The sequence below is a fragment of the Anastrepha obliqua genome, chromosome 1 (assembly GCF_027943255.1).
Source record: "Anastrepha obliqua isolate idAnaObli1 chromosome 1, idAnaObli1_1.0, whole genome shotgun sequence".
Taxonomy (NCBI): Eukaryota; Metazoa; Arthropoda; class Insecta; order Diptera; family Tephritidae; genus Anastrepha; species Anastrepha obliqua.
The window spans coordinates 163058550-163180445 of NC_072892.1; the positions used below are offsets into that span (position 1 = coordinate 163058550).

The 121896-nt window shown below is 38.4% G+C and overlaps 7 protein-coding genes across 7 annotated transcripts; 3 read left to right on the forward strand and 4 right to left on the reverse strand.

The window, feature by feature from the left end:
* Positions 1-14099: 14099 nt before the first annotated feature.
* On the forward strand, positions 14100-14880 carry LOC129239471 (general odorant-binding protein 99a). Its single transcript, XM_054874979.1, is given in 2 exon segments — positions 14100-14261; positions 14336-14880. Coding segments are annotated over 2 exon segments (573 nt in total). The 3' UTR covers positions 14747-14880.
* A 6137-nt stretch (positions 14881-21017) lies between these two features.
* LOC129238189 (uncharacterized) lies at positions 21018-21863 on the reverse strand. Its single transcript, XM_054873231.1, has one exon. The coding sequence runs from the start codon at positions 21861-21863 to the stop codon at positions 21018-21020; it is 846 nt and encodes a 281-aa protein (XP_054729206.1).
* Positions 21864-27573: 5710 nt separating this feature from the next.
* Positions 27574-58786, reverse strand: LOC129253400 (head-specific guanylate cyclase). Its single transcript, XM_054891762.1, has 9 exons — positions 58647-58786; positions 53299-53635; positions 47722-47795; positions 47409-47649; positions 39389-39776; positions 39135-39319; positions 31787-32402; positions 28079-28247; positions 27574-28007 (listed from the first exon to the last, which is right to left on the reverse strand). The coding sequence occupies exons 2-9, from the start codon at positions 53461-53463 to the stop codon at positions 27812-27814; spliced, it is 2034 nt and encodes a 677-aa protein (XP_054747737.1). The 5' UTR covers positions 53464-53635; positions 58647-58786; the 3' UTR covers positions 27574-27811.
* Positions 58787-63083: 4297 nt separating this feature from the next.
* On the forward strand, positions 63084-100267 carry LOC129239518 (lysoplasmalogenase-like protein TMEM86A). Its single transcript, XM_054875045.1, has 5 exons — positions 63084-63555; positions 90714-90880; positions 90958-91148; positions 97544-97761; positions 99674-100267. Exons 1-5 carry the CDS (start codon positions 63535-63537, stop codon positions 99809-99811), a joined length of 735 nt encoding a protein of 244 aa, XP_054731020.1. The 5' UTR covers positions 63084-63534; the 3' UTR covers positions 99812-100267.
* An 8093-nt stretch (positions 100268-108360) lies between these two features.
* Positions 108361-109952, forward strand: LOC129239528 (mitotic checkpoint protein BUB3). Its single transcript, XM_054875073.1, has 2 exons — positions 108361-108652; positions 108718-109952. The coding sequence occupies exons 1-2, from the start codon at positions 108461-108463 to the stop codon at positions 109504-109506; spliced, it is 981 nt and encodes a 326-aa protein (XP_054731048.1). The 5' UTR covers positions 108361-108460; the 3' UTR covers positions 109507-109952.
* Positions 109938-111476, reverse strand: LOC129239522 (endonuclease III-like protein 1). Its single transcript, XM_054875060.1, has 4 exons — positions 111284-111476; positions 110863-111219; positions 110627-110797; positions 109938-110568 (listed from the first exon to the last, which is right to left on the reverse strand). Exons 1-4 carry the CDS (start codon positions 111365-111367, stop codon positions 110050-110052), a joined length of 1131 nt encoding a protein of 376 aa, XP_054731035.1. The 5' UTR covers positions 111368-111476; the 3' UTR covers positions 109938-110049.
* Positions 111477-113234: 1758 nt separating this feature from the next.
* LOC129253403 (probable cytochrome P450 304a1) lies at positions 113235-121510 on the reverse strand. Its single transcript, XM_054891764.1, has 5 exons — positions 121417-121510; positions 121079-121330; positions 113732-114600; positions 113521-113665; positions 113235-113446 (listed from the first exon to the last, which is right to left on the reverse strand). Exons 1-5 carry the CDS (start codon positions 121508-121510, stop codon positions 113262-113264), a joined length of 1545 nt encoding a protein of 514 aa, XP_054747739.1. The 3' UTR covers positions 113235-113261.
* Positions 121511-121896: the final 386 nt, after the last annotated feature.

Here is a 121896-nt window from a genome sequence, read left to right on the forward strand (position 1 = left end):
CTTGTTATTGGAAAACCCTTTATATACGATTTGACGAAAATAGTGAGAAAAGGTTTGCCAGTATCTACGGGCTCGCAAAAACAGGCGAATATCAAAAGAAAAATACAACAAAGAGTAGTAAAACCTCAATATAACGAACCTGTTTGCTTACTTTTTGTCCCCAAAAACATATAAATTTACATGCATCTTGATTATGTTCTTGAATATACGCTATTTCACGTGAGGGGGTGGCCAATAGGGGTGGAAGGGGGTGGATTTTCAAAATTTTAAGATCAAATTCGTAATCAGCGACCCCGACAACCCCCGAGTAAGAAATTTTGAATCAATTACTTAATTTTTTGAGTTTTGGCCAGCTTTTCGGGAATCGGCCGCACTGTGCACCGCTTGGGTGTTGAAAAACAATAAGAAATCAATAGGTGCCAAATATGGACTGTAAAACTGCATGGCGGATGACTCATTACTACTCAAAGCTCTCTTGTGTGAGTTGATACGGGAGAGCTCACATTGCCTTGATAAAGGATTATTCGACTTCGGCGGTTGATTTTCCTTAATTCTCCGAAAATGGCTGGGAAATAAATAGTTGTGTACCACTCAGAATTGATTGTTTTAAGTTTACACGCTCGTACAGTTACGACATGACCGCATTTTTACACAAAACAGGCGATAATTTGCTTTGAGGTGCTTCTTCGACGAACAACTTTTGTTAGATTAATCCAATTCAATCCTTTTTTGTTCTTAGTTTATACGCACAGACCCAGTACACGTCACCTGTTACGATGTCTTAGACGCATTATGAACCAACGCGTCGAAATTTCTTCAACATTTCTTTAAAGCAATCGACACGAGCCCTTTTTTTCGGACAATTGTCAAATTATGCGGTATCCAATGAAAACACATCTTCTTGACGACCAAATGTCCATGCAATATCGCGATATATCACATGATGATATTTCGTTATCAACTGACGCACAGCATCGATCGCTTCTGGCAACCTCTTTAAGACGGCCTTCAGTAAGTGCATTCTGCAGGATTGATAGCCACGTTGGAGCCCTTTGCACCAGCGTTTCTCAATGATTATGTACGGTGCTTCAACGCCCACAGTCGAAGTAAGTTGATCAATGCACCCCATCCGCATCGAAAATCGTAATAAGTCATCGCTCGAAAATTCTCACGAGTTAATTCCATCTTTTGCGCCAGAGAAATTTTTGAACTCAGTGAAAAAGGAACAAATAAAGCACGTAAGTGAAAACGTTATATGTAGGTTTATGCTAAAAAATACCAAACTTTTCGATAAAAATATATAATTACAGCTATACAAAAATATTAGTGTTTAAAGGCGCAAATATAAAAGGCAGCCCTCCTATGGGTAGTCAGAGATCTGAATTCAAGATTTTTGTTAAATGGAAGGGGCGTGTTTTTGCCATTATAAATATTTCAGATGGAGATATAGACCAACGTTTATAACGGTGTCGTAATACCGTTAGAAGTGACTATTATTACATACACTAAATTGCCGTTAAATATTTTTGATAAGCTCATTATTAGCAGCAGCTCTCTTAAATTTCTTTTCGTAACAAAAATTTTCTTTCTTTATTGGTTGATTACAACAGAAATATTTATTTATTTTGAAGATTTTTTGTTCAATCTTATTTTGTGTATAAAGATAGCAAAGATTATCTATGCAGGCATTTGGGAACAATTTGGGGCGACATAGTTTATAGGTCAGTAAGAGTTTATCAACACATTAGGCTAGTTAATATACATGCATGCATGCACATGTACATACATACATATACATATGTACGTGCATATGCACCCCTCAGAGAAAATCTGAAGAGAAATCCGCTGTTGAGAACTAGTACCGTTTCGTCAAATGCGAGCCATTTCGCTAATCATGTGGCGGCACGTGACTGGCAGATCTTCTCGAAAATTTCGGCCGTGACTTGGTATGGTGACTATATAACTATATACTATATATATATATATGTGACCTGGTCTATGAAAAGGTACCTTACGTGTCAAAACATCATTTTCACTTTTTTGTTGATTCGAATAGTGTGTGAAAGGCTCTTTAAACTGGTGAAAACCAGAAAGTCATAATTTGTTTAAAAGTTTGTTAAAAGAAAAAAAAAGACAAGTACAACTACGAAACTGAAACGAAACGAAAGACTGAAAAGATTAAACTTTAAGTGCTGTTTTCTCGAAAACTTGTAAGGTACCTTTTCGTATACCAGGTCACATATATACAATTGGCGCGAACACCATTTTCGGGCGTTTGGCCGAGCTCCACTTCCTATTTGTGGCGTGCGTCTTGACATTGTTCCACAAATGGAGGGACCTACAGTTTCAAGCTATTAGAAAAAACCTTTTTCTTCACCAAGATTCGAACCTACGTTCTCTTTGAATTCCGAATGGTAGTCACGCACCAACCCATTCGGCTACGGCGCCCGCATGGTGTGTTTATTTCGAATTCAATAAATGTAATGGCGATCTCATTTCTCACAAAAAATTGTGTCTTTTCCTTACTATGTACTTTTTTCTTGTTCCATTCTGAAGTAAGTGTATTCGGTTTGAAAAATGTCAATCTCAATGGACGCAAAGGAGACGAATTTTTTCACTTGCGATGCTTGGGTCTTAGGATTTGGCTGCTCTGAAAACCAGCCAAGGTGAATCTTTTAAAGGTGGTATCGGTAAATCAGCTGACTTACTTTTTTCTTTCGCCGTGTCCATGTGGCTGTCAGCCCAGAATGAAACGAGGCGAATTCATTTTATGTTTTCTACTTCTCCAATACTTTGCTTTTACAATCAAATGTACAAAACATTGTTGTTGGTCTAGTGCCAACACCTTTAATGAATATGCCTTGAAACCAGCTGATTACTTAATACGAGTACGTTAATATTAAAAAATGTACAATATATTCCAGACAAAAACAGATACATATTTGCAGTTTTTTTGTGCTCCTTTCTGAGCAGGCCAAAAACATGCCCTTTTACAAAGTTCTATGCAACATTGAGCAATTTATAGACCGTGGTAGGATAACATTTCCTCGTAGAAACGAAAATACCATAAATTACTTACTACTAAGAAATATTTGTATATAGATATATAGGATCCTCTAACTCCTACTTGGAGCATAGGGCGTCAACAACTCCTCTTCACCAAGAGCTCTAAGCTCATTCCAAGTCTTAACGAAAGATCTCATCTCCGCCTCCGTTGAACCGCGCCAAGTGATTTGTAATCTGCCTATATTTCGTCCAGTCTGTTGGAAGGGGGGTTCCCGCGCAGCGCCTCTCTGGCGATGTTGGTCATTTCCTTGTGCGGATTTCAGTTGTCCCATCGGATTGATTAGCCATTCTCAGTAATTCGCTGATAGTTATATTTAGAGGTCAGAAGATTCGTATTGTGTGACGCAAGCAACCTTCTGATCATTGTGGTGCCCTTCCACGTTGTACAGCCGTGCGGTCCAAGAGCGACGCTTTGGCATTGGTAACTCTGCCTTCAACGTCAGTCTCACTTCCTCCATCTGCGTCGATTGTGCATCCCAAGTAGCAAAAAATTACCCATGTTTTCAAAAACCTGCACATCTATTCTTAAAGAATCTGATGAGGAGCAGTTCAGGTTAAATGCTGTTGTCTTTCCTACCGTGACTTTAAGTCCCTTTGTTTGCAAGTTTGCTAGTGTTGTCGTTTTTGTTAGCAAAAGAGGCGTTAAGAACGTCTTTAATTCTTCTTCTTCTTCTTGATTGGCACTATAAACGCTTACGCGATTTTGGCCGAGTTTAACAAAACCGTATCACCAGCTGGTACCGCATTGAACACTTTCAGAGACGGAACGTTTGTATCCATTCGGACCACATGACCCAGCCAACGTAGCCGCTGGATCTTTATTCGCTGCATTATGTCTATGTCGTCGTAAAGCTCATCGTTCCATCACCTGCGATACTCGCCGGCACCAACGTGCAAAGGTACAAAAATCTTCCAAAGAATCTTTTTGTCAAATACTGAAAGGGACGCCTCATCGTTCAGGCTTCAGCGCCATACGTTACAACGGGCATGATGAGAGCCTTACAGGGGCGTGAGTGCTGATATGCGAATGAGCCGACTGTTTGTTTGATGGCAAGAGGTACTTCGTTTTGTCCTCGTTCAACCCAGACCCATTCCGTTTGCTTCTTTATCCAGTTTGGAAAAGGCAGAACTAACAGCAGTTAGGGCTGATGATATCAATACTATGAACCATCCTCCTCAATTACCAGCATGAAAAGGATTAGGGACAGAATGCAACCCTACCAAACGCCAGGGTTCCAATAATTTTTCTTTACAGAACACGTGACAACAAGCGGCTTTGTAGTTTGCCTTGATGTGGGCTACAAGTTTAACTCTGAAGTTTATTTTGTGCAGACGATTAAATGAAACGTCCGAACACATTTTATGTTTCCTTTTTAAAGCAACGACTTTGAGAATGCGGCTATTATCAATCTCCGCTTAGCCTTCATTAGGTAACAAAAGTTTTCTTGATTTCATATGTCGAAGTACCACAGATCTTCTAGCTCGAGGCGCCTTTCTGTGCCTGTGATACCAAAAATCTATTTTTGTCTTTGTGTATATTAGTGCGCATTTTAAATTACTTAGAAGCGCATTAGTTCGTTGGGAGTGAATTTCTCTTCAGGGTACATACATACACATTCATATTTTGTGGACATATAAAGGGCCCGCCATCTATCGTTACGTATTTGAACTAGGTATTATTTGAAGAATAGTAACACTTAGCTGTCATCTGAACATAACATAACATAACATAACATAACATAACATAACATAACATAACATAACATAACATAACATAACATAACATAACATAACATAACATAACATAACATAACATAACATAACATAACATAACATAACATAACATAACATAACATAACATAACATAACATAACATAACATAACATAACATAACATAACATAACATAACATAACATAACATAACATAACATAATATAACATAACATAACATAACATAACATAACGTAACATAACGTAACATAACATAACATAACATATAACATAACATAACATGCTGTTCAAGCAAGGTAACGACGCATGAGCAAGATAACGACGCATTTTTTGGTGCGTGCAGTCGGCTACATAGAATTATAAGACGTTATCGCGTCAAAAAATAATAATAACATTAAAACAACAGGTATTATTAACAACTTGGTTTTATTTTAAATTCTTCAAGTAAATCAAATTAATAATAATTATAATCAATAAGAAGGCATATGCAAATACAAATACGTGAATTTATATATGTACATATGCGCATATACATACACATATACGCTCACTTAAGTAGGAGAGAGCAATATGTCGAACGTTGCCGTTCGTTTGCTTTGTTTGCTTTGTCGTTCGTTCCGCGCTTTCGCTTGCAGTTCATTCAAGGTAACGGCAATGAGCAAAGTAACGACAAATGAGCAAGGTAACGACACATTTTTTCGTGCGTGCAGCCTGTTAAATCGAATTATAAGACGCTATCACGTCAAAATTGGATCTATCGTATGGGATGGTGCATGGCTAGCCGAGGCAGCCATATGAATGAAGTTGTTTTCCATCATTAACCGGAAGGATTGTACTTCAAAATAAAAAAAACAGTTTGGAAAAATATTGAGTAGTTTCTTTTTTATAGCATTTTTAATTCCGTAAAGTTATATGGCGGACCCTGTATTTATGTATGTACAGTACAAAAGTCTATTAAAAAATCGAATGACTACATGAAATATGTGAATATGTTTTTGTGTATGCACTCGTATGTATGCAATATATGGAATGTTTTGGTTGATTTACTTGCTTTTTAATCTCCAGATGAAAGTTACTTACTCTTCTGCGCTTAACTGCACAACAAAGAAAAGTATGTGTCAGCGGATCAAGTCAGAAAAACAGCCAGCCATTCGTTGTTGTTAATCAGCTTCTGTTTTGTTTTATTATACAGATGTACAGGTATGTGTGTGTGTGTGTGCATACCCATAACATGACTTGAGTTTTAGTGACATAATTTTAGAATACTAAAAAAAATACTTGATAATGAAAGTGCTGATGAAAACCGATCTATGGAAGCAATGGCACTTTGATTTTTTCTCCCTTTACACTTGGCTTTATTTAAAGTTAAGAGTTTGATGGTCAATACATCGGATTAGACTCGATATTTCGGGTGTAACGTTTTTTAATTTATTTTATAATACTTTTGGTATTGTAAGGCAATACAAGAGGGCGCAAAATTAATCACCCTCTCGGAAAATTTATAATTTTTGCAAATGGTGTCGTACGTCAATCATATTTCACACTTGTAAACTAGACAGCTGAAGTTTACAAATAGACAAGCAATGGAGCGCGTAAAGGCCAAAATAAAAATTTATATCTCTCAAAATAATTTATTTTTTTTTATTTTTTTTTTTCCTATTTACATGTACGAAATAAGCCACAATAACGAAATAAGGCACAATTTTATGCAAAAATATTATTCGTACATAGTTATAAAAGAAATATTTTATTAAAAAAATAATAGAAAAAACGAGTATTCAGTACTTTATTGGGCCGCCTTTAGCTTTAAAAACTGCTTCTAAACGTCGATGCATACTTTTTACCAATGCCTTAGTTTTATTAGCTGCAATTTTCTCCCACTCAACACTTAAAACTGTCGAGTTTTAAGCTGCTTACTGTGGTAAATAAGTCATTCTTGCACAAGATAAGATGAGTGTTTTCGGTCATTGTCTTATTGAGACAAGAACCCTTTAGCATCCAGTCCAAGTTCAACGGCACTATCATGCTAATTATTCTTCAAAATGTTTCAGTACAGATGTTTGTTCATTATATCATCAATAAAAACCACTTTTCCTACTCCTGATGCAGCTATGCACCCCCAAACCGTTGCATTTCTCGTCCATGCTTGACGGTAGGAATGCGATTTTTTTCATTTAGTTCTGGATGACCATCTGCTCCGAAAACATAAAATTTCGACTCATCACTGGATATGACGTTTTCCCCAAAAAAAAAATCTGCCTCATTTATATAGCGTTTGGCGAACTCCAATCTCTTCTTTCTGTTCACATCAGAAATGTAGGGTTTGCGACGTGCCACTCTGCTGTGATAACCAGCGTTAGACAGACAATTACGGACTGTTTGTGGGCTTACTTTTTAATGCAAAGACTCTTGAATATTTCGGGATAGTATTGTATTCATATAAATATTTTGACGGATGCTGAAGAACAACCCATTCGAGCTGTTCGAGTGCGGCTGGCGTTGTCGTTAAGGAGTATGGTTTGACCATGTCGATCAGGTCTTTTCAATCGAATAGCCTCATTCGCGCGGTGTAGCGGAACTATGTGGAGCTCCTTGTTGACCGTGGCATGCTTTTCAAGTATTTCCCAATGCACCATGCCCTCCTTCTTTGGATGAAAATCCGGCTTGACTCTCACCTTTGGCGTATCTCCTGAAGCCACCCACTCCTTTCTTTGCTTCATATTGAAGTAAAGACATCATTTCTCATCTCCGATGACGATTCGGTACAAGAAGCGCCGTTTAAGGCCGCGTGTTGCTCAATGGCGGGCGAGGTGCTGAGAAGCAATTTGAAGGCGACTTTCGTTTTGTTTTCGTTGAGCTTATGGGACAGCCAGGCTCATAATTTTTCGGTATATTCCACTGAATGAAGGTGATTGAGAATCGTTTTATGATCGCAGTTCATTTTGTCCGTCAATTCGTGACTGGTTTGGCGACCTTCAAAAGTGATTTGAGACGATCTTCATTGAATTCAGAAGGTCTTCCGCTTCGGAACGTGTCATCGACATCAAAGTCGCCATTTTTGAACTTTGCAAACCATATCCGTGACGTAGACTCGCCACCTTCTACATACACGTCGCAAATGTCCCGGGCTGATTCTACAGCTTTTTGACCTCGATGAAAAGCAAAAAAGAGCTGGTGTCGAAAATGTTGATTTTAGTCTCCTGGGTATTCCATTCCTCAGCCTCAAAACTAATAAAAAATTAAATAACTCAAAAATACAATTAACATAGTTTTGTAGCGCAGAAAAAGTTCTACTAAATGAATACCTACCCTTTGCCAACAGCAAATCGTTGTAAGAAAAGAAAATATACAAACGCTATGAACTTATTCCCCAATCCAATAGAAAATAATTGAAACGTGGCAAAATTATTCTCGCCATGAAAATATTTTTTGTGGTCAAAAGTATTTACGTTTTACTTTGTTATCGTTTGAAAATGAATCATTTGCACTTCAATTCTGCTTCTTCACCCACTTCCACAAAAGTGAGGTTATTTCGAAATATCGTAAAATCACAGACAATTTTTATCCATTCGCTTTGCCTCTTTATCCAGTTTGGAGAAGGCAGAACTAACAGCGCGGTTATTAAGACCGATGATATCGATATCATCGGCATACGCCAACAATTGTATGCTCCTATGAAAAATTGTGCCTGAGCGACTAAGTTTTGCGGCTCGTACGATGCTTTCCAACATCCAGTTAAAGGTCCGGCTCCGAGATGTCCTTCCCAATTCTGACGGCGCTGCTGGTATTAGTTTTGTGGGGATACCAAATTCAGACATCGCGGCATACAGCAAACTCTTTTCCGTACTGTCGAATGCAACTTTGAAATCGACGTAAAGATGGTGTGTGTCGATTCTCCTTTCATGGGTCTTTTCCAAGATTTGGCGTATTGTAAATATTTGGTCGATGGTAGACTTTCCAGGTCTAAAGCCACACTGATAAGGTCCAATCAGTTGGTTGACGGTGGGCTTCAGCCTTTCGCACAATAAGCTCGCTAGGACCTTATAGGCGATATTTAGAAGACTAATCCCGCGGTAATTGGCACAGATTGCAGGATCGCCCTTCTTATGGATTGGGCAGAGCACACTTAAATTCCAATCGGCAGGCATGATTTCATCCGACCATATTTTGCATAGTAGCTGATGCATGCACCTTACCAGCTCCTCGCCACCATGTTTGAATAGATCAGCCGGCAGTCCGTCGGCGCCCGCGGCTTTGTTGTTCTTTAGCCGCATTATCGCTTTTCTCAGCTCGTCATGGTCGGGTAGTGGAAAGACAATTCCGTCGTCAATGATTATGGTATCGGGATCTTCACATTCTCTCTGACATACGTCAGTCACCAGATCGCCGTATTTGTTCTTACAGAATTTGTTCTGGTAGAATTTTCGGGCGTTGTTCCTATTGGCCAGCATCTCAAGCTCCACGCACTCACGTATTTCGGCCTCTCGTTTCTTCTGTCGGATAATACGTCTCTCTTCCTTTCTTAGCTCTCGGTAGCGATCCCACATGGCTCGCGTTGCGCCCGATCGTAGCACGGCTCTATATGCAGCATCCTTTCTTTCAGCGGCAGCATGACATTCCTCGTCGTACCAATTGTTTTTTCGGGCTCGCCGGAGTCCGATTTCTTCTTCGGCGGCGGTACGTAGGGAACGAGAAATGTTGCTCCATTGCTCGTGCATGCCGGTTTGTAGGGCAGTGCTCTCTCACAGCAGAAGTGAGAGTCGTGTGGCGAATCTTCTGGCTGTCTGTTGTAATTGCAGCTTTTCGATGTCGAACATTCTTTCCGTACGTAGATGTACGTTTTTGCTGCACAGAGGTGTGTGCGCAGTTTTGCTGCAACAAGGTAATGATCCGAGTCGATGTTGGGTCCTCGGATCGTACGTACATCTAATACACTAGAAGCGTGTCTTCCATCTATCACAACATGATCGATCTGGTTTCGAATTTTTCGATGAGGGGACAGCCAGGTAGCTTGGTGGATCTTTTTATGCTGGAGTGAACGACAGTACTTGGTGACGAAGCCTCTCTCCCACAACAAATCCCACGCCGAATTTGCGAGTGGCGGGTCCCAAACCCAGCGCACAACCAACTATCCTGGAATGCTTCGCCTTCTCACGTTAGCTCACTCCCGAACGGCTGTTCGGAAGCTACCCAGAGGATACGTGGGCTAATCCCGGACGTTGTGAGCTGCTTGAACCATGTGCAGAAGAATCGTCCTGGCCACTCCCAAGTGAATGGCGATCAGTAACTTTTCCCACTTGCGTAAACTTCTGCACATGAAACCATCCTCCATATATATTAGATGGATTGAAATAGTTAGAATTATTTTATTACATACATACATATTTTATTATTATTTTATCTATAATTAATTTAGAAATAAAATTGAATCAAAACTGCAATACCATATATGGGCTCATATGCGATAAAAGGTTAAAATTTGAAGGGTTCGAGTTCGGCTTTTATCTATGCTTCAGTTGACTATCACTAGTTTCTGTCACTCAACATTATTTCTTGTTTTTATTTAGTAAAAAGTTATACAAAAATAAAATTGGATGGTTAATTATGCGCCATCTGGTATAAATAATTAATTCATTTTTAATTGAGTTACCTTTATATACATCTCGAGGTATATTTCTTATGTATAGACAGTACAAAATCAAAGGAAATCTTATGAATAATACTATGAATAAGTTCGTGCGGTTTTTTTTCGAAATTTGAAACTTTATTGACGTAAAATGGTTACAAATTTAATATTCAAAGTATTGTCCATCGCTTACTACTACTTTTTCCCATCTTTCTGGCAATTCACGGATTCCCTTTGTGAAAAATTCGGTCGGTTTTGCCGCAATCCACGAATCGATCCATTTTTTGACTTCATCGTAATTACGGAAGTGCTGGTCAGCCAGGCCATGTTGCATCGATCGGAAGAGATAGTAATCGGATGGCGCAAGGTCTGGACTATACGGCGGGTGGGGTAGGACATCCCATTTGAGCGTTTCTAAGTATGTTTTGACCACTTGTGCAACATGTGGCCGAGCATTGTCATGTTGCAAAATAACTTTGTCGTGTCTATCGGCGTATTGCGGCCGTTTTTCTCGCAGTGCTCGGCTCAAACGCATCAATTGTCGTCGGTAGACATCCCCCGTAATCATTTCATTCGGTTTCAGTAGCTCATAATACACAACACCCAGCTGGTCCCACCAGATACACAGCATAACCTTCAGGCCATGAATATTCTGCGCCGACGTCGATGTTGAAGCATGGCCAGGGTATCCATACGTTGCCCGACGTTTTGGATTGTCGTAATGGACCCACTTTTCATCGCCAGTCACAATTCGATGCAAAAAACCCTTTCTTTTGTGCCGTTGAAGCAGTTGTTCGCATGCCATAAAACGGCGTTCAACGTCTCTTGGCTTCAATTCATACGGCACCCAATGGCCTACCTTTCGGATCCTTCCCATGGCTTTTAAACGTTTGGAAATGGTTGATTGATCAACTCCCAAAGTTTTTGCAACCTCTTCTTGCGTTTGAGCCGGATCTTGATCGAGCAATTCCTTCAATTCGGTATCCATGAACTTTGGCGGCGCACCCTCGCGTTCTTCGTCTTCCAAGCCAAAATCACCACTTTTAAAGCGTGCAAACCACTTCTGGCACGTTCGCTCAGCTAGAGCATGGTCACCATAAACTTCCACCAAGATACGATGACTTTCGGCTGCTTTTTTCTTCATATTAAAATAATGAAGAAGAATTCCCCGCAAAAACACATTATTTGGCACGAAATTCGACATTTTCAAGTGTGGTAAAAATATTGTTGTTTACGCTTCAAATAAAAAACTTATACTGACGTTTGTGCCTTACGACAGTAGCTCTCCAATGAATGTTTGGAAATGTGGATCGATGGAATAATAATCAAGTTACGCCATCTGTTGTAAAACCGCACGAACTTATTCATAGTCCTATTAATTGAATTAGCACAAAAAAAATCATAAAAATTTAAGAAATTTATAATAATAAATTTGTATTGAACTCTAAATAATGTGGATAAATAAACTAAAAAGCTAATTGTAGCACATTTCTAATATACTTTCAAAATATAAATCAATAATTATTTAGTACTACTGCACCCTATTTTCATACCGGGCCGGCCTTCTCATCCTATTTGTGCGGAGCATCTTGACATTATCCTGCAATGGAATAACCACATGGGCCACAGCCTTCAAACGCCAGAGAGAGAGGTTTTTATGCGAAGGCTTCTCATTCCTATGAAAATTGGAAAAATTTTTCTAAATTAGAAAAAGTTTTTTATTTGATATTTCAGGGTCCAAAAATAACTTCACGTGAAACCAGTGAATTGTTTTACACAATTAAACCGTCAATATTATCAGAGGTTAACTGTATATGCAACTGTAATTTAAGCTGCGGCGTAAACACTCTGTTTTTTTTTTTTTGCATTACAAATGAGTGAACGCTCTTTTGTATTTTATGTTGAGCAATGAAACGAAACAAGATAAATAAAATTATCTGCATACTCTATTTTTACAGGTAAATGTCGACAAAATCACAGAAATATTAGAAGTTGACCGGCGTGTTAATAGTCGTAGCCCAGAAACTAAAGATGGACCATAAAACAGTTTAAAGCCATTAGCTTGAAAATTTTACGCAAAAATAATCGATTTTTTTTTCAAACAGGAATAGGAATAATGTGTGTGGTTGGCCTTGCCTTGGAGTACAGGGTTTGATTGAAAAGTAATGAGCCTTCCCGCGCGGAGCGTCTGCCAAGCGATTAACCGCATCGGCAGGTGGGATAAAATGATCGTTGGACCTTCCCCTTTCACTAGAAACCGGTCCCAGTTCGCTGGCAACAGCGATGCAGTCAACATCGCTCCGCGCGTGAAAGCTGTTTTAAAAGTGTATTAGGATTTCGCAGTGGCGAAAATGCAGCGATCGTTGGAGCAACGTTACTCGATCAAATTTTGCATAAAGCTAAACAGTTTGTACCTCCAGGAAGCACTGTAATCGCAGCATTTTACAAAGAAGTGCTCCTTCGGCTGAAAAAACCGCGTCGCCCGGGTTCGGCCCAACCTCGTCAACAACTGGACCCTTCATCACGATGATGCGCCGGCGCACACCGCCTTCCTTTGCACCTCTGCATTGGCCAAGATGGGGGTTCCGGTGCTTCCCCACTCTCCCTACAGCCCAGACCTGTCCCCTCCGGACTTCTTCTTGTTCCCGCGCCTGAAAAGATAGCTGAAGGGGAGGCGTTTCGACTCCATCGAGGCGATCCAAAAAACTGTGACAGCCGAATTGAACGCGATTCCGGCGGATGAGTTTCAAAAATGTTTCCTGCAGTGGAAGGACCGCTACCAGCGGTGTATTGACGCTCAAGGGTCCTATTTTGAAGAATATTAGTTGTACAAGCAAAAAGGTTTAATAAAACTGCTTAAAAAAATAAGGCTCATGACTTTTCAATCAAACCCTGTATGACAACGCTCGATAATTCCTACATACAAGGCGAACAAAAACCGCCTTCAAATAAGCATTTTGCCCTGATTCCACATCGCAGTGTTTGTCTTCATGTGAGGAACGGCTCAAACCACATCTGTCTCATAGTGAGCGGTCGCCTCTTGGAAATGCTATCCCTCGCTTGCTATACCTAAGGTGGCAGTTCCACCACGATTAGAGGGGTTTTAGGCTAACAAGCTGCTATATGGTAGGTTAGGCCAGAAATCACAGTGTTACTAAATAGTCCTAATTCAGTTCCGCGTTCTTTGTTCGTGTTTGCAATTGTTGATGCTTTTATAGCCTTCACTGTCTTTTTTTGAGAATGCGTAAATATTCCACTAGAATGGAATGTTATAAGTTTAATAAAAAATAATTTTCTTCTATTTTGTAATATTGAAGAGCGGGTATCGCTTCTTCTTTAGGCAACACTCAACGTGCATAGGGAATGTGCATGTGTATGCATGTATGTACGCATGCCTACGTATTTAATTATCACTGCACAAAAGAAAGTTATCAGGTACACTTTTGACCCGCATGAACTACAAACAGCAAAGTATTTATTAATATTAAATCCTGCAGCCAGTTTATAGTAAATTCAAAGATGATAAGGTGTTGTACATACTGAATATTCAGCCACTGTATACACAAACAAATAAAGCAAAACACTTAAATTCTCGCTCTAAATATTTAATATTTATTGAGAGTAAACCGATGGAAATGATTATCGGTCAGCGAACGAGCTGCCGCATTCGGTTTGGATGCACAAACCACTCACCAACTGAGCTGAATGTATAAATATGAGGCAACCACGACTCAACAATTCAGTTCTGCTCCGAGTGAAGACGTCAAACAAGTCACACAAGCACACGAAAATCAACATGAAATATTTTATTATTGCGATCCTTGCAATTGTTGCACTGGTATGTATGTATGCCACAAGAGTTGCCAGCGGGTCGTAAGTGAAAAGTGTACTGAACTTCTGCTCGCATTTTAGGCGCACGCCGAAGATGAGTTTACGGTGAAGACAGCAGCCGATATCAAGGTAATCCGTCAAGAATGCCTCAAGGAATTCCCGCTGAGCGAAGAAGACATCCAGAAGATGAAGAACTTTGAATACCCCGACGAAGAGCCAGTACGCAAATATTTGCTTTGCACTGCGAAGAAATTGGACATCTTCTGCGAACATGAGGGCTACCACCCCGACCGCGTTGCCAAGCAATTCAAAATGGATTTGGATGAAGCTGAGGTATTGGCCATTGCACAGGGTTGTGCGGATAAGAACGAACAGGGTAGCAGCGCTGATGTGCGGGCCTATCGCGGTCACAAGTGTCTGATGGCCAGCAAGGTTGGTGAAAAGGTGAAAGCCTTCATCAAGAAGAGGATGGAAGAAGCACAAAAACAGTAGATAAGCGCAATGGAATTCGATGAATTAATAAACTAAGTTTTGATAAAAAAGTATTTTTCAAATTATGAGTGTTCAAAAAAAAGAGACTCGTGAGCACAGAAAAACTTTGTGAAATATAACAGTTGGAAAGTTAAGGGATTAGTAGACCTAATATATTAACTAGCAAACTGGGTACATATCGATTACATAAATGTATACGAAGCAAGTGATAATCGACCAGATGAGAGTCTAATTCACACTTTCAGTGAGGTCAAATAATTTTTTTTTATTAAATGTGATTATATATCTCGGCTGCTTCAATGGTTAGTGTACCGCTATCATGACCTGATGCCTGATGGTTATTTTCTACACGGATCGGCATTTAATAGACTTCAGCTTTCGCGCTGTAATTTTCTCAGCCAACAAGCGTATTCAACTCTCTATTTCCATGGTGAGAACAGCACTGTCTTTTAGGTCTTTCAGACGGAGGTGTTCTCTCCACCGTTTGTGGGACGCAGTTCAGCCGTCAGGCGTCTATTTCCACAGAAGCAAAATGAGCTTCAAGTTAGTAGGGTCGGCAGTCTAAATAGTTTCTTAACTTATTCAAAATTAATTTCTAGCTGAGTTTGGGCAAATATTGGGCTGGGGAAAATGCAATGTCGTATTTTGTCAATTGAGCGCGACATTTAAGCATATGTTGCGTTGTACTTATTGCATCGGGTCACACTAAACGGCGATTTGAAGACGACAATCTGTACTACAAGTGTCTCTTTGACAGTGTTGTGATCGTACGTTTCAGTCTTAAGTTATAGCGCGTCAAAGATGGAGTCCACCAAGCAAGACATTCGTCATATTTAACGTTTTTACTACCTTAGAGGTTTATGGGCCTGATACTGTAACGATTTGCACAGCACAGCGTTGGTTCGATCGATTTCGTTCTGGTGTAGTAAATGTCGAAGATGCACCCTGCACACTGGTAGGCCAATCGTCGTAGAGACTGATAAAATCGTTGAAATTATCCAAAGAGACCGGCATGGAACTAGGTGTAGACCACAAAATCGGTTGGAACCATTTGCAGAAGATTGGATTCCAAAAAAAGCTGGATGCTTGGGTGCCACACGTGTTGACGCAAAAAAATCTCTTGGGCCGAATCAACGCTTGCGATTCTCTTCTAAAACGGAACGAACTTTACCCATTTTTGAAGCGGATAGTGACTGGCGATGAAAAGTGGATCACCTACGACAACGCCAAGAGAAAAATATCGTGGTCGAGAAGCGGCGAGCCGGCCCAAACCATCGCCAAGCCCGGATTGACAGCCAGGAAGATTTTGCTGTGTTTGGTGGGATTGGAAAGGAATTATCCACTATGAGCTGCTCAACTATAGCCAGACCCTTGATTCGGTCCTCTACGGACCGGGGTTGGGGTTTATAAAGGGGGGGGGATAATGAAGTTGCCTTCTAAATGGCAACAAGTTTGCGAACAAAACGGCGCATATTTCACTTGAATCGGATAATTCTAAGTACGTTAAATAAAGCGTCAAATTTCGATCACAAATACGACATTTCTTTTTCCCCAACCCAATATAATTGAGTAGCCATTGCTGGGTTAATCTGCACAGAAGTTAGAGACTCGTTTTTGTGTAATGTATGCCTAGACGGCGAGGTACTTCATTTCATTATGTATTTCAATGTCCATCAATCTCATTCATGCACGACCTAACAGACTTTATTCGATTTACTAACACGACTCTCTCAGCTTAGATCAGCTGATAGAGCAGAGAAAAACTAGGTATGTATGAACGGGTGGTGTACGGTTTGGATTACAACCAGGAATCATCTAAAAAGTAAGCGATTACATTCAAAATGAATTGATAAACCATCGTCTGTAAAAATCATTGAAATGGCATTGGCCAAAGTTGTGTATGAAATTCTGTCAAAAAGCAAATTATTTCGTTACATCATTCCCCGTATTCACATGATTCGGCATCCAAAACTGCATTTGGCGATGAGAGCAAAGCGTAATGAATCGATTGAATCCATAAAAGATGCTAGGATCACCATGCTAAGCAATACTCCGAAAAAAATTATATATATATATATGCATAGCACGCTTGATAACCTTAAATGAGAGTTCATCTAATAAATAGCCAAAAATATTAATAAATAAAAAATATTTTCGATAAATATACTCTGTGGGTATCTGGTTGGTTGGTTGGTTAAAGTGGTGATTCTTCCAGAATCCAACTAGCGCTTTCGCGCCATTTTGTTGCCACATCCTCGTTGCCAACTTGTTTAACGGTTTTTTACAGCATAACTATATCCAGTCTGTGCGGTTAAGGAACCTTATTAGGTTGTTAACGTCGACGCCAGATAGTTGCTCGAGATTCTCGAACAGCGGTTGGCCCAGGGTTAACAGTCTGTCCTTCCATAGGGCAGGGCATTCACAGAGGAAATGGAAGATTGTCTCCTTTTTCTCCGGTTGTTTGCAACTGTGACAGTATGTATTGTGAGGGATACCCATTTTGGCTGCTTGTTCTCCGATAGACCAAAAGCCAGTTATGACCGCCGTTAGTCTCCAGGCATCCCGTCGTTTCATTCTTATTAATGCCGACGATTGCTTGAGGTTCTAGGTGGGCCATAACGTTCTGCTAATATTGCATTTCGTCTGGACTTTCCACCTACAGTCAGCGATTCGGAGGTATTTTTGGGAAATTGTGCTCTTGACTGCACCTAATGGTGTGAGTACCAATTCTGCAAGAGCGTTATTCATGGCAGATCCCCCTCTTGCCAGTTCATCTGCTTTTTCGTTACCTTCAATGTTCCGATGTCCCGGGACCCAGATTAAGGTAACTTTATGGTTTTCACTCAAGATGGTGAGGCTAATCCTACTTTGTTCCACCACTTTGGAGGTTGTTGTGGCCGAACCCAGTGCCTGGATTGCAGCTTGGCTATCCGAGAGAATAGCGATATTACCCTTAAAAGAGAAATCTGCGATTAGTAACCTGCAAGCTTCCCCAATCGCCAGTACTTCCGCCTGGAAGACACTGCTGGTATTAGGGAGCCGCACAGATTTCTCAATTTTAAGTCTGTAAGAATATATACCAGCTCCAACACCGCAGCCCATTTTACTTCCATCCGTATAGACTGTAGTGTCGAAGTTGTTTAGAGAGAATCCCTTATTCCATTCTTCCTTAGTTGGAAAGAGAGTGGCAAAATTCCTATTGAAAGTTACCGTCGGGACGATGTAGTCAGTTCTCACCGAGATTAACTGAGTTTGTCGCAATAATAGACTAGCATGACCATAAGTTTTTTCTCTCCAGCGACCCGCTTCGTTTAACCTAAATGCACTCATGGTTGCCGTCTTCTTAATATGTAGGTCTATTGGAATAACGTGTGTCAGTACATTGAGAGCCTCTCTAGGACATGATCTGATTGCACCGACCGTTATTGCACATGCTGATCTTTGTATTCTGCCGAGTAGTTTGGTATTGTACTCTCTCCCTAGAGCCTTCCACCAAACTACCGAACCATACGATAGAATAGGTCGTATAACCGTCTTATACAGCCATAATGTATGCTTAGGCTGAAGACCCCATCTTCTTCCAAGCATACGTTTACAGGCATATAAAGCAATTTCTGCCTTCCTTACCCGTTCTTCAACATTTAATTTCCAGCTTAGTTTGGAGTCCAGAATTACCCCTAAGTACTTTGCGCTGGGTGATAGTGAGAGAGTTTGTCCGTTAATATTTGGTAAGGTAAAAGGTGGTACCTTATATCTGGTGGTGAAAAGCATAAGCTCTGTTTTACGTGGGTTTAAACCTAGGCCACAGCCTGTGGCCCAAGAGTTAAGCTCGCCTAATGCCCTCTGGATGATCCCACTGATCGTATTAGGACACAGTCCTGACGCCATTAACACCACATCATCAGCGTACGCCACCGCTTTTACCCCACCTCTATTAAGTTTTATTAAGATTTTGCTAATAACGCATAACCAGAGAAGTGGAGACAGTACTCCCCCCTGTGGGGTGCCTCTGTGGACCTTCTTGGTTATACTGATATTGCCCATATTAGCTTTGATGATCCTGGTTTTTAGCATAGAGATGACCCAATTACTGATGCAATTGTCCACCTCTAAGTCTATCAACGCCCGTTGGATCGCATCTGTACTAACATTGTTAAAGGCGCCTTCTATGTCCAAGAATGCCGCCATGGTATAATGTTTGTTCTCTAGAGAGCCCTCTATTGTTCCGATTACCTCGTGAAGCGCTGTCTCCGTAGATTTGCCTTTAAGGTATGCGTGTTGTGCAGTAGATATACCAGAGCTCTCCAAAGAGCTTCTAAGATATATATCCAAAAGTCTTTCAAAGGTTTTTAACAGGAAAGACGAAAGACTGATTGGCCTATAGTCCTTCGCTGATTCATGTCCCCTACTGCCTATTTTTGGAATGAAGACGACCTTGACTAGTTTCCAACTATCTGGAATATGACCTAGGTTTAAACACGCTTTAAAAATTTCCTCTAGCCATGGTAGGATACAGTCCAAGGTTTCCTGTAACATCTTTGGGATGATCCCATCTGGCCCCGGAGATTTAAAAGGTGAAAAAGATTTAATTGCCCATGCAACTTTCTCCTTTGTAATTATTTCTTTTGCGAGGTGCTGTGGATTATATTGGCTCCGCCTAATACTTCCCCTCCCACTTTCGTGGACGCTGCACCCCGGGAAATGCGTGTTTAGCAGAAGTTCTAGCGATTCCTCTGTCGTAGCTGTCCAAGTACCATCAGGTTTCTTGACCCAAGAAGCCATTGAATGATCTTTGGACAGAACACGGCTAAGCCTGGCAGAATCCCTGGTGGATTCGATTGACGAACAGAATTCGCTCCAGCTCTCTTTCTTGGCGGCCCTAATTGCCTTCTTGTACTGTCTCCGACTCTCTTTGTACAATTGCCAATTTCCTGTCGAGTAGCTGAGGTCAAACGTTGATCTGGATTTTTCCCTTAGTTTTGAGAGCTCACTGCTCCACCAAGGGGGATGGGATTTTTTACTAAATTTTATGGGGCAGGACGTTTTGTAGGCCCTACTAAATGCCTTCTCCAGTGTTGTGACCCTACTCTCAAGGCTTTCGGTGAGAGTGATTTTGTGGATGGGAATCTCCCCTATCCTTTTATTGACTATATTTCTGAACCTTTTCCAGTTGGTTCTTAATGGATTTCTATACGGTAAGGGCGGATCAACATTAAGATCCAGATCGTACAGGATCCAGCTGTGATCCGAAAAAGACCTTTTATCAGAGACCCTCCAATTGTCTAACCTTACTGAGCTGCTTTCAGACATAAGGGTAACATCGATCACTTCCTCCCATCCCCTGAAGTACTCCGTACTCGGAAAGGTGAAAGTGGGAGTGTTACCCCTGTTACATACCGACAAGTTAGTGTTAATTATGAAATCATAAAGAGACTCACCTCGGTCGTTTGTTTCGGAGCTTCCCCATAGGGCATGCCTTGCATTGGCATCGCATCCGAGAAGCAGGGTTTTGTTCGGGTTTTCCTGCACAAGTTTACGAGCCTCCTCAGGCGGTGCTGGTCTTTCGTGTGCCATGTATATAGAGGCAAGCGTTATTCTGACTCCGTCAGTGGCTTCCACCTCAACAGCCGTCACATCCTGTGAACTATATAATGGAATTAAAAATGTGTTTAAATGTTTTTTAGCTACAATACATGTTCTGGGATTACCTTCTATCCGTTTATAGTAGATATTGTAGGTTTTCCCAGTGAACCCTTTTAGCTCGGTGCTCCGCACCCAGGGTTCCTGAATTAGTGCGATGTCCACGTCCTCCTCCGCCAGGAGAACGGTTAGGTTGTCCGTTGCACACCGTGAGTGCTGCAGATTAATTTGGACAACCTTTAAACCCATGTTTATTGGTTTCCTTTTTCGGACTCGGTGTCATCTAGCTGCATGCCAGTCAGCAGTTCGTTGGCACCATCGACCTCATCCTGCTCCTCTTCCGGGTTTGCAGAACGGAATATCTTCAGCTGGGTCTTCCTGATCCCAAACTGAAGTTTGTTTCCCACTTTCTCCAGTGGTTCCAGACTCTCTTCTGTAATTAGAAGGAGGAATGACCTGCTGTGCCTTTGCGGAGCCTCCGCTTTGATGATCGACCAATCGGTCATCGGCACCGAGCGATTATGCGCCTGAAGGTAGGGGATTAGTTGATTGGCATCAAACTCCATGTTTGGTACCCAGATGCGAGCCCTCGGCCTTCGTGGAATCTCGCTAGCCGGAATTAGCTTGAGTTTCAAGCCTTCCAGCTGTTCTGGATTTTACCAATCACGTTAGTCAAGAAATGCAATGAGAATTGGTCATCGCATTTAATGACTCGGTAACCGCGGACTACCTCCACCGAGTCGAAACCTGGTGTTTGGCCCTCCGGGTTCGCCATGACATGGTCAACGACTATGCGAGACAACCGTGCCTCAATCTCTGACCATTTGTCAAGCACTGGTTTCCCGCGGTTAGAGGTTTCGTCTACCAATGCCATTTGGAGATGGTCCCGTGCCACCTCACTAAATCGCTTGATAGGTTTGGAGGCAACTGCACCCTGATCCGATATCTTGTGCTTTTTTGTTACCTTCCCAGTTTCGTCATGCGAGCGGTTTCGTTTTTTGGCATTTGTCCTGTTGGCGGCTTGGAATGCCAAGTATTCATCAACCACCTTTTGACATCTTGCCTTGTCGGTCTCATCTTTGGGATGCACTTTACCTTCGGTCTCGTTTTTCCGAATCCTGCCAAGGATAGCGAGAGACCTCTGGTAAAGTTTATACCTCGAGGGACCTTTATTACCACGCTTTTGCCCCATGGCTTGAGCGGATGTTGTTGGTTGATTTATAGTTGTTGGCGTACTGTGGCCCACAGCTTTGCCCTCAACTGTTTCTTGGCTGGAGGCCAAGAGCTCATCCTCTGAGGGTGACCCCGTCATCCTCAGTTCGTCTTTGCTTGTACGTCTTGTCCAATTGTCTGACTGTTTATTAAGTGCGTCCGTCGCTTCCTCCTGTCTGTCTGTTTGTTTGTCCTGTAGTTCTGTCCGCGTGTTTGGTTTTTTATCAGTCCGTACTGTCGATGCGTTGGTATGTTTTACCGTCATTTTGTCCGTTTGTTCCGTGTTTGTTTTCCCGTCATCCGAATTTTTAGGTTTTTGTGGTTTCATTACATCTGGTTCGTACGGTCACCTGCCCCGCCAAGGGAGCTGCGCATGTCGCCATGCGCGGTGACCAAAGAGGATAAAGGGGAAATATCCGGTCGACCATGGCAGCGCCCCATACCATGGCAAGGCCACCGTTACAACCTGAGGCGGCCTGATATCAGGAGGGCTCCGTACGAAGACAGCCTTATTTAGTCCCCCGGCTGCCAAACCCACCCAATAGGCACGGGTCGCATCACACCTTGGGTTGAGGGAGTTTTTTTAACGAAGTTTACGTCTTCGACCTGTGTGGTTCGCGGGAGACCTACTCTCCTACCTTCCATATCTGGGAGGCGTTCCCCTATCCACCACCTGGGGACGCGCCCTATAGGGATAACAGGTTCCCCCAAGGGCTGTGGGTATCTATTTGTGAAAGTTTATTTATTTCGATACATTAGACAGATAACAAACTTTACTCTATTTGCTCTGCTTCAACAGCTCTTACAATCTTTTAGAGACTCTTTTTTATATAGAAACTCAAAGTGCAGCCAGAACATAATGAGGGGCAACTATTAAAATCATCAATACCAGTTCTTCTGTTTCTAAAGGGTCTTTGAAAAGTGATGCCTAGATGTCAGTAGCAAATAATTCCCAGATGATACCTTTTTTATGTCATCTTTGATATTTCTCAAGTAGATAAATGTACAATTTATCACGATGGACATAAAACATGAACAAAACAAAGCAACTTATCGCAAAATAGAAATAATCGTCGGAATGAGTCAACAATTCAAAAGGTTGGTGAAAAATGTGGTTCTGCCTGGGGATAGAAAAAGTAGTGGTAGACCAAAAACTGGACGTACTGAATATTGCTGTTGTAGGGCAAAGTGTGGCTGAATAACATTTGGATTTTACCTGAAAATGTACTTAGGGTGGACATGCATGATGCAATTATTAATTTTTAAGAGCCGTATTTTGAATAAAAATAGTGAGACCTGAAGGAGTTTTAATTTTTACATATTTTTTCTTGGAACAACATCAAGATGCATCTTTTGAAAGACCCTACACAAATTATAATTTTTTAGATTTTCTTGTAAAATTCTACCATTGCTATCAGCTGCTCATAAATTTATAGCCTCTTTGCTCAGCAGAGCAATGTTGGTGTCAACAGAAGGTTGATAAACTTTAGACCAAACAACTGAACTCAGCACTTTCCACTTGCCAAGCATTAATTATTTAAACTATTAATCATTCCTTACATTTGAGGCAGCCGCCGTATCCATATGGGTTGGAGCGGGACTACCATTCGGAAGTGCATACGTTCGAATCTCCATACATGAAATAGCAAAATGAGCTTTTCCTAATAGTTTTTTTAAAAAGTTGTTTCTAATAGCGGTCGCTCCTCGGCAGTCAATGGAAAAACCTCCGAGTGTATTTCTGCCATGAAAAAGCTTCTCATAAAAATATCTGCCGTTCGGAGTCGGCACAAAACTGAAGGTCGCTCCATTCGTGGAACAACATCAAGACGCACACCAGAAATAGGTGAAAAACCCCGGGGGCAAATACCTAAGAAAGATAGAGGTACTTGTATAATATATTTAATCATTTCTGTGTGTAGCTTAAAAATTCAACTCAAGAAAAGTTGAGAAAGTGCAACACAAATCAAAATTTTTTTATTACACCTTGATCAAAAAATTCCCAGAACAACTGCCAGGTGACTCTCTAAGTCAACTGATTTGAGTTCATGACTTCCAAGGGTGTATTCAACCCAATATTCATCAAACGCATCATTACTGGAGACGAGACGTAGGCTTATAAGTACGACACGTAATCCAGACATCAGGCGAGTGAGTAGAGAGCTCCGAATGAACCAAGACCCAAAAATTACGTCGTGTGAGTCAAAAAAGAAAGCGATGGACACAGTTTTTATGGATTACAACGGTAATTGTTGTCAGAAGGTCAGACAGTTACTAAAAACTATTATTTGGGCGTTATAAGGCGTTTACACCAAGCAATTTCTCAAAAAAGAAAGAACTTGGAGGAACACAACTCATGGACCATTTTCCCCCATAATAACCCATCGTCGCATAGTGCCACCATTACCTTGTGAATTTTTGACCAAAAACGAAGCAAATACCATTCAATAGCTATCGAATTCATCTGATACGGCTTCCACCAATTTTTTTCGATTTGATCGCGTTAAAAAACGCGTTTTAACAACCGAAAGAAGTAATGAACACATCGAACGTGGCTCTGATGGCTATACCGAAAATAGAGTTCCAGAAATATTTTGAGGATCAAACAATGGCATAAATACGTTGCAGTTGATGTGAAGTACATTGAAGGCGATAATATCATTTTGAGGAAAAAACTTCCATTTCGTTTCATTTTTTAAATATGTTTTAGGAACTTTCCGATCAAAGTGGTATTATGAGTGTACTTAGAGTTGCGACCTGAAAGATCTAGTGTGTCCGTTTCATGGATTCAAAGTATTTCCCTGACCCTAACTTGCTCACGAAATTTTATTATGTATCTTTTCCTATTTTTCAAAGAACAAAATAGTTATTTCCTCTTAAGATATATAGGGTTATTCAATAGGTACGCTTCAACTTTTTTCCGATAGGGAGGGCGAACGACGCAATATTTTTTATTTTTCGCTTGTCATTTGTAAACTTCATTAGTATACATTTCATCATGGAACGCTACACACTTGAGCAACGATTGCAAATCGTGCAAATTTTTTATGAAAATAATCGTTCTGTTGCTGCTACTTTAAGAGCATTACGGCCATTTTACGGTCCATTTAACAAGCCGTCCCGTTTTGGGGTTATGTGAAGTCATTGGTCTACAGTAACAAGCCGGCGACGATTTGTGAGCTCAGAGCCAATATTGAACGCGAAATTGCTGGAATTTGGGCCGATTTATGCAAAAGAGTGGTCGAAAATTGGGTTCAACGATTAGACTTCGTAAAACGTGCACGCGGTGGGCATGCAAAAGAAATCGAATTTCATACTTAAATGTATATGTTCAAACTCGATAATAAAAAAAAAAATTAGTTAAAAAAGTCAAACCGTTTGTGTTTTATTCAAAAAAGTTCAAAAGTTGAAGCGCTCTTACTGAAAAACCCTATATTTAACACCTAAGGCAGATCGAAAACTCTCGCACCAAAACACTTTACGAGGTTATTTGAATAAATAGGGCACACATCGATAAAATGGAACGTGTCTTCAACTACATTTAAAGTGCAAACGGTACAAGTTGACGATGTAGCATTAGAAAAGCTCTCGCTCTATGCCCCGCCTCTATCGCCAAAAATCAAGCTTTTAGCATGCGCCAAGAGTTCATCGTTAAAATAAATTGATTATGGCGGTGCCAAATATAGATAATGTCTCCTCATAATGTCTTTTCGGCACATTCAAGAAAAGCTAAGTAATCTTAATAGGCGAGGGCGAAAAATTTAAGGGGGATCCATATTTACGTATTTTAGTCCACTTCTTAACTCAATGCGATCCCTGCCTTGCTGCTTCCTTAGCCAAGATGCGAGGGATTATGTTTGCCGGTAGACTAGATTAGGTTCGGTAGTGCTGGCTGATCTGCAAAAAGATCTTACTTAGACATCTAGGGTCCATTGTGTTGCAAATGGGAAAAATTTAAATAAAGTATTTTGGATTAAAAAATACTGCGAATGGGTTTCTGTCTCATTTTCAAATTGGTCCCCAGGTGTCGGATAGGGGAAGGGTTTTTTTGTCGGGACAAACTAGAAAGTACAGCATTCAGACAACATTAAGTTCATTGTACTGCACTCGGATTCCCTTTTAATTTTCCTTAAATCTACTCGACCTCCGAAAAAATCTGAGTAGATCTTGTGGTGCCAAGGAGTCAAGGTGGTCGGTTCTTAACACCTCAGTGCCAAAGACCTGTAGCCTGATTCGAGCGAAGGCGGGGCAGACGCGCAGAAAGTGGTCTGCCGTCTCATCCTCCTCTTCTGTCCCGGGACCCATGTTAGCATCAGGATATTATGTCTACCCACATAGTTCAGCCCGGATGTGCAGGGCCAAACTACCTTTGAAGTTCATAGCTTCTTAAATAGTGTACACCTACGCTTGAAACACAGATGCATATATTCCAATAGCAAAGTGTAGTTTTGTCTCGCTGTAGTCCACGTCGACACCACAGCCGGAACCGTACTCGGTTCTGGAGCCATCGATGAAAACGAAAAAACAGAATTTGCCGAGCTCATTTTCAGAGTTTGACCACAATTGAGCCTCTTTCATCACTACACTGTATCTCTTTTCAAGTACGAGTCTTAATGGCTCGGAGTCAACGAGCGTGGAGATGATCGTTGGATCAAAGCCCATGCCTTCTCTGTTGTCCAATACCGGACAGGGGCCGTACCAATTCCCATTGTATTTCAGCCTGCAGATGGCCTTCAAGGCCTCTCCCTGGATGAAAACATCAAATAGTGATTCACTAACCAGAGTATCTAATGCCGGGCTTGTAGTAATCGGAAAAACTTCGTTGCAACAGATGGCCACAGAGTGTTGTAGTCTCAATAACGTTCTACTGACTTCCACGAGAGAGAGTCTGTTCAACCAGACCACTGATGCATAGGATCCATAGGATCTTGCTGGGTCGAAGGCCTCACATTTTCCCAAAGACACCTTTGCACTGCCAAAAGGCTGTCAGCGCTTTGGATGTCTTTATTTCAACATGTGTCTTCTAAAGGAGCTTATTATCGAGGATTACTCCAATATATTTAATTTCTTTGGTTAGCTGGATTGTGACTTCTTTTAGCTTAGGCAGATCGAGCCCTAAGTGTCCTGCTTCTGGTAGAGAGGACAATACCAGTCTTGATAGGGTTTGCCGATAGCCGATTAGCACAACACCAAGTGTCAATCATATCCTTTCTGTACTTTTCTACAGATGTTCATAAGCGAAGGTTCGCATATGCTAGTGCGTAGACATCCGCATCGTTTAAGGTGGTGAACAGAGGATCGATCACCATATACCAGATAAAGGGTTAATTTTCTTAAAGTTTGGATTGTGGTTTCTGTGGTTTGATATCTCTTCTCCCTCCGCCAACTACCCCAAAAATAGTGAGCAAATAAGTAAACAATGCTCATTTAGAAATCTTCCTTACCATCTTAGTCGCCATGCCCGGAGTGTTATTGACATTTTTTATTTTATTTTTTTTTCAATAACTGACTAAATTTTTGTAAACTGTATGTCGTGAATTGTTTTTTTTTTACTTTGGTTTTAACTTTAAAAAAGGGTTTTGTTTAGAAAAAATAGCTCATTTGAAGACGAATCCATTTTAACAGTTATTACATCTTGTTTGTCTTTCTCTATGAACACTCGCCAGCTTGCCCGCAACGCAAGTGTCTGCCACTCTGTCTGCTCGTACTTGTACTCGTACTCGTATATCCCTTTGTGTTTCAACATTGATTGTAAAGGGATTTTTAATAAGGGCTTGCCTTTGTTGAGTATGTCTGAGTTATAAACGAAAGACCCATTCATTATGTATGGAATATAACATCGCCCGGCAGCAAAGCCTGTCTAAGCTGATTCGTTCCTTTATTAAAGAACATTTATAAAATATTTTATTTTTGCTAAATATTCATTATTTCCTCCCACTTTCTTATAAACAATCATTTCCGCAATAAAAATGCAACTCTCTTTTTTTATGCTTGTTATTTGGGCTACGGCCACGAATTATTGAGTTATTTATTATTGAACAGCTCAAAAATGGTTGTGCATATTGAGGAGCAACCAACATTTTATATATTTGTAATATTCAGAGTGTATTTTCTTGAGTGACACCTTAATGCCGGCTTATTGTTTGCTAAAAATATATCTTTTATGTAATTATAAGGAGTGAGCTTTTTCAAAACCCATATTTGCTTTTACGCTCTTTATTGTTCCGCAATGGACTTCAACGCCTCACTGATGTGTTGCTCCAATGGCACTTCATCGCCCAGTGTTGGATGGCAATAACCTTCGAGGAAGTAGCATGTCTTATCGCCGCTGGTATCGGGAAATTCTTTGGGTAGACAAGAAGGATCGCGTGCCTTTAAGTCGAACTCTAAGCCAGGATATTTGACTAGCCAACTGTGAGAAAAAAATGAATGCGCATGATTAGCGTTTGAAATTATGGAATATTTATTGAAATCGAAACTTACTCCTTAGTTGTTGGGCTGACGTTGATTTTGCATGCCTCGCTGCCTGACTCGAACTTATTGGCTATGGTTACGTTATGCCCGAAGAGACAGTAACGCGGCATTTTACGGCCCACCACTCCGGCCAATACGGTGCCTGTATGCAGGCCGATGCGCATTTGGATTTCCTGATCTGCGTAGGTAGATGAAATAATTATTTTATTATTATTATTATGAGGGGATTTAGCACTGCGACCTGAAAGATCTATTGTGCGATATAGTTATTTTTATCACAATTTATTATTATTAATATTAAAAATAATTATTTTATGCCAAAACTATAAGGAAATCAGCTTTGAATTTGTGTATTTAGTAGGCCTTCAAGAAACTATTTACATATCCAACCTTTTATTTATTAAATCTATAATAGAAAAGTTAGTAATTTTGAGTGCATCGTAAATAGTTTGCCCCATTGAAACTGCTCTTCGTGGCATCACTTTGCTAAGGGTATAGGTTAGGTTAGCCTGGTTGGCATTAAGCCTCGCATAGACCTTTTGGTCCCTAGCGATACCAGATGGAGATCGACCTCTATGAATACTGAAAGTAGATACCATGTAAGATGTCAGCGCTTTTGGAGAATCTAAGCAGAGCTGGGAGATCCGCTTTTGAGACGTCCTCCAGACCCTCAAACAATGGGACTCCCAGGCATTTTAAACGCGTTTTTAATAATGCCCGACAGACGCCCAGAAGGGTATAATGCAACCGTAAACACAACAACTGAGAAAGGGCTTTTTGAGTCCCCAGCTAATACAACTTCTACCGACGTTTCCGCTGCCAAAAAAACGCATGGTAATGAGCGAGTAAAGCCCTTTCGCAATACAAAACAGCGATTAAAAATAAACTATGCCTAGGTAGTGGGGCAACCCTATCGCCTACCTGACTCTAGCGAAAGGTTCTCGACCACAAAGGACGGTCACTGTCTTCGACCCCTCAGGGTTATTATATTCAATGAGGTAGCCAAATGACATCTGCGGAAAAATATTGCGTTTTTTTTCTATTTCTACCAAGGTGGCGCAAAATTAATCATCCAATTTTGTTTTTGAATAACTTTTTAAAAGAAAAAAAATTATTTTGAGTAATAGAAATCTTTGTTTTGGCCCTATTGCTTGCATGTTTCGGGATAATAAGGGGTATAAAACAATGGGGGACGCAGACGACATTTTTGTTATAATTAAAGGACCATAAAGGACTTATTGCAGGATGCTTAAATATAACCTGGGAGTGGTATAAAAAAGAGGGATTATCAACCAACCCTTCCAAAATCACTATTATCCCATTTACCAGGAAAAGGGTTCTAAATATACCCACCCTGGGAATAAATGAGGTACCTCTAAAGGAAGAGGTTAAATACCTATGAATTATCGTGGATCAAAAACTCACTTGGGAGTCCCAATATAAATAAATGTAATAAAAAAGGCAACGAAAACCTTTGAACAACAACTCTTGGGGAAATCCTGGGGTCTGATCCCTAAAATGACTTATTGGATCTACACCCAAATGGTAAGTCCTTGTGTACTATATGGGGCTTTGGTATGATGGTATGGTAAATCTACCACCGCTACAGTTAGCAATATAAGAGGAAACTGTTTGCTCCACTCTCTTTTCATATGAAAGAAAAATTGAAACCAGGAGATCTTATTGAACACCTCAATATTCTAAACAGAGTCGAACCAGCAGCAGACACAGCTCAGGCGAATGACCACACGGAACCCGTTCTCAATTTGACTAAGAAGTAAAAGCTCATCGTCCCGTCTAGGGAAGAGTGGAACACTAGTCCAACACGGCTGCATGATGACACGCAAAAATGGTATACGAGGTGTGTTCAAAAAATTAGGTGTATTTTCATTTTGTTCTCTCATTCTCAAAAAATATTTATTTATGCATAAATTTCTACTTTATCTTCTTCAAAGTAGACCCCCTCAGATATAATACACTTGTGCCAACGTTTTTTCCCATACTCGAAGCAGTTCTGAGATGCACTTTTCGGTATGTCCTTGAGTTCTCTCAGCGATTCAGTTTTTAGCTCCTCAATCGTCGCAAAACGCCGTCCATTCATGTGTCTCTTCAATCTTGGGAGCAGGAAAAAGTCGTAGGGCGCCAAATCTGGTGAATTCGGTGGCTCAGGCATGATAACGGTGTTTTTTTGGCCAAATAATCTCTCACAAGCCTAGATGAGTGAGCAGGTGAATTATCATGATGCCAAAGCCATGCACTTTTTCCACAATTCCAGGCGTTTTTGTTTTTCGTATTGCTTCACGCAAACGGCGGATAACTTCAAGGTAAGACTCCTTATTTGCTGTAGAAGCTTGTGGTATAAACTCCTGCTGCACTACGCCGTGGCAATTGAAGAAAACAGTGAGCAAAACTTTGACATTTCATCGAACTGGGCGTGCTTTTTTTGGTCTTGGCTCGTTTCGCTGGTTTCGATGTCATAGTCATATGCCCATGATTCGTCACCAATTATGACCCTTTTAGGCAAATCTGGATCATCGTTGACGTCATTCAACAACTCCTGAGCGATGCTCATGCGACGTTGTTTTTGGTCCCGATTCAGCAATTTTGAAACGAACCTCGCTGTCACACGCTTCATGCCCAAAATTTCCGAAAATATTGCATGGCAAGAGCTAGCCGATATGCCGGCTCAGCAACTTCTCTAATTGTGAATGGACAAATCCCCATAACAAGATTCTTCACTTTCTCAACATTTTCATCGGCTGTTGATGTGTTGGGACGTCCAAACTACGTCGTCATTCACATTTTCTCGACCTTCTGTGAAAAGCTTTTCCACTAGCAAGAATTTTTTTTGACTTATGAGTACTCTCACCGTATGCCACTCTCCACATTTCAAGTGCTTCTGAGCGCTTAATTCCATTTTTCACACAAAATTTTATGCAACTTCATTGATCCATGTTTTTTCGATGGCAGAAAATCGCCGAACACATAAAACACTTGTTTTATGCCTCTCACTAACGAATTAACACGCCTCGTATATTGCTAAAACCGCGAACATCCGAGTATCTTCGAGACGACCAACATAAAGAAAAATAATAATTGAAAATCGAATGTAAGTAGCCTGCGAAATTTGAAAATTCACCTTATTTTTTTAACACACCTCGTACAGATGGGTCCAAAATGCGTCAGGGTGTAGGTACAGGAATAGTGGGGCCTAAAGTACGCACATCTTTAACACCGAGTACAGATACTCCAACTTTCCATGAGCTTTCTTGAGCTTTTCGCCACAATGGAAACAGTGGAAATCGTATCCAAAAGAGGGTTCGAGAAAGTAAAAAATTAAAATACTTTCGGACAGTCAATTAGTCCTTAAAGCCTTAAATAGCTTTACGTTCAATTCAAAAGTCTTTATAGAGTGTAACAATTCACTCAAAAAACTGGTAAATCTCAATCTATACAATAGGAATATCTATTACTAGTTTATGAAGAGGTCCATGAAGAGGAGTCCCTGGAACACTTAATCACCAACCCGTACAAGCATTACCATTACCGTAGATCTATGTTATAATTGGAAATTGAGTAATTTTGAGGAAAATACATCAATCTGAGGAAAAGTATTCCGGTCTTTTTCTATTTCTAAAATTATTCGCTTAATACTTAGTGTCGCCACCTCGCAGCTAAGTAAAAAAATTATTTAGAATTCAGTGCTTATCTACTCACTATCATGCGTTATATGCTTGCCACAAGCTTCGATCATCCTCAATGCCATCCATGCCACTTTGTGTGCATCATAGATCGAAGCACGATGCAAACCACTTGCCACACAGTAGGCATCGCCAATAGTCTCCACTTTGTAGACATCGAAGAGATCGCAAAATTCGTCGAAATCTTTATATAAACTTTCCAGCATATTGATCACCATGAAGGGTGAAGCACGCGAGCAAATACTCGTAAAGCCGACAATATCACTAAAAAGTATGGTCACATCCGGATAGGTCTTAGCATCGATACTGGCACCCAGCCACAAACGCTCGGCAATCTCGGCTGGGAATATGAGATGCAATAAGCTGACATTCTTTTTACGCTCCTTGGCAACTGCGGCATTTGCCTCCTCAATCGAGCTTTTCAACTTGTCCATGCGACGGCGTAGACCATCCTGGGCACGTGCCTGCTCACCCACTAGAATGACTTCGCGTGTGGCATCGTGCAGCGGTATGTCCGATATGAAAAGCCCATTGCAAGTGAGTCCATCCAGACCGTCGAGGAATGGTGAGCCCATGAAGAGCAACGAATTGGATTCGGGGCAATGTACCATTTGGCCTTTGATCTCCAGCCCCTGAAAATGTGAAAATTTGTTTAGAAAATGTGTAGCGCTTTTCTTTATTAATAATATCGGAATAAAGACTGGTGTAATTGCAACAACTCGTACAAAAACTTATGATACTTCATCCAAACTCTGTACACACAGGGAACTCTGCCTATAAGTCAACCACTGAATGTCAACGATGAAGAAATTGAACGCTCCGTTGGACACCGTTTTTACAACCTTCGTTTGTGCAACCATCTCTGGCGCTTTTTCGTCCTGTCCGAGGATCATTTTTAAAAGGTTAGATTCAAAAATTGATAGAAAATGAAGTTTTAGGAAGCTACCTGGAAGCTCAAGTCATTAGCTATAATAGAAATATTGTAAATATAGAGCTAAGAGAGTCCAAACAGGCAATCTCATCGAAGCGTTTTGGACTTGAAGTTCAACGGCAGTTAGGAAAATATATACCCTCAACTCATGTCTACAGAGATTCCGAGTCATTTCGAAAGACAAACCGTCAATCGACCAGCCAACACGAACGCAATCATTGTATAGCATGGGTTATTGGCTGAGCGCCAGAATTAGAGTTGAAGTATCGAAGATTGATTGAGGGTACCTCTAACACAGACCGGAAATTGCGATTACAACGATACTGGCGCCCAGATGTCGACGACTGTCTAGATGGCGATCCTTATCTGGCCCATAAACTTAAAATAAAAAATTCGGGTGATTCGGGTGAAAAAACATAGTAAATGAAACAGATGATATCTCAGAGACAATTTAAGATTTGTTCTGCTTGGTTTGGAACGGGAAGTGTTGTAAATCGTGATTTTTGCGTCTTAAACCAAAATATCTCGATATGAGCTCAGGTGCGTTTTGGTGGGCTAAAAAGTGTAGAATAGGAAAAGTGTAGCATCTTTACAAAAATTACAAATATACCTACAAAATTAAAAAATTGAACGCATACAGGGTTTTCCATATAGTATTTTTTTAATCCTATACTATTTTGACAGTAACAACTCCACTTGGCTAGAAATCTTGACAGAAAGTCAATATCCTATCTCCGCGGAAAGCTTTACGCTTGAGCAACTTTGGAATCTATTTCAAACTTATTTCTAAATTCAATGATGCGTAGCCCAAACAGTCCATTTATTGAAAATAAGTCAAAATCAAATTTTCTGACCAAGCGGATTTTCATCTCGGGTTTATTTTTATTTTTTCCTTGTTCACTCCTCGCGGGAGCAAGGGCCTCCACAAGCCTCTTTCATTGTACACGGTTCTGTTGATTTTGCACCGTCCCATGAGATGTTGGAATCTGCTAGTTCGCACAGCATCGACCAAGTGTTTTTGTGTGACCTATCTATCGCCACTTTCTGCACTTGATTTGCCTAAGAATGGCCTCCTCGTTCGTTAATCCCCACAGTGCGTCGTTACTAATGGTGTTTGGCCAGAATATTCTGCAGATGATGCGGAGGCATTTGTTGATGAAGGATGGTAGCCTCCGTGTGGTGGTGTTAGAGACCAGCCATGTTTCGCTTTCGTACAACAATACTGCCTTTACGCATAATGAGCGAATATGGGCGGCTTATAACCTCAGGTAATAATTAAGAAGCCTCAGAGAGTGACATTTCAGTCCGGATTTCGGGGCGATGGCATCAATGGCCCATTTTTCTTTGAAAATGATGCTGGAAATGCCATTCTCGTTAACGATGAGCGTTACAAGGCATGCTAAATAATTTTTCGCGGTCGAAAATTAAAGGCATGGACTTGGAAAACCTTTGGTTTCAGCAGAATTGCGTGCCATCCCATACAGCCAATACTACAATCGATCTTCGAATCAATCAATTAGCCACTTCAGAGTTGCAATTTGACGCCATTAGACTTTTCTGTGGTTGGGGTGTCTTCAAAGACCGATGTTATTTGAACAATCCATTAACGATTCAGAACATTAAAGTGACTATCGGACAAGCCATTCGTCAGATAGAACCCGAAATCATCAACAAGATAATGGAAAACTGGATTAACAGGATGCGCTACTGCGAAGCCAGCCAAGGCAGCCCCTTGAATGAAATATACATTTATGAATATAAAGTTCCAAATCGGAACAAAGGGTCACAATCAGATTTTTCCATTCTCGTCGGTTGTACGCCAAAGCTTTCACTTCACCCCAGCTCAGATTTATTGAGAGGATTTTCAGCTCTAGAAGTCATCTCCGGGTATTTCCTGGTCTCGCTCGTACACGGCTACCATAAGAGTTTCAGTCAAAGGCAATTCTTGTTAGGTCCCCGCTTACTCTGAGCAGGATATGGCCAATCCAGCCCCATTTTCTTTTTCGTATCTCATCGAGTTCGAGCGTTTATTGACGTTTGACCAAAATAGTTCCAAGATTCTCCTCGAGCAACGATCTATGAAGACTCTCAGTGCATTATTGTCAGCTGCTGATACATTCGAGGCTTTATATCCACACAGCAGGCAGAATTTCACGTTTGAATTAAAGATTTTTAATTTCGCGCGTTTCGAAATATCTGAGGCATTCCAAACTGGCTGAAACGAACCGCTGCCAATGGCTTTTTATTGCGATTATTGATGCCTCCACTTGAACTGACTGATGCCGACATAGTGAAAAGCTGCTCAGATAGCGAAAAGATTGCCTATCTTCCAGTTGGGCGTCAATTAAAAATTTGCACGTATTTCGCGTATTAATGCGCACAGCTTTCATTTTTGAGATGTCAAGATTTAAGCGAGCTTTCGTTGCCACTTCATTAGTTTAGATGCCATATCTGAGTAAGTATGGCTCAACAGGCCGATATCGATCGCGTAGTCAAATGCAGTTAATTGGCCCGGCAGACCCCAGGTGATTCCGCCCCCAAACTTAGGCGAGAGAACACAGCCTTGACGTGCGCCTATCAGTTCCCTCAACCTGTCACCCAGGTGGCTCAAAATCAATCATCGAATTTGGTTTTTGAATAACTTTTTTACGAAATACCAAAATTATTTTGAATAATGGGAATCTTTATTTTGACCTTTGGTAGGTAGGTGAAATGGTTGAAGTATCACTAAGATACTTTCCAAGTAGCACTAAAGCGCCGTTTCGATACCATTATGCGACTTCCAATAGGTAGATATCTACAGCCAACCAGAGCTGTTGATATAATGGAGAAGATTGATTGGATTTAGGTTGGCGTACTATCCCAGGCTGTTGAAGAAAGAAGCATCCAGTGACCTAAATCGTCTAGCTGCCAAATCCGGACATTTACAGAGAAAGTTTTCAAAGGTGTCGTTCTCTGAAAAGTCACCACAGCTTCGGCAATGGGGGTTAAATTAGCTTTTTTGGGTGTGTGCCGATCATCCAACGACCCGTGAACACAGCTACGAGTTTGTAAATTGCATGGCATGCAGTCCCCAGTACTTTCTAAGTCCTCCATTTATTGTATTGAAGCCAAAGGGTTTCCGAAATAGCGCATGAAGAAATGGAGCTTCATCTCTTCTGCGCTTTCCTGAGAAATAAGTTGTGCAATTCCTCTTTAACAACAGACAGTGGGATGCCGATGACCGGGTAGGAGGTCACTGAGAGCTTTTTGACCTTTACGCACTCCATTGATTGTCGGTTTGTACATATACTACAGCTGTCTAGTTCGCAAAAGTCCAATATGGTAGACGTACGACGCCTTTTGCAATAAATATAGGGGTGATAGGGTGATTAATTTTGTGCCACCTTGTATAATTCCCAGCAATATTTGCTTAGGTGGTACATTGGAGTAATTTTGGATAGCAAACTATCATGGAAGCACAATATATTGGAGAGGAAGGAAAAGGCCAGTAACGCACTAAGCTTGGGAGTTACATGGGGTATATCTCCTTCAATAATATGTTGGTTCTACTCAGCTGTAGTAAAGCCAATATTACTCTATGGTGCTCTGGTGTGGTGCACTGCATTGAGAAAAAGGACACACAAAACTGCTATGGAAAGTAGTTAACGTATTGGTGCACTTTGCACGATAGGGGTAATTAAAACCACTCCTACGGCCGCACTTGAAAGAATTCTCAACCTACCACAGATAGACATTGCGGTAGAAGGTCTAGCAGCTACTACATCTGCCGCAAGACTTAAAGCAACGGGTGAATTTACCTGCAAAATATGGCATAGCTCAATAGGTATGAGTTATCGGACCAATACGGGCTATATGACTCCAAAATACAATTAAACGAAGAGAGTCCGAGCAAAAATAGAGAGTCCGAGCAAAAAAGAGATAAGAAACCTATTTCCAATACGGCTCGAAAATGATAGACGGAGTAAGTGCAGGGATTTCTTGGCCAGAGCTGAGCATCAGACGGCTAATTAAGCTCCCTGATCGTTGTACCTGTAGTACTTTTCAAGCAGAAGTCTTTGTGGTAAGAAAAGCTGCAGAAAAAGCACTAGCAAGGACATCGAGCATCTCCAACATAAATGTATAATATATGCTGACAGTCAAGCGGCAATAAAGGCACTAAACTCATATGAAATGTCATCTAAAACGTTCTTAAAACCAGGGAAGCCATAGAGAGACTACCCGCAGACAGACGGTTACACATCTATTGGGTACTCGGACATAAGGGCATTGCAGGAAACGAAATTGTAGATGAGTTTGCCAAAAGCGCTGTTTACATATCAGGTCAGTCCATAAGTTCGAGCGTATTTTACCCATAATTTCACTTTTGTACGATTTTTGCATATACAAAATTATTTGCGGAATACAAAGGAACTATTTATATTTTCTTTGATATATTTTGCATTCAACAAGTGATTTAATCGCGGATAAAAGCTCGTGTTGTTAAAAAATAAAATGGAATCTTCGAACGCGTAGAAGAGGCATATTTTGTATTTTTTTATAAAAGTGGTAAAAATGCAACAACTGCTGCTGCAGAAATAAACACTGTTCACGGAGAGGATACCGTGAATGTAAGGACTGCGTAAAAGTGGTTTTCAAACTTCTGAAGTGCTAACTGCGACGTGGAGGATGCCCCGCGCGCTGGTCGTCCTGAAGTCTTTAACTCCGACGTCTTGCTCGAACTCGTGGAAGCTGAGTTAAATTTGACAGTTAAATTCATCGCATGGATTAGTTCACAGGCACCTGGTTCAAAACTGGGAACATGGGTTCCGCATAGACTTTCCGTCGCCAAAAAAGTTTTTTTAACCGTATCGTTACTGGTGATGAAAAATGGGTGCTTTACAATAAACGTGTTCGCAAATACCAATGGTTAGATAAAGAGAACCGACCCCTAGAGATGGCCTTCACCCCAAGAAGATTCTCCTGTCTGTTTGGTGGGATATGGCCGGTATTGTTTATTACGAACTTCTGGAACCAGACAATAACTGCTGATTATTGTTCCCATCAGCTATTAAACCTTAATGAGGCACTTAACAAAAATCGACCGTATTTAGTGAATAGACGCAAAGTTTTGTTTCACCATGACAACGCAAGACCTCATACCGCAAGGCAAGCATTAGGCAAGCTGAACGAGCTCGGATGGGAGCTAATGGTGCATCCACCAAACTTTCCGGGTATTGCACCTTTTGATTATCACCTTTTCCGTGGACTTCGATCCCATATGAGTAACAAGAACTATTCCTCAAAAGAAGCTATAAAAAGGGATATCGAAGCGTATTTTGGCTCCAAGGACAAACAATTTTTTGAGCAGGGAATTAAAAATTTGCCTAAACGTTGGAAAGACATTGTAAATAATGAAGGAAAATATATTATTGATTAATAAATACCTTAAACATATTTTTATTAATATTAAAAACCACCTTTAAAAAACGCACTAGCTTATGGACTGACCTGATACAATACGAACAAAAAAACGACATACTGAAACCTTTAAGTACGGTATACAATGACATTGCTGCGGAAATGAAAACACGGATAGGCAGGAGATGGAATAATCTATCCACTTGTAAAACCACGAAAATCATGTGTGCACAGAATGCAGATAAACACGCCAGATTCGTACTAGCACTGTCTAGAAAGGAAAGCAGAACTATCGTAGGTATACTGACAGGCCACAATTTGTTGGCAGCACACGAATACAAGATAGGAATTGCAAACAACGATAGCTGTAGATTTTGCAATGAACTATAAGGGAACTTGAACACCTTCTATGTTCTTGCCCTGCATGAGTTAGAACCCGAATGAAATGCTTAAGAGCTCTACAATATGAGAGGTTAGAATGTCTCTCGGGGTTAGAGCTTCAGAGTTTACCTAGATTCGCAAAAGACGCGGGCTTATTAGAAGAAACCTAATACAAGGAAACATAAGGGTTAAGCTGCTCCCTCTGGTATCACTAAGGACCAATAGATCTATGGAATGGCTTTCAGGCAGCCAGGTCAACCTACCTACCTACCTTTGTTTAGGTTGATGATACTACCGTCAACGTATCAGGGTTTGCGTGAAGCTATTTGTGTTGAAACAACACTCCACATTTGGGGCGAGATAATTCGTATTCAATATTTGAGAGAACTCAGCCAAAACTGCGGTCCATTTAGTGTCGAAACTACCAAATTTGCCTGATTTATTTTCCTGTGGCCTCTGGCTATTTAATAAACTGAAAGAAGCTTCGTCAAACTTTGAGCAATGTTTGTATGTATGTGTATATGAGCGTCATTGCTGGTCTTTACTGCTTGGGCTATATTTTGCAGTTCAGTTCGAAATTCTTAATTACAAAATTCAATTCCCCCTCAAATCAATAAACTATGTATTTATTATATCACCCCCTCCCACTTACCTTCGCTGTGAACTCAGTGACATTGGGTGGACTCTTCAGAGCAATCAAAAAGGGTGTATATGTACGGCGTGCAATATCGCGAAATTTCAAGGTCAAACCTTTTGGCCGCTTAAAATCGAAATAAGTTGTGGCATAACAGCCGTGTTCAGCCATATGTGGCTTATATAGTTTACTGAAACCGCGTCCTACGATTATACAAAATATTAGAAGTAGTTGATATTTATTTACAAAAACTATTACTTGCAACTACTTACCCAACTGCATCAGTTCCAATTTCTCGTTCATTATGAAATGCCAAGGGAACGCCTTACAGAAGGTATGCGAATTCATTGCCAAATCGGCGGCCTTGCTTGAATTATGTCGCTGTGCCGGCAGTTTGCACGGCACTTTGACCACCTCAACATGGCTGCTGTGCAACGGCATCGATGAGCCGGTGTACTCCTTGACTAGCGAAAATAGATAACGGTAACGCCGCGAATCGCCTTCGACAGGCTCTATTTTGATATTGACCTGCACGTTGAACAGCATACGCATCAAAGCCTTTAGTGAGCCGAGTAGCAGCCAAGCGATTACGGGACGTTCGGAGGTGAATATTAGCTCACCATCCCCGGCGCACACGAAACCGGTGTCAGTGACGTCCTCCTGAGTGGTGAAAGGTAGGAGTAACCAATAAATTAATATTTTGCGTGTGCAAAAAATAGAAAACCATTTGTCTTTTTTTATTGGACGGGGCAATTCATTCCTATTTTTTATGTATATTTTTTATATTGTTTACGAGGTGAGTCTATCAAATAACGAGGCTGATGCTGCTACAGTAGAAATACGCATGCGTCTAATGCCAACAACCGAAATCTGCTTAGCGAGATTAATTTTCCTAAAACAAAAACAGTATTTTTTTCATTTCGCTAGAAAATCTCACTTTTGAGTAACAAAAAGCTTGCAAAATTTAGGCACATTGTGATCCAGAAACGGAGCGCCAATCCGTACCTTGGAAGAGCCGAACTCCAACGAGAACTAAATGATCAAATCAAATTTCGAAACAATAATGGTTTTTTCAATAGATTTCTGAAAGTCAAAATATTAGTAAATATTACCACGATTCTCTCCATGCCCCTTGACGCCATGCCTACAAGAGTCGTACTTAAAAAGAGACACAGTACCTATAGTGCTGCCAGAGGCTCAGTTGTGGTCAAACTCTGAAAATGAGTCCGGCAAACATTGTTTTCGCATTTTCACGGATAGCTCTGAGGTCTACGTAGAATCCAGCAGAATAAAACTGCACTTTGCTCTTGGCAAAAAATGGGTACTCAAGCCAGGAACATTCATTGGATGCACAACGTAGTGGTACTGCCAATTTTAACGTAAGTACGCCTGGTTTGGCGGGAAGCTCTTCGGAAAGGCTATGATATCACTAAACTGGGGAGGGTAGAAAGGACAGCATGTAGAACTTGCCACAGTGCTGCCCTAAACGTCATCTTGCACTTACAGCCTATCGACTTTTACGTTATTTCCATCGCTGCTCCAAGTGCAATCAGATTAAAGTAGGTTTGCCTCTGGAGGCAATCTCGCAAGGGACATGGTGGCGTTTCGGACAGATCTCTCTATCCGCAAACTGGAGTTTGAGGGTCGTGTCAGAGCAATATTTTCAAGTAGGCAGAATTGGAACCAGGGAAAAATCTATGTCGAAGCGGCACTGACGGCTCCAAGATGAAATCGGAAGTCGAAGCAGGGGTTTTCTCTAAATCAGCCCATTTATCTATCTCCTTAAATTGCCGAATACTACTAGTGTTTTTCTGGCAGACGCCTTTCCGATCCTGCAGGCATGCAAAAGGCTTAGGAAACGTGGAAGCGAGGGAGATATCAATATTTTTTTCGATATTCAAGCCGCGATTAAGGCTCTGGTGATGCCATGGTGCAGAAGCAAACTAATAAGCCCCTGACGGGAGAAGATCGAATCTCTTGGATTCAAGGACATAGAAACATATAGGGAAATGAAACTGCATATGAGCTTGCCAGGAAGAGGTCGATTAAATTGGTTTCAGAGACCTTCTACCCGGTCATCGGCATCCCACTGACTGTTGTTAAAGGGGAATTGCACAACCTGCTTCTCAAGAACTTGCTATTTCAAAATCCCTTTGGCCCAGTACAATAAATGGAGGACTCAGAAAGTACTTGGGACTGCTCGCCATGCAATTTCCAAACTCGTATCTGTGCTCAGGGGTCGTTGGACGATCGGCACATATGCGGAAAAGCTAGGTTTTTAATTTAATGCCCAGAAGCTGTGGTGACCTTTCAGAGAAGGACACCTTTAAAAACTTTTTCTCTGTAAATATTCGCGTTTAGCAGCTAGACTAAAGTCACTACTCCTTTCTTCGGCACCCTGGGGCAGTGCGCCAACCTAATCCCATCAATCTTCTCCATGACATTAACAGCTTTGGTTGGCTGTAGATATCTACCTATTGGAGGTCTCGTAATGGTATCAAAACGGCGCTTTAGTGCTACTTGCAGTGTGCCAAAGTGATACTTCAACCAGCTTCATATTCTCCGTGAAAGAGTAAAAAAAGAACGATCAGAAAGTTGGAATCGACTGATTTCTCGCATATTGTTTGTCATGAGGTTTCTAGTTAAGTACAGCTTCCCAGTGTTGAGCTTAATTAACCGGATTATGCGCCTTGCAACTTCTATCAAGATTCGATAAGTTCTTGTTGAAAAGGCAGCAGACATCCTAAAGAAAGCATCCGCGACATTTGGAATAATGAAAGACTCGCATGGCACGTTGCATGGATAGAGGAGGGATGCACAAATATATTGAAGATGATGCTAAATGTGCTTGAAATCGAAATGAAATGTTTTACACCGTCAGTCTCGTTACTAAATAGTAACACCTCGTACATTAAATGACTAGCAAAGCGTGATGGTCATCTAGAGAATAATAAATTAAAACGACTTTAATAATTTTCTATCATAAAATAATATTTAATTTGAATTATGGCAACCGCAAATTTCTCTGTACCAACAGCCAGTTTTACTCGAAAATGCTGATTTATGCACTAAAGCGAACATCCAGAAACTGGGCTGGTCATATTTTATTAACTCCAATTTTTTCCCGTTATGTGATTAATAGAACTGGAAGGAAGCGTCAACAAAGCTCACAAGAAGCCAAACGATGATGATGAAAATAATATTACATATAAAATTACCCTTAAATTGTAAACATTTTTGGTTCAGAATTCGAGAAATCGCTCAGAATCGCCCGCAAAAATTGAAGGAGGAGCTCGGCCACTTAATTAAAATAAAAAAATACCAGTCTAACGGTTAGACGGGATAGAAGTGAAACCTTCCGTAAGACAAACTGAGAGAGAATGAGACGAAAGCAGCATTAGGGGCGGGATAATTATAGGTTCATTATAATATTGCTATAAAGTTCATGTTTTATTTTCTTCATTTTATTATTATTCATCCTCAATGTTTTCAATTTCAACAAATGATACGAGTGGCTTATAATAGCTAAAATATGATACAAATGCTTTGGTTTCGATGTTGTCAACATATCTTTGAAATACCGCGTCAATGGTTGTTTTTGATCGTGTTGTCGATTCAGTGCGATTGTTACACATTTTTAAATTGAATGTTGTATTGAGAAAGTCAATTAAAGGAACCGCTGTGTCCAATGCAAAATTTACGTTAAAATCGCCACTTAAAATCATTGGAACTTTATCGTAATCTTTTCTAAGTATCCGCGATACTTCTGGTGTATACTTTATTAAATTTTCGTGAATGAATTCCGTGATGCTATTTATTGATTTTTTTTTCTGTCGATATTCACGACACTTTTCTGCATTGTTTTTCGGCATAATTGCGGTAAATATTTAAAAATGAAAATATTTACGAATATAAAAATACACACGCGGTTGCTATTATGAGCGTCCCCAGCAAAACCTGCGTGACCGAAACTCTAACACAATTACATTTTTTTGAATGTTACAAACACATATGCACTCGTATTTGTTTGAAAATCGACTTTTTTTTTGGTTCTCCGTCACCTTTGGAAAATGTGTAAACAGTAAGCAAACTTTATTCATATATTTTTCCTCATTTTTGCATCAGTAAAATTAAACAAACGCCGTAGCCGAATGGGTTGGTGCGTGACTACTATTCAGAATTCACAGAGAGAACGTCAGTTCGAATCTCGGTGAAAACACCAAAATTAAGGAAAACTATTTTTCTAATAGCGCTCACCCCTCAGCAGGCAATGGCAAAACACCGAGTGTATTTCTGCCATGAAAAAAAGCTCCTCATAAACATATCATAAAATAAAATAAAATAACTGTATAAAAAAAACTTTTTTTCTTGTGATTCGAACCAAGGATTTTGGATCGGAAGCTCACATTGCTAGTCGCTCGGCTACCGTGCCATGCTGTCGGCGCTGGCCTAAAAGTTATTTAGTTCGTCGCTACGTTTATATCAACATATAATATAACGCTTCGTAACTAAATAACTTTTAGGCCAGCCCCTACAGCATGACGCGGTAGCCGAGCGACTAGCAATGTGAGCTTCCGATCCAAAATCCTTGGTTCGAATCACAAGAAAAAACAAAAGTTATTTTTATTTAGTTCGTCGCTACGTTTATATCAACATATAATATAACGCTTCGTAGCCAAGTTGGTCGCTTTTTTCGTTTCACTTTTTCCCAAATCACTCCCAACGATTCTAAAGAAGTTTTCACTTCAAAAAACACCACACGTGGGAGCGGGGTAATTTAATTGTAAGCACTTAACGGGCTCCGTTCAAAAAAGAGCGCATGAAGAAAACTCGTTATTTTACTTTGGAGGACTCGCCAAGTGCAGACCAACGGCAACGTTAATGCAAAAATATATTTTATTGATATATTTTATTCATTTAAAAATAATTATGATCCATAATTTATAAGATATTATAGACAGAACAATTTAGTTTTTTTTTAAATTACACTTTTTTTAAGTAGTATAGAAAACATTGGACTTCAAACTGGGCGTCACATGACTACCTACCGATTTGTAATGAGTTCATTAAGAAAGTAACTCATAGCTTTTTTCTGTGACATTTAACGAAGTCTGCCCATATTTTTAACTTCTAATAGATCTTTTATGAACTCTATTCACCCTTAACTTCGCAAGAATTATATAATTATTGGGTATGGGAATAAGTTTCCGACCTCCTAAAAGAGATGTCGCTTCTAACACTATTTTTGTGCTTGCTCTAGTAATATACTGGTGATTTGATGGTGTATATGTGAGGTCTCAGCCGCAGTAGTTGACATTTGTTTCAAGCGTAAAGATCCTCTTTTTTTATCTGACGTCAAAAATGTCTACGTTCGTCGCGAAAAACTAGCTTCATTATTACCTTTAAAGGAAAAGAGCAGCTGAAACGTGTCGTATATTCATCCATATTTACGGTAATCACGCTCCATCAAGTACAACTTGTAAAGTGTGCTTTCGACGCTTCCAAAGTGGCAGTTTCGACGTGAGTGACAAAGATCGCGAAGGGGCTCCGAAAAAATTTGATGATACTCAACTACAACAATTATTAGATGAAGACGCATGTCGAACCCTTGATGAGACGTCTAAAGAGTTGGATGTTGACAGATCAACTGTCGATAAACGTTTGCACTCGATGGGATTGGTCCAGAAAGCAGATAACTGGGTGCCACATCAATTGAAGGAGAGGGATATTGAGAGACACTTGGTGGCGTGTGAGATTCTTATTGAACGGCAGAAAAGCGAAGGTTCTTTGCATCGCATCATCACTGGCGATGAAAAATGGATCTATTCTGATAACCCTAAGCGCCGACAATGTTAGAGCCTGTCAAGTGAACCAAGTCCATCCACAGCGAAAAAATATTCCTGCTTCAAAGGTTATATTTTGCATCTGGTGGAATCAGAAGGGTGTCATATAACAGGTGGCGCTAAAGTAATCCTCCTATCAGAAAATGCTATAAATTTTGCGATTGGCCCCTAATGTCAGTTCTGTTTTGACATTTGTGTAGTGAACACATGCGAAATACACGTTAATAAACAATGTTACGCTACACTGCTCCAGAACGCGGAATACTGCTGACTATTTATTTGACCAATAATCGGTCGGTGACTTTGGCACAACGTGAATTTCGTCGCAGATTTCCTCGCTGTCCAATGCCTACTGGTGAAACACTGCGACGTTTAGCCGCTCGCCTCGAAGAGACTGGCACAACACAAGATGCTGCCAGGCGTGGCAGACCCCGGAATAGCCGTTCTGCAGAGAATATTGCTGCTGTAGCCGAGGATGTCATGGAAGCGCCGTCGACATCGACCAGACGACGTGCCACGAAAATGAGTATCAGTCGACGGTCTTTATAGCGAATTTTGGTACAAGATTTTAAGATGTTTCCGTTCAAAGTCCAGACGGTGCATCAGCTGTTAACTGATGACCGGCAATCGCGTCTAACATACGCTCAAGCCATCCTTAATCAGCACCAAGAGGAAGATGATTTTTCATTAAAAATAATCATGAGTGATGAGGCCCATTTCCATCTTGGCGGGTACGTAAATAAGCAAAATTTACGCTTCTGGGGCACTGAAAATCCGCGTGTAACCCACGAAGAGCCATTACACCCGCTCAAAGTCATTGTATGGTGTGCTGTTTTCGCTGGAGGAGTCATCGGACCTTTTTTCTTTGAAGACGTCGCGGGCCAAACGGTTACTGTGAATGGTGAGCGTTACAGAGCAATGATCAACGAGTTCTTTTTGCCGCAACTTGATGAATTGGGATTGGAAAACATGTGGTTCCAACAGGACGGTGCAACGGCACACACTGCACGTGCCGCAACCGATATGCTGAAGGATGCATTTCCCGGGCGCCTAATCTCCCGTTTTGGCGATTTGCACTGGCCAGCAAGATCGCCTGATTTGAGCTCCACACTTCTTTTTGTGGGGCTTTTTGAAGTCGCGGGCCTCAGACTCTTGCAGCTCTTAAAGACAATATCCGTCAAGAATGTGAGGACCTATCGCCGGAAGTTTTGGCCAAAGTGATGGAAAATGCCATAAAAAGGGCTCAAATGGCAATCAACTGTGGCGGCGGCCATTTACATGACATCATATTCTCGACTTGATGTAAAAAAAAATTAAAAGACCAGATAAAAATAATCCACAAGAAGAATCAAAGTTTTTCATTTTTTTTTTAAATTACCGCCAAAAAACATCGCAAGGTTACTTTTGCGCCACCTTGTATTATGAACGCTTTAAACCATCTGAAACCACCACAGGATCGAGCTCTCAAAGAAAAGCGGTCGGAATGGGACGGTAAACACGACAAACTAATTTTGCTGCATGACAACGCCAAGCCAATGGGTGCAGAAATAAAGAAATAAAAAAGAAAATTGAATTGGGATTTCTTGTCCCACCCACCGTATTACCCAGACATTGCACCTTCGGATTACCATCTGTTCCGATCAGTGCAGTCAGATTTATTGGAGAGCGGTTCACTTCTTACGAGAGCATCGCAAACTGGCTCAATGAATGGCTCAAGTGAAAAGACCTCGAACTTTTCGTCAGAGGAATCCATATGCTGCTGAGAGATGGAGTAAAGTTGAAGCTTCCAATGGCGCATACTTCATATTAATTGTTCAAATAATTCGTAAATTTGGCTAAGAAAGGACAGAAACTTATTCCCATACCCAATAAAATTGTTTAAAACATGTTTTTTGTTTTTGTTTTCTGAATAAAATGCGATATTTTACTTTAAAAAAAATGTTTTTTTCCAACCCTGCCCCGAGTAGGGCTCACGCGCTTTAATCTCACTAAGAGAACTTATATTTGTGAGCTAATACCACCTTGCGACAGAGACATACTAAGAAGTAAAAAACAAAAGTATGCACCAGTTGAGGTCATAAGACTGATAACCTTTTAAATTTGGAATGAACAACCGAAAAATATAGCAGTTACGTTCACGTGACTACATTGCGCCGCCGTTCAGATTTTATACTATCAAATAGATTAGATGTAAATAATACTCGTGCAGCAAAATTTATTAATAAAATTAATTAAATAACTTACAAATATAGAAATTGTATGGAGGTGCTTCATATTTCATGTTGCAAAGCTTTCTAATGTTCTTTGAAGAAAGCACTTTGCGGTTTTATTTTTGCCTAATCCGAACAAAATATTGCTCATCATTTACACGTACATAAATATCGATCAATATTAAAGAAAACGTACCTGCAATTAATATTTAATATTTTGTAAAAAATTTATATTTTACCTCTTGCAGCTTGAGCACATCGTAAACGCCATCCAAAGAACCGAGAAACTCTTGCAGGTCAGTGCCGAGGCAACGAAAAGCGCGCTCTATAATGCCAGTGCAGCACGAAGTGATCAGCTCCTCGCCGAGCAACACCAGAATTTCACTGGCGCTCGATTCATCCATTTCCAACAATATTTCCTGAATGTCGGTTAAGTAATCATAGTTGGGAACACTTTTCAGAGTGTCCAAATCAATGCGCCTAAAAAAGTTAAGGAAAAAATTTTTGTAAGTAAATGTTAGCTGATTTTTGTTAAAGATTCATTTTACTCACAACTTTGAAATCTTCGGCCAACTATGGCTGTACTTGGCGATGAGCGCTGTAACAGCGGTATTGAGATCAGCATTCTTATGATATGTAAAGAGAAGTTTTATATTATTGGGCAGTTATTAAAAAAAGTGAGGCAATTCGCAGTTGCCAATTTATGTCATATTTCAGTGGGAAACTCTAAGCAGCTACTCACATATGAATGCGAGTACATATGAGTTTGAAATAAATATATTTGACTTGTCTAAATCATGATTTCACTATTGCACGAGAAATAAGGCAATTTCACTTATACTAATTTTTATTAAATTTTTTTTTTTTTTTGACATTTTCTTAAATATAAATATTTGCCATAGAATTGTCTAATTGGAGTTGGTTGGGCGGGGGAAATTTAAATCATATAGGTATGTCGTCATTATATGCAAAGCGTAAATTTTTCCATACTTGAGTGTGCTCTACCTATTATTAAATCAGATACGCATCATGTACCACTAGATCTTAAACTTGAATTTTATGATTATGCTAAAACTAGAAATTTCAAATTCTAATTTTACGTTTAATTTTAAGTTATGTGATTTTTTGAAACTGCACAATCTTTTGCTGAACATTAACTGGGATTCCTTGGTTCAACATCTTGTCGTTTCTAAGCGTTTCGAGATTTTTAGAACCAATGTGGTTGACGTTTGTAAAAGTGTAATTCCTCCTGTAACAAAAAAAAAACTATCGGCCACCATTTTATTTAGCGCGGAAATTCAATGCGCTGGGTCAAGGCGTATTTATTACAGGTGTTGACATCCGCCAACGACATCCCAATAACGTCAAAATTATTGACGTGATAACGTCTAATAATTCGATTTAGCCGGCTGCACGCACGAAAAAATGTGTCGTTACCTTGCTGATTTGTTGTTACCTTGCTCATTAGTGTTACCTTGCTCATTTGTCGTTACCTTGCTCATTTGTCGTTACCTTGCTCATTGCCGTTACCTTGAATGAACTGCAAGCGAAAGCGCGGAACGAACAAAGCAAACGAACGGCAACGTTCGACATCTTGCTCGCTCCTACTTAAGTGAGCGTATATATGTATGTATATACGCATGTGTACATATATAAATTCACGTATTTGTATTTGCATATGACTTCTTATTGATTATTATTAATTTGATTTACTTGAAGAATTTAAAATAAAACCAAGTTTGTTAATAATACCTGTTGTCTTAATGTTATTATTATTAATTTTTTTATTATATATGAAGGAAAAAATGTATGGTATATTAATATTTACCATATACCTTATAAGATATGTTGTAAGCTAATATATGTATATAAACATGCATATACATATACAATTTCGCGCAATTTTCAAAAAGAACAAATCTATATGTAAATATGCATACAAGTCATATGGACATATCAAATATACGAATCTATTCCGTACGCAAGCAAATGTAAGCTAATGTGCTTGAACTGCAAGCGAGAGCGCGGAACGAACGACAAAGAGCATAATCGGCGCCCGCGTTCGGCAACGTTCGACATATGGCTCTGTCCTACTTGAGTGAGCATATATATGTATGTATATGCGCATATATAGGTATATAAATTCACATATTTGTATTTGCATATGCCTTCTTCCTGTGTGCATGGTAATGAACCATTTCTCTGTTGAGAATAGGACGTTGATAGGAAAAGTAGGAAATGAAAGGGAGTGTTTCGAGTATAAAGTGTCTGGAAGAAGGCAAATATATGATGGTGCCTCTTAGTGTTGTTGACTTATTAACGTCTGATGCACAATCGAAATTGAAGATATCTTTCATGAATTTGATAAATGTTTCGTCATTTTTCACGTTTGTGTAAATGTAACTTGACCTATTCCATTGCAATTCCATTTACCTCCTCCTCTATATCCATACAAAATATCTATCAAACAAATAAAATTAAAATTTTGTTTTGAAAATTGCAACCATTCCATCAATATTTTCTTATGACGTTGTCACGTTAAACTATCGTCAGTAAACCGACTTTACAGACAACCTCTTTTTTTATTTTGTTTACATCTGTGTATTTAGTTTGCCATTTGTGTACTGATAAGATTGTACTGATATACAGGGTGGGCCATGTAAAATTTGCTTTTTCAATCGGCCATAAAAAAAAAGCTAATAAATATTTTTTCATTGTAATTTATGAATGAAAAATAATATCGTTCAAATGACTGCCACGACTGGCTTTACAGTAGGCCATTCGATCAGCCCATTTGCGCTCCAATTTCATGAATGACAACTTCGATTTCGTGTTCTAAAGCACAGCTCCAAAGCGGCCAATTAATATCGGAATTTCGGCTGATTATTCGGTCTCCAAAAACGGTAGCCAAAAGTTCGAGTGTAACTTTGGCAGTGTGACAAGTTGCACCGACCTGTTGAAACCAAATGTCGTCCATGTCATCCTCTTCAATTTTTGGAAACAAAAACTCGTTGAGTATGTCATGGTAACGCTCGCCATTTACTGTAACCGCGGCTCCTCGCTCATTTTCGAAAAAAAATTGCCCGATGATGCCGCCAGACTAAAAACCGCACCAAACAGTGACTCGTTGTGGATGCATTTGCTTCTCTACAGTAACGTGTGGATTTTCTGAGCCCCGAATCCGACAATTTTGCTTATTGACGTAGCCATCGATGTGAAAATCAGAAAAGAAGAAGAAGACTCACCACTTTGGAAATAGGTTTTCAATAATTCCCAATTTGGTTCAAGCGTATAGCGCCCCATTTCGTAAATGTCAAACCTTTAAGTAAATTATAAACACATTTGACATGTCATTTGTGTTACCATTCTAAAAAAAATTAGGTGGTTCAAAAAGCTAACGCTATATGGCCCACCCTGTAGTTGATGATGCAAATAATACCTAAAGTGAAATATTACAAACATGAAAGTTGTAAGCTCTGGTCCACCGACGAAGCACAACGACAAGGTGGTTATCACCGTCAACGGTTGCACTTCGACGGACTCGAAGAGATGCGCGAGCTATTTCAGCCGACTTTTTATACTGCATCCTCCGGTCGACAAGGCCAAGCATCGTGCCTCCAGAAGGCTGCACAAACTGAAGAACGACAGTGCGCCACTTGCATTCTCCTCTGATGAGGTTCAGAGGGCCATCAACAAATCAAAATCTTCAAAAGCCATTGGCCCTGCCGGACTGAACGCGCTGATGTTGACGCACCTGGGACCATTTGGAGTAGGATTTCTCACAAGGGCTTTCAATCTGTCCTTGGCTACTCTCATCATCCCTGACAAGTGGAAAGCAGGGAGAGTGGTCCCACTACTGAAACCTGGAAAACCCGCCAACCAAGCCGAATCTTATCGTCCGATAGCTCTCCTTTCCCCACTAGTGAAGACACTTGAAGCCTTCCTACTCCCACTCTTCACGAAACACCTGGCCCCAGCCCCACGTCAGAATGGTTTCCGACAAATGCATACCACTGCACTCACCGTCATAAACGCCCAGATAAACCGTGGGCTTAACCAAAACCGCCCCTGCGAGAGAACTGTCCTTGTAGCGTTGGACCTGAAGAAAGGTTTCGATACACTCAGCCATTCCACGCTACTAGATGATATTTATCAGTCGACACTCCCGCCAGGGCTGAAGAGGTGGTCCGCAAACTACCTGAGCGGTCGTCACTCGTCAGTGGTTTTTCGAGACCAAACATCAAAGCAGAGGAAGATTAAGCAAAGTGTACCGCAGGTTGGTGTCCTTTTATCCTTTCACATTTCGAAGCTCCCCCAACCACCAGCGGGAGTCTCCCTGATCTCATACGGTGACGATTGCACGATAATGGCGTCGGGCTATGACATCGATGGTCTGTGCTCCAAAGCGAACAGCTACTTTTGTCGCTTTTTCACTGCGAGGAATCTCCAAATCCACGGCGGCCCTCTTTACCACTTGGACAAAGGAGGTCAAACTGTCCCTCAAGGTAAAAGTCGATGACACACCAATTCGGACGATAAACAATCCCAAAATTTTGGGTGTGACCTTTGACAGTTTGCTCTCCTTCTCTGCGCACACAACCGCACTTTCCACTAAAGTCCAATATCGCAACAAGGTCCTCAAATCACTTGCCAGCAGCACTTGGGGCAAAGACAAAGAAATGTTGCTATCGACATTTAAGGCAATAGGCCGGCCGGTTTTAAACTATGCAGCGCCTGTCTGGTCGCCTGGAACTAGTGACACGCAGTGGACAAAGCTTCAGACATGCCAAAATACTGCCATTCGCACAGCGGCCGGTTGCCTCCTGATGTCCCCGGTTCAACACCTACACAACGAGGCACAAATGCTCCCAGTCATGGAGCATAACAAACTGCTCAGCAAGCAGTTCCTGCTGGGGTGTTAGGTAGGTTTCACCCTTGCAGACACCTGCTTGAGCTAGAGCCGCCTCCTAGGTACGTCAGGAGACACTTTATGCCTAACTATGCCGACGAGATCCAGGACAAAACTGACAGAAATCTACTGGACCAGACAGTATTTAGACAGCCAATAAACGACATTCACCGGGAGACCATCACCACCTTCTTAAGCTCCCGTCCAGTGAATGCCGTAATCGGCTTCCCCATCACACACGCGTAACACTGGCACAACTACGTTCGGGATACTGTAACAGGTTAAACCCCTACCTATCCAGAATTGACCCCGACATACCAAACATATGCCCGGCATGTGAAGATACCCCGCAAGACGCTAACCACCTTTTCACATACCCTCTAAAACCTACTCATCTAACACCCCTCTCCCTCTGGACCTGACCCGTTGAAACAGCATGTTGCCTGGGCCTACCTTTAAATGAGCCAGACGAAGACGACCGGTGATATACCCTACAATGACGGGGCTTCTATTACTGTTAAAACAACATTAACAACAACCATTTTTTGGCAATCCTGGAGGAGATATGGAAAATGTGGAGGAGCGCATGCTGGTTTTGACGTGATGGAATTCAAAAAGCAAAAACAAAATACACGTATGTTTTTACCATGTAATAAATTCCACTTGTGCTGTGTAAACTATTTATAGGCATACAACTATCATACAAACAAAAATTAGAAAGACTAATGTTTAAGAAATTATCTTCGTAAAGATGGAAAGATATATTTAATATTAAAATATAACAGTTTTATGTGTTACTTAATGGATGTAATCATTTTAAGTTAGTGGTAAGAAATTCAACAAAAGCGCTACAACGCTTCGAGCTGCTAATTAGTCCGCGAGTAAACGGCCTTAAGTGCAAAGCGATAATATTCTTCATGGCAAACTTTTAATGCACACAAATTTATATCAGTTTGTTCGAGACACTCAAGGCAATTCTTACCGCAGTACCACAGCGCTATTACTTATCTGCAATTTTATTGTAAATATTCAGCTAATTGACTGCCGAATAACTTCGTTCCCCATCTCAATCTACGCATTTACGTATTTTCTGCCGCTCAATTTAAGTTGCTTTTGCAAAAGTGGCTGCCAAGTGCTCACCCTGCAGTCATTCTTACCACTTGAATACCCCTACTCCCATTTTTTATATCTACATCTTTCCCCTTTCCCCTTCCACTTACCGATGGTGCTGTGAGCAGCTGTATGGCCATTTGCAAATGCGTCAGTGTCAACGCATCATCTGGTTGCTCCTCATCCTCCAACAGCCAAGTGTTGTTAGTCGTTTCTGCACAAACCGATGGCTGTCGCGACAGTGAATCGCTGCGTCGAAAGAACGGACAAGCCATCTTCAATGTTTAACAAATGAAATTTTCGCGTACGTGTAAATGTTTTATGTACTCGTAGATATGCGCGCCGCCAATTATGTTATGTTGCGTATACGCCAATGCTGCCCAGTGCTATAACCAACTACACACACATACGCTCGTAAGGCATGGGCCGACAACTGACGACTTGACACTGAAATACAAACAAGAAAAATGTGAGACAAAGTTTGTGTATTGTATGTAGAAATGTATGTAGCTGGGTAAAGCTTTCTATTTCGAAAGGGAAATGGAAGATGGAAAAAAAGAAAAAAAAAAACAAAACAAAGCAAGAAAGTAAAGGCGCAAAACAATAAGTGATTAAATATGACGACCGAGAGGAAGGTAATCAGCGGATGGTGCAAAGGTACTTCAATAGCTGCCAGTGTGTCACCATTGCAAGGTAGGTTGGCAGTGGACGTCTAACAAGCCCATTGTCATGGGGACAGTGGGGAAATGACAAGGCGTAGAAGTGGCGGCTGCTGCTACTCATCAAGTTCAATGTGCACTTGTTTGCTGCTATGTAGCAGCCAAATGTGTGTGTGTGAGTGTATGTAACTTTTGCTACATTTTATCACAGTTTTTATTTGACATTGTTTTCCATTGCGATGTGCAGTAACAAAACATATTTGCTTATGCGCTGTGAAAGAAGCAACACAAAAAATTCTATTTGACCTGCAATCAAGTATTCAATGGTTTTTTTCTGCCGTTGGCACTGAGCAGGGACAAAATAAAGGACGAATGAATTGAATAAAAGTATTAAGCAAACGTATGTAAATGCAAATTAAGGCAATAAATGAAATATTATCTATGTTTAACTTTATTGCATATAAAAGAGATGCATTTATCTAAGCGCACAGTTTTCCATATATAAATCGAAAATAATTTTTTCCAAGCGAATATTTCAAATTTTATTTAAATTTATCGCTAAGTAGAGAAGATTTATAAATGCATGTATATATGAATGTGAGGTACAGGGTGCATACGGTGTTTGAGGAAATGCATATATGTGACATGGAGGACTACAACTTAACTCAAGAAATGAAGAGATTTGCAGTTATCGTAGCTGTAAATGCAAATAACACCGATGAAGAAGTTTCTAATTTTCTTAATTGCACCCGTTCGTTCGTTCATAAAGTTCATCGTAAATTGGAAACATCAGGCAGCGAAGCAAAAATGCGTCCTCAAAATTTCAGAAGCAAATTCAAAATATTTTTCGCAGTTGCAGAAGAAATTGTGAGCAAGGGTCGAGCAGGTATACGAGCGGATTTTTTATATACAAAAACTTTGATGCGCGATTTCTCGGTTTTTTATTTTTATGATTTTTCCTAATTGGCGGGAAAGATAGGGAAAAAGTTAAATATCCTATCGAAACGAGATAACATTGATTGTATTCGGAATTAAATTATCTTCTAGTTGAACCTAAAAAACCGTAATAAAGTTAAGATTAACCCACTTTTTAAAGAATCTAAAGTGGATTTGTTTTTCCAAAAAAAAAAATCAATTTTTTTTAATTGGCGAAAAATTGTTGAATTTCTCACTTTTTGTTTAATTTTCTTGGTTTAACTAGAAGCTATACTATACTAAAATAAATTGTTTTTTTAGGTTTTTGGTTTCAGATGAAAATTGCGACCTGCATCTTTCCCGCCGCACGACACATGCACACTCGAGGCGCCTCGGCAAAATGCTTGTCCCAGGCATAATATGATATATATTTTAATGAAAAAATTTGAGAAGACTGCCGAAATATATAACAATAACACCTGAAAGTTTCCTTTCAATCGAACATTTCCTTCCTTTCCAAAAAAATCCACGAAAAAATCGATTTTTTGATGCCTCTAAAGCAGGCTCCCCCTTAATGTTTCTGAAGGCCTTATCCGTCGAATTGTTCATAAAGATCTTCGGTATAAATCTCACGTTTTGTGAAGAAGATGGTTTATGTCGGAGCGAACACGAGAGCAGCGAATTATCCGATCGAAACGCCTTTGTGCCACGACAGTCGATTTTACCTTACCGGAACAACCCGGATTTATATCCGGTCAGAGACTGTAACTCTAGCAGCATTTCACATACATACATATAATATATACGGAATGTTTATGCTACTACTACATCAACAAAAACAATCAAAACGCCTTCGCAATAAAATTAAACAGTCTGAAACGCCTTAGATGCTATGGTTTCTTTTTTATGAAAAAAATGTTGACCAAGACAAAAAGGCCAACCGCAGAAATTATCGGAATGACAGATGGCTAAGTTCCAGTCAGAGGTTCCTGTTGTCATGCATACAAAGTTTCCACCAACTCTTAAGGTTTTAGGTGCTGGGAGCAACAAAACACATGTCATGCCACACCACACCTTTTAGGTGGGTTTTTAATGGGTGAAATCAGTGGGACAAGTCTCACACTTTTCGGCTTTCAATGCTTTTTGCCACCTTCATAAAAAAAACTACTCCTTTACTCAGTCTTTTGGAGTGATTTCTGCTGCGTATATCAAGATTCTAGAGACAGTAGGGAAATCCTGGATTGAAAGTGTACGCGGTGAGGGCCCATACATATTTCAGTAAGACTCTGCTCCTTCACACAAAGCGATGGCGACACAAGATTGAATGACTGACAATTTGATTGACCAGATAACACCGAACTTATGGAAGCCTAACTCTCGCCTTAGTTCTCTGGATTATTACAATTAGGATGTAGTTGAGTGTGAAACCAATAAGTACCCGCATAACACCATTTCTTCTCTGAAGGGTGCAATTGATGCCGTTATGGACAATATGAGTAACGAGCGTTTGATTCGAGCATGCAATCTTTTCCGTACCCGAATCGAGGAGGTTATTGCAGATAAGGGAAGTTTTATTGTGTGATTTTGTAGGCATACGAGTATGTAAATATTATATAATAAGTTAAGTTCGGCTAGATTAGGTGAGGTTAATAAGTTAATGTTGCGTAAAAAGTTTGTGAAGTTTCATTCAATTTTGTTCAAAATAAAAACTATTTAGTTTTACTCCCAAGTTCTCCTCAATTCCTCTAGATTTGATACGGTATACTCGTACACTCTGTATTTGACTGAACTTCTCCTCCAATTCGTTGGGTGCATTTTTACATTGTTATGTTATGTTATGTTATGTTATGTTATGTTATGTTATGTTATGTTATGTTATGTTATGTTATGTTATGTTATGTTATGTTATGTTATGTTATGTTATGTTATGTTATGTTATGTTATGTTATGTTATGTTATGTTATGTTATGTTATGTTATGTTATGTTATGTTATGTTATGTTATGTTATGTTATGTTATGTTATGTTATGTTATGTTATGTTATGTTATGTTATGTTATGTTATGTTATGTTATGTTATGTTATGTTATGTTATGTTATGTTATGTTATGTTATGTTATGTTATGTTATGTTATGTTATGTTATGTTATGTTATGTTATGTTATGTTATGTTATGTTATGTTATGTTATGTTATGTTATGTTATGTTATGTTATGTTATGTTATGTTATGTTATGTTATGTTATGTTATGTTATGTTATGTTATGTTATGTTATGTTATGTTATGTTATGTTATGTTATGTTATGTTATGTTATGTTATGTTATGTTATGTTATGTTATGTTATGTTATGTTATGTTATGTTATGTTATGTTATGTTATGTTATGTTATGTTATGTTATGTTATGTTATGTTATGTTATGTTATGTTATGTTATGTTATGTTATGTTATGTTATGTTATGTTATGTTATGTTATGTTATGTTATGTTATGTTATGTTATGTTATGTTATGTTATGTTATGTTATGTTATGTTATGTTATGTTATGTTATGTTATGTTATGTTATGTTATGTTATGTTATGTTATGTTATGTTATGTTATGTTATGTTATGTTATGTTATGTTATGTTATGTTATGTTATGTTATGTTATGTTGTGTTTTGTTATATTTTGGTTTGTGTGCGTGTATGCGTTATTTACAACAAATTACAATTAAATTTTCAAAAACAAAAGTAACTAATTGAACAAAAACTTTTATTCAGTTTACTCGCTCAAAGAAATAATGTCAACACAAAATGTATTATTATAAAATAATAAAGTCAAAAATTAAACAGTCGAGTAGAAATTGCAACAACAAATTTTATTCAACTATTTTGTAAATTTTAAATCATTTTCTGAACGAAGAATTTTATGAAAAATTTGCAGAGCCGCTATGTACATTGTAAAAAAAAAAATTACATAATTGTATTTATGCGTACAAATAAATGTAAGTTACAGATCAATTCCATTGCGATTCCATTTACCTCCTTCTCTATATCCATACAAAATATCTATCAAACAAATAAAATAAAAGTTTTCTTTTAAAAAATGCAAGCACTCCTTCTATCTTCAGTAAACGGACTTTACAGACAGCCCCTTTTTTTATATGAGATCTCTTTATTGCAGAAATACTCTGTATAGCTTGCCATTGCCTGTCGAGGCGGCTGTTATAAGAAAATATTAGCCCCGGGCCTAATGAATGGTAGCCATTCAAAGCCAACGGATCACGGCGATCCCACTTAGCGCTTTGTGTGAGTGTAGTTTGAACACGAATTTTATTATAGTTAATTTTTTTTTTAATTACGAATGCATTTATTAATCTTTTTTATTTTTACTTTCAATTAATTTAATGATTAGCGTTAACTCTAGTAGCCTTAGCAGCTTTAGTAAATAATTTACATTTTCTTAGCAGCCTTTAAATAACTACTGTTGAAAATGCTGAATAAACAAACAAATACAAATTAAATAGCTGCTTTTTTCTCCTACTTTTATTAAAAACATTACTAATCCATATCCCACTAATGGGCATTTTTGATGCAGCTGCAATAGAACTGACAAGTTTGCACTTCACACAATTTCAGTTGTTGTTGTTGTTGGTTCTCCACCCTTGCAATTGTCTGCCTCTCATTGACCTCGGGTTATAATCCAAGTCGGTCACTTGGCCGATTCGGCTTCTGTATCCCAAAAACGAAAACTTGCACTGAATACACATTTTTCTTCGAGGCTGTCTAGCTAAGCATTGTTTTTTTTATTTTTTTAGTCAAGTTCACCAAATTATTTTGTAAACTATTTCACAAAAAATCCACAATTAAACCGAATTATCCTACTATAAACACTGCAACGCTTACCTCGAATGCAATATGCGATTAGTAAAGCAATGCAGGCGTTGTTTGCCTTTTTGTGGGAAGGCAAAGTGGTGCTGCTGGCGCAACCGAATATTAATGGTGCCGTTATGCGTGCACACCGACAACTTGTTTTGTATTTAACGAAGGAGTAATTGCTACTGAATTGCTGCGAATTCCTGCCCATGTCCTGGCAGCTTTAAAGCTTTGTGTGTATGAGCTTTTTGCAAGCATGGGTTTAGCTTCGGCGCAAATTCACTGAAGTTCGTGGAACTTTGAGTACTTCAGTTGGTTTGTGTTTAGCTTTTGGATGCAAATTATTTTATTATTAATAATAGTAAATAGAGAGGAAGCAGATTTGTATATGAATGTGTGTGTGTATGTGTGTAAAAATGAGAGCATTCTCTAAGATAAGTATGATTAGTTAGAACTATAATCGATAACACAGGCCTGCGAAATTTAACTTTTTTCAGTTTCTAGAATGGCTGTACTTGTTTCTTGTAGTTTTTTATGCGCTGAAAACGAATCTGACCTTCAAAATGCTCCATCACGTCAGGATTTTTGGTAAATGAAGCCTAAAAGGTCAAAAAATGGCTATTTTAGCTATTTTAGCCATTTTTGATAATTTTTTTGGGATAGAAAATTTTTTTTTCCAATTTTCGACGAAAAGGTCGCATAGTACAACTCTTTAGCTTTAAAACCCATTTTTTTTAATTATTGTACGATTTTTAAAAAAAAAAGTTATGACATTTTGAAATTAACAGTTGCAGTTACGCCAATAGACGTTATACCCAACGTATACGTAACTGAAACTGTTAATTTCAAAACGTCATAACTTTTTTTAAAAAATCGTACAATAATTTAAAAAAATGGGTTTTAAAGCTAAAGAGTTGTACTATGTAACCTTTTCGTCGAAAATTGAAAAAAAAAATTTCTATCCCAAAAAAAATTATCAAAAATGGCTAAAATGGCCATTTTTTTACCTTTTAGGCTTCATTTACCAAAAATCCTGACGTGATGGAGCATTTTGAAGGTCAGATTCGTTTTCAGCGCATAAAAAACTACAAGAAACAAGTACAGCCATTCTAGAAACTCACCCTCGCAGGACTGTGTAATCGATAACCGATAAGTTTTCAGTCAATGTGTGTCCTAAGCTGTTAATGGAGAAATTTGAATAGCTGCAAATTTTGAAACAATATTTTTATTTTACAATAATATTAATTTGTTTTTAATATTTACTTTTTTCAATATTTAATTTTTTTTTTGTACTGTTTAAAAAACATTTATGGGACAACAAAAAGGGTGAACCTGCCAATTATTTTTTTTTTTAAAGCTTAAAGTTTTGAATCAATTTTTTTATCATATTTTTTTTTTTATAAACAATCTAAAAAGCAATCTAAAGGCAAATTTGAAAACTTGGACACCAAGTGAGGTTATCTGAAGCAACTTAAATAATTTTTTTATAAAGAAAAGCGCCCTCGGACGAGACCCAACTGTCAAATTTGCGACAAAAAAGTCAACCATTTATTGCTTTACGCAATACGCAACTTTTTACATATAAACATTGAACTGGAAATACTTTACAAGCCCAACGAAAGGCATTTGCTGATAATAAGTTTTTGAGCCCTCCGAGGAGGTAAATGCTGCCAATGTTCAGCAAATATTATAAATTTCCATTAGTTTCGAGTGGAAAGCAAATTTCTCATCGAATAAAATCATCATATAAAGTGTGCGTACGGTATTAGATGAAAACTTGAGAGTAGAGGAGTATTTTTAAACCTTCCCAAATGTCTTGTTTTTTTCGTCTGTCATCTGTCAACAATATTCAGTTCATTGTTTGTTATGTTTCATACAACAATGCATTTTTGTCGCTCTTAAAAATGTCGTTGATTTTCTGTTATTAATTGAAGAAAAACGCTTCTCAAGCTCATTAAATGCTTATAGAAGCTTATGGTGGACATGCTCTAAGTAGAGCACAGTGCTTCAGGTGGTTTGAAAAATTCCAAAGTGGTGATTTTAGCGTGGAAAACGAAGACCATAGCCGGCCACCGAAAAAGTTTGAGAACGCCGAATTGCAAGCATTGTTGGATGAAGATGATGGTCAAACGCAAGAAATGATGGCAGAGCAGTTGGGAGTGACACAAAATACCATTTCCAAACATTTGAAAGACATGGGCATGATTTTAAAGGTTGGAAGAAGACTTGGCACCTTCCAATTACCATTTGTTTGCATCGATGGGTCACGCACTCTCCGAGCAGCGCTTCAGTTCCCATGAAGAAGCCAAAAAATGGCTCGATGATTGGTTTGCGACCAAAGACAGTCAATTTTTTTGGCGCGGCATCCACAAATTGCCTGAGAGATGGGAAAAATGTGTCCTTCATTTCATTCCTTAAAATTTCTATTAGCTGCAATAAACTTCTCGCTTCGAGTGCCGAAACGATTGCATGGCCGCATCAAATGCTCGTTACTCATATTGTCCATAATGGAAGCATCAGGGTGCTGGATTGGATTCACACTCAACTACATCCTAACTGTAATAATCCAGAGAACTAACTTCCACAAAGAAGATCATTAAGCAAATGTAATTTTATTGACTAAGAATTTCTAGACATCTGGACAACTTGTGTATGACCAAAACCGTTATTTACGGATATATTATATTTTCAGAGCCCCACAATCTACAGTTTTGTTTGTTGACATAACCATTTAAATGGAAATGCGCTTGATACGACATCAAAACATTATTTGGCAATTTGTGTGGCTAATTGTGTAAAACGAATAGCGTATTGTAGTTGTTGTTGGTGGTTCCATAATAAATTTCCAACAATTCAATTATAACCAACAAAAAGAGAAAAATAAATATGTCAAAAAATAAAAAAGTTATTTGTGCTTAACATTAGTAGGTCTTATTTGGCCCACCCTGTACTTTTGTAGCTCCATTAATTTTAGCATAATAAAGTGTAAGTTTGAAGTCGCTAAGAAATCGCACTGATTTTTTGAAATTTTCTTTTGTAAAAAAACACTTGACGTTTTGCATTGCATTGAAACATGGAAGTCTTTTGTACAAAGTATGAAACTCTGCCATGAAAAAGCTCCGCATAGAAATATCTGCCGTTCGGGGTCGGCTCAAAACTGTAGGTCCCTCCATTTGTGGAATAACATCAAGACGCACACCACAAATAGGAGGAGGAAGCTCGGCCAAACACCCAAAAAGGGTTTACGCGCCAATTATATATATATAAGAAACTCTGGCTTGAATATAAAATTTTTCTGATACAACAACTTTATAAAAAATTAATTAAAAAAAAAATTTTGCTTGGAAAAGATTGGGAATATTGTAAAATGATGAAGTGACTTCATTAACTGAACACAATTATTGATATTTATTTACTTATAAATGTCGTAGTTAAGCATTTTACAGAATAGCAATGCTGGAATAATAAATCGAATTCAAAAAATTTCCAAAGATGTCACAATAAGTTCTTTTTATTTATTATAAATTCGGTACTTTTTGTTTTTGTTAAGAGATTGCACTCTCAGCGGCCTATTGAGAAGAAACTTTAATCAACAATTTAATTCAATAGTAAGTTGAACTACTAATATTTCATATGATTAATTAAATGTATTCACTTTTACCATCAGCCAACAAAAAATTCCGTAACATTAAGAAAAATAATTGTTTACATATTCACTCTATAATAATCGATTTCTATTCAAAGCTAACGCAACTATCACCACTTGCCTATCGCTATTTTCAACCCCAACCTATACCAAGCACTACACTCACATGCACTCAGTACCCCATTCATAACAATTAACCGATTTACGCTCATTAAGCTCACTGCTCCCTCTGCAGCGTGCAGAGCACGAGAAACACAACAATCAACATAACCACCTGTTGCATGGCGACAAATGCGAGCATGGACAATTTTGATAAAAATAAACATAAAAAGCTTTTGCCACCCCCCCGTGACAACGCGTAGACTTCGCGACCAACCGCCCGCCTATCGATTGTGTGTAAACAAAACTAAATAACAAACAACGGCAGCAGCTGAGTTGGGGAAAAGCTTTCTCTGAGCAGCAGCCCCACACTTGTAGGTATGTATGTAAGTGCATATATGCATACTTCCATATGTATACGAGTAGTATGTAACTGCATATATATGTACGTAAATACTATGTAGCTAGTGAATATGTATTTAGTATAGTTATAAGCGTTGTTAAGCTCCAAATCCCAGTTGTCAAATCGACAACATGACGTCCAATGCTAGTTGATTTTGACTTTGCTTTTTCGTTCGCTTATCATCGGTGGCGCTCTGATTTCGGCGTCGGCATCGGCATTGGCATCGACTTCGGCGTGGACTTTGTTGGCGTCGTTGATACACGTTACAAATACGGCGGTGGTGCTCATCTGTTTTGGCAAACTTGGAGATACTCAATTGCTTTTCGCACGTTTCAGTTTCGCTTGGACTCCGCATTACGGCGCACATTGGCGGGGCGGCTAATCGTTTGTGCAAATAACTTTTTTGTTGGTATATTTATATGCGTTTGCTTGCTTTCTTTGTTCTCGTGCACCCGACGCATTGGCTTTGTCCAGAGCAATCAGAAAATCGTAAGCAATAAATATTCGAAAGTGAATAATAAAAACCTAATTTAGGTGATTTACAAAGTTTGAACCACATAAAACTATGTACTTATATACAAGTTGAACCCACCTTTAAGATCGTGCCAATACTTGAGTAACAAGGCGAAAGTGGTGTAATGAAAAATGTAAAACACAAATGTAAAATCGTGAATAGTAAAATTTCTTGTAAACAAAACGCTTAAAACTTGCGCAACACCTGCGGAAAGAAAAAACAGCTTATCGAAGCAGTAGAGTGCCTAAAAGGCGCCATGGCTGATACAATGCATCTTGTAAGTATTCATCCGCCACATGTGCAACTATACACAAGCATGCAAGCAAATACACATGTGCGTGTGTGTGTGTGGTATGCCTACAAAATATACTCGTATATGCCAACATATGGGCTTAATGTGCATGGACTAATATGTAACTTTTCCATTTATTGACACATTACCCTACCCAGGGAAATTTGGCCGAATTCAACAAAGCGCGCGGGTGATTTGCTGCATTTGACGAATTATGTAGCTGCAAATATGAACCGAAAACAAATAGGCTCTCCCATTCTGCTCCACCATCGAACGGGTTGCGTTGATTAATTTATTATTTGGGGGAGGGCATTAAAAGTCCTTTGCTGGTCATGCAATTTATTGGTGGACAAATTATAATTTATGTCATTTTTTATTTTTCGTCTACAAAGAACTTAGGTTTTACACTCTATTAAGGGTAGTTTTTTGGATTGGGCAGATTTTTTTGACCACTCGATTTCTAAAAGTAACTGAACTCAAATTTGAGTTTGGATTGGGAAAATGCAAAAAAAAAAAAATTCAATATTGCGGAAGGTAGTCCTGGAAATATAATAATTAAAAAAATAAATAAATAAATAATTGGCGCGTACACTTCTGTTAGGTGTTTGGCCGAGCTCCTCCTCCTATTTGTGGTGTGCGTCTTGATGTTGTTCCACAAATGGAGGGACCTACAGTTTCAAGCCGATTCAGAACGGCAGATATTTTTATGAGGAGCTTTTTCATGGCAGAAATACACTCGGAGGTTTGCCATTGCCTGCCGAGGGGCGACCACTATTAGAAAAATGTTTTTATTAATTTTGGTTTCACCGAGATTCGAACCAACGTTCTCTCTGTGAATTCCGAATGGTAATCACGCACCAACCCATTCGGCTACGGCGGCCGCCGTAGGGAGAAAATTGCACCTCAAAAATTGTTTCGAAAATTAATTATAAAAAAGGTTATAGTCATGTATCGTTGCAGTCCAAAATTCGAATTCAGCCACCCCATAAACTTCAGGCTAGTCACCGTAGCCGATTGAGTTGGGACATGACTACCATTCGGGAGTGTGTAAGTTCAAATCCCCGTGCATGAAACAGCAAACTGGTAGAAAAAGTCATTTCTAATAGCGCTCGCCCCTTGGCAGGTAATGGTAAACATCCGAGTGGGGTGCTGTCTTGGAGAAGCTCCTCATAAAAAACTTAAAACTGTAGTTCCCTACATTTGTGGAAAAACATCACGACGCACGCCACAAATAGGAGGCGAAGCGGGCCCAAACACCTAACAGAAGTCTACGCACCAATTATTTATTATTTATTATATTTTTATTTTTTATTTATTTTTAATTTTTGTTTTATTTTTATTTTTTTTTAATCAAGCTTATATAATGTTAATAACTATTATATAAACTGGAGTTGTTATGCGACTAGTTGTTATAAAACTAGGAAATTAAGCATCGTACGAATTACGGCGAGAGACGTTAGAAGGAACTTTTCAACATATCAATTTCCCCTTACATACCGAGAAAAGGTAGGAGTTTTGCTGCAGATCGTGACAGGGTATGAAAGGTGGATTGGACATTACAATAAGTCGAAAACTAAAATTTAATACCCTAAACCTGATCAATCGAAGTCGTCAATGTCTACCTCTACTACTGCTAGTCTCTTCTCGCAGTGAAACATGGAGCTATGTCTCCAGCAATGCCAAAGCCAGTGTTCGAAAGAGATGCTTTGTATCGGGTGCTTTTTAAGAGCTTGAGAACTTAAAATGATAATACGAAACAGAAATATTGTTGGAATAATTTTTTTTTATTAAAATAATTGGATGGTATTTATTTTTTGAATATGGTATCCGGCATATCTCCACCGCAGCTACGGCCATTAACCGTAACGGCAGCTCCTTTCTCATTTCGAAAGAAATAGGGACCGATGACGCCGCCAGCGCGTAAACCGCACGCAAAATGAACTTCGCGAACTTATTTATTTTTTCAAAGTATATTAAATTTCGATGAGCAGTAGTAGATTTTGATTATTTTGATTAATGCAAAAAAGGAGTTGTTTGGGCATCAAATAAAATTTCTTTGGTGTCAAAAGGTGGTGGTAAACCATTGCACCATCCGGGATGTTATGTGGTATATATGTGTACCAACCGTCCTACAAAACATACTAGACCATATATTTTCTTACAATAATAAAACGAAATTATTCATTTATTTTGTATGTAAATAATATAAATAATAATAATGTAAATAATACACAAAATTAATAATTTTTTAAAGAATCAAACAATTAGTAATCAAATACATAGATGGTAATTCAAAGCAATGTAATAATTTTAAATAAAATTATGTATGAAATGATGCAAAGCAAAACTTGCACAAGGGAACTTTGCACTCTTTACATATTGGTTTTGTACGTGTCTGTTTTTTTTTTTTTGTTTGCTGCAACTAATACAACGCCGTCGTGTATCGCCTTCAACAGGTAGATGTTTCTGTCCTGTAACCCGACGTACTGGTCCTACCGACCTAGGAACAGCTGTGACTTTGGAGCCTTCATCTATGAGTGTCTCGGCCAAGGTCACCAAAAACGATTTGAAAGGCATTCTTTCCCTTCTAAGTTCATTATAAATGATCCAAGCGGTTACGGCTGCCATCATAAGAAAGCACCCATTTATCCGACTTCCGATCATATTCGTAAAGTCCACTCATTTGATCGGCTAAATTGACACCTCCCATAATTTGACGATAAAATTGAATTGCGTTTGGACATGGCACTTGGATTTTTTATCCTGTTTTTAAAGTTTTTGTAACAAACGTCATTTACTTATTACCAAAACCTCCTTCGTGTCCTGCCATTTTACGCATAAAAGACCAGATGATGTACTTTTGAATTCTGCTTCTCCTCGCTCAAGTTTCTTACTTGTAAACTCGGGAACGTTTTTTCTGTTATGCATTGTAGTACCAACGGCTGGATAAGGTAAAGTATTTAACAGATTAACTGATGTGAAAAAGCGATCGAAACACAAAGTAACATAATTTTCTGCGATTGAGCTGATGAGTTACTACTCTTTCTCCAAGGGTTCCCGAGTGTTCTTCAAGGTCTTTTCCACAATAAATATTGAAATCGTACGTGTAAACTGTTACAGCGTCACACCTAAGCCACATTTTTATACCCCTTTTCACCGGTTTTAGGAGCATGTATTGCTTCAGTGAGCTGCGGCCCTTGAATTTTGTCATCGCGCTGCACTTTTAAACTACTCTCAATAGCAAAAACCCGAATCTGAGCATAACGGGAATGTAAAACTGTACCCTAAAGACACGTGCAGATTACGAAAATCTCAACAGACGGCACGGTACATTTTTAAACTCGATTGAATGTAAATTAAACATTTTAGGGACGTTTAAACTTTGGTGGTACACATAGGTACCAGCCGTTCCGAAAGGGTTAAATAATGGGAAAAGTTTTTTTAATAACGGCTGCTCCCCGGCAGCCAATAGGAAAACCTCCGAGAGTTTTTCTACCATAAAAAAGCTCCTCAAAAAAAGTATAAAAGCCTTTCGGAGTCGGCCTGAATCTGTAGGTCCCTCCATTTGTGGAACAACAACAAGACGCACACTTCAAATAGGTGGAGAAACCAATTATTATTTTTTTTTAATTTCCAATATATGGAAGCGTCAAACGATTCATGATACTTGCCAAACAGAAATGTCAACACACTTTGTCATTCTCAGTTGTCGAACCATAGTTATCGATATCGATAGTTCTCACGCTGCTAAAAAAGCACTCGATATTTGGTGCAGTAAAGGCCGTATCATCTATTAAGAGCCCACTAAGCTGTGAAAGCATGACTGACTTTAGATAATGACTGCAGCTGTTTCGCTTGAGTGGAGCAGTAAAAAAAAATTTAAGAAAAGCGTGACAAAACGCGATCGCGTGATATTTTAGCATTCACTCCCCACGACCAAATGTTACAACTGGTAGCAACAAATTTGCGAGAACACCGAAGAGGGGAGATCTTATCTCACTCGCTGTATTCACCAGATATTACCCCTTCTTATCACCGCTTGTTGCGCACCATGCCGAAGAATGTGACTGTGACTTCCTTATATTGGAGAAAGTTTACACCCTACGTAAATCGCCTGTAATTTTTTCGAAATGAAATCAGAAAATTTCCTGATAGATGCACCAAGTTTTTGTTTCCAATATTTCTTCTTCTTCTTCGTATAATGTTGGGCAGCCAGTTTTGTATCCGCTTCTGAAATGCACCGGATGTATATCATTAGCGACCAAAGGTAATGAAAAAAAGAAAACAAGTTTTTCGATGTTTAATGTCCTCAGTAGGAAACAACCCAGCGCTTCCTGCCTATTTGTCATGCACAAAAACTCTCGGACGTGTCGGTCGTCTACCTCGCCCACTTCATAACTACCTGGGATACAAATAGTGTAGACATTTGTATGCATGTAGGCGTACAAAAACTGAGGTGCATACCTTCATATGCGAGTACACATGTACCCCTACAAAATCGCCGCATAATCTACTCTGCATTTGTATGTGTGTATGTGCGCACTATTGATAATAGAACTTGCACAGCACAGCTGGTTTTCACTATCTTTCGTCACTTCATAATGCTCAAGCCGCGCTGCATTGCGCCACGCCAACTATTGTCTGTCTGTCTATTTATACTTATTCATGTATGTGTGCACGCAAAGACTCGTAAAAAATGTCTATCACTACGTATACGCAATTATTTATTATGATAGATGCAATGATTTGTTGGTTGGTATTCTCGTTACGGCACTTTCTCGCTTCTAGATAAATTTGCTTTGTTATTTATCTCATTTTCTAACAAATTCTAAGCGTACGGTAATTGAGTAAATGCATCCCTCCTTTGTTATGCAAATGAGCTGAGTCGAGCGCTTAAGCACTTGAAATACTTGTGCAAATATTTCGCAAATTTAGTTGTCGCTTTGCAATTTAACTGACATTTGTGTGTGTGTGTGTGTGTGCGCTTTTACATAAATCCTTACGCTTAGTTGCGTGCCTCTGTCGCCATAGCATAGTAAAACATAGCACAGCATGGCAGGTACGGCACTCGTAAACTGCTAAGAAGCAATAATTGTGATTTGTGTGGAACTGTTTGCAATTGTGGCGCGGTTGAGGAGCGGCTTTTTGTGCGAAAAATTTTATTTTTAATTTTTGTATTTACAGTTACAAAGCCAGTGTGTATTACATTTGTTGCTCTAGTTAAAAATATTTAAATATTCTCTAAATTTTAAGGTTGTTAATATAAAGTGGATACATTTCTTATGACTACTTAGCACATAAAGTTTGTCAAAAAAGTGTTGTGACATCTACTAATCCTGCGAAATTCAAACATTTCTTAAGCAGATATGTACTTTTTCATGGCTTTCTTTCAATCTTTGATTTTTTTAGACTAATACTTATAAATAATTTATAAGCTAATAGCAGAAAATAATAAAATAAACTCCGTTCAAAAATAATAAAAAATAAAAAGCAAAAACTATATGCATTTCAAACTAATGGAAAGTTGGATCGAGCGCACTTTCAGAACGAAGCAAGGGAGGTATAAGCAGAACAGCGTTAGAATGGAACCTTCAAGGAAAAAAAACGACCCGGTCATCCACGAAATACCTGGAGGCGTTCTAAGCTTCATGATTTAGAAGTAGTTAACCAAACGTAGGATGACGCAAACAAAACAGCAGTTAATAGAAGAAGATATAAATGTTTTGTCGAATCCCTATGTTCCCAAGTGGAATAAAAAAAAAATTTTTAAATGTACACTTCAAGCACAGAGCCTTTTTACATTTGCAGTTAATAGCTTTAAGTTGCATATTTTAAAAAATTAAATGGGATTCAGTGCTTTGCATGACTAACCCGAGCATCTACAGTGAGTCAAAAAAGTATTGGCACACTCGAAAAATCCAAGTTCTCAGTGCTATAACTTTTCTTTTAATGAAAGTATAAAAAATAGAAAACGGTATTTTCTAAATGTATTTATTTATTACGTATCTGAACAAAAAAAATTAATATTGACATAGGCTTACAAGCCCAACATCGAAAAGTAAAATAGTCTGCTTCTAATAAAATTAATAAATTTTTTAACATCATAGTCTCGGGGTATCTTGTGGCTTTCGTAGAAAATAAGGTTTTTGAGTTCTGTTGGCTTTTGGAGAGTTTTTGGTGCAACTTTTTCTTTAAATATGCCCACACATTTTCTATTGGATTAATATCGGGGGTCGCCGCAGCCGAATGGGTTCGAGCCTGCCTATCATTCGGTTTTCAGAGAGAACATAGGTTCGAGTCTCAGTGAAAGATCTGTCGTTCGGAGTCGGCTTGAAACTGTAGATCCCTCCATTTGTGGAACAACAGCAAGACGCACGCTACAAATAGAAGGAGGGGCTCGGCCAAACACCCAAAAAAGGTGTACGCGCCAATATTATATATATCTATATACATATATACATATATATTATATAATATTTTTTTTTGCAATTTATATTTTTTAATATAATTTTATTTGATTTTACTTTATATTATTTTATTTCATAATAAAGTAAGCTAAATATGATGTTATTATTATTTTTTTATTTTAGTATATTTCTTTTCTCTTTATTTAATTTTTATTTATTATATTTTATTTTATTTCGTCATATTTCATTTTTATTTAATTTTTTGTTTTTTGATTACATTCTATTTAGGTTTATTTTATTTCGTTTAATTTTATAATTTATTTCAACATATTTCACATAATTATTTCACTTTTAAAATTGAATTCAAGTTAATTTAATTTTATTTCATTTTGTTTTATTTTACTTTGTATTAATTCATCTCAATTTTGTTTTATTTTACTTTATTTTATTATATTTAATTTCATTTCCTTAATTTTATATTATTTATTTTGTTTTTATTTTATTTTATTTTATTTTATTTTATTTTGTCTCATTTTATTTCATTTCATTTCACCTTTTTTTATTGTATTCAATTTAATTTAATTTAGTTTGATTTCATGCATAACTTTTGCATTACCTTTTATTTTATTTTACTTTATGTTTTACAATATTTTATTTTATTTTTTTTTTTTATTTTTTATTTTTTATTGCATCCCAAAAAAGGAGTGTTTTACATTAATTGGCGCCAGCTTAGCTGCAAGCCAATAATTTATAACAGGTACAAAATATTACAATTAAATATATATGTAAATATTATACAAAATAGTTAACAAATTTACTAACAAGAAAAACGTTTACTGTAAAAAGTTTCGGACTATATGACAAGAATTGAGTAAAGCTGCTTTCTGCATGTCGAAAATTAAATATTCTGGGAGTTGAAGAGTTTTGACGTTGTCTGCTAAGTTTTTATGCACTAGTCCGTGGGCTGAGATGATAATTGGTAGTATGTGCACCTTCCTTAGCTTCCACTGGCGTTTGACATCAATGCCTAAGTCAGAATATTTGGATATTTTTTCCGCATATGTTTTTTGCATGTTTCTGTTTAGAGGAACAGCAATATCAACTATATAACCAGTCGCTTGAGATTTATCAATATGGAAAATATCTGGCCTATTGTGGTCTCTTGTGGCATTTGTTAAAATTGTTGGGTCGTAATATAGAAGGTAGTTGGAGTCTTCTTGAACAGGTTCTGGGGTGTATCTGAAGTACGGTATTTTGCTTGGATTGAAGTTGTACATTTCGCGATGTCATTATGTCGCTTCAGGTACATAGAGTTTGCCAGTGTGGTGCATCCCGCTAGCACGTGGTCTAATGTCTCACTTCGACTATTGCATCTTCGACATCTGTCTGCAGCGGCATTTGGATCTCGCATTACGTATTTAATGTAATTTCTCGTTGGAATCACACCATCTTGTATGGCGAAAATGGTACCCTCCGTTTCGGCAAATATCGACCTGTTGGTAAGCCATAAGTGCGACAATTTTTGGTCGGCATGTGGGTTCAGCAAGTCTTTTCGATATACGCCGTGGACAGCCATTTCAGACCATCTTTGGATTTTTTTATCTATTGTGGTTGCGTTCCTGATTTCGTAGGGTTGATTCATCCGAAGTGGGGTATAATTATCATCCGCAGCACTTGCAGCCTTGTGCAGATCGGATTGGGAGCACTTATGTTGAAAATATGCTCTTATGTTCAAGATAAGTTTGTCATGCAGTGCTCCAACATCAATCTGTCCTCTGCTTCCCGCTTTTCTAGGTAGCATCATTCGAACGACAGCTATACGATACCACCGGGACGACAAATGAATTAATAGCGTGGATTTGGTTTTTCCCATTAAGTTGGGTTTTACAGACAGCGTATTTATGCTGCTGCTTTGCATAACTCCAAGATACTTGTATACCTCCCCTGGCTCCATTTCTGTTATGTATAGTCCGCTACTTTCCGCAGTTACATGTCGAGAAACCACTTTACCTTTAACTATTGTGATCTTTCGGCATTTATCAAGTCCAATAGGCATTTTAATGTCATTGGAGAAGGTTTCGATACATCTCAAAAGCTTATCTAGATGTTTGGAATTGCTGGCGTAGAGTTTCAAATCATCTACGTAAAAAAGATGGCTCAGTCGGAATCTTCCAGACTGTCCGTGTTTTAATACAAACCCATGTCCCGTCTCATTCAGGATGTGACTTAAGGGGTTCATGCTGAGAACAAACCAGAGCGGACTCAACGAGTCACCTTGAAAGATGCCATTTCAAATGTTTATTTCGGTTTTGTATTGAGAGCTTTCCGGGCCAGGTATTTTTATTCTTGTCCTCCAGCGTTGCATAACTTTTTCTAGAAAGAGTATGATATTGGAATTGAAGTTGTAAATACGAAGTACTTCAATAAGCCAGGAGTGTGGAACCGAATCGAATGCTTTCATCCAGTCAATATAAGCTGCATAGAGGTTTCTGTTCTTCTGTTTAGATTGCCCAAGGACAACTTGATCTATAATCAGTTGCTCTTTACAACCTTGTGATGCACGTATACATCCTTTCTGCTCTTCTGCAATCAGATTATGTGTTTCGATATGCTCATAAAAGATGTTAGTTATGCACGACGTAAGTATTTTGTAAATAACTGGCAGGCAGGTGATGGGCCTGAATTTTGAAGGGTCGTTGACTTCATCACATTTTGGAATCATATATGTCGTACCAAGCGTTGCAAAATTTGGCAATTCTTCTTCGGCGGTTATTATCTTGGTGAAGAGGGCTGCAAGTTTGTCGTGTATACATGTGAGCTTTTTGAACCAGTAAGCATGCAAGTTGTCGCAGCCTGGAGTTTTCCAATTGTGAAGCCTTCGAGCAACTTTCGCAACCTCTTCAGGTGTTACGGCTGAGAAACCAGGTATTGGGATACTAGAGTACTTTTCTTACTCTTTTATTTTATTTTATTTTATTTATTTTTTTGTTTTATTTTATTTTATTTGAGCTTAATCCATCTCGACTATTCCCGGAGATTACACATCCCAGATAAAATTTTTAAGGGATTGTGCTCTGGTGGATCGTAGTCCAAGGTCTACGCCCATGCGATTACTTTGCTTAAATAAATAAAAACCTACGAACTATTGCACATGTGTCCAGTATGGTCGACTTCTGCATGTCTTCTAAGAGGTGTTGGCAGTCATACTTCTTCAAGTTTTTTATTAAATGCTTAGGCACTAATCCAGTGGACGATATAATTATTGGAATTATATTCACTTCCCTCGCTTTGTACATCCGTTTCAGTTCTATGGCCAAAGCTGCATACTTTGATATTTTGGTGGAGTATGTGCTTTGGATATTGCGATTAAGGGGCATCGCTATATCGATTACTTCGATCGTTTTATTTGTCTTGTCGAACAAGATAATGTCAGGTTTGTTGGCAGCTGCTGTTTGAACTTGATATAAATTTAAAATTTGCATTTTCCAATATTGGCTTTGGTTCATATTTAAAATACAAGACTTCTGCTTGTAAGAGACCGTGTTTTATCGCAAGTTGTTGGTGGAGGATCTTTGCTATATCGTTATGTCTCATGACATATTCACGGGGGGCAAGTACGCTACATCCAGCAATTATATGGTCGATTGTTTCACCGTAAATGCCGCACCTTCGGCATCTATCTTCTATTGCCTCGCCATGTATCGACCTTCGGAAATTCCTTGTTGGGATAACTCGGTCTTGGATAGCGATTGAGAAACCTTCTGTTTCAGAAAATAGCTTTCCTCTTTTCAACCATAAATTTGATGATTGTGCGTCTATCCATTCCATTTCGAGATCATGGGGATAGGCACCGTGTATTGTTTTTGCCTTCCATGCTGCGATCATTTCTGCTGGGGATTTAACCCCCTCAGGTACTGAGAAATCCTGCTCCATCAGACTTAGCGGGGTAAAGCCGTTATATGCCATAGCGATAGCTTTAAATAGATGGGACTCGTTGCTTAGAAAATATGTACGTAACTTCAAAGTTTGCGAAAAGTGTAGACGCGCTATATTAATGATTCCTCTCCCACCAACGTTTCGAGGAAGCGATATTCTTTCCACAGCGCTTTGAGGGTAATGGCTTTGGAACTTTGTAAAAGTGGTGCGTATCAGCGTTTTAATCCGTTTCAATTTATTTTATTTTATTTTACTTTATTTTATTTTACTTTATTTTATTTTATTTTATTTTTTTTTTTTATTGCATGCCAATAAAGGAGTGATTTACATTAATTGGCGACAGCTTTGCTGCAAGCCAATAATTTATAACAGGTACAAAGATTACAATTAAATTAATGTCTATAAATATTATATAAAATACTTAACAATTTTACAAACAAGAAAAACGTTTACTGTAAAAAGTTTCGGACTATATGCCAAGAATTGAGTAACGCTGCTTTCTGCATGTCGAAAATTAAATATTCTGGGAGTTGAAGAGTTTTCACGTTGTCTGCTAAGTTTTTATGCACTAGTCCGTGGACTGAGATGATAATTGGTAGTATGTGCACCTTCCTTAGCTTCCACTGGCGTCAATGCCTAAGTCACAATATTTGGATATTTTTTCCGCATATGTTTTTTGCATGTTTCTGTTTAGGGGAACAGCAATATCAACTATATAACCAGTCGCTTGAGATTTATCAATAAGGAAAATATCTGGCCTATTGTGGTCTCTTGTGGCATTTGTTAAAATTGTTCGGTCATAATATAGAAGGTAGTTGGAGTCTTCTTGAACAGGTTCTGGGGTGTATCTGAAGTACGGTATTTTGCTTGGATTGAAGTTGTACATCTGCGTCAGTTTTAGATGAATTATTTTCGCGATGCCATTATGTCGCTTCAGGTACATAGAGTTTGCCAGTGTGGTGCATCCCGCTAGCACGTGGTCTAATGTCTCACTTCGACTATTGCATCTTCGACATCTGTCTGCAGCGGCATTTGGATCTCGCATTACGTATTTAATGTAATTTCTCGTTGGAATCACACCATCTTGTATGGCGAAAATGGTACCCTCCGTTTCGGCAAATATCGACCTGTTGGTAAGCCATAAGTGCGACAATTTTTGGTCGACATGTGGGCTCAGCAAGTCTTTTCTATATACGCCCTGGACAGCCATTTCAGACCATCTTTTTTTATTTATTTTTTTATTTTTTTTTATTTCATTTTATTTTATTATTTTTTTTTTTAATTCTATTATCGCTTTACATTCTTTTAATTTAATTTTATTTTCCTTTTTTAATTTATTTTATTTTATTTCATTTCATCATATTTAAATTTATTTTAATATAATTCTCTTTAATTTAATTTTATATTATTTTGCTCCATTTTTATTTCTATTATTTATTTTTATTTCATTTTATCTTAATTTATTTTTTATAATTTTATTATATTTTATTTTACTTCCCCCTTCGCCGCCCAACATTAAATTGATTGGGTTTTGTCTCAAATAACCAGAATTATTTTCGTATGTGTGCCTTCTTTTAGGCTCTTCGCTTTGCGTAACATCATTTGTTATTATTTTTGTATAGTACCGTTTTTCCACAATCAAGGCTCAAATTGGCATATGCACTTGCGTTTTTCATGCCCTTGACCTTGGTGTCGCAGATTTGCACATCATGTCTTTGCCCCGAAAAAATACATAGCAAATATTTTTTGTATCTACTGACCCTTCTTTACTATGTACGAGTATTATGCCTGTACCACAATTTTCTCCTAGCTATCTCGTACCTGAGAGCACCAGCATTTGTTATTGTTATTCGTGCTAACTACTATTTTCATGCTGCGCTGAGATAAAAGCTTACATCTCGCTCTGCCGAGAGCAAATGAAAGTAAAAGTTTTTGGAGCATTTACGTCAATGCATAGCTACACTTACCTTCTATGTACAAGCAAAGGGGAAAGGTGACCAAGGTGGCTATAGGCTCTCCGGCCGCAAAAGATTTATGTGTGCAAAAATAAATTAATATAATATTTGGTGATAGTATTGGTTCTTTATATCCCTATACAATTAGTTATTACGGGTATAACAGAATTGTTACATAACAGCTGTTCGTAACCGAAATCGAAATAAAAAAATACAATTCGATACATTTCGCAGTATTATTAAAACTAAGGTAAAAAGTTGAAGCAGGTGACCAAAGAAGTGTTTGCTGTTGATAAACCCCATAAACAGATGGCACAAAATTAATCATCGAATTTTGTTTTTGAAAACTTTTTTATTGTTTGCTTACTATTGCTAGTATGTTTGTAAAAGTATGCTGCAGCTGTCTAGTCCACAAGTATCAAATATAAATAGTTGACGTACGACGTCATTGGGATGAATAAATCCTCCGATAAGGTGATTACTTTTGCAATAGTAGCATCGTCGAATTATAGACGTGGAGGATAGGAACAGTCTTCACAGTATGTAAGGCTAATTAACAAAACTGGCGATAAAATCTTTGAAATCGTGGAATCGCATCGGCATATAAGGACATATTCTGTTGTCAAAGAGCTGAAAACCCTCTTTGGAACCATGTTCATAAGACTAATCCAAGGAAGAACCTCAATGTGACACCCAGAAAAAAGAACTTTTTGGACCGAATTGATGTAGAAGATTTTTTGCTGAGACGTTAAGAAGTTGGTGATGGCATAAAAAAAAACAGCTGAGAAAAATTTTGGGCAAATGGTGAGCAGACCTAAACGATCGTCAAATGCTCATTAATGGCCAACAAGTTTTGCTGTGTTGTTGATGGGGTTGAAGGAGAATCATTCACTATGAACTGCTCTCATCGGATCAAATCCTAAACTTGGCGAATGCTGCGCCGGAGGCTCCCAGAGCTTAACTGGTTAAAACTTTTTATTTTACTTAATAGTTCAATGAAACTCGATTCAAATTTCGCGCCTGGAGAGATGAAAAATCGGATATAGCCACGCCAACCTTTTATATAACGGTAATTTTTAAAATGCAAAAACTATGATATTTCAGTAACTACTAAAGAAAATGTGGTATATGGTGCTTCAATTTAAAAAAAGATAAACACCACTTTATCAGACTGCATTTTATCTCAGTAGGCATGGAATTGAAACTTAATAAAATCAGACAACAGCCACGCCTATGCAACAGAACTAAAGTAAACTCGAGTAGGATCTACGATACCCTAAAGCTACTTGGTATTTATGAATAAAATAATTGATAATTGATAAATGTAAGGTAGATGCACCTTTTAGGTGTGTAAGTGGAAGAAATCGATCATTAATCAAAGGTTTCGTTGTTTGGCTGAAAATCTATTAGATACTGTCCGCAAGCACTCAATGTTCCAAGTTTTCTCAGAAGTGACCTTAGCCCAGTTATGCAGCAACTTTTAGTCTTTGCCACAAGAAACTCTCCCATAGTTAAGACATTTTTTTACTTGTTTTACCATAATTTTATAGGCAATTTATATGTCAGCGTTTTGCGACATTGATGAACGTAATCCAATAATTTAAACAGGAAAACAGACTGACTAAACAATAGCTGAAGTGCGGATGTTAAAATACTAGGCTGTTCAATAAGTTTTGCGGGTCGATAAGAGAGATCGTTGCTACTAGCCTACATTTGTTGTTGTTGTTATATTGGTACACTCTTCATGTTAAGTTTCATTACAATTCGTTTATTCATTCTCTGATTACAAGCCATTTAGTACCGACATTTCACAGTATTTTCTACATTGGAAAAAAATCAAGTATCCAGCAGTGATTGAATTTTTATTTTGGAAGGTTTAAATGCAAAGGAAATTTATGAACGAATGCTGAAAGTACATAAGGACTTTTCGCCATCAATTCCATCAGTTAGTATAGTAGAAAGATTGGTTGCTGCATTTAAACGTGGTCGTACAAGCCTTGAAAACGATCAACGTCAAGGACATCCAAACACAGCAGCAACATCAGAAATGCTAGATAAAATACTATCGTATGGCAAATCGACAAGTGACTACTTCGGTTCCGTATCGAATTCGTGTCCAGAAATCAGCCAAAAAGGTGTAAGCTTCAGTATTTGGGCATGCGAAAGGAGTTTTGTAGCATCTCTCTTGCCAACAAGTGCGACTTTGGACTAAGTAGGCAACTGAGCAGTGAAGTCCTCTCTCGACGAACAAAACTAACACTCTACAAGGCTCTTCTAACGTATGGCGCAGAAGCGGGGACGATGACAACATCCGATGAAGCGTCCCTTTCAGTGTTTGAGAGAAAGATTCTGCGGAAGATTTTTGAAGCTTTACACGTTGGCAACGGCGAATATCGGAGGCGATGGAACGATGAGCTGTATGAGCTTTACGACGACATCGACATAGCGCAGTGAATAAAGATCCAGCGGCTACGTTGGCTGGGTCATGTCGTCCGAATGGATACAAACGCTCCGGCTCTGAAAGTATTCGATGCGGTACCAGCTGCTGGTAGCAGAGGCAGAGAAAGGCCTCCCTTGCGTTGGAAAGATCAGGTGGAGAAGGACTTGGTTTCACTTGGTGCGTCCAATTGGCGCCGGTTAGCACGGGAAAGAAATGACTGGCGCGCTTTGATAAACTCTGCCAAAATCGCGTAAGCAGTTAGCGCGCCAATTAAGAAGTAGAAATTAATTTTGCTTTTGGATTACTTGCAAACTGGTATTTATTTAGAATAGATGAAGAAAAAATTCTTAAAAAACGACCCCGTTCGCAAAAGAAAAATTTTATTTGTAATCAAAAACAATGGCTAACATCCATGAATTCAAATTCGAGTTGTTGGAGCGTCCACCAGATTCGGGTCCTAGCGACATACACCTGTTTCCAGACCTAAAAAAATGCATGCATCGAAAGCGTTTTTCATCAAATGTTGAGGTCATAACAGCTGATCCTGATTCTAGATCCTCACTTCAGGGATGGAATTCATAAATTGGAATCTCTTTGGACCAGCTGTATTGGTGTTCAGGAAGACTATACTGAAAAATAAAGTGTATTTCAATACATGCGTACAAGTTAACACATCCGGTCAGACAAAGTCAACGACTGCAGTTCTGCACGATCAGCAAAGCTGCAACAATGTTTAATGCCAATTATGCCAAACTCCACAATACGTTGCCGTCAACATTCCATGCGCCGTCGCGACGTTGAAACATAATCCATTCAGCATAATCGCTGACACAGCGATTATAGGTCAGGGCTAGCTTATGTTAAGAATATTTTGTCATTTATATTCTAGTACGGATTTGACCAATAAACGAACAAGTAATAATTCTATTTCGCTGATTTAACTTCGTGCAGAGATCACAAGTGAACAGTCCGAGTATATTAATTATTAACTGGCGCCCAACTGGCAGAACCTGCTCATCAAAGAAATCTCAAGCAAGGAGGCAACATCGTTGGATCGACATCGTTGGATTTGCAGACGGGATAAACAGACGAAAAAGGAGAGCTACAATAACATATAAAAACCATAGTTTTAAAGAAATGTGAGTAGAGTGCTTATTTAAAGTAAATAAATACAAAAATTTAAACAAAAAGTGTTTGTAAAGTGTCTTTGCGACGGAAAATTTTTGAATTAAATTGAAAATCTTATGAGTAAAGAAGAGGTATATGACCTAGAACTAGAGTAACTAATAAAAGATATAAAAAACAAACTAATGCTGGAACAAACAAAAAATAAAATGGCAGTGAGTGAAGAAAATCTGAAAGCGCTGCTCGAGTATGCAGTAAACAGTGCATTAGAAAATCAAGCGCAATTATTTGAAAGAAAAATGGAGGAAATGAGAAACGAGTTTAGAAACGCAACAGTGTCCGTACCCGAGGTTGAAGTGTTTAAAGATGCAGAAATTATTGTAGGTATTAAATGTGACGAAACACTGGACATAATAAAATCAGTACCAGACTTTGAGGGAAAGCCGCACACACTGCATATAAAATCTTTGAAAATTATGTAGGAAGCTCAAAGCATTATCAGGCGCTGGGTATAATTAGGAATAAAATCAAAGGCCCTGCTGATATGGTATTGTCGTCATACGACACTCCACTAAATTTTAAAGCAATTATCAATAGACTTGACTTTACATACGCCGATAAACGCCCCATCTATATAATCGAGCAAGAGTTGTCCGTTCTACGTCAGGGAACCCTGAAAATAACCCAATATTATGAGGAAATTGAAAAGAAATTAACATTACTCATAAACAAAACAATTATGACTTACGATTCTACTTTGGCTGCTTCTCTAAACGAAAAATACAGAGCAGATGCATTGAGAGTCTTCATTTCAGGCACAAAGAAATCTCTCAGTGACATTCTATTTTCAGCAAGGCCAAAAGATTTGCCATCAGCACTGGCACTTGCACAGGAAGTTGAATCTAATCATGAACGCTTCCAATTCCCTAGTAGCTTTGCTAGGAATAATGAAGAAAGGGCTCAGCGTCAGGAACAGAGACAGCAAAGGCAGCCCACTATAGAAAGTACCCCAAACCAAGTAAAAACTCCATTTTACAAACAAAAAACCCAAAACAATAGCCCGAATATAAAACAAGAACCACCACAACCTATGGACGTTGACACTTCATCTCGGTTTAGGCAAACAACTCAATACCCAAACCAAGGTGGTTCCTACCAAAATCAGGTGCCAAAAAGAGCAAGTAGTGGAACAGCTAGAACTACCGGTCCCAAACAACAGAGAATTAATCATCTCTCACAAGATGAAAATTCTGAAGGTCAATCGGAACAAGAGTACCAAGCAGTAGCGGAGGCTGAGGTATCAGATTTGGAAGATGAGGATCAGATTCAAGAGGTCAATTTTTTAGAAATTGCTCCCTGTTACCGTTTGTAGAGCGAACGATAACAGGTAGACAGATTAAATTACTTATAGACACAGGCGCTTCAAAAAACTATATAAAACCAATCCCGGAACTTAAAAATGTAACTAAAGTTAAAGAAAAATTTTTAGTTAAGTCACTTCATGGTTTTAACGCCGTTCAAGAGAAATGTCTTATGCACCTTTTTAATACAACAACCACATTTTTTTTACTTCCCAGCTTATCAAGCTTTGATGGAATAATAGGACTTGATTTTTTTTTAAAAATTAACGCAAATCTAGATTTGAAAAATAACGTCTTAAAAACAAAAAATGGATCTGAAATAATTCAATATAAAAAAAGCCCAAATGTTAACTTTACCGAAGTAGAAAATATAAAAGTTCCGCAAGAAATTGAAAAAGAATTTAAGAAAATGTTACAAGAAAAAATAAATGTTTTCGCTGACCCTAACGAATCTCTTTCTTACAACACAAATATTATCGCTACAATTCGAACAGAAGACGAAAAAGCAGTGTTCTCTAGACGTTACCCATACCCATTAGGAGTATCAGAGTTTGTCAATAACGAAACTAATGACATGCTGAGAAACAATATTATCAGACCATCTAATTCACCGTATAATAATCCGGTGTGGGTAGTAGATAAAAAGGGTCTAGACGAACAAGGAAATAGGAAAAAACGCCTTGTAATTGACTTTAGGAAACTTAATTCAAAAACTGTTGATGACAAATACCCTACACCAAACATTGTAGTTATTCTCTCAAACCTTGGTAAAGCCAAATATTTCACGACACTCGATCTGAAATCAGGATTTCATCAAATACTTCTTGCAGAAAAAGATAGAGAAAAAACTGCATTTTCTGTAGGAAATGGGAAGTATGAATTTTGCAGACTTCCCTTTGGTTTGAAGAATGCCCCCGGAATTTTCCAACGAGCAATTGACGACGTACTTAGAGAACAGATTGGGAAGTCATGCTACGTCTACGTGGATGACGTGATCATATTCTCTGAAAATATGCAAAATCATGTTCACCACATCGCCTGGGTACTAGATAAATTGTATAACGCTAACATGAGGGTATCACGGGAAAAATCTCACTTTTTTAAAGAAAAGGTCGAGTATCTTGGATTTGTGGTCTCCCGTGGCGGTATAACAACTAATCCCAGCAAAGTTGAAGCATAGCAAATTTCAACAGCCTACCAACCTGTTCCAATTTAGATCATTCCTTGGTCTAGCGAGCTATTACAGATGCTTTATAAAAAATTTTGCATCTATAGCCAAACCATTGACAGACATGCTAAAGGGTGATAATGGTAAAACAAGTGCAGGACAATCGAAAAAAATTCCTGTTAACCTTGATGAAAAGCAGATAGCCACCTTCGAGAAATTAAAGAATATCTTAAGCTCCGAAGATGTAATGCTCCTATACCCTGATTACCAGAAGCCATTCGATTTGACGACAGATGCTTCGTCCTCTGGCTTAGGCGCCGTTTTGTCACAAAACAAGAAGCCGATAACCATGATTTCCAGGACTTTAAGAGACAACGAATTAAATTTCGCCACAAATGAACGTGAGCTACTAGCAATAGTGTGGGCCCTAAAATCCCTAAGAAACTATTTGTACGGTGTAAAAAATTTAAGTATTTATACCGATCATCAGCCACTAACATTTGCAGTCTCAGACAAAAACACTAATGCAAAAATTAAGAGATGGAAATCCTTTATCGATGAGCACAACGCTCAAATTTTCTACAAGCCCGGTAAAGAAAATTTTGTCGCCGATGCTCTATCAAGACAAAACCTTTACGCTCTCGAAGAAGATGCTCCATCAGACTTAGCCATTGTCATTGACATACACTATCGAGTCTACTGAAAAACCGATTAATTGTTTCAGGAACCAAATAATTATTGAAGAAAGCACTATAGCTTCTGAAAAAATTATTATTATGTTCGGACAAAAAACAAGACATATCATACACTTTTCGAATAGAGAAAACTAAATAGAAAAAGTGTGTGATGCGGTTAAAAAAGAAGTAGTGAATGCAATCAAATGCGACCTGCCGATACTAGCATTTATACAAAACAAGCTAGTTGAGACTTTCCCTTCAACCAAATTTTGTCACTCAAATAAATTGGTCATCGATGTTCATGATAGGAATGAGCAAAAAGAAATCATAGTCGCAGAACATGGCAGAGCACATAGAGCAGCGCAAGAGAATATAAAACAAATTCTCCAAGACTATTTTTTCCCAAAAATGACCCGTCTAGCAAACGAAGTAGTTGCAAATTGTAAGACTTGCAGCAAAGGAAAATATGACCGACACCCACAAAAACAGTACATTGGCGAAACGCCAGTCCCTAATCAAGTAGGAGAAATTCTCCATATTGACATTTTTTCTACAGATAAAAAGTATTTTCTAACCTGTATTGATAAATTTTCTAAATTTGCCATTGTTCAGCCCATAGCTTCCAGAACGATAATAGATATTGAGTCCCCCATCTTACAGCTCATGAATTTCTACCCTAATACTAAAATTATCTACTGCGATAACGAACCATCACTGAATTCAGGAACAATAAGGTCTCTTTTAAAAAATCGGTTTAATGTTGATATTGTAAATTCGCCACCACTACATAGTACTTCAAATGGACAGGTAGAAAGATTTCACAGTACTCTTGCAGAAATTTCCAGATGCATGAAATTAGAAAAACAATTAAATGACACTACTGATATTATACTTCAGGCAACAATAGAATACAATAAATCAATTCACTCAGTCGTTAATAAAAAACCAATCGACATAATTCATGCATCCCCACCAGAATTCGAAGCAGAAATAAGAGAAAAAATATCTAAAGCGCAAGATCTGCTACTGAAAAGACAAAACGCGGACAGAAGAAATAGAACTTTTATGAAATTAAATAAAAGACTTGGTAACAAGCTAACTCCTTTGTTTGAGGAAGTCATTGTGGAAGCCGATTTGGGGTCAACGGTTCTTATAAAGGGGAGGGAGGTACACAAGGATAACATAAGATAAGAAAAAAATAATTATCCTTCCAGTACTTATTCTGCTCTGTATCTTATCTTTACTAGGGTTTGGATTCTTCGCCTTCTACTTCTAGTAGCAGCAGCAGCTGGAAAGATTATCAATTACTCGAACTCGGACTATATTCCCATCATGGACGGAAACGTAGTTATTTGGGAAAATTTTAAAATTTTAAGACATTCTTCTAATCTCACAATGTACTCGGAAATTGCCGAGGAAACTAATTCACTTATGAAACATTTCCCACAGTCTCATATGAGACAAATTCTTGAATCAGATTTAGGTCATATTAGGACACTGCTAGAAACGGTTAATATTCACCATAGGCAAGCTAGGAGTATAAATATTTTAGGAACAGCTTTAAAGATAGTAGCAGGAACTCCTGACTTTGATGACTTCGAAAATCTGAAATTTTACCAGCAAAAACTAACTGACTCAATTGAACAACAGGCAGTTATAAATACAAAAGTACAAGAAAAAATTAATAACTTAACAGAATCCGTAAATAAAATAATTAGATTTGCAAAAGAGAAATAGATCGATACAGGAAACCTCTATCAAGCATTACTCACAAGAAATAGAATTATAATCTCTGAACTCGAAACATTAATGTTGTCTATTACACTCGCAAAGATTCAAATTATAAACCCAACAATTCTTGACTCTAATGACCTAAGTCAAATTTTAAATGAGCACTCTACAAATTTAACTATAACAGATTTAATTGAAAAAGCCTATGTAAAAGTCTTTTTAGATCATAATTTTGCACACTTTCTTATCAAGTACCCAAATCCTAGCGTAATATGTAAGAAAATAACCATATTCCCCGTTCAACATAATGGAACGATACTTGACCTCGAAGAAAATAACAACGTCGCAGATTGTAGTAACAATATCTTAGCAATTGGAAACTGCACCGCTACTCTCACCTCTACATTCTGCAAACAGCTGAAATCAACAACTTGTGCGGAGCAACTACATTCTGGAGGTATAGCACACTGTAAGACTCGTCCCAGCCACCTGCAGCCGCTGATGGTAATTGACGATGGTATCATCGTTATCAACGAAGCTACAGCTACAATACAGATGAATAGCAACACGGATAGAGTCATCCCCGGCACACACTTGCTGACGTTTGATGAGGAAATCTACGTGAATGGGTCTCTCTTTGAAAATACCAAAAACATATTCAGGCGTCATCCAGGCCCAGCAATATCGGCAACCCTAAACATAACTGGCCACCGAGAGATTTTAAGCATGCCCTATCTTCAGAGGCTGAACTTTGAGAATCTTCAATATATTGGAAACATCGAAAAAAAAACTGTCAATATGGCCTATGATGTTTGCATCATCTCTTGTCACTCTGATCATCGGTCTCGTCGTCTTCAAGGTTCATCAAAAATGCAAAGAGAATAAACAACAAATCTCGATACGAGCTGTCATCGACACTTTGAGGAAAACCGAGGACGGCCTTCAAACTAGTGAGGGAGGAGTTAACACATCCGGTCAGACAAAGTCAACGACTGCAGTTCTGCACGATCAGCAAAGCTGCAACAATGTTTAATGCCAATTATGCCAAACTCCACAATACGTTGCCGTCAACATTCCATGCGCCGTCGCGACGTTGAAACATAATCCATTCAGCATAATCGCTGACACAGCGATTATAGGTCAGGGCTAGCTTATGTTAAGAATATTTTGTCATTTATATTCTAGTACGGATTTGACCAATAAACGAACAAGTAATAATTCTATTTCGCTGATTTAACTTCGTGCAGAGATCACAAGTGAACAGTCCGAGTATATTAATTATTAACTTACATATCTGGCATGCGTCAATTCTGGTCAACATTCTGATTTGAAGCAATATAATTATTTATTTTTATTCCTCAGGGGTAATTTAAGGACGTGAAGCTCAATTCTTTTTAGTTCGTTAGTAGGTGAAATTAAAAAAAAGTCCAAAAAAAAAAAATTACTATGTAATAAAATTGAACAATTGGACTTGAAAACAATTATTTTTCAGTATTGATTGTTGTTGTTGTTTTTTTTTATTTATCCATTTATTTAATTTTTTTTTTAATTTTTTTTTTTATTATTATTTTTTTACTATTTTTTTATATTTTTATATTATTTTTTATTTCATAACTAAATATAAACTTTCCCCTCTTACAAATCGATCACTCCTAATACGCGCCATAAAATGTTTTTACTTACCACGAATCTGAGGACTTTACAGAGTTGCTGTCGGTTCGAATTGGTTCGCCCCACCCAATAAACTGGCCTGATAATTGTTTGACAAATGTACCAACCGACAATTGTTACAATTACTTTGTATTCGTATGCATTCATGATAATTTATCGAAGCGAGTGACAGGTGAGTGCGCGCATTTTCACAATTTCCCATTGCCATTTACAAATTGCACTTGCATCACTTATACCATGTGCCCCCCGTCGCGCTGTCCAGTTTTTCTGTTCTGTTCACGCTGGGTGCCTGTGGCAATGAACAAATTGTAATACAACATTTTGATTGTGGAATTGCGCACAAACTTTCATCCCCGTTTTATGTGCACTGAAGACAGGTTCCACAGAGAAATCGAATAAATCGAAAGTGTAGGTTTTTATAAATGCAATAATGCAAATCAGATTCAAAGAAAAATGTGAGTGCACTTCATTGAATTATAATCTTTAGATGTCTAAAAACAAAAAATTCTGAAGGTCTGGTTAGCAAACATCTGCCAGTTAACTGCTAATAAAATTTATCGGAAGGTGAGCTGTCAGGTAGTTAACCGATTAATGCATTGTCGTTTTGCAAGTTTATGATGATTTTGTGTATCGCAGCATTTGGGGCGAATTAGGTTTTGGGTGGTTAGGTTTGGTTACTCTGGTTACCACTCTACTCGAGGGTATATAAGGCACACCTCTGCCTGTAGGCCCATTGTGATACTATTTGTTTGGTCTCAAGGTTAATGCTCTAATTCCCAAACTGGTACAATCACTTCGTTTCTCTAAGGAAATATGAAATATTTGGATTGTCTGCGGATTCTAAGTATTTCATTACATGAAGAGGTCCAGTCGGCGCTGGCTTCTGGATGTAATTTGAGGAATCAGATTTTTCGATAATAGTTACCGTAAATCAATTTCCTTCAGAGCTTTCTTCAACGTTTCCGCTTCTCTGAAATTGAAATTTGAAAAATCGAGCCAAGAACCACCGAGAGTTTTGGTAAATTCTAAAACATTCAGGCTAAAACACCCATTGTATTTAAAGCTCTAGAAACTGAAAGGGTAGATAGTCAAGGAGGAAAGGAGAGAAGTAACACAGGGAAAATATAGAATAGAATAGAGAAATAGAGGTAGTTAGACCTGTTAGAATTTTCCAGATTCTTTGGTAAATCCGAAAAGTCCAGTTTGAGAGAACGAATTTTATTCATTCTCACGACATCGGAACCCAAAATTCGTAGCAAATGCAGGACACTCACAGAGAAAATTCTCAGTGTTATCCGTCTCCTCTAAATAAGACAAATAAATCGAGTTCTCTATGATTCCAATGCTGGTCATATTCTGATCCCAGAGATTGTGTCCTATAATAATACCGATCAACAACCGAACGTCTTTTCTTCCAAGTTTCAGAACAAAGTCCGAAAGTGTTCTGTTCTGGCTTGTCACAAAATATTTTGCAGTTCTGCAGCATTCTAGACCGGGCTATCGTTCTTCGCTCACCCTACTGACGGTTTTTATTTTTTGAAATTTGCATCCTTATAGACCTGCCAAATCCCTTTTTTTACTGATTAAACATCTTCCGTGTGTACCTCTTCAAGGTAAGGATCTCCGGGTTCCACCAGTGTCCTTTTGTCTTTTGCACGGATTTTCGAATACTAAATGAAAGCAGCCTTATATATTTTTCTAACAAAATTTACCAAGTCAAGCTCACCGAGGGAAGTAGACTTTGTCTTGGAATGGCTCGCTTCATCAGTTCTTAACGATAGACTGAGAGATTCATGCTTGTGGAGTACGGCTGAGAGCGATAATTTGTATTATGCCCAGTCCATCCGTTTGCTACTTCTTTAACATTGAAGGTTGGGAGCTCTCAAAGGTAGATTAAACGAAATATAAAGACTATCAAGGAAGGAAGGCTTTTTGGAGAAACGCCAGTTATTGATACTATCTAATCTATGACTTCCTCTCAGGTAGATGTGACAAAAGTGGGCGTGTTCCCACAGCTCCTTCTAGATAGATTACAGTTTAGTACAAATTGAAGCTGTGTCTCACCTCGAGTGTTGGTATCGCTAGAGCGCCAACTGGTAAAAGTTCGAATCAGCGCCTGAACTTCGACGGAGATGGTCCTTCAATAATCTTCCTTGAAATCTTGGAAATCTTGGTTGTCATGTGTCATATATGATAACACCAGCCAGATGGATACTCTTTCTAACCCCATGCTGACATGCACTATATTCTTTTCACTGTTTTGTGAGATTTGAAAACTAGAAAGACTATGATTAATAAAAATACAAGCCTGAGTCCTACATACAGCACCGGGTCGGTATCAGAGTTCAATTCTTGGATAACAAAGAGCTCCTCTGCGTTTCAAAGGCGCATAAAAAGGGCCGCGGATGCTAGCTTTGAGTGTTGAAAGTTAATCTATAGGTCCCGCATCATCCTCGGAGATAAGGAGGTGAATCTCCATTTCCCCTAGGATCTCGTCTTTAATTACAGCAGTGGCAGTAGTTCGAAATTTGCTTCCTCTGGTTCCGACACCAGGGGCTGGTCCTCCGATAAAGTAGCCTAGCGGTTGAAGACCGAGCGGACGTAGGAAGACAACGAGCACGTATAACTTACCGTATTGGATACATTCACATGGAAAATGGCCCTTAGATCTGGTGGAGAAAGTGCACTCCAAGCGTGCCTGCTCTATCTCACTCCGCCATACTTGATACAGCACGTCCGCTCAAGGTGTTGTCTAGCTTATAGAGTAGAAACCGTAATTTATTATATTACTCCACCCCAGTGTGCGAGAGCTAGAAGCTGATAGGCGTAAATTCCTTAACTTTTTACCCCGCCACAGTGTGCGGGAGGTATTGATGACAAAAACCGCATAGTGTTGCTGTGAACTCGCAAACTCGGACTATCTTCCAGACAACGGTGGATAGACCTTCGTTGCCAAGTTGGATAAGCTCTGAGATCTTTTCCTGATTGGATGGCTTAGCTGGGAACCAAACCCAGGCCCAAGACCTGTTGAGGATATCATTCCTATGGACGACCAACAGCCAACAACTGCCTGACAAAAGCGATGACCTCTGATACAAGGTTGGCTCGGTTCTGATGCCAGCCGGCGCCCGGGACAAACAGTGCTGTGCCAGGGTGTCTCGTAAGACTAATCCAACTAATCACCTACCCTGTCAGAAATCAAAATAGATTAACGAAACCAATGCAACACTGAGTCTTGTCGAGGCCCTATGCTCCCGAGAAGAGTGAACAAGGAAAAACAATTAAAGCCGACATAATAAAGGGTTATCAGTTTAGAGGTATATATTTTAATTTAATTATTTTTTAAAGATAATCCCTTTCAAATGTTGGCCGCCACTGCGACGTAATTCGGTCATCCGTAAACACCAATTTTGAATGACTCGCTGGAGGACTTCGGTCGGTATTTCGTGAATAACTTTAGTAATGTTGCCTTACAATGCCTCAACCGAAGCTTTGTGGATAAACCAAGTAAAGGGTTTTTCAATAAGGGCGGGTAGATGTTGAAATGGAATAAAATGGCGTTTGCTGTGTGGCACGTAGCGCCGTCCTGCTGGAACCACATGTCGTCTAGGTCCATATGGTCCAATTGGAAGGGCCACCACGTCTACCGAAAAATGGGCGCAATGCGCTCAACGTTTGGGTTAATGAACACTCATTTTGATAATAAAGTTTCATCATTTGAACGTGATGTTCAATCATGTAACTTGCCATGATGATTTGGCATAAACAACTGAATAATAAACAAAAGATTTGACAGATGTCACCAAAACAAAATGGCTGCCACAGGGCGCCAAAATCGACCCGCGCCAATTGAAAAACCCTTTATTTAAACTTCACATACCCCACAAATAAAAGTCCAAAGATGTGATATCTCACGATCTAGGTGGCCAATTCACTGGTCCGAGACGAGTGATAAATTGCTCACCGGTACGACGATGCAGTAAATCCGTTATTTCACGGGCTGTATGGCAAGTAGCGCCGTCTTGTTGGAACCAAATCTTGTGGAGATCACGTGCTTCAATTTCCGGCTTAAAAAAGTCGTTGATCGGGGCGCGATAGCGTTCGCCTTTCGCTGTTACATTGGCGACAACCTCGTCTTTGAAGACATATGAGCCTCTTCCATCCCATAGGCCGCATCAAACGTTGTTTTCAATGGATGTAATGGCTGTTCTTGAATGACTTTGATTTGGCCTTCAGCCCAAATATGACCATTTTTTTATTGACGCAGCCATTAAGCCACAAGTGGGCCTCCTCGCTGGACACCATAAGTTGGCCTGAGCGCGCGTTTAACACTTTTCACAGAGCGTCGAGCGTTTTTCATAAAACATTTCTATGATTTGTAAACGTTGTTGAGGCATAAATCTTTCCATAATGAAATGTCACTGAATACTTAAAAAAATTATTTATTCAGTTTGACAATAGTCACACGTGATCTGTCAAGGAACCCCTATTGGAAAAAGTACCTCCAATCTGATCACCCTTTTTAATTAGTGAGCTTTGTTCGTGAAGGCGAAAATTTACGACGTAAAATCAAGTTTCGAATGTGATTGAGCATATTTTGATGCAAATTAATTTCACTTTTGTATCCAATTTTATACGTATTAAAGTTGTGTTTCTCTTTTGTGATTTTCAGCTTAAAACGCAAATATTAAAACTGATGCCATTTTTCAATGCAGTTGTTATTTATTTTGCTTTCGTACAAGATCCAAAGGGCGAACTATGGACCACAACGCTGAAATGTCTGCCCATTGGAATGTTGATGTTCTATGTTGTCGCAAAGGGTTTCGCGCTTACGCCCGCGTAAGTTTTTTCCCTCCAATTTGATATCCACTTCATTATTATTCTTGATTAAAATTTTTTTGTTTGAATTTGCGTAGCTACAGACGCTCACAACGCATACTGCTCGGCTTAATCGGCTCATGCGCCGGTGATGCATTGCTCAGCATTAATCTTTTCCCTCAAGGAATGGGTGCTTTTGCCATCGGTCATATCTGGTACATATCAGCGTTCGGTTGGAAACCACTGAAGCTATCAATCGGTGTAACGTTGTACATTTTAGGTGCAGTGGGTAAGTAGTAGACATTAAATAATAAAAGTATTTAGTAATGGAAGAATGCTGAATGCTAATTAGTTGCTTAGCTGATAGAAAAAGATAATGTAAATGGCATTTAAAATAAAATGCAAATTATTGGCTATAAAAAGTGCTATAACTACGTAGATTATATTAAATGTTAGGGGGACCGGAAAATAATCAAGTTTTTTTTAGTGTAAATTCGAATAAATTTCTTACAAGTTTTTCTTTGTAGTCAGTGATGTGATCACCCTCGGTGGCCACAGCTTTTTGCCATTTAGTGTGCAAATTTTCAATGCCGGATCGTTAAAAATCAATTGGTTTTTTCAGTAAAATATCTAGAGATGGCCTTTTTATATCAACCAAATTTTGAAATTTTTTGTTTGTTAAAAAGTATTGCAGTGAAGGGAATAAATGGAAATCCGATGACGCATCGTGATGTCGGGCGAGGTAGGGTGGTGTGTGAGGCGGGATCCCTACAAAATGCTGTATATCAAAATTCTTTTCGTACGAAATACTGTAAATTAACGTAACAAAATTCTGCAGTGACAAAATTTTGTATTTACATAATTCTGTATTTACAAAATTCTGTAAAAACAAAATTCTGTACTGTCTTAAAAAAATTCTGTATTGGCAAAATTGTGTATTGACGAAATTCTGTACTGACGAAATTCTGTACTGACGAACTTCTGTATTAACAAAATTCTGTATTGAAAAAATTTTGTGTCGACAAAAGTCAGCGAAAAAAGGAGTTCTACGCAAAAATACGGTGGATTGCGTAGCCGGAGTTGGACTGATGAGGGTTATTTTTTTGAAGCGCGGCCGCTTCTATCGTGGATTCTATCGAAACTGAAGAAAAAAAGTGCGCACTTTTTTTTATAAAATTTGTTGAATTTCTTATCATTTACTTACAGCATTTCGTCAATACAGAATTTTGTTAATACAAAATTTCGTCAATACAGAATTTCGTCAATACAGCATTTCGGCAATACAGAATATTTTTTACAGAATTTTGAAATACAGAATTTCGTATACAGAATTCTATAATACAGAATTCTGAAATACAGAATTTTGTATACAGCATTTTGTAAACAGAATATTGTATCATACAGCATTACGTACCCAACCCGTGTGAGGCAGTACCTCCAACCCCAATCCATTCATTTCTTCCACTGTTTTTCTTGCGCAGTGCGATCTCTCATTATCGTGTTGCAAAATAACGGCTCTTCTATTGATAATCGCTAGATACTTTTCCATTGATGATTGATTTACTAGATCTAACTGTTCACAATAAAGGTCTGCATTCAAAATGGACTATTCCAAACACACAAAAGCGCCTTTTCCAGATATAAACCTGGCTTAGCGGTTGTTGTTTTTGTTTTAGCAATTAACTTTGCCCTATCAGTGTAGTGTAAATCACGGTCCATCTTCGCCTAGCTCATCTAAAGGTAAACCCAGGAAACTTGCTGTTTCGACAGGTTGGGTCCAGAGGGAGAGCGGGGTTAGATGAGTGGGTTTAATAGATGGGTAGAAGTTTAACCTGCTACAGTATCCAGAACGTAATTATGCCAAAGTTACGCGGGACTCTCGGGAAAGCTGGGACTCTTCATCTGCTGTAGGTGGTGGTTGGACTCTGATTACGGCATTCGGTGGTCGGGAGCTTAAGAAGGTGGTGAGAGTCTCCCGAGGAATGTCGTTAATTGCCGATCCAGTAATTGGCGGTCTGCTTTGTCCTGGATCTCGTCCGCGTAATTAAGGAGGTGCATACTGGTGCCTGGAAGGCGGCTCAGGCTCAAGCAGGTGTCTGCATGGGTGGGACCTGCGGTAACACCCTAACAGGAACTGCTTGCTGAGCACTTTCTTATGCTCCTTTAGAGGGAGCATATGGGCCACGTCATGTAAATGTTGAAGTGGGGACATCAAAGGGCACCCTGTCGCAGTCTTAATGGCAGTGTTTTGACCAGTCTAGTTCCAGGCGGCCAGGCAGGCGCAGCATAGCTTAAAACCGACCGGCCTATTGCCTTAAATCTCGATAGCAACATTTCTTTGTCCTTGCCCCAAGTGCTGCTGCCAAGCGATTTGAGAAGGAGAGCAAACTGACTAAGGTAACTCCCAAAATTTTGGGGTTATTAACGATCGGAATTGGTGTGTCATCGACTTTTACCTTAAGTTGCAGTTTGACCTCCTTTTCCCAGGTGGTGAAGAGAGTCGCCGTAGACTTCGTGGGGAAAAGTTGTAGGTTCCTCGCAGTAAAGAAGCGAGAAAGGCGGGTAGTCGTTTACTTTGGCGCACAAGGGAGACTCCCTCTGGTGGCTGATGGAGTTTCGAGATATAGAAGTTAAAAAGCAAGGGTGAAAGGACACCGCCCTGCGGAACTCCTTGCTTTATTTTCCTCTGTTTAGAGAAATAGCATCGGCGAATGACGAGCACTCAGGTAGTTCGCGGTACATCTCTTCAGTCCTGGCGTGAGTGTCGACTATAAAATATCATCTAGCAGCGTGGCGTAGCCGACAGTGTCGAAAGCTGTTTTTAGGTCCAACGCTACTAGGACAGTCCTCTCGCAGGGACGGTTTTGGTTGATCCCGTGGTTAATCTGAGTGCTTATGACGGTGAGTGCTGTGGTGGTACTGTGCACTCTTCGGAAGCCATGCTGGTGTGAGGCTGGGGTCAGGTGTTCCGTGTAGAAAGGAAGTAGAAGGGCTTCAAGAGTCTTAACTACTAGGGAAAGGAAAGTTATAAGCAGATAAGAATCCACTTGGTTGGCGGGTTTCCCAGGTTTCAGTAGTGGAAGCACTCTCCGTGTCAGGTGGCTCAGCGGTCCCTCAGGGCGATTAATTCGGAAAGCGTCACTGCATTTTGGGTTTTGGATTATCATACCGGACCCATTTTTCATCTGCGGTTCTGTATTGTACCATTGAAGCAATAAGTTGCATGGCGTGGATCGGCTAGCTCTGTTTTCTTCAGACATTTTATGCGGAACCCAAGCACCTGCAGTGTTTGTTTTACACATTTTTTGCAAATGTTCTTGAATGGTCGACCAAGGTTGATTAAGATTATTTGACAGTTCCTCAATTGTTTGACTCAACGAAAGGCTAGTAATGTGCAACTTGATAGCCTATCCCACGAAATGATGCTTCTCACCTCTCACTATTAATATCCTTGGTTTTCCTTCATCTTTACTCAATCTCTACTCGAGACTGGGTAGGCCATCATCGGTATGGACAATTCCATGGGAGAGTAAGGAGCAAATAAAGCAAGGTGAACAATGATTTACGGGGACGGATTACGGTCCCGAGGCTGACATCCTTCCACCCGAAACTAATTGTCGCGAAGCAGCAATAACAGCCTCGTATTGATAATCGAACCCATCGATGCAGACCAGCGGACGAGATCCAGGACAAAACAGACCGACAATTACTGGATCGGCCAGCGTACAGACAGACAATTAACTACATTCATCTGGAGACTCTTACCACCTTCTTAAGCTCTCGACCCCCGAATACCGTCATCGGAGTCCAACCACCACCCATTGCAGACGAATAGCTCCAACTTCCGTGGCACAATTACGTTCTGGATACTGTAGCAAGTCCCATCAAACCCACTCATCTAACACCCCTCTCCCTCTGGACCCAACTTGTCAAAACAGCAAGTTTCCCGGGCCTACCGTTAGATGCGCTAGACGAAGACGACCGGTAATTTACACTACACTGCCGGGCAAAGCTGACTGATACAACAACAATAACATACAGACCAGGCCAATTATTACAGAATTTCATCATGAAATATAAGATCAATGTGACAACCCGGAAAAATGGCAGAGACTGCAGATGAGCGTAAGAAGTGGTCCACTCAGGACTGTCAGGACTAAGAAAGAAGAAAAACTGTTTGACACGGATTTTCTTGCACTTCCGCTCTTAATGCGTTGTTGTCTAAAGTTGTTGGTCTTCCTGGCCGCTGTGAGTCAGAAAGACCGAAATTACCTGATATAAACTAAGAAAACCAGCTTGGCTATTCACGAGCATCCAAGGCACTTGGGTAAACATCGCAAAGTTTTTGGTAGCAACTGGTGCATTGCCACCCTTGTGAACCTCCAAAAGCATGCAATGGCGGATATGAAACTTTTCTGGTATTTGGCGAGCCATTCACTAAAAATGGCGAAAGAAAATTTAAAGTTTACGTATCCACAACTTAATCAGTCACTTTAACTTTGAAGTGTCTCTGGCACGACTTTCAATTACACAATGAACTCATAAATGGTAAAGAAGCATTTATGTACATGCGCAGAAGCGATATTACTTTTCGGTCCCTCCAATATTATTTAATAAAATTACACGGTGTGACAAAAAAAAAAATTAAATATACTTTTATGGAGACCTAGCACAACTTGTAGGTATAGTAAAACTAAGAAACATGGTATAGGAGAAATTTCCAATACACCCCCAAAATCTCATTTTATGGCCATAAAACCGTTTTTCAGTAGGTTGATGTGAACAATCACTCCTAACTTCGCCAATTTCCATCCGATTTCGAATTTGTTTTTTTAGTTCGAAAGAACAAAAACAAGCCTTTTTGACAGTGTGTTGACAATTTTTCTGAAATGACAACTGACGAGACTGTAGATGGAAGTATTCGGAATTTTTTTATTTTTTCTCTATTTTTTCAACTTTGACATCATTTTTGCGATATTATCCGATATTAAGGATTTTTTTTAGTACACTACTGTTATAGTAAATTTAATTCTGCGTCGAATGAGCTATATTTGACTGTAATTGAGTTAAAATTAATAGAGTTGTATGAGTTTTAAGGTTTTATTTTTTTTTTACTAATTTGGTATGAAGGTATAACTTTACGCTACATGGGAATAAGGACGTGTTTTGATGCGTTATTATAGATACGTAATATTTATTGGAGTATATATGTATACATAAGAGTACACTGTACTGCAAACAACAGAACTGGTTAGAATTTACGAAAATATCTGACATATTATAGCACTTTTTTTTTTCAATGGAAATATGAAAAGGCTCCCAAGTGTACCAAAGTCCACACTGTACATTGATTAAGAAAAGAAGTTTGTTATTATAATTTAACCTTATTAAAACGTCAAAGTTGTATTGTTTGTTTCATTGAAATTCAAGAGATACAAATCAAAACGTTGCCAGAAAAGTCGAATTTCTCAATATTCTCCGATGATGTGGCATCGTCAGCCTTATCATAAACCAGATGATTGTTATTTTTATAAAACGGACGTAAACGGTCATCATTATAAAGCTCGGAAGCACATAAAGTATGCTGATGTTGCAACTGTTAAGAACCCCAAAATCTTGGACGATATGATTGACTCAACTGCAGGTCATGAACTGAAGGAAGTTCAACTCATTGCTGATGATGATCAAACTGATAACAATAAACCCGATGATGAAGAGTATTTTCCGTCTGGTTCTAAGTCTTCAGAACGACACATTGTATCAAATTCAGATTTTCAGGATCTTTCTCGTGATTTACTTCTATCGGGAAGACAATCTGAAACGCTCGCTTCTCGATTTAAACAATGGAATTTAGTTGATGACGACTTCAGATGAATGATGATGATCGAATTTCTTCCAAAGAAGTATTCAAAACTGATGAAGAGAATGACAAATGTACCGTACCATACTAAACTCCAAAGGGCCGTTTCCAATGCATTTTTAAGTTAGGAACCAGTTCCGTTGTGTACTGCACCGTACCGCACATACCGTAGAGTGCTGCACTGCACAATACTCCAATAAATATTATGTGTTTATAATGACACTTGTCATTTTCATGCTTCGATGCCTACATATCAAATTAGTAAAAAAAAAAATAAAATCTTAAAACTCACACAACTCTTTTGATTTTAATTCAATTACAGTCAAATATAGCTCATTCGACCCGAAATTAAATTTACTATAACAGTAGTGTACTAAAAAAAATCCTCAATATCGGATAATATCGCAAAAATGATGTCAAAGTTGAAAAAATAGAGAAAAAATAAAAAAATTCCGAATACTTCCGTCTACAGTCTCGTCAGTTGTCATTTCAGAAAAATTGTCAACACACTGTCAAAAAGGCTTGTTTTTGTTCTTTCGAACTAAAAAAACAAATTCGAAATCGGATGGAAATTGGCGAAGTTAGGAGTGATTGTTCACATCAACCTACTGAAAAACGGTTTTATGGCCATAAAATGAGATTTTGGGGGTGTATTGGAAATTTCTCCTATACCATGTTTCTTAGTTTTACTATACCTACAAGTTGTACTAGGTCTCTATAAAAGTATATTTTCACTGTCGCACAGTGTTATTAAACAATGCAATTTCGTCATTCCCCCTATTAAACATTTTTTCATTTTAAAATATGTTCACCTCATTTTTCAGGTATTTCGGTGGTTTTCAAACGTCTTGACGCCGTACTCGCTGTTGGTCTTCCTATCTATGCTGCCCTCTTGCTGACCACTTGTTGGCGTGCACTGGCTCGCGCGCTCCAAAGTTCCAGCTTTATAGACACATTCTGTGCTGTGGGTGCAGTGCTTTTCCTCATATCCGATATAGTCATCGGCATTAATATGTTCTTGATTTCGGTACCGTATTCAAGAGTAAGTATTTGGATTATAATAGGGGTATTCACACCAAATTTGTTACTTCGTTACTTGGCAGTTCTTTTGTTATCGTGCCAAGCAACGAGCTACCAACGTAGAAGCTTGGCAATTTGATAGGCAAAATAGCAAAGTGCTTAAAACAATAGCAGATCGATCTTCACACCGATCTCGCCAGTTTGGCGGTTCCTTCAAATCACAGCGCAGAGGCGGTTATCGTGCCAATAAAGAAGTAAACCATTGTGAATCCGGCTAGTTAAGTTTTGAATGCTACTTTTCCTGTTGCTGCTCAAAACTTTCAACCTCCCAAGGAATAGGCATTTTCTATTTCTGTCCAACCGTCAACTAGGTTAGTTTAGGTTGGACTTGGCTGATACTGTAGATCGCACATAGACCAGAAATTTATCCAAGCGTTTGGAGGGAGATTTGAAGAACTTTATATTATACAAGGTGAAGTCCCAAATAAACAGAACTGGCGTCATAAAAATGTTTTTGATGGCGCCATCTTTTTACTAAGTTCGTGCGTTGGAAGTTACATCTCTAGCTGACTTCCAGTGAATTCTTGGTGACATTCGGATCAGTGAAAGCGAAGTTATTTCGTCTAAAGTGTCAGTATGTTTGTGGCATCGACACAAAAATGAGTTTCGAACAAAGAGGTAATATCAAATTTTTTTTTTAAATCAGTAAAATGTTTACCGAAACATTTGAATTGATGAAAAAAGTTTATGGCGATGATTGTCTATCTCGTGCCAGAGTTCATGAGTGGTTTACACGTTTCAGAGATGCTTGTGAGGGGATAAATGACAATGACCATACGGGCTGGGCCACCCAAAATCAGTGACCATCGAAAACTCTATCGAAATTGTTCGTAAATGTATTAAAAATGAACCAAAATCATCCTTGAAATTTATGGAATCCGAGTTGAACATCTCAAAAACATCGATTTACCGCATTTTAACTGATCATGTGGGGTTACGAAAGGTCTGCGCACGTTTAATTTCACACAAGTTAACTGAGGACCAAAAACAGCTCAGAATTCAACATTTGAAAGACCTTAATGAAGAGGCGAGAAAAGGCGAGAACTTCCTTTACAACATTGTAGCTAGTGAAGAAACGTGGTATTTCCAACATCAGCCTGAAACTAAGCGTCAAAGTGTCGAATGGAAGGCCCCATACGAGCCAACACCCAAAAAATCGCGTTTGGAGAAGTCAAAAATCGCATCGATGCTCATTTGTTCTTACCATTCCAAGGGAATTGTCTACAAAGAGTTCGTGCCAAGGGGCCAATTCGTCAGTGCAATTTTCTATCTCGGCGTTTTGAAGGGTTCGTCGAATTCGCCCTGAATACCGCGAAGCAGGAAGGTGGTGCTTATTGCATGATAATGCATCGTCTCATCGATGCACTCTTGGGACTGATTTTTTGACTAGAAATCGCATTTAAACCATCAATCACTCACTTCATTCGCCTGATACGGCTCCCTGTGACTTTTAACTATTCGGAAAATCGCATGTGGCCATGAAAGGAACACGTTTTGCGTCCGTAGAGGCCATCCAAAAGGCTTGTAGCGACATCCTGAAAGACATTCCGGTCAATGACCTGAAACATTCTTCCGAAAAGCTTTTAGACCGCGTAAAACCATGTATCCTGGTCAGAGGGGACTATTTCGAATAAATACGCTCGAAGTTATTAGGACAAAGCTCCTGTCGTTTCTATTTTAGCTCAGTCTTGTTTATTTTGACCAACACCTTCTATGTTAAAGGAACTTGGTAGAAATGCTATGCTTAGATTAGTGCGATTCTATAAAATTTTTGAAAAAAAACATACGCCTGGTTTACATAAATACAAAGTATAGTTCGATTATATCCGAACACTCCTTCCTTGTTTCAAATAATTTTCTTATTTTCCTTTCAGATTTTCATTATGTCGACTTATTATACTGCTCAATTTGCGATCACCCTCAGCACTGCCAATGAAAGCCCCGAGTCTTGGAAGCATATGGGAAATGGCAAACCGGCGCTCAAAAGTAATCGCGCCAAAACAAAAGACTGATCAGTCACCGAGAAGTTTGCGCTCCATTAGAAGTGTAGCTCAAATTGAGAAGCAATAAAAATTTCATGTGCAAAACTGCGTTGCCTATGTCGAACTGTCACCACCAAAAACTAAAAACCAAAACCAAAAATACCAAAAACCCCAATACTTCCATTGTACCTTTACTCTCTGAACATTTTCATGAAGAAAGGTTACTTTAGCGTATACAAACAAGTCCACATCTGTATGTATTGTGTATAGTATTTATTTGTGAATCTTAAGGTGTATATAATCGAGGAGTACACACAGGTATATGAAGTTATTTACTCTCGTTAGTTTAGGTATTATAACTAAATGTGTCAATTTATCAATAAATGTAGTTGATTTAATTATGTAGGTATGTGTAGTTTTTAGAAGTTGGTGTTAATTTTTTCCAGCAAATAAAGGAATATTACTATTATTGTAAATAGAAAAATATGAATATTTGTATTATTTGTGAACACCCTTTAGAGGGTCCTTCAAGCACGGATTTTTTGTTTGTTTTATTCAAATTAGGCCCAAAACAGAACTGCAGCGGGTAACGGATTGACGGTTGCTCCACTTTCGTCGGAAAATTCGGTCGGTTAAGGGGTTACATACGACCAGCAGCGTCTAAAATGCGCTAAAAAAGAGGTTGTCTGTAAAGTCGGTTTACTGACGATAGTTTAACGTGATAACGTCATAAGAAAATACTAATTGAATGGTTGCATTTTTTCAAAAGAAAATTTTAATTTTATTTGTTTGATAGATATTTTGTATGGATATAGAGAATGAGTTAACATTAACATAACATAATATACTTTAACATAACATAACATAACATAACAGAACATAACATAACATAACATAACATAACATAACATAACATAACATAACATAACATAACATAACATAACATAACATAACATAACATAACATAACATAACATAACATAACATAACATAACATAACATAACATAACATAACATAACATAACATAACATAACATAACATAACATAACATAACATAACATAACATAACATAACATAACATAACATAACATAACATAGCATAACATAACATAACATAACATAACATAGCATAACATAACATAACATAACATAACATAACATAACATAACATAACATAAGATAACATAACATAACATAACATAACATAACATAACATAACATAACATAACATAACATAACATAACATAACATAACATAACATAACATAACATAACATAACATAACATAACATAACATAACATAACATAACATAACATAACATAACATAACATAACATAACATAACATAACATAACATAACATAACATAACATAACATAACATAACATAACATAACATAACATAACATAACATAACATAACATAACATAACATAACATAACATAACATAACATAACATAACATAACATAACATAACATAACATAACATAACATAACATAACATAACATAACATAACATAACATAACATAACATAACATAACATAACATAACATAACATAACATAACATAACATAACATAACATAACATAACATAACATAACATAACATAACATAACATAACATAACATATCATAACATAACATAATCACGTAAAAAAATAATAATAACATTAAAACAACAGGTATTATTAACAAACTTGGTTTTATTTTAAATTCTTCAAGTAAATCAAATTAATAATAATCAATAAGAAGTCATATGCAAATACAAATACGTGAATTTATATACACCTAATTCTCTTTTTACACGAATTTTTTTTACACGAATTTGATTTAACACGAGTTAAAAAGAGAAAAAAAATTTTTTTTTACACGAATTGTTTTGTTTTAACACGATTTTCAATATTTTATGAATTTTTCTTGAATCTCATAGAGCAAATCGGATTCATTGTTTGGGATTTTTGTTTTAGCATACCGGTTTAGGTTATTTGTTTAGGATCATAGAATATCAGCATGTAATCGCATCTATACAGGATGAGCGACTTTGGGCTGTTATCGTGTACAGCTGTTGCTATAAAAATATGTGTATATGAGTGGGATTCGCCGAATTATGCATAGAGTAAAGACGTAATGTACTTTTTACGCAATTTAGTTTGGTTTTGAGAGTTGAAAAGAAAAGACGCTTAGTTGTTGTGAGTATTTAAAACAGAAAATTAGGTAATCATTTTCAACAACATGATCCTGATGAGGAACGAGCTGCACAATTTAACGTGAACTGAAATCATTAATGGCATCTTACAGGGAACTTTATAAAGGTTTATCACGAAATCAAAAACAATCTTTAATGACTGATTTCCTTCTAAAAACTACTGAATTATCAACACAGGAGCCTAGAGATGATAATCCAGAAACAATTTCACAAGATGATGAACAAAATAATTCTAGTGATGGCAGTGATATTCTAGTCTTACGCAAACGTATGCGTTTATTGTCAGAAAGTGACAATGCATAAAAGTTTTTTATGTTTATATTATTTTTACTTGTTTTATATTAATGAATTTCAGATATTATTTTCTTTTTTTCAAAGTATAATATATTTCTTATAATATATTTAAAGAATTAAAATGTGTAAACACGAAATAAATTCTTTAGTGAACTCTAAAAAGAATTTTTTAGTATTGTTTTGACCTAATTCTCTTTTTACACGAATTTTTTTTTACACGAATTCTTTGGGAACGTATCTATCGTGTAAAAAGAGAATTAGGTGTATGTACATATGCGCATATACATACATATATACGCTCACTTAAGTAGGAGAGAGCAAGATGTCGAACGTTGCCGTTCGTTTGCTTTGTTCGTTCCGCGCTTTCGCTTGCAGTTCATTCAAGGTAACACTAATGAGCAAGGTATCGACACATTTTTTCGTGCGTGCAGCCTGTTAAATCGAATTATAAGACGTTATCACGTCAAAAAAGTTGCTCCACGGACTACATCATGAATGATAATCCAAGAGTGATTGCCGAAAAACCAATGCACCTACAAAGAGTGACTGTTTGGTGCGGTTTATGGGCCGGCGGCATCATTGGGCCGTATTTTATCCAAAATGAGGAAACGAGGCCGGTCAGGCAGTTACTGGTGCCACTTGTCACACAGCTAACGAAACAATGGCTCTTTTGCGCGAAAAATTTGATGGCCGAATAATCTCACGTCACGGCGATGTCAATTGGGCGTCATGATCATGTGATTTGACACCGTTGGACTTCTTTCTTTGGGGTTATTTGAAAGAAAAGGTGTACATCGATAAGCCAGCAACAATTCAAGAGCTAAAAGACGAGATAATTCAGCACATTAACGGCATAGAACCTCAATTATGCCTCAGCGTCATCGAAAATTTGAACCATCGGATGGAGGAGTGCCGCCGAGGCCGCGGCGGCCATTTGGCCGACATTTTGTTCCATGTGTAATTGAACCATACCAATATTATCATAATAAAGGGAAATGATAAAAATTTCCTAAAAAATTGTATTTTATTCAAAATCAACACCGGCCCTTCAAACTTAACCACCCTTTATAATAAAAAAAAAATGTTTGCAATTTAGGCATTTTTTTTTCCTTGCTCACTCCACTCGGTCTTGCGTTGGTTTCGTTAATCAATTTTTGCTTTCTGGTAGGGTAGATGAATAGCCTGCCACTATCAGTCCTAAGTAGTGGGAATGCGCACCTGTCGTTGCTTAGGAACAACGCCTTAATACTGCTTGGAGCTTCCTCTTGCTGGCGCCACTGATGCAATGTGTAACTGTGTCTTTTTCTTTTTTTTTTTGCTTGTTGTAGCAGCCACAATGCAAAAATGCGCTGACTTTTTTCGTGTGGGAGTAAGGATTGGAAGGATGAGGCTGTTGGGGTTGAGGAATTAATTTTCTTTTTTTTCTTTTTATAGAAACTAGGAAAGTAGGTAAGTTTGGAAAAGTGCGAAGACCGTGCTTTACGTGGGACTCGAACCCATAACCTCTGGGATGGCAGGCTGGTGCACTTACGCTAGACTACCGAGGCTGCTAATGCGTTTTACGTCATAAATATAAAAATTTATAAAATTTTTAATAAAAATATCAAAAATCCGGCTATAGAAAAAATGCTTTCGAATATTTAAAAAAACGCATCAAAAAATATTAAAAACTGTATGAGTTATCATGCAGACCGTACCGGAAAAAGTAGTTTCGCGAAAAACGAGTTTAAACTTTCAAGTACATTTCGTAACGGCCAGCTGCCTCAAACAAAGGACAGCTACCGGTGCGCATCAAATTCTCGTCGAACAGTTACATTTTCTAACACAATTTTGTATCCATGGGGAATTTTTACAATCGACTTGCTCAGAAATACGCCTAAAATTTTAAAGAATAATAATCTGTAAAAAACAACAATCGATTTTTTGTATTTTTTGTTCAAAACAAAATTTTAATTTTATTTGTTTGATAGATATTTTGTATGGATATAGAGGAGGAGGTAAAAGGAATTGCAATGGAATAGGTCAAGTTACATTTACACAAACATGAAAAATGACGAAACATTTATCAAATTCATGGAAGATACATACATACATATGTTCAATTTCGATTGTGCATCAGACGTTAATCGATTTGCCTTTTTCAAGACACTTTACACTCGAAACACTCCCTTTCATTTCCTACTTTTTCTATCATCGTCCTATTCTCAACAGAGAAATGGTTCATTACCATGCACAAAGGAAGAAGGCATATGCAAATACAAGTATGTGAATTTATATACAAATGCGCATATACATACATATATGTGCTCACTCAAGTAGGACAGAGCCAGATGTCGAACGTTGCCGAACGCGGGGGCCGATTGTGCTCTTTGTCGTTCGTTCCGCGCTCTTGCTTGCAGTTCAAGCACATTAGCTTACATTTGCTTGCGTACGGAATAGATTCGTATATTTGATATGTCCATATGACTTGTATGCATCTTTACATATAGATTTGTTCTTTTTGAAAATTGCGCGAAATTGTATATGTATATGCATGTTTATATACATATATTAGTTTACAACATATCTTATAAGATATATGGTAAATATTACCATACATTTTTTCCTTCGTATATAATAAAGAAATTAATAATAATAACATTAAAACAACAGGTATTATTAACAAACTTGGTTTTATTTTAAATTCTTCAAGTAAATCAAATTAATAATAATCAATAAGAAGGCATATGCAAATACAAATACGTCAATTTATATATGTACATATGCGCATATACATACATATATACGCTCACTTAAGTAGGAGAGAGCAAGATGTCGAACGTTGCCGTTCATTTGCTTTGTTTGCTTTGTCGTTCGTTCCGCGCTTTCGCTTGCAGTTCATTCAAGGTAACGACAATGAGCAAGGTAACGGCAAATAAGCAAAGTAACGACAAATGAGCAAGGTAACGACAAATAAGCAAGGTAACGACAAATGAGCAAGGTAACGATAAATGAGCAAGGTAACGACAAATGAGCAAGGTAGCGACACATTTTTTCGTGCTTGCAGCCGGCTAAATCGAATTATAAGACGTTATCACGTCAAAAGAGGATCACCATCATTCAATAAACTCTACAAAGTTCAACCATATTTGGATATGCTGCAAGAACGCTTCAACCTGTGCTTCAATCCTAGCGAGTACCTTGCGGTAGACGAATCAATGATAAGATTCAAAGGTAATTTTTAAGATACGCTGATATTTGTATTCTACAGAAACTGTTTTAATAGGACGATCAACTTTCATCCAGTATATGCCGAAGAAGCCAATAAAAAGAGGGTCAGAACTTGGATGTTGTGTGATAGCACCGGTTATGTCCATCGGTTCGAGATATATACGGGTAAAAAAGGAGATCTAGTCGAAAAAAAAACTTGGAGAACGAGTCGTTCTTGCCTTAACTACTGATTTTAGGGAGAAACACCATAAAGTGTTTTTCGATCATTTTTTCACTTCGTTGAACTTGATTCTTGAACTGAAAAAGCAGTTGATAAATGGCTGCGGAACAGTGCGAATAAATCGAATTAATTTCTTCCTACCGATATTAGACCTGGTAAGCAGTTAAAACGGGGCGACTATGATTGGCAAGTTAGTGATTCGGGTATACTCTTTATGAAGTGGATTGACAAAAGAGAGGTTACAGCTTTATCTAACTTTCATGATCCGAGTAATATTGTAAAGGTACAACAAAGCCAAAGCGATGGTTCTGTCAAAGCAATCGAAAAGCCTGAAATAATACACGACTATAATATGCAAATAAATAACGTTGACAAGTTAAATCAGCTAAAGAAGTACTACGAGCTGAATAGAAAAGGCCGCAAGTGGTGGCGCCGAATATTTTTTGACTTTCTTGATATTGCAGTTGTGAATTCTTTTATTCGCCCTTATCGGGAAGTTCGCCCGGAAAAAATTTCACTTCGAATCAGCTGATATACTCTATTGTGAATTGATTGCGAACAAATTATTTACTTTCTATTGTGCTAATTTCGTAAGCAAGCGTATATTTCCTTAAAATAAAGTAAAAATATGCCTCAAAAATTTCTATAAATATGTATAGTATTGCGCTTAGGTTATTATTGAGCGAGCGTGAGGAAAATTTGAACGTGAAAGTGCTCAGGAGACGATTAAGGGACAATTCCAACCCTTTAGAGCTAAGTGATTCAATGTGAGATAACAAAAAATGCTAATGGGAATTTGCAATACTAACTTAATTTCTAATTTTTTAGGTTTTGGCAATATTACAGGCTAAACAAGCCGGCATTTAAGTACTTGCTAGATGTCCTTACTAGCTCCTTGCCACCATTGAAGCAGAAATTCGGAGTTCCACCTATTGTAAAATTGAGCGCATGTTTGCGATTTTTCGCAGAAGAAGGACATCAAAATGGCGTTGGGAAGGACCATGAAATGTGCCACTTTGCCTCAGCAAAACAAAAACTTATTTCAATGAGTTTCAGAAGTAATCCTCGCACTCTATGCGCGATGGTTTAAAAGTCGTACCACATCCTTTTACAAAATCCTGCAAGGATAAACATTTTTTTTACATTTTCTTCATTAAATGTATCGAATAAATGAAATAAAAAAATCTTTGTGTTTAAAATTTAGACGGTTTTCAGCTGACATTTTGTGGTTACAATAAAATTTTGTAGTGAAATCTTTCCGTTTGCTATATTAGTGAAGCAGCTCGTTGCCCCAAAAAAAACTGCTCTCTAAATTCTGTGAAATTTACAAGGTTTCCTGCGCAAATCGAATATTATTTACTTGTTATTTGCCTGCTGTTGCTTGTAAACAACTCAATTGTCATCAAGTAATCTGAAAAGCAACTCTGAGTCTTCAACCGGTCGGAGAAAACAGAAATAAATCTGTTATATTGTATGAGTTTTTTTGTTAAGAGAACTTTTTTCGTTAAGAGAACGACTTTTTTGCTGTATTTCAGGTTATGTAACGAGATAAGGCACTCTTTTTGTAAAATTGTCGTTATAGTTTCTTTAGAATTTTCTGGTATGTTTTGCTTGTTTTTACTATGAATACACCTCTTGATGCCCTATGGCCCACTAAGTATTGAGGACCGGAAGAAACGATTACAACTCTATGGTCTTAATTCGCATTCAGTAAATTCAAAGGCTTTTTAAAATGTGTAAAAAGGTTTTCAATCTTAAGAAGAGTTGAGAGAAAATTCAATATTCTTGCATTACCTTAAAATGAGCAAAATTTTTAATTTGCACTTTCAAAATATCAAATTTTATATGAATCAATAAATTTTCATTAACACTAGAATATTTTTAGAGTGACCTTTTCTAACCTTCTTTTGATTTAGAAACAGTTTATTACAGTTTTGGTAGCTTTAAATTAAAAACAAAAGTAAACAAACACTAAACTTAAAAACTTTCGCATTTTGGGTATAAAAAAGCACTAAATTTATTGCGAAAAGCAAATGGTTGGTAACACTGAACAACTCAGCTAATGCGACGTCACGCACTCTCTGATGGGTGCCATCTTTACTCTATCATTCTTGGTTGCCGGTAAAGATAACAGGTTTGACAGACATAATTCTTATGAAATTTTTGTTAACAGAAAAAAGCATGTGTCCACAAACGCTTTTCCCTCTTATTACTTATTATAAAATGTAATATCGAGTTTCGAATGCGTTTTACTGCCATAATTTTGTGAAATCTCAGTAAACGTCGATTTCCTCCAACTGTTTATTATTATCAGCCAATTGTGCTATTAAATTAGCTATTCCTTCTCCTTATCTTTTCTTCATATCGTTTATAATAATTAAACCTTTCAAAGTAGTATTGACAGCTGATTGTAAATTTTTGAGGCAATCTGCCATATGTGAAGGGGTAGTTTAATTTTGTGGATTTATTGCTAATTACTGCCTATGTGAACGTATTTTAACTTGGTCTGGTCAATTTATTTCGTATCATTCCTGATATTTCCTAGTCAGCTACTGATAATAATAACAAAAATCCGACCTGGTGGCAACATTATTTTGGCATGTACGCTGCAACCCTTAATGGCGCATTTTGAAAACAACTGCTCGCCTATGGTGAATTAGTATACACGAAAGAAGAAGCAGAAGCAAACATTATTTTTGTTTTACGCAAAGGAATTTAATCGAGAAGGCTTTTTCATAAAATAAATTGAGTTATGCGTCCAACAGAAGTGAAACTAAACAATTCTCCAGATGATGCTATATCAGCGGTAAAATTTGGGCCAAAAACAAATCAATATCTCATTGCTTCCGCCTGGGATGGAACGGTGCGGTTCTACGATGTCGTGAACAATGCCATGCGACAGAAGTTCGTCGAGGACATGCCCGTAATGGATGTCGCCTTTATGGTGAGTAATTACAATAAATATACCAATAAAACGTGCATCAATTGCTTGTTTGTATTTATCCATAGGATATTGTGCATGTTGTAAGTGGCTCACTCGACAAACAGTTGCGCCTTTACGATGTCAATACGCACACCGAAAACATTGTTGGCTCACACGATGATGCAGTACGTTGTGTTGAATATGCTGAGTCTGTAAATGGTATACTAACTGGCAGCTGGGATAAAACGATCAAGTTGTGGGATATGCGGGAAAAGCGTTGCGTCGGCACCTACGAACAAAGTAATGGCAAAGTGTATTCAATGTCGGTAAATGATGAAAAAATTGTCGTAGCCACCTCAGATCGCAAAGTACTCATTTGGGATCTGCGCAAAATGGAAGAGTATATGATGAAGCGCGAATCATCGTTGAAGTATCAAACACGTTGCATACGTTTGTTTCCCAATAAGGAGGGTTATGTGATGTCTTCCATTGAGGGACGTGTTGCTGTCGAGTATTTGGATCCTGATCCAGAAGTACAAAAGCGTAAATTTGCTTTCAAGTGTCATCGCAATAAAGAGGATAGCATTGAACACATTTACCCGGTAAACGCTATAAGTTTTCACAATGTTTACAACACCTTTGCGACGGGCGGCTCGGACTGTTTAGTGAATATTTGGGATGGTTTCAACAAAAAGCGCCTCTGTCAGTTCCATCAATATGATACATCAATCTCATCACTTAACTTCAGTCATGATGGCAGCACTCTAGCCATTGCCTGCTCCTATATGGATGAATTCGAAGAACCACCTGCAAGTGTGCCTAATCCCGTTATTTATGTGCGCTATGTAACCGATCAAGAAACTAAACAAAAGTAGGTCAAATAGTAGGCTTGCAGGATAGGTATACGTCAGCCTAGGTGGAATTTTACCATTACACGCTATACTACACTCAAAGCAATCCCTTCAGCGTATTTATTTATCTACAAATGGTTTAGTTTATTTATGATTTGAGACGAATAATAGCCAAGAACTGTAATACTTAACACCCTAAGCTACAGCATCATCCGCGTTATAATACCACTCCACATATTGCAGAAACTCCTGGCGAATACGCGTGCAGACCATTTTTTAAATATGTAAGCAATTGTGCGCATTTTATGAAATAAAAATTATATAAAATTACGTCATATTAATTTTGGCGGCAATTATGTAATACAAATTTATAACAATCAGTCAAAATCTTTTCATGCAATCTGCCCGGAGAAATGAAGACTCTTTGTCAAATACGGCAAATCAATATACAAATGTAATTTTAATCAACAGTTTTCTGTGTTTTATTTCTTTTTATGAATGAGTTGATTTTTATGATTGAAACAATAGGAATGGCATGAAGAAATTTTGCTCAAACTTGCGTTCGCATTACCGGCCATTTTCGATTGAAACTTTTTTTGGATTTTGCAATTTGGATCTTTTTGTGACTGTCACATCCTTACTATCATCATTGTCCATCAATAATATTTTTGGACCAGTTTTTAAAGACTTAACTACATTTTTACATTGCGCAGCTGGACATATTCCACTATTCAAACATGCCATGCAACGTGGACGCACAGCTTTGCAAACTGTTTGGCCGAAACCAACTAGCAAATGATTGACTTCTGGCCACATATCTCGTGGTAGCCACGATTCCAATGCGATACGCGTCTGTTCGGGTTCCTTTGTAGGCTTAGGCAGCCACTTTAGACGATTTGTAATGCGATGCACATGCACATCTACGCCTATTCCCGTCACTTCATTCCATGCCGTTGACATGCATAAATGCGCCATTTTCGGACCAACCCCTGGCAATGCTTCCAATTCTTTGATGGTGCCTGGAATGTCACTGTCATATTTATCGATGAGTACTTGCGAAGTCAATTGTAAATATTTCGCTTTGTTCTAATAGAGTAAATAAATTAATGCCATGCAATTCTCACAAATGTGTCTCTAGATTTACTTTATAAAATGATACGGGTTTTAGTAATTCCTCCAGTTTGCTTCTCTCCATGGCTGCAATGATTCGCGGTGTCATTTGATTGCTTTTCAGCCGTTGCATGGCATCAAAGGTGATTTCATCTTTCGTCTGACTTGAGAGCATTAGGGCAACAAGTTTTTGAAAGCGTTGCGTCTGTTAAATGTATGTATGTATGTACGTGTTAAGGTATATCTAATTTTGCTTGAACTCTTATCTACCTTTTCATCTGCCTTATCATCCGAACATTTGTGGCATCCCATGGTGTCCACAGGCGCATCGACAGTGCGCATTATACGGATATTATCCAACATCAAACGCCAGTCTTTCGGCTCCCATTTCATGGTACTTTCAAAATCCTTTTTGACCTTTTTAGTTGTTGTTGTAGCAGCAACATCGATATTTTTAGGCGAAGTGCCTGGCTTAGCAGTCTCTTTTTTCAACCCGCTAGACTCTGCGGTGGGGCCTGTTGTTTGGGGTTTAGTTGGGAATTCGAGTATCTGAGTTTGGTTTAATTTTCGCTGCTGTCGCGTTTGTACAGGTGAGAAAAATGGAGCTTTTATTGTATCTTCGATATCCTAATAGAGACAAAAAAAGTCCGTTATTAATACGTATATCGGATAGACACGAATAGGTCCTCACCTGAACTTCCACTACACGACCGATTCGTGTCTTTTCGGATAATTTTTTCGCTAATGTTTTCAACACTGCACCTTTTTCACCCATTGTGCGAAAAATAATTGCTAAAATTGATTGTAAAATAACAATTTTTTTCGTAGCCCGCCAACGTTAAAATTGCAATTTTATGCCTCTTCTTATTATCACGAAGTAAACCATTTACAATAGAAAACAACAAACCATCCCATTAAAGGCGCTCTGAAAGAGATACGGTACTACCTTTGCGGTATAAGAACATATTTGACAACAATAAAAATCAGATGCCCCTACGGTGCTCACACTCGCCAACGCAATCGTACGCCCATACGCCCGTATCAGCTAAGACGATGAAACAACCAGCTACGATACTACGGAACGGAGTGTGGTGAGAATTCATTCACATCGGGCTCTCATCAAGTTTATCGTGTTAGCTTATTTGGGCGTACGTTAGCGTTGGTGTGTGTGAGCACCTTTAAAGTGGTACGGTACGGTATGACCAATATATTGATGTAGGGTTGCACAACAAAATTGTAGCTTAATGAACATTCGCGCACAGATAACGAATTGATAACATTTTTTTGTAATCAGATACAACTAAAGAATTGAATATCAACTAAAAATCAGAATGTCAACTAAACAATAAAATGTCAACAACTAATACTACAAACAGTCACCGACGTAAACGCAGTCCCCTGGTAGCTGTTACGATCAAACTAATGTGAGCTCCATGTAAATGAGAAATTACTTCCTTTCCGTGTCGTAGTATCGTAGATTTTATCGCAGGATTTTTGAAATATCCCTTAGAACCGTGTCAGCTGATTGCTCTCTCACCACACAGTACTGTCAAACAGTACATTTCGAAATCATTTACAAAATAAACTTGGAAAAATTTTAAATTTTGTTAAAATAACTTAAAAACAATGTTGAATAATGTTAATTATCGATAAATAAACTATTTGCATCTCTTGGTTTTTGGCTTTGCTTTATTAAACAATGAAAAATTGTAACTGATAACGCAGATGAGTGTAAAAGTATGTAAAGAATAACATCAATGACAACATTGTGCCGATACAACTAAACACATACACACACAAACCGATTTATTGTGCAAATATGTATGTAACTAAAAGAACGCAGTTGCTCACTACGGAATGAGTTTTACTCAATTTTGTGCTCTCTAGGGGCTGCGGTAAGGGACTATGATACGTCGGTCACTGTTTACAGCATAAACAGTAGAATGTTTACTCCGGTATAGCTTCTTACCGCAACGTACCGTATCTTCTAGAAAGAGGTTTGTATAGACTGCATATCGTAGATTTTTTTTTACCGGATTGGTAGTGTCAAGTAGTATCCATAGAAGATCGTGTGATTAGAGTAGTTGTTTTCCTCTTCTTCCATTCGAAAAATTTTGTCTATTTGTCATTCATTGCATTCTTCTAAAGGGTGGTTAAGTTTCAAGGGCCGGTGTTGATTTTGAAATCTCATCCTTTAGCTCTTGAATTGTTGCTGGCTTTTCGAAGTACACCTTTTCTTTCAAATAACCCCAAAGAAAGAAGTCCAACGGTGTCGTTGACGTTTAGGTGTGGTTCACATTCAACATCGGCCCTTGAAATTTAACCACCCTTTTTTATCTTACCCTTGAAGTTCTAATGCAATCAATTTTGTTCTTGCTCGAATGTAACCGCCTTGAATAGATTTGCTTTGAGTAGTGCCACATCTGTTGTATGGGTAATCCCGCTGTTTAATTATGGATTGGGAGTTAAGCACGAAAACGCAAATAATCTACTTATATGTGAACGTATTATTAGTAAATTTTATTACAGAATTATTTTTTTTTAGTTTCAGAGCGCAAAATACATTTTTATAATATAGATATATTTGCATAACACAAAAGTTCATTCATTTTTATATTTTTTTTCTTATTCGGCATTTTTAATTATAAATAAATAAATTTTCTCCACTCTTAGTTCCTTTCCTCCAATTGTAACCAAAAATCGTATGGTGTGATAATTAAACCGTTATTATTTTTCGTTAAATCTGGTAATACATCACCTGGCCCCAAAATAAAGTTAAAATTTTGACACATCGCTGTAGTTATGAGGAATAGCATATTTCGCGCGAAAGTCTCTCCAGCACAAAGTCGTTTTCCTATACGGCAGTGAAATAACAGTGAGTAATTTTAAAAACCGGTCACAGTGTTTGAAGGTATTCAAAAGCATTACCTGCGCCGAAAGGCAGTGATACGTCCTTTTTCAGCGATAGCTTTCCATTCTCATCCAAAAATCGTTCCGGCCTAAATTTTGTCGGATCGCCCCAGACGCGTTCATCAGCGTGATATGCATACAAACTGGGTATAACAATCGTGTGCTAAACGAAAATAAAAATTTCATAAACCATCAAAACTAATTATTGATCGCCGAATTGAAAAACTACTTTCGGTATTTTGTAACCCAGCAGTTCGGTGTCCTCTAATGCTCGGTGCGGCACATCCGAAGGCACCAAAGTCTCAATTCTCAAACCCTCCCGAATAGCAGCTTCTGTGTAATGCAAATGCTTGCGGTCTTCAAGCGTTGGCAAGCGCCCACCACCAACCACCTCATCTATTTCCGATTGTATGCGTTTCAGCACGTCGGGATAGAGTAGGAGGTATTGTATCAGGAACGTAAATTGTACACCAATCGCTGTGAATGCGGGAAAGGCGAAATCCACCAAAGCCAATATGAACTGTGTGCGATAGTAAACGTCGGTCTGGCCCTGCTCATGCTCTACTTTCATCTGCTTGATATATAAATCGATAAAATTTCGTTCACTATTCTCATCATAGGTGTCAATGTGATGATCTATAATTTTTTCGAAAAACTCAAAAATAAATTTATTCGCCGTTGTTAGTACATCATAGGCGCTCCAACTGGGGAATAGGTGTCGTATCCAAGGCATTATACTCAACATTTTACCATAATCATCTCCTTTGCGTTGAAAAATCATTCCCATCTTGATGAGCTGCAACACTTCGGCTTGATCCGAACGCGGCCGCCGTTCGTTCATCATTATGTGAAAAAAGGCGTTGTATGTAAATGGGCTCCACACATTTGGGACGCACACTCTATAACCGCCCGGCCTAGATAATTCGTGCTCATGTGGATAGCGGGGGCCGTTGCGTATGAGATCTAAAAGATCAGTTATCTCCTCTTGAATGACTAATTCCAGTTCAGCAAAACGGCGGCCGAATCCAAAATCACGAAGGTAGCGTAAAATAAAGCGACGTTGCTCCTTCCACACAGGACCTTCACGAAAGAAAATACCTACGGGAAGAAGAAAGCAGCGCATCAAAAAGTGAGTAATGACTCAACAGTAGTTGTTTTTAAATGAATAAATCAATTCGCACTTAATGTTGACGACACTTAGGAATTATTGGGAAATATGTATATATAGTACATATGTACATATGTAGATAGGTACAGGGTCGGACACTCGAAGTGTAATCAACTTCAGACCAAGAAGTAAATCTACTTCGCCCAGCTGATGTAGGGGTACGGACATCAGCTGTCTGTTAGTTGGCTAAATGTCAGTCCAGAGTATTCATTGGTTTACAAGCGCGTGGAAGCATTTTGTCGAGCCTAAACGCAAAAAAAGAAAATCAGTAATGAATTTCAAACGTAATAGTGGGATTGCATTACATTTGGCTGAAAAATCACAACCAGCGATTGTTCGTGAGCTCGAGCACCTTAAAGTAATTAAAGTTTTAACGTTAACAATGCGAACATGCCCACAGCGGCTTTAGCAATGGTCACTGGACTCAGTCGACTATATCTTGTAGCCAAAGGGACGGCAATCAGTGTAGCTCTAAGGCTTACTAATCTATTCCATCTCAAAGAAGGCAATCTTACAGGACATGTAAGGATTTTGGGTTCAATCCTGAACTCTCCGTGCCTGACACTTCACGACAAGATGGAAAGGAAACTGGAATTCTCCAAGAAATTCAGTTGTTCAATTGAAAAAACTCATAGATCCAGAACGGATAAAGGCAGAAACAATGCTTAACCTAAGCAGAAAGGACATACAACTTTACACTGAACTACTAACAGGATACTGTAAACTTAGTTATCACATGAGAAAGATAGGTGTGATAGAAAAGGATTCCTGCAGACTCTGCAAAGAGGCACAGGAAACAACAGAACACGTTCTATGCGACTGTCCAGCAGCGGCACGACGCAGACTAAATTACCTGGAATATGGGGCTATAGATCCTCCTGGTAGAAATTAAGCCTACAGCAGTTTTAGGATTTATTAACAGCCTAAAACTGTTTGAGTAGGCTACATGGCTGCACAATACATCTTTTCAGGTCGCAGTGCACAAACAGCCAATCAGTAGTAATAAAATAAAGTTTTTGTTTATCGCACCATTACTCGTTACAATGAGACTGGTAGCATCGCGCAACATGGAGGTGATTATCAAAAGACTGCAACGTCACGTAAAGTGGTTCAAAAAGTGAAGAAGTGACTTGAGCGAAATCCCCGACGAAGCGCCAATCAAATGTCGAAAGAACTGAAAATATCTGACCGTAGCATCTGCCGCATACTGAAATATGTGCTAAAAGTCAAGCCTTACAAGATCGAAAAGGCGCATGATCTCACACCAAAGCAGCAAAAAGTCAGACTTGAGAGAGCTTCGCTTGAGGAGTTGCTTCGCTTGGCCGAAAACGATCAATTTTTGGGTTCCCAACATTATGTTTTCTGACGAGAAAATTTTTCAAATTGGGCAATTCGTAAACTCCCAAAAAGATAGGGTGTATTTGACCGACCATTCATACGAGAATTTGTGTCAACTATTGGCCACCAGGAGGTAGCACCCACCACAGGTAATGGTTTGGGCCGCTGTAACCGCAGATGGGCGCTCTCCAATCATTTTCATCGAGCCTGGCGCTGAGGTGAATGCGAAATATTATCGGGAAAGTATTCTGGAGGTTGCTTTGAAGCTGTGGACATACAAAGATGTCGGTGCTAGACCATGCACGTTTCAACAGGACTCGGCACCGTCTCACAAAGCTCGAGTGAACCAAGAATGGCTAAAAAACCACGTTCCGAACTTCGTAACGTTCACACAATGGCTCTTAAATTCACCAGACGCGAATCCGGTGGATTATTCTCTTAGGGCCATTTTGGAGAGCAAGGTCCGAACGAGGTTCGAGGCGCTGAAAAAAGCTATTGACCGCGAATGAGCCAAAATACCTGCAAGTCGCATTCGGGCAGCTGGCGATTCGTTTCTGGACCGTCTCAAGGTTATAGTCAAGGCAAAAGGTGGTCATATTGAGCAAAATTGAATTGACTCTTAATTTTGAATTATTTTCACACATTTTTTACTTTGAATTGAATAAAAGTAATTTTCCAAACTAAATTTATGTCCCTTCTAATTTGTTACACTTCGAATGCCGGACCCTGTATATGGATGTATATGCAGATATGGGGAAAAGCGTACAACAGTTCTTTGGTGAATAAGTGACAGGAATATATATTCCGGATTACTTGTACATAAATACTCATGTATGCCGATATGTATGTCAACAACAATTTATTTCGCTATGTATAGTCTTACTTTTCCATTGGCTTTATTTTTCAGTGGAAATGCACTTTAGACCCAGAGAACTTCTGTTACCGATTTAGTTTATTTTACAACTCCGTTAAACACAGATTCGCGTATATATGTATGTGTAAATGCTTATCACTTAAATGGACCCATATTTTGCGAATATTGAAGTGATCGGTTATCAAATTTAATACTTGATTTCATAAAATACACATCCGTAAATACGACGTGGTATGCGCGGATATGTACATATGTATATTTAAATTTTGAAAACGTGAACACAAAAAAAAAAAACAAGAATTGCCAATATATCCTCATTCGATTGAGACGCAAGTGGGAAAAGTACCTGATTTCCTTTCACCTGGCAGTGGCCAGGACGACACTCAACTTCCGAGCATCGCCCAAGGTTCTTTTGGGTAGCTCCCGAACATCCGTTTGAGAGCGAGCTAATGTAAGAAGGCGAGGCATCCCAGGATATCTAGTTGTTCGCTGGGTTTGGGACCCGCCACGTAAAAATCTCCCCCAATGAAAAAACTATGCAAAGCCGCATATGATAACTGCTTACTCTGATGACCACCCCTACAAACGAACTAAGGATTATGATTTGAGGGCATGCACCTGGAATGTCCGCTACCTTAATGGGGAAAGTGCCTCTGCCCGGCTGGTTGATGCCCTCACAAGAGCAAAGACTAACATCACTGCCATTCAAGAGATGGATGGGGCAAGGCAAGAAGAGCATTGTACCTTGCGACGTCTACTACAGCTGCCATGTAAAGGAGCGCAAATTCGGTGTTGGATTTATACATAGGAGAAGAGAGACTTCGTCGCCAAGTACTTTCGTTCCCTCCGGTGGATGAGCGTCTCGTAATAATACGCATTAAAGTGAGATTTTTCAACACCTCGCTTATTGGCGTTCACGCCTTGACGAAAGAGAAGGACGATACGACCAAAATTTGCTTCTATGAGCGAGTGGAAGGTTCCTATGAGCGGTACCCCCTAAAAATCATGCTTGCCAAGTTTAATGCAAGGGAGGGACATTTTTGTTACACAGTAGGAAAGTTCAACGAAACACCGGTAAGAGACAGAGGCTGATCGACTTCGTCGAGGATCGAAACATGCTACTCTGCAGCAGCAGATTCCAGCATAAAAATATACACCGAGCTACCTGGCTGTCTTCTGATCCAAAAACGCAAAACTAGATCGCTCATGTTGCAATAGATGGAAGACACGTTTCTAGTGTTTTAGATGCACATATGATCCGAGGACCCAACATCGACTCGGATCATTGCTTCGCTGCAGAAGGTTTCAAGACCGGGGCGATTTCCTGTAAGAACAAAGACAGCGATCTGGTGTCTGTCATCCAAAGCGTTCTTAAATTATGGAGGGAACACTTCTCGAACTTGTTATACATTGACAGCTGCGCATGTCACAGAGAATGTGAAGATCCTGATACCCCAATCGTTGACGACGGAATTGTCGTTCCGCTATCTGACCATAGCGATAACGCGGTTAAAGAACAACAAAGCCGCGGGAGCCGACGGATTGCCAGCTGAGTATTTAAACATGGCGGCGAGGAGCTGGTAAGTTGCATGCATCAGCTCCTAAAATGGGTTGATAGCTTGTAACAGCAGATGAACTGATGAAAATTTAGTCATAAAATATTGTATCGAAATCGACAGATGTAGGCAATTTAGCTTCAACAGGTAGATGGGAACTTATAAAATTTGTTAAAAATTAATTTATACAATCCAGAACAGGTCTCAATAGTTTTAGAAATTCTAAGTAAAATGGAAAAAAATATTTTTATAGGTAGATAATTTTTCTGCTGTTTCGTAAGGGCGCAATCCAGAGATCGGACCAAACTCGATTTACTTTAATAAATTTTGTAACAAAATAAATAAATTTTTATTGGACCTCAATGATATTTTTGTTGGCTGTAAATAAAATGGGAAGCAATATGTGTACCGAGTTTGGTGTAATTTTAATAAGTCGTTATCGAGATACAGTCGACTATCATTAATTCAAACCTGCGATATTTCATCTGCGTCGTCGACGCTTCCGCACGAATCGCTTCGTTGGTATTCAGATTAAAAATTTGTATTAAATATGAGTCCTAAAAAGTATAAATGTTTGACGATTGCTGAAAAGAAGAAATTAGTGGAAAAAGTAGAAGGAGGTGAGAAGAAAAGTGATGTGGCAAAAGAATTTAAGATTCCTCTCAGTACTCTCTCAACCATAATAAAGAACAAGGAGAAAGTTACTGCTGCTCAAACTGCTGTAGCACGGAAAAGAACAACTAAAGATGAGTTTCCTCATCTGAAAGAAATCCTGGTCATTTGGCTTAGACAGTGTAGAGGAAAAAAAGTATCTATTAGCGGAACTTTGTTAAGGAAAAATCAAAAGAGTTCGCGTCTACTCTAGGTAGGTAGGTAGGTAGGTCGGGTGGTTGTCGTAGCGACACACTTAGACCTTTCGCAGGTCCATTGTGATACCACTGGAGCTTATCCTTACCCTACGTGTTCCTTTTCAAACCATCCGGTAGCTTTAATAAACGAGTAGAGCTTCGTTAGTTTTAGATGCGCTATGTCCGCTACATCAGTTAAAAATGCCGTATCAAGAGTGCGGAGCCTCCTCATAGCCAAGCTTTCACACTCACATAAAAGGTGTCTGACTGTTTCCTCTTCTTCTGTATTAAGACAATGGCCAGTTAATACCCCTACATTGTCCAACGTAGGTAGAACTCCACTTCTTTTCGCCAAATACAACTTCCAAATTGCAACCATTGGACCAAGGATCATCCATAATTTAAAGACGTTGTATCGCAAAGAAATTGATAAGATCGTTTTGGAATCTCTCGACAAGCAGCTAACTGCGAATATCACGGTTCTGACAGCTGACGAATATCATGGTGAGCTGTAATATCCCCAACGATTCTCAACTGCTTCAAAAAATCGGGTTTCGGAAAAGAAGATCAGGACAATTCGCAAATAATTATGGGTGATGAAGAACCATCAGTGGTACCAGTAGTTGATATCAGCGGTGTGAGTTTTTCTAACTATGTATGTTCAAGTGGATGAAGATGGAATTTTATCTGCGACAGATAGGAATGAAAAGAGCAACGATGAAGATGAATACGATACATCACAACCTTTGACAGAGGTGTCAGTTAAGGTAGCAAGAGCCTCATTCGTTAACTTACAAAGCCTTTTGTCCACAAAACGAAACTGATGAAACAGCATTTCAGGCACTTTTTCTTATTAAAATAATTGAAAACTCTGAGCAGCAGCAATGTGCTTCGAAGCAAACCCGTATAAATGAGTTATTTTCAAAGATTAATTAATCCACATTATGAATATGTGAAACATTAGCAGTTGAATAAAAAAACTTGATAATTCGAAGTTTAATTTATTTTCTCTCAAAAATTTCGAACCGTTTAATATTTCAACTACTCGATAAATTGTAATATATATTTTAAGAGTCCCTCAAATTTCGAATTAACGAGAGTCAACTGTAACACGCATTTACCAGTTTTTTTAAATTTTACTTTCGTAGATTTTTTTTTATTTTGTTGTGCTCACGTGTACTAAACGTCAAAAATTTTGCTTTACATAATAAATTAATTTCGTTTTCTAAAATAGGCAACCTACCAACTTTATCTACAACATATTTACCACAATTAACGATGTAAATATATACGCTTTTACAATAAATTTTTTTTGCATGTTTTTTATTATTATTTTATTTTTTTCTTTTTGTATTATTTTATTATTTTTTTATTATTTGTTATTATTATTTTATTATTATTTAATTTTTTTTTTATTTTATAATTTTTTTCTTTGTATTATTTTAGTAGTTTTGTACTATTACGTTATTATTATTTTTGTATTTTTGTAATTATTATAATATTTTATTTTTTTTTTGCATTATTTTTTTAAACTTTTACAATAAATATATGTTTTTTTGGACGTTTTTTTAATTATTTTTTTTATTACTTTCTTCTATTATTTCTTTATTATTTTTTATTTTTTTTCTTTATTTTTTTATATTTTTATTTTTTTTATTAATATTTTTATTATTTTTTTATAATTTCTTTATTTTTATTTTTTTTTATTATTATTTTTTCTATTTTTTTATTATTTTATTAGTTTTTGTATTATTATTTTATTTACCTTTTCTTACTATCTACCTTTACTTACCTAATAATTCATCTTCAGGTGCGCGCATTTGCGCCAAAAATATTGGTACGCGTCCGTCAAATTCTCTTCTATTCAATATTTCTCTGACACCCTGCGCATTATGCACCGCAACCGTAGGAAAAGGGCCGACATGAAAACCCACAATATCCGATTTATACCACTTGGTAAATTTCAGTACGCCTTTATGCAAATATTTTTTATCCGCCAGCATCATGAACAAATAACTGCCGAATAGCGGTATGCGCGGAGGTCCTTTAAGAGAAATATATTTTTCAAACCAAATTCACATTTAATTAGCATTCACAATCATGAATTAACTGGGAAATTGAAACACCAACCAGGTGGGAATCCTTCAGGACGGCTAACTGCATAGCGATAGCATAAATAGAGGCTAATCGCTGCACAAATACTCAAGAGAATTTCCGTTAGCATTTAATTTTTAAGTTTGTAACCAAACAGGTTACTTCCGCCTTTACCACTACTCGAAACAAAGAAAGTCGCAGAACAAGTGATTTGTTGCTTGGATCAATACTTGGATTTTCTGCGCTGCCAGTTCAACTGCAGACAGATAATCACGAAAATGGAAACCGATCAGTAAGCGGTCCTCGGTTTTCCAGAGTGTGCATTCATATATCTGGAAGTACACACACACATACATATGTATGTGTATTTGTTACTTTTGCGCATCAGGCGAGTTGGGTGCGATGGCTTTAATGAGTTCACGCAGGCGAAACGATTTCGTTCACATGATTAGACAGAAGCAATTACATACATTGCGAAAAGTATGCATTTATGTATGTATGTATGTAAGTACAGCA

What these genes read in the sequence shown, in the direction of transcription:
- LOC129238189 (XM_054873231.1), bottom strand. Translation starts at nt 21,863, where the DNA reads ATGACGGTAAAACATACCAACGCATCGACAGTACGGACTGATAAAAAA.
- LOC129253400 (XM_054891762.1), bottom strand. Translation starts at nt 53,463, where the DNA reads ATGGCTTGTCCGTTCTTTCGACGCAGCGATTCACTGTCGCGACAGCCA. An exon ending in TCACTGAGTTCACAGCGAAG is followed by an intron (nt 32,403 to 39,134) that starts GTAAGTGGGAGG and finishes TCACATTTTCAG; the next exon opens with GGGCTGGAGATCAAAGGCCA. An exon ending in GTCAGCCCAACAACTAAGGA is followed by an intron (nt 28,008 to 28,078) that starts GTAAGTTTCGAT and finishes TTTTTCTCACAG; the next exon opens with TTGGCTAGTCAAATATCCTG.
- LOC129239518 (XM_054875045.1), top strand. Translation starts at nt 63,535, where the DNA reads ATGGCTGATACAATGCATCTT. An exon ending in TGGCTGATACAATGCATCTT is followed by an intron (nt 63,556 to 90,713) that starts GTAAGTATTCAT and finishes TGTGATTTTCAG; the next exon opens with CTTAAAACGCAAATATTAAA. An exon ending in TTTCGGTACCGTATTCAAGA is followed by an intron (nt 97,762 to 99,673) that starts GTAAGTATTTGG and finishes TTTTCCTTTCAG; the next exon opens with ATTTTCATTATGTCGACTTA.
- LOC129239528 (XM_054875073.1), top strand. Translation starts at nt 108,461, where the DNA reads ATGCGTCCAACAGAAGTGAAACTAAACAATTCTCCAGATGATGCTATA. An exon ending in TAATGGATGTCGCCTTTATG is followed by an intron (nt 108,653 to 108,717) that starts GTGAGTAATTAC and finishes ATTTATCCATAG; the next exon opens with GATATTGTGCATGTTGTAAG.
- LOC129239522 (XM_054875060.1), bottom strand. Translation starts at nt 111,367, where the DNA reads ATGGGTGAAAAAGGTGCAGTGTTGAAAACATTAGCGAAAAAATTATCC. An exon ending in ATGATAAGGCAGATGAAAAG is followed by an intron (nt 110,798 to 110,862) that starts GTAGATAAGAGT and finishes TACATTTAACAG; the next exon opens with ACGCAACGCTTTCAAAAACT. An exon ending in AACCCGTATCATTTTATAAA is followed by an intron (nt 110,569 to 110,626) that starts GTAAATCTAGAG and finishes TTACTCTATTAG; the next exon opens with AACAAAGCGAAATATTTACA.
- LOC129253403 (XM_054891764.1), bottom strand. Translation starts at nt 121,510, where the DNA reads ATGCTAACGGAAATTCTCTTGAGTATTTGTGCAGCGATTAGCCTCTAT. An exon ending in TCCTGAAGGATTCCCACCTG is followed by an intron (nt 121,331 to 121,416) that starts GTTGGTGTTTCA and finishes TTTCTCTTAAAG; the next exon opens with GACCTCCGCGCATACCGCTA. An exon ending in TGGGTTACAAAATACCGAAA is followed by an intron (nt 113,666 to 113,731) that starts GTAGTTTTTCAA and finishes ATTTTCGTTTAG; the next exon opens with CACACGATTGTTATACCCAG.